This window comes from Gossypium hirsutum, chromosome A02 (genome assembly GCF_007990345.1).
Source record: "Gossypium hirsutum isolate 1008001.06 chromosome A02, Gossypium_hirsutum_v2.1, whole genome shotgun sequence".
NCBI lineage: Eukaryota > Viridiplantae > Streptophyta > Magnoliopsida > Malvales > Malvaceae > Gossypium > Gossypium hirsutum.
This window is the reverse complement of record NC_053425.1, coordinates 49,052,669-49,196,847: the sequence shown is the minus strand read 5'-3', so window position 1 is coordinate 49,196,847 and position 144,179 is coordinate 49,052,669. Positions and strand designations below refer to the sequence as shown.

General features: G+C 34.7%; 7 protein-coding genes and 1 non-coding gene across 15 annotated transcripts in view; 3 read left to right on the top strand and 5 right to left on the bottom strand.

Annotated features, from left to right (window-relative positions):
- The window catches only part of LOC107938277 (UDP-glycosyltransferase 88A1), a 1,705-nt gene extending 1,060 nt beyond the window's left edge, over window positions 1-645 (top strand). Inside the window, exon 1 of the mRNA XM_016871374.2 lies at window positions 1-645. This exon is cut by the window's left edge and continues 1,060 nt beyond it. Within this exon, the coding sequence (XP_016726863.1) occupies window positions 1-466 (466 nt within the window). The 3' untranslated portion in view covers window positions 467-645.
- A 78,286-nt stretch (window positions 646-78,931) lies between these two features.
- On the top strand, window positions 78,932-83,217 carry LOC107951961 (DUF21 domain-containing protein At2g14520). Of its 4 annotated transcripts, none has more exons than XM_016887152.2 (7): window positions 78,932-79,194; window positions 79,288-79,393; window positions 79,490-79,924; window positions 80,358-80,434; window positions 80,518-80,601; window positions 81,355-81,422; window positions 82,954-83,217. In XM_016887152.2, the coding sequence occupies exons 3-6, from the start codon at window positions 79,846-79,848 to the stop codon at window positions 81,391-81,393; spliced, it is 279 nt and encodes a 92-aa protein (XP_016742641.1). In that variant the 5' UTR covers window positions 78,932-79,194; window positions 79,288-79,393; window positions 79,490-79,845; the 3' UTR covers window positions 81,394-81,422; window positions 82,954-83,217. The 4 variants fall into 4 exon arrangements, with proteins under 4 accessions (XP_016742641.1, XP_016742642.1, XP_016742646.1 ...); XM_016887153.2 differs by having other exon boundaries at window positions 79,457-79,924; XM_016887157.2 differs by lacking the exon at window positions 79,288-79,393 and having other exon boundaries at window positions 79,457-79,924.
- Window positions 83,218-84,570: 1,353 nt separating this feature from the next.
- Window positions 84,571-89,076, top strand: LOC107951963 (reticulon-like protein B3). 3 transcript variants are annotated; one of them, XM_016887159.2, is made up of 7 exons: window positions 84,571-84,684; window positions 85,885-85,923; window positions 87,284-87,508; window positions 87,909-88,089; window positions 88,196-88,337; window positions 88,468-88,537; window positions 88,624-89,076. In XM_016887159.2, the coding sequence occupies exons 3-7, from the start codon at window positions 87,313-87,315 to the stop codon at window positions 88,791-88,793; spliced, it is 759 nt and encodes a 252-aa protein (XP_016742648.1). In that variant the 5' UTR covers window positions 84,571-84,684; window positions 85,885-85,923; window positions 87,284-87,312; the 3' UTR covers window positions 88,794-89,076. The 3 variants fall into 3 exon arrangements, with proteins under 3 accessions (XP_016742648.1, XP_040940720.1, XP_040940719.1); XM_041084786.1 differs by having other exon boundaries at window positions 84,572-84,684; window positions 85,855-85,923; XM_041084785.1 differs by having other exon boundaries at window positions 84,572-84,684; window positions 85,885-87,508.
- A 454-nt stretch (window positions 89,077-89,530) lies between these two features.
- LOC107951962 (uncharacterized) lies at window positions 89,531-94,460 on the bottom strand. The gene is made up of 16 exons (XM_016887158.2): window positions 94,025-94,460; window positions 93,771-93,892; window positions 93,555-93,643; window positions 93,435-93,467; window positions 93,246-93,336; window positions 93,113-93,155; window positions 92,928-93,019; window positions 92,394-92,458; window positions 91,811-92,307; window positions 91,649-91,736; window positions 91,413-91,547; window positions 90,718-91,286; window positions 90,487-90,625; window positions 90,340-90,408; window positions 90,153-90,263; window positions 89,531-90,044 (listed from the first exon to the last, which is right to left on the bottom strand). Exons 1-16 carry the CDS (start codon window positions 94,237-94,239, stop codon window positions 89,931-89,933), a joined length of 2,472 nt encoding a protein of 823 aa, XP_016742647.2. The 5' UTR covers window positions 94,240-94,460; the 3' UTR covers window positions 89,531-89,930.
- A 4,437-nt stretch (window positions 94,461-98,897) lies between these two features.
- Window positions 98,898-102,906, bottom strand: LOC107952436 (uncharacterized). The gene is made up of 5 exons (XM_016887688.2): window positions 102,892-102,906; window positions 102,196-102,360; window positions 101,532-101,684; window positions 100,116-100,187; window positions 98,898-99,892 (listed from the first exon to the last, which is right to left on the bottom strand). Exons 1-5 carry the CDS (start codon window positions 102,904-102,906, stop codon window positions 99,224-99,226), a joined length of 1,074 nt encoding a protein of 357 aa, XP_016743177.1. The 3' UTR covers window positions 98,898-99,223.
- A 1,493-nt stretch (window positions 102,907-104,399) lies between these two features.
- Window positions 104,400-108,939, bottom strand: LOC107951964 (potassium transporter 3). Of its 2 annotated transcripts, none has more exons than XM_016887160.2 (9): window positions 108,699-108,939; window positions 108,109-108,355; window positions 107,772-108,020; window positions 107,626-107,676; window positions 107,270-107,530; window positions 107,129-107,181; window positions 106,610-106,724; window positions 106,005-106,259; window positions 104,400-105,600 (listed from the first exon to the last, which is right to left on the bottom strand). In XM_016887160.2, the coding sequence occupies exons 1-9, from the start codon at window positions 108,699-108,701 to the stop codon at window positions 104,501-104,503; spliced, it is 2,334 nt and encodes a 777-aa protein (XP_016742649.1). In that variant the 5' UTR covers window positions 108,702-108,939; the 3' UTR covers window positions 104,400-104,500. The 2 variants fall into 2 exon arrangements, with proteins under 2 accessions (XP_016742649.1, XP_016742650.1); XM_016887161.2 differs by having other exon boundaries at window positions 108,109-108,352.
- A 971-nt stretch (window positions 108,940-109,910) lies between these two features.
- On the bottom strand, window positions 109,911-113,999 carry LOC107951965 (calcium-dependent protein kinase 3). 2 transcript variants are annotated; one of them, XM_016887162.2, is made up of 9 exons: window positions 113,498-113,999; window positions 113,122-113,408; window positions 112,683-112,826; window positions 112,328-112,480; window positions 112,003-112,118; window positions 111,533-111,700; window positions 111,014-111,141; window positions 110,801-110,900; window positions 109,911-110,717 (listed from the first exon to the last, which is right to left on the bottom strand). In XM_016887162.2, exons 1-9 carry the CDS (start codon window positions 113,875-113,877, stop codon window positions 110,634-110,636), a joined length of 1,560 nt encoding a protein of 519 aa, XP_016742651.1. In that variant the 5' UTR covers window positions 113,878-113,999; the 3' UTR covers window positions 109,911-110,633. The 2 variants fall into 2 exon arrangements, with proteins under 2 accessions (XP_016742651.1, XP_016742652.1); XM_016887163.2 differs by lacking the exon at window positions 113,122-113,408 and having other exon boundaries at window positions 113,498-113,982.
- A 16,730-nt stretch (window positions 114,000-130,729) lies between these two features.
- LOC121216925 (small nucleolar RNA R71) lies at window positions 130,730-130,836 on the bottom strand. The gene has a single exon (XR_005913148.1). It is a non-coding gene; the product is annotated as a small nucleolar RNA R71 (small nucleolar RNA).
- Between the last annotated feature and the right edge of the window lie 13,343 nt (window positions 130,837-144,179).

Here is a 144,179-nt window from a genome sequence, read left to right as displayed (position 1 = left end):
TCAACAGTTGAAAGAAATAGCTGAGGGGTTAGAGAGAAGTGAGCAAAGATTCTTGTGGGTGGTGAGAAACCCTCCTTCGGAGAACCTAAGTGTGGCGATAAAGGAACAATCGGAACCAGATTTGAACGCTTTGTTACCTATGGGGTTCTTGGAGAGGACGAAGGAGAGGGGAAAGGTGGTCAAGTCATGGGCGCCACAGGTGACGGTGTTGAACCATGATTCCATCGGTGGGTTCGTGACACACTGTGGGTGGAATTCGGTGCTGGAATCTGTTTGTGCGGGGGTTCCGATGGTGGCATGGCCACTCTACGCAGAGCAAAGGTTCAACCGGGTGTTGCTAGTGGAGGAAATGAAGATAGCCTTGCCGATGGTGGAGTCAGAAACAGGGTTCGTAGATTCAAGTGAAGTGGAGAAGCGAGTTAGAGAATTTGGGAACAAGGTAAAGTGGTTAGGAAGCGAACCGTAGCTATGAAACACGCAGCCAAGGCTGCTATGAGTGAGGGAGGTTCCTCTCGTCTCGCACTAGCCAAACTCTTTGAGTCGTGGAAGCAGGAGTAATGCCTGAATTCTGGTGCGGTTTCAATTAGAATCAAGTGTAAGGATATTTTTTAGCTATCATGAATAAAATGATGAATAAAATGTTTAGATTGTGGCTATATAATAAAAATTGAAAAATATTACCAGTAAAATATTTTTCAAAAATAAATAGAGTTATTTATAATCAGTAAATATAATTTAAAAATATTTTTTCAGAATACTTCTTACAAATATATGTTTTTACAAACGATATAGATGAAAATTTTCTTATTATTAAATTTAGACTTGATCATAAACCATTTGATATAAAAGTCAAAAAAATAGTAGTTCAAATTTTTTTTTCATTTATTAAAAGATTTTCCTGTAATTATTAAGTCTATATTATCACAAAAAGTAAATCAAGATGATTTTTTCTACTAATTTTATATTCAAATAAGTAGCCTTATTGGTATTGTTGAAATAGAAAGATTTTATCAGCCATATCAAATTTGGATTATTTAAGGAATGATTGGAAGTCCCAAATTATCAGCTGTCAAACAAGATAAAGAACACTTGACAAAAAATATTGACAAGTATTATAATAATTTTAATTATTATCAGACTCAAGCAGGAAAACATATTACATTATTGAATATATTATAATTATTACTTTTATAATATATATTATAAAGGCTTTTAATATCTAGCAATAAGTTAAACTTTCTCCATATTAATTTTTTTAGATAATATTGTTTAGCTCTGATACCAATTATAGGGGAATAAGGGATGCGGAATAAGAGGGATTATATTATTACAAAAGAAAGTTTACAAGGAGAGGATATTTGAAAGGAAAGTTAAAAGTTTCTAAAATTATTTTGGATTTTGATATTGATGGATGCCTTGTTTAGGCTACATATATTTTTTTTATAGTAAAATTTCTAAACTCTATTTAATTTTTCTTCAATCTCGTACAGTGGTTCTGACAAGGATCCTGTCTTGTCATCAACATAGTTACTTCCACGTTGCATAGCCTTATCACATCATTTGTCTTCCACGTTGCAACCTTTTCTGATGCATTTTTCTTCAAGTTATCTTCTTTTTGTCCATCAGTGTTTCTTGGACATTATTTCTCCACGTGACTGATATGTTTTGGCTAATCCTTCTTGGATATTATCTAGATTCATTAACTTTATTTTATCTAGAAGTAATGAATCTGGTGACAGTTTTGGCGAGTTCCAAAGCTCCCACGTATTTCTGATTTCCTCTATTATTTGTGATGGGAAATCATCAATCTCCATATCATCAATCTTTTTTAATAGTCGTATGGATTCTTCGTCTCTATTATTCTGGATAATTCCAGTTTCATCTGCTATTATTCTTCTTCCATCAGTAATCAGTCTATAAGTCTGATGTCGAAGAACATGTTGAGCTGTTGACATTAAATCAATCCCTACTTGGGTTTGATATAATTAAAATTATTATAACACTTGTCAATATTTTTTGTCAAGTGTTCTTTATCTTCTTTGACAGCTGATAACTTGGGGCTTCCAATCATTCTTTGAATAATTCAAATTTGATATGGCTGATAAAATCTTTCTCTTTCAGTAATACCAATAAGGCTACTTATTTGAATATAAAAATAGTAGAAAAAATCATCTTGATTTACTATTTGTGATAATATAGACATAATAATTGCAGGAAAATCTTTTAATAAATGAAAAGAAAAATTTTGAACTACTATTTCTTTGACAAAACCTCATTCAATACTTTTTATATTAAATGGTTCATGATAAAGTCTAAATTTAATAGTAGGAAAATTTTTATTTATATCATTTGTAAAAACATATGCTTGTAAGAAGTATTCTGAAAAAGTATTTTTAAATTGAGTTTGCTGGTTGCAAATAACTCTATTTATTTTTGAAAAAATTTCTACTAGTAATATTTTCCTAGCTTTATTATATAGACACAATCTAAACATTTTATTCATGATAGGACTATTTGTCCCTTTATTAATAAAATATTGAAATATATCAAGAAAATTCTTTATCTCCTTAATATCTATCTATTCTATTTCAAGCTCATACCAATCTCTATATAAAATAGATTTTAATAATAAATCATGAGCTTCATTTTTTAGTTGTTTTTTCAACTAAGAATCCTGAGAATTTTGTAAGAGCTCTTCTGAAATTAGCTTTTTGTTTAGAAATATGGGTTTTCCGTATTTCATTTATAAAATTATACAATTCTGATGATAATCCTGGATTATAAAAATATTTTATTTTTGGAATTTGTTGTTGTTTCAACAAATTTTTCGCTCCTTTTATAATTTTAGAATAACTGGCTTGAAATGCCGAATTTGGATCTTGAGACCAAGGGTATTGGCTTACCGTTCTTGGTGTAAAAGATAATTGATATCTAACTGGTTGTCTTACCAGTGGCTAAGGAACATAGTATCCCTGATTAGGATAAAATGATGCTTGTGGAGATATTGTAACAAATCCTTGATTAGGATTTGTTGTCTTCCCTTTGTTGGTTTTTTTTTATGGACAGTAGTCCATTCTCCTACTTGATTTAGAGGTTTTTTACCTCTATCCATAGGGCCTGCTAAGATAATCAGCAAGCGTATTATCAGTGCCTTTTACATATAAAACTTCAAAATTAAAAGTATATATTTCATTATACCATCTAATTCTCCTAGGTACAGTTTTTAAACTTTTATTAGTAAGAAATTGTTTAACTTAATAAAATTTTCAGATGCCAAATATATAAGAAAAGTCTTTATTCCTTTTTTAATAGCTAATAATTCTTTTTGATATATAGCATAATTAATTTCATTTGGTTTAAATTTATCTGAACTATATCCACATATTAATTCTTCATTTTTATAACTGTTTTAGCTTTTAAAATACATCCCCAATAATTTTGTGACGCATCTGTTTCTAAAATTAATTTATCTCATTATTTAGGTAAATAAACCTTTGGAGTATAATTTATTTCTGATTTTATATTTTTTTATAATTTTTGAATCTTTTTTAGACCAGATAAAAGGTTTATCCTTTTTTAATTTTTCATATAACTCACCTACGTTTTCAGATAAGTTAGGAAAGAAATTTCTTCCATAATTAACTATTCCTAAAAATTGTTGAAGTTGTTTTTGATCTTTAATATTTTCAGGAAATTCTTTTATTTTTATAATAATATGATCTTGTAGTTTAAGACCATTTGCTGATAAATTTAACCCTAAAAATTCTATTTCTGTTTTTTCTAATTCTATTTTCTTAGGACTCAAGATTATTCCATGTTTTATGAATTTTTGAGAAATGATATTTAAATGTTTTCTATGTTTTTCTAATGTACTTGAAAATACTAAAATATCATCTATATAAACTATACAGAAATTTTTATATTTATTAAATATAGAATCCATCCATCTTTGAAAGATTTGAGGTGTATTACATAATCCAAATGGCATTACTCTCCATTGATAATGACCACTAGGTGCACTAAAAGTTGTTAAAGGTTTAGATTCATCAGTTAGCATTATTCGCCAAAATCCCTATTTATAATCACATTTACTAAAATATTTTGTTTGTTTAGCTTGATTAATTAAAACATCCTTTCTTGGAATAAAATATCCATAAAAAATAATATTTTGATTTAATCTTTTATAATTAATTACCATCCTAACTTTTCCTCTTTTTATTTCAGCATGGTTTCTTACCATGAAAGCAGGACTAGAATGTGGACTATTAGTTTTTCTATTAATCCTTTTTCTAATAATTCTTTCATTTGTATATCAAAATTTATCTATATCTTGTTTAATATAGATTATAGGTTTTACTCTAATGATATTATTGGGATTTTCTAATATTATTTCACAATATCTAGGACTATTTTGCCATAATTTTAATGGTTCTTCTCTAAAATTATCTTCTAAAATTTTAAACAACCAATGATCTGTTTCTAGTTGTTTAATCTGTTCTTTTCTTGGTGGTGTAAAATTTTTATCACATACAAATTTATGATTTTCTACTAAAGGTATTTCTACAAAAAAATTTTCTGTAGATAATATTATTAAAATTTTTATCTATAGAAAATGGTAAATGATGATATATAAAATTATTTCCTAATAATATGTCTCCATGCATTTCAAGAAAACATAATATTTTAGGAATAACAAATTTAACATTATTTATGTAGATTGGTGTATTTCTAGCCTTAAGTCCTATTATGGTTTCATTATTATCTATTCCTATAGCTCTAATTGGATTTTTCATTGGTTCCCAATTTTCTATAGGAATGGCTTTTTCTCTACAACTACTGGTGGTAACTCTAGTCTCTAATAAAGCATGTAAAGAATATGTTTTATATTCTCTAAATTGAAATGTAATTTCAATATATGTATAATATTTTCTAGGTTGAAAATTTGAAAATGTATAACATCACTATTTCCAATTTTCATCTATTGAATAATTGTTGAGGTTTGAATTTCTTCCATTTTAGTGTTTCTAGAATTTCTACTAGTTTCAGTTGGAAAAATAGGTATTTGAACTGTTTTCATTCCTATTGGTGTTGAACTTGTACTTATATTATCCTCGTCTTCCTCTGTTTAAGTATTTGAGGGTAAAACCAAATTATCATTTGTATTTGTTATAGCATTATTTTTAAAATATAATTTATCTCTTGACGACATATATTCTATAGTACTTATAGATTTTGAAGTACTAGCACCACTTATTCTATCTATCATCCAGTCTCTTAGTATTGCTACATCCCTTAAATGTAATAATTTTATAAATATATGCTGTGAGAAAGTATATTGTTTTTTGAGAGAATAAAAACGCCTATAATTGAGTTTCCTAATTTCCATGTCAGGAGTTCCTTATTACTCCACAAATTTAGGAATACTTTTGTAATAACCAATTCATCTAACGCTTCTTTTACTTAAGCAACACTCTTATAATTCTAAAATGCTATTATCAACTGTTGTGCATAAAATTTTTTATAATTACTAAAAATACCATAAAATGAGCAATAGCATAACTAATAAAAATTACAAAATATAATAAATAGACTTGCTCCACTGGATAATTTAAAAAACAAAAAAGAAGTATATAATTTTATTTTATCATGAATATATATCTATAAATAACATCTAGGGTGCTCAAAAGGAGACATTAATGGTTATAATTTCTATAATTTTACAAATGTATGCTTAGGATTGTAAAAAAAACGTTAATGATATCTTTACAACTTCAAAAAAAAAAAAATTATTATGCATCAAATAAGTATAATTACTAAAATAACAATAACATTTTATGAAAAATATAAATAATTTACAAATATTACTTAATATAAATCATATCTCTAAAACTTATAAATAAATAAAAATCTCCACTACTTACATTATGATCATAAAAATAAAGGAACTTTTGATTGGGTGGTTATGATAAATGTGACTTTTGCCACCCGATATGACAACAATTTCTGCCACACATAACTATTCAAACATGCGCATCTTTTACCCATTTGCCTTTAAACTTAGGCTTCCTTTAGTTCTCCGTCTAACATCAGTACAGTGCATTTTTTATTAATTTTTGTGCAATCGCAGTACAAAGTTGCCTTTAGATGACTAAATTTTAGATAGATTGCGTCACACCTTAAAATTTCCATTGCTCCATTTATGTCCAAGCTGCAAACGCTTATATGCCTTTTTTTTTTCTTTTTCATTTATTAATAAATTGAATAGAAAAGTAAAAAAAATACTTTAATGGTTAAAGAAAAAATAATAAACATTTTCCCTTTTATTTTATAACAAACTAATATACGTTATTATCAAAAGAAATTTTAATTTATCATTCCTTGAATTGATTACTTTTAGATTATTTATTTTAATTTTTAATTTTTAATTATTTTGATTTAAAAATGTTAAAAATTCCCATTTTATATAATAAAATATCAGAAGATATATTTTAATATTTTATTAAATGAATTTATAAATTCACATATTTTTAATAATTTCGTAAAAATAAAATAATTTTAAAAACTTCTATTATATATTATTTCTAATATAATGTTCTTAATAGTCATTTTCTATTCTCACCTCATCATTACAGCTGCGTTTGAATCCAAACACTCATTCCATGTACCGTTGTTTCCAATCTCACCGCTACAGTATCCAATCTCACCGCTTCAATAACTAATTTTATCGCCACTACTGATTTTAACCACACCGGAGGTAACACACCGCCCATCCAAACTAAAGGTGAGTTTGGATGGACGGTGTGTTTACCTGCGGTTAGTGTAAAAACAGCAGTGGCGGTGAGATTAGATACTGTAGCGATACTGTAGTGTGAGACAAAAAGTAAGCTAAACGCACCGCACTGCACCGCCGCCCCAAACCCACCCTAAGCCTTAGCCTAGCAGCATTAACTTTTTTGCAGAAAAAAAAAGACTGAATCTCGAGGTCCACGCACTTCAAAGTTGCAGAACCCAGAGTTGGCTAGTGCTTCCATTCTATAACCATGTGCATGTAGTATAGTGTAGGGCACCTTTGCTTTGTGTTAATCCACTTATAAAACAAAAAGCTTTGACCTTGATCCTTTTCCCTCATGATATGATCGGTTGGTTTCTAGGTTTCATACTCTTAAATTAGTTTTTTGGAAAAATTGTAATTTTTTAAAAATTTTGGGCCATATTCTCGATTGATAAAGGTGAAGAATTCAATCATAAAATTATGGTTTTATATTCTACTCTATGAGCCTTTACAACGGTATATCATATGTTCAAAATAGTTGAGTGGTGAATGAAAATTTATGCTTAAAATAAGTTACTTGTGAATATTTGTCGAGAAAAAGAAAAGCTTAGATCTCATATTAGTTAAATACCAAGCGTGAGATGTGTATATATTTGAGAACCCATTTAAAGCGAAATTGAATGACTAAGCCTGTAACCTTGCCTCGCATGTATGAGGGGTTCAGATCCAAACCCATCGAGGTTGGGGTGCACTCTCACGACGTGGGCGACGCGAAATGTCCCAACACGAAATTTATTTTTTTCTCAGCAAATATACAAAATCTAGTTTAAATGGACATATACCCTAATTTTATTTGATTCCAATCAATTTGATTTGATTTTAATAAAATTAATTTAATTACTCCTTTAATGCAGATTTTGTATCCTTATTCATGGATATTTTCAAAATTCCTCCATATTGAATGCCTATAAAAGCCTAAGAAATCTTCAGAATTGTAACATGCCAATTTTGGGGCTAGTCAGAAAAGTGGTTTCGAAACCACTAACCCGAGGTTGAGGAAATTATTTTAAATATTATTTTATGTATTGTAGCAAAATTTAGATAAGTGCATGAAAATTTTGGTGAATTAATTTTAGCGATTGCTTGCTTAATTACGAAAAAAGACTAAATCGCATAAAGTGCAAAAGTCCTATTTTGTTAGATAAGGGTGTCAATTAGCTAAAGAACCTAAATTGGGAGCCTTTAAAGTGTAGTTAAACCCCCAATGCTTAGGCTAGCTGGCCATAGGAGACAAAAGAAAGAGAAATGGTCAAAATTAGGTGGGTTGGTGACCAATTTTGAAAAAAATAAGAATAAAATAAAGAGAAAAAGATATCATCTTTTCCTCTTCTTCTTCATCACCAAAAAATGTAGCCATTAGATGATTTTTTAGCTTCAAAATTTTCAGCCATTTAGTCTCTCTACAAGTAAGTGATTTTAATGAGTTGTCTTAATGATTTTTACATTTTTGAGACCCTTGTGTCATGAGCTTTCTAATGAGGGGACTATTTTATAAAATGGTTGAAAGTCTAGGGTTTTTCCATGAGAGCATTTAGGTTGTTTTTTTAATTTTTTTTGGAAGAATATGAGTCTTAGATGAGTAATAAACAACTTTTGTGAAGGGATTTCTCATGAAAACCCTAAGAGGGACTATTTTGCATAAGTTGTAAAATAGATGATAAATGTGTGAAATAGAAGAAATTTTGGATTGATATAAGAGTAAAAAGGGTTCATCTAGGCTTATAATGGGGAGAAATTCGATAAAAATTGACTTTCGAGCATAGGGGTAAAATGGTCATTTTGTGAAAGTCTAGGGGCAAAATAGTCATTTTGCCCAATTATGAAATTTGGAGTGTCTAAATTGATGTGCTGATGTAATAAACTAATTTTATTAATTTAGATCAAGAGAAACATGATTCGGGTTTTGATCAGGGTAAGAACAAAGTTTACGAGGATTAAGCTCATCTTCATCATTTTGTATCGAGGTAAGTACATATGTGAATAATGTGTTATTGAAGCTTACTTTGAAATATTTTGATAATAAACATGTGTAATTAGCTCATTGTTGTTATGTATTTAAATTCTATTTGTCGCCATGAATGTATAAATGACATGTTATGTGAATAAAGTACATTATGAGCAAGGACAATGTTATTCGGCTAGTTATGAAACCCCGTTGGACCTTAGACATAGCATAGGATACAAAGGGGTATGTCATAAAAATTATGTAGTCTGAACTCATGAGTTGAGTTTGAGTTCATGAGATAAATGCTATAGGTAACGTGGGTTCGGGTATTGACTTTATGTACAGACCCGTGAGTGGCTCAATGAGCAAACGTTACATAATAGCTATGGAGTCCGGGTCCTGACTTGATAAAAGGCCCGTGAGTAGCTCAAAAGTGAGTGTTTCATAGCACGAGGTAGCTCTGACTACTTATATGGCATTTAAAACTCCCTGCGTATCCGTATGTATTCCGAGAGTTCAACGGGTAACTCAAAGATTTAGTTGATGGGAACCTTGATGAGGTATGTATATTGAACTCATGGTTAAGACTTGAGTAAAGAGCGTGGTGTATTAAGTATATATGAATGAAAGGAAGAGTAAGATAGAGATGTTAAGTGATTTATATCTTTTGAGTGTGATAAGTCTTTGTTTGACGATATAATTTTCTTTTAATTACACTTTATTTGCATATATGTACTTACTAAGCTCCCATGCATACCCTCCTTTCTTTTCTTTCCTTATAGTGCCACTAAGCTAACATCAGGGATCCAGTGACGTCTCAAAGCTTCGATCACACTATCACTTAAGACCTTGGTATAGTTAGTTTCATTGTTTTGTTTCCTGGCATGTATAAGGACTCGAGTCTTTGTTTAGTGTTTTGTTAGCTAGCCATAATGTGTTGGCTCTTATGATGAACATGATACTCATTTTGTATAAGGCCATGGATGATGGTCAATACTCATTTTGATTTATAAATAGAAGATGATATTTTCATGGATGAGTAAATTGCATAAATGATATGTTGTCCGTTGTGGTTATTTTGGCTATGTGATGTGCCCTTATATTAGTATAGAGTGATTTTGTGTAGGTTACATAAGTAAGGGTAACAAAAAGGCTTGGTAAATAGCCTTATTTTGTCCATACGGGTAGACACACGGGCGTGTGTCTAGGCCGTGTGTGACACACGGTCAACCCCATGGGCGTGTTGTTCAGTCGTGTGTCCCCTGTACGTAAAAATTTCAAGTCAGTATGCATGGTAGTAAACACACGAGCAGAGACACGACCGTGTGTTTTAGCCATGTGAAGGGCACGACCTAACACACGGGCATGTGCCTTGGCCATGTGGCCTTTAAGGATTGCTGACGTCAGAAACAGAATGTCCAAGTTTTTACACACGGGCTAAGACACAAGCGTGTCATGGCCGTGTAAAGGAAATGGTTCATGGACACGGACGTGTGTCAAGCCATGCGAAAACCCCTGTAGGTTCGAATTAGAAAATAAGTCCACACGGGTAAGGGACACGAGCGTGTCCCAATGTGCCTAGGCCGTGCGAGCTACACGGCCCATCAGCACGACCATGCCTAAATGGTCACACGGGCGTGTTGTGTGACAGTCCAAAATTGACCCTAGTCGGGAAGTGGTTTCGGGACCGCTAAACCGAGTCACCGAAATGTTTGAATGTGATATTTATTGTCTAGAATATGTAATTATGAATGTGTGAAAATTTCAAGCTTCGATTTAGTCGATTGCATGTGAATTTAGTCGATAGGACTTATGTGAGAAAATTTTGAAATGTGATAGGTCAAAGCATAAGGGCCTATTAGTGCATGTTGAAAAAGGGGGGACTTGCATGTCAATTTCCCCCCTATTAGTAGTGGCCGGCCATGACAAGCATGGTAGACCAAGTGTGATGGGCAAGACATGTCATAGACATGTTGTGTTAGTGCATCATGAGTGGAAACATGTCACAAACATGTTATGTTAGTGAGGTATGTTAGGAAAAATAAAATAATGAGCATGGAAATTAAATAATGAAAGGGAATATGATGAAAACAAAAAAAGTGTGTGGTTGTTTCTCCCCCCCATTTTGCCGAAACTAGAAAGAAAAACAAAAAAAAAGTGCTCATCCTTTGGTTCATCCTTGGCCAAAAATTTTAAGGAGGAAGGAAGAAGAAAGGTTGAAGAGGTTCGGCCATGCATGTAGCTAGGCTAAGGTATGTTTGATGATGTTCCATGAGATGCATGCATGTTTTAGTTGTTAGCTTGAGTTCTACCTAGCCCATGGTCTAAATCTTGCTATGTGATGGAAATGACACTCGGCCATGGATGCATCATTCTTGGTTGATGTTTGATGTTGTGGTGATGAGGCATGAAGATGAGTTAAGTTTCGGCTAAGGTGGATTTGTGTTGATGTCATTTGCATGCTAAGTGTAAAGCTTTGTAATGATGCATGTGATGGTGGATTGATGATTCTTGAATCTCCTTTTTAGCATTTTTGAGTGAGCACATATGTGCATTGGTTGCTAGATGGGGAAGAATCGGCTAGCAAGTTGTGTGCTAAGGCCGAATATAACTTTTGTATGTTAATGAGCAATGCATGTGTTAAATTGATGGAAAGGGAGAGGATGCTTTACTAGTGTATATATGTGTGTATTAGCCAAGTTTTGAACTTGAAACAAGATGATATTTATAATCAATACAAGTAACCATACTTGTAGGAAGTATTAAGCATATAATCGGCCCCAACATAGACATGCATATTCGGCCATAGGAAGAAGATTTGGTGTTGCATGTATTCGGTTGGAGGCAAGCATATTGATGCTTTTGTCTTGGCTTAGAAAATTCGGCCAAGGGGGAAAATTAGCTAAAATGTTGAGTTTGATTCATGATTCCGCACATATGTGACTTTAATGTCTAATGTATAAATATGGGCTAAGTGCCTTGTGTTCCTCTTTTCGATGCTCAAATGATTAAATCAATTTATTTGTTTAATTAAGCTCAAGAGCAAAGGGGAACTAAATCCGATAAAGGGAAGGAAAAAGTGGTCGAATAGCCATCGGAATCGTTCGACAACATCCGAGGTAAGTTCTTGAGTAAGAGAGCTTAAATTAAGATTTGATTAGATCATGTTTTAAGCAAATCAAAATCATGCTCTTTGTGTGTGGCTATTGAGTCGAAATTACAAGAATGATAAGTGTCTTGTGTTTGAGTTTTGCTAACGAAAATGAAATATGAATGTGCCATGATTTATTGTTAAATGTGCATGGTTATTTGAATGATGTCCGGGCTAAGTCCCGAAGGCTTTGTGCTAAGTGACCATATCCGGACTAAGATCCGAAGGCATTTGTGCGAGATACTAATTCCGGACTAAGCCCGAAGGCATTTGTGCGAGATACTAATTCCGGGCTAAGCCCGAAGGCATTTGTGCGAGTTACTAAATCCGGGTTAAGTCCCGAAGGCATTTGTGCGAGTTACTATAACCGGGCTATGTCCCGAAGGCATTTGAACGAGGAGCTATATCCGGTTAAATTCCGAAGGTACGTGATTTGGGAATGAATGATCTTGCTGTAAAAATTTTAGTTAATACTCTAGAAACATCCCAACATTGAGGTATGTTTCGTATGTGCTTGAATTTAGTTGAGCCCTTACAAATAAGTATTCGCTGTAACACCCCGAACCCGAGACCGACACCGGAGTCGGACACGAGATGTTAACAAACTTTGAAAAAATTTTTCCAGACACTGCCCAGTCTGAGTACTAGTCGCTTCAAAAATCATATCTTGAGTTTCACAACTCGAAAATCAGTTTTGTGATTTTTCCCTGAAACTAGACTCATGTCCCCACCTATGTATTTTTTTCTAGAATTTTTGGTCGGGCCAATTAGTACAGTTTATTAGTCAAAGTCTCCCATGTTACAGGGGTCGACTACACTGACCTTTTCCCATTACGACTTGGATATCTCTCTGCACAGAGCTTCAATACTGATGCCGTTTGTTTCTATGGAAACTAGACTCAGAGGGGAATCCATACATATATGGTATAACCCCTAATTATCTCTGGTCAATTTATAGTGAATTTCCAAAGTCGGAACAGGGAATCCAGAAACTGTTCTGGCCCTGTTCCACAAGAACCTGAATATCTCTTACTGTACTGTTCATATGATTGTTTCGTTACTTTCATATGAAAGTAGATTCATCAAGGTTCGATTACATAATTTATTCACTATTTAATTCCACTCCTACGAATTCTTGTGATTTTTCCAATCCACACCACTGCTGCTGTCAGCCTCTGTTTTCAAAGTAAACCTTACCTATTTTCGGGGTTTCATGGACCAACTAGGGCCTTGTCATACATATGCCCACATATGATCATACTTAGCCATTCCAATGGCTGATCATTTGCTCAACACTTCCATTCCAACTATAGTTACATCATGAAACCATCTATACATTCATAAACACGAATGGTCTAATGCCATACTCCACTTCTACAAGCCATTTTCGCATGGCTGTACACTTATACATTTCATAAAGTACTCGAAAAACAACAATGGGTAGTCCTATACATGCCATATCAAAATTCAACCAAAATAGTACCCAAAAGAGCCTTTGATAGTGTGGGCGACTTCGACTTCAAGATCCCGAGTCCGATAGCTGGAGAACCAAAAAATCTATAAAACAGAGGAGCAGTGTAACGAGTAAGCAATTTATGCTTAGTAAGTTTTGAGCAAGGAATTCCAGCATAAACAAAGAATAACACACATTTAGCTAAACGGAATATTTCACAATACGCAATTTACCGATATCAAACTTGCTTCACAACATTAACAACCCTTATGTACATACACAATAGACTAACTTAGCCGAAGGCCGGTAGCTCGTTTATCAACTGAGCAAACATTTATTTGTAAGGGCTCGATTAAATTCAACACATACGTAACATATCCCCATATTGGGATGTTTTTCGAGTATTCGCTGGAATTTTACAGCAAGCTCATTCATTACCAAATCACGTACCTTCGGGATTTAACCGGATATAGCTCCTCGTTCAAATGCCTTCGGGACATAGCCCGGTTTTAGTAACTCACACAATGCCTTCGGGACATAACCCGGATTTAATAACTCGCACGAATGCCTTCGGGACTTAACCCGGATTTAGTATCTCGCACAAAGGCCTTCGGGGCTTAACCCGGAATTTGTATCTCGCACAAATGCCTTCGGATCTTAGTCCGGATATATTCACTTAGCACAAAGCCTTCGGGACTTAGCCCGGACAGCATTCAATTAATCATGCACATCTAACAATAATTCATGGCACATTCATATTTCATTTTCATTTGCGAAACTCAAACACAAGGCACATATCGTCCTTGCACATTCGGCTCAATAGCCTCACATAGAGCATGATTTAATCACATCGTAATTTAAGCTCTCTTACTCAAGAACTTACCTCGGGTGTTGTCGAACGATTCCGCTAGCTATTCAACCACTTTTTCCTTCCCTTTATCAGATTTATTTCCCCTTTGCTCTTGAGCTTAATTAAACAAATAAATTGATTTCATCATTTAGGCATCAAAAAGATGAACACAAGGCACTTAGCCCATATTTATACATTAGACATTAAAGTCTCATACATGCAAAAATCATGCATCAACACAACATATTAGCTAATTTCTTTCCCCTTGGCCGAATATGCATGTCTATTTTTGGGGTCGATTTCAACACTTAATACACACATATACACACTAGTAAAGCATCCTCCCCCTTTTCATCAATTTAACACATGCATTGCTCATTAACATGCAAAGTTACATTCGGCCTTAGCACACATCTTGCTAGCCGATTCTTCTCCATTTAGCAACCAATGCACATATGTGCTCACTCAAAAATGCTAAAAAGGAGGTTCAAGAATCATCAAGCCATCATCACATGCATCATTAACAAGCTTCATATTTTGCATGCAATGGCATTAACACAACCTCCACCTAGGCCGAATCTTAACTCATCCTCATGCCTCATCACCACAACATCAAACACCAACCAAGAATGATGCATCCATGGTCAAGTGCCATTTCCATCACATAGCAAGATTTAAACCATGGGCTAGGTAGAACTCAAGCTAACAACTAAAACATGCATGCATCTCATGGAACATCATCAAACATACCTTAGCCTAGCTACATGCATGGCCGAATCTCTTCACCTTTCTTCTTCTTTCCTCCTTAAAATTTTTGGCCAAGGATGAACCAAAGGATGAGAAAATTTTTTCTTTGTTTTTCTTTCTAATTTAGGCTAAATGAAGGTGAGAAAAGGATGAACAAAGATCTTCTCCTCTCTTTTCTTTAGCTCACGGCAATGGGGGAAAAAGAATCAACTACACACTTTTTTTTTTGTGTATTCATCATACTCCTTTTCATTATTTAATTTCCATGCCTATTATTTTATTTTTTTCCACCCATGATGCACCAACAAAACATGTCTATGACATGTCTTGGCCATCAAACTTGGTCTACCATGCTTGTCATGGCCGGCCACTACTAGTAGGGGGGGAATTTGACATGCAAGTCCCCCTTTGTCCACATGCACTAATAGGTCCTCACACATTGACCTATCACATTTTAGAATTTTCTCACATAAGTCCTATTGACTAAATTCACATGAAATCAACCAAATTGAAGCTTGAAATTTTCACACATTCATAATTACATATTCTAGACAATAAGTATCACATTCAAACATTTCGGTGACTCGGTTTAGCGGTCCCGAAACCACTTCCCGACTAGGGTCAACTTTGGGCTGTCACAACTCTCCCCTACTTAAGAAATTTTCGTCCCCGAAAATCTTACCGGTAAATAGGTTTGGGTATCGTTCTTTCATCGAGCTCTCGGTCTCCCAAGTAGCTTCCTCGATCCCGTGTTTGAGCCATAACACCTTTACTAGCGGAACTCTTTTGTTTCGCAACTCCTTCACTTCACGAGCTAGGATACGCATCGGTTCTTCTTCATAGCTCATGTCGACTTGAATTTCAACCTCTGATGGGCTAATTATATGCGATGGATCAGATCGATAGCGTCGAAGCATCGAAACATGAAAGACGTCATGAATCTTTTCAAGCTCCGGGGGCAAAATCAATCTATACGCAACCGGACCAACTCGTTCGGAGATTTCGTACGGCCCAATGAATCTTGGGCTCAACTTGCCCTTACGGCCGAACCTGAGTATCTTTTTCCAAGGTGAAACCTTAAGGAACACTTTGTCTCCCACCTGATACTCGATGTCTTTTCGTTTCAAATCTGCGTACGACTTCTGACGATCCGTGGCTACCTTCAGACTTTCACGGATTACCTTTACTTTCTGTTCAGCATCTTTAATCAAATCAACTCCGAAAATTTTACTTTCACCGAGCTCAGTCCAAAACAATGGTGTACGGCATTTACGACCGTACAAAGCCTCGTAAGGTGCCATCTTAATACTTGATTGAAAACTATTGTTGTAAGCGAATTCAATCAAAGGTAAATACCGTTCCCATGAACTACTGAACTCGAGGATGCAACATCTCAACATATCCTCAAGTATCTGAATTATCCGCTCGGATTGACCATCGGTTTGGGGGTGAAAAGCAGTGCTAAAATGCAGCTTGGTACCCAGAGCTTCTTGCAATTTCTTCCAAAATCGTGAGGGGAATCTCGGATCTCTATCCGACACGATAGAAACAGGTACACCGTGTAATCTCACAATTTGATAAACGTACAATTCAACTAGTTTATCCAATGAAAAATCCGTACGTACGGGGATGAAATGAGCCGACTTAGTCAGTCTATCAACAACAACCCATATAGCATCCTTCTTACTTGCTGACAAGGGCAGTCCGGACACAAAGTCCATTGTGACTCGATCCCATTTCCACTCGGGTATCATGATCGGCTGGAGTAATCCTGAAGGCACTTGATGTTCCGCTTTCACTTGTTGACATATTAAACATCTCGAAACAAAGTCGGAGATGTCCCGTTTCATACCATGCCACCAAAATTGACGTTTCAAATCGTTGTACATTTTCGTACTCCCCGGGTGAATTGACATTCGGCTACAATGGGCTTCGTTCAGAATCATCGAAATGAGTTCCGAATTCCTTGGAACACACAAACGATTTCTAAACCTCACACAATCATCATCATCAATTTGAAACTCCGATTCCTCGTTCGGAAAACACTTAGCCCGTTTTGCAACCAATTCATCATCGACTTTCTGAGCTTCACGAATTTGGTGAGTCAATAATGGTTTAGCTTTTAATTCAGCTACTAACACATTGTCTGGTAGAACAGACAAATGCACGTTCATCGCTCGTAAAGCAAACAATGACTTCCGGCTTAAGGCGTCCACAACCACGTTAGCCTTTCCCGGGTGGTAATCAATGACAAGCTCGTAATCTTTCAACAACTCAAGCCAACGTCTTTGTCGCAGATTCAAGTCTCGTTGAGTCATCAAATATTTGAGACTTTTGTGATCCGAAAATACATGGCACTTCTCACCAAACAGATAATGTCGCCATATTTTTAAAGCAAACACGATGGCAGCTAGTTCGAGATCATGGGTCGGATAATTCCTCTCGTGTGGCTTCAATTGTCTCGACGCATAGGCCACGACTCGACCTTCTTGCATCAATACGCAACCCAACCCAAGTAGGGATGCGTCACTATAAATGACAAACTCTTTACCTAATTCGGGTTGCACCAAAATTGGAGCTTCAGTCAAATGAGTTTTCAGTTGGTCGAAACTTTTCTGACATTTCTCCGTCCACTCGAACTTAACATCCTTCTGAAGTTGCTTCGTCATTGGTGTGGCTATCATCGAGAAACCTTTCACAAATCGTCGGTAATAACCGGCGAGCCCCAAAAAGCTCCGAACTTCAGTAATATTTCTCGGAGGTTTCCAGTCAAATATGGCTGAAATTTTGTTCGGGTCAACTCGAATACCCGACGCGGATACCACATGACCCAAGAAGCTAACCTCTCTTAACCAGAACTCACACTTACTGAACTTAGCATATAACTGCTTATCCCGCAAAATTTGCAGCACTAGCCTCAGATGCTCAGCATGTTCGGTCTCATCTCTTGAATAGACCAAAATGTCATCAATGAACACAACTACGAACCGATCCAAATACGGTCTGAAGATCTGATTCATCAAATCCATAAATACTGCAGGGGCATTAGTGAGCCCAAACGGCATCACTAAGAATTCGTAGTGACCATATCTCGTTCTGAAGGCAGTTTTAGGAATATCTGAATCTCGAATTCGCAACTGATAATAGCCCGATCTCAAATCTATTTTGAGAACACTGAGGCTCCCTTCAGTTGGTCGAACAAATCATCGATGCGCGGCAACGGATATTTGTTCTTTATCGTCACTTTATTCAGCTGACGATAGTCAATGCACAACCTCATGGTTCCGTCCTTCTTTTTCACGAACAATACTGGTGCACCCCAAGGTGAGAAACTTGGTCGAGCGAAACCTCTATCCGTCAGTTCTTGCAACTGAGCTTTCAACTCCTTTAACTCGGTTGGTGCCATACGATACGGAGCTATCGAAATCGGCGTAGTCCCAGGTACAAGCTCAATACCAAACTCTACCTCCCGAACAGTGGTAAACCCGGTAATTCTTCCGGAAAAACATCCGGGTATTCACAAACCACCGGCACAGATTCGGGTTTCTTTTCTAATTCTTTGTCATCAAGTACATACGCAAGGTATGCTTCGCACCCTTTTCTTACATATTTCTCTGCCAACATTGCTGATATTACAGCTGGCATCCCCTCCAAGTCCGCAGACTCAATTCAGACTACTTCGTTATTTGCGCACCTCAAATCAATAGTCTTGCTCTTGCAATTCACAATCGCATCATGCGCGGTCAACCAATCCAAACCAAGGATAACATCAAATTCATCAAACGGCAAAAGCATCAAGTCCACCGGAAAACAGGAACCTCGAATTTCCAGGGGACATTTCTTACACACTTTGTCGACAAGCACGTAATGACCCAAGGGATTTGACACCCGAATTACGAACTCAGTAGACTCAATAGGTAAAGTCTTACTGGATGCTAAGGTTTCACATATGTAAGAATGAGTAGAACCGGGGTCAATCAAAGCAATTACATTAGTATCAAAGAGAGTGAATGTACCGGTAATAACATCAGGCGAAGAAGCATCCTCGCGGGCACGTATAGCATAAGCTCTAGCAGGCGCACGAGCTTCGGATCTGGTTATATCATCTCTAGATCCTCTCTGACCACCACTAGCATTGCCCGTATTTCCAGATGGTCTACCTCGAGCAGTGGTAGCACCCGGTTTCCCACTCTGATTTTCATTCTGTTCAAACAACCTCGGGCAATCTTTAATGAAGTGGTCAACTGATCCGCACTTGTAACAGGAGCGGTCAGGGAATCTACAACTCCCCGAATGCCATTTACCGCAATATCGACATTTCGTTCTATCTCGACGTTCATTCCCAACACTGGCGACCGAAGTGCCTCGTGTACCCACAGGGGGTCGATCACGATCTCGTCTAAAAAGGCCCGAAGTGCCTCTAAACTGGCCCGCATCATCTCGAAATCTCTTCGATGTCTGTTGAAGAGACCTTCCCGAGGATCTTTTACGAAACTCTCCAGTTCCCTCATCAACTCTTTGCTTTTCTTTTCTAAGCTCTTCGGCTTTACAAGCTCGTTCAACAAGTACCACGAACTCTCGTATTTCAAGAACGCCAACGAACATTTTTATATCTTCATTCAGCCCATCCTCGAAGCGTTTACACATAATAGCTTCGGACGAAACACATTCCCGAGCGTATTTGCTAAGTCTAACAAATTTTCGCTCGTAATCAGTAACCGACATGGAGCCTTGCTTAAGCTCAAGAAATTCCTTCCGTTTTTTATCAACAAATCTCTGACTGATATACTTTTTCCGAAACTCAGTTTGGAAAAACTCCCAAGTTACTTGCTCTCGGGGCACAACAGAAGTCAGAGTACTCCACCAATAGTAGGCAGAATCACGTAGCAAGGAGATAGCACACTTTAGGCATTCATCGGGTGTACAAGATAGCTCATCGAGTACCCGGATAGTGTTGTCCAGCCAAAATTCAGCTTGCTCGGCATCATCGCTATCCATAGCCTTAAATTCAGTAGCCCCATGTTTTCGGATTCTGTCAACTGGGGGCTTATTTGACCTTATTTGGTCCGTTACCGGTGGTATTGTAGGTGCGGGGGTAGTATTTGTCGGGAATGGAGGTTGTGGAACAGCCATATTAGTTCGAATGTATTGGTTGAACCAATCATTCATCACGCTATAGAATGCTTGTCTAGCTTCATCATTTGGATTACTAGCATTAGGTTGAGAGTCTGCCGGCACTGTCCCTTGTGCGGGAGCAGGCGCTACACTCTCAAGATCATCAGCTACCTCTCGGTCACGATCGGGATCCATTACTATAAACACATTTACAATTGTCAGAAATCACCACACTATCAAGTAATCACATAAAATGGCATGTATAGCTAGACCCAACACATTACGGTAGTCCTAGAATCGACTAAACCGTAGCTCTGATACCAATTTAATGTAACACCCCGAACCCGAGACCGACACCGGAGTCGGACACGAGATGTTAACAAACTTTGAAAAAATTTTTCCAGACACTGCCCAGTCTGAGTACTAGTCGCTTCAAAAATCATATCTTGAGTTTCACAACTCGAAAATCAGTTTTGTGATTTTTCCCTGAAACTAGACTCATGTCCCCACCTATGTATTTTTTTCTAGAATTTTTGGTCGGGCCAATTAGTACAGTTTATTAGTCAAAGTCTCCCATGTTACAGGGGTCGACTACACTGACCTTTTCCCATTACGACTTGGATATCTCTCTGCACAGAGCTTCAATACTGATGCCGTTTGTTTCTATGGAAACTAGACTCAGAGGGGAATCCATACATATATGGTATAACCCCTAATTATCTCTGGTCAATTTATAGTGAATTTCCAAAGTCGGAACAGGGAATCCAGAAACTGTTCTGGCCCTGTTCCACAAGAACCTGAATATCTCTTACTGTACTGTTCATATGATTGTTTCGTTACTTTCATATGAAAGTAGATTCATCAAGGTTCGATTACATAATTTATTCACTATTTAATTCCACTCCTACGAATTCTTGTGATTTTTCCAATCCACACCACTGCTGCTGTCAGCCTCTGTTTTCAAAGTAAACCTTACCTATTTTCGGGGTTTCATGGACCAACTAGGGCCTTGTCATACATATGCCCACATATGATCATACTTAGCCATTCCAATGGCTGATCATTTGCTCAACACTTCCATTCCAACTATAGTTACATCATGAAACCATCTATACATTCATAAACACGAATGGTCTAATGCCATACTCCACTTCTACAAGCCATTTTCGCATGGCTGTACACTTATACATTTCATAAAGTACTCGAAAAACAACAATGGGTAGTCCTATACATGCCATATCAAAATTCAACCAAAATAGTACCCAAAAGAGCCTTTGATAGTGTGGGCGACTTCGACTTCAAGATCCCGAGTCCGATAGCTGGAGAACCAAAAAATCTATAAAACAGAGGAGCAGTGTAACGAGTAAGCAATTTATGCTTAGTAAGTTTTGAGCAAGGAATTCCAGCATAAACAAAGAATAACACACATTTAGCTAAACGGAATATTTCACAATACGCAATTTACCGATATCAAACTTGCTTCACAACATTAACAACCCTTATGTACATACACAATAGACTAACTTAGCCGAAGGCCGGTAGCTCGTTTATCAACTGAGCAAACATTTATTTGTAAGGGCTCGATTAAATTCAACACATACGTAACATATCCCCATATTGGGATGTTTTTCGAGTATTCGCTGGAATTTTACAGCAAGCTCATTCATTACCAAATCACGTACCTTCGGGATTTAACCGGATATAGCTCCTCGTTCAAATGCCTTCGGGACATAGCCGGTTTTAGTAACTCACACAATGCCTTCGGGACATAACCCGGATTTAATAACTCGCACGAATGCCTTCGGGACTTAACCCGGATTTAGTATCTCGCACAAAGGCCTTCGGGGCTTAACCCGGAATTTGTATCTCGCACAAATGCCTTCGGATCTTAGTCCGGATATATTCACTTAGCACAAAGCCTTCGGGACTTAGCCCGGACAGCATTCAATTAATCATGCACATCTAACAATAATTCATGGCACATTCATATTTCATTTTCATTTGCGAAACTCAAACACAAGGCACATATCGTCCTTGCACATTCGGCTCAATAGCCTCACATAGAGCATGATTTAATCACATCGTAATTTAAGCTCTCTTACTCAAGAACTTACCTCGGGTGTTGTCGAACGATTCCGCTAGCTATTCAACCACTTTTTCCTTCCCTTTATCAGATTTATTTCCCCTTTGCTCTTGAGCTTAATTAAACAAATAAATTGATTTCATCATTTAGGCATCAAAAAGATGAACACAAGGCACTTAGCCCATATTTATACATTAGACATTAAAGTCTCATACATGCAAAAATCATGCATCAACACAACATATTAGCTAATTTCTTTCCCCTTGGCCGAATATGCATGTCTATTTTTGGGGTCGATTTCAACACTTAATACACACATATACACACTAGTAAAGCATCCTCCCCCTTTTCATCAATTTAACACATGCATTGCTCATTAACATGCAAAGTTACATTCGGCCTTAGCACACATCTTGCTAGCCGATTCTTCTCCATTTAGCAACCAATGCACATATGTGCTCACTCAAAAATGCTAAAAAGGAGGTTCAAGAATCATCAAGCCATCATCACATGCATCATTAACAAGCTTCATATTTTGCATGCAATGGCATTAACACAACCTCCACCTAGGCCGAATCTTAACTCATCCTCATGCCTCATCACCACAACATCAAACACCAACCAAGAATGATGCATCCATGGTCAAGTGCCATTTCCATCACATAGCAAGATTTAAACCATGGGCTAGGTAGAACTCAAGCTAACAACTAAAACATGCATGCATCTCATGGAACATCATCAAACATACCTTAGCCTAGCTACATGCATGGCCGAATCTCTTCACCTTTCTTCTTCTTTCCTCCTTAAAATTTTTGGCCAAGGATGAACCAAAGGATGAGAAAATTTTTTCTTTGTTTTTCTTTCTAATTTAGGCTAAATGAAGGTGAGAAAAGGATGAACAAAGATCTTCTCCTCTCTTTTCTTTAGCTCACGGCAATGGGGGAAAAAGAATCAACTACACACTTTTTTTTTTGTGTATTCATCATACTCCTTTTCATTATTTAATTTCCATGCCTATTATTTTATTTTTTTCCACCCATGATGCACCAACAAAACATGTCTATGACATGTCTTGGCCATCAAACTTGGTCTACCATGCTTGTCATGGCCGGCCACTACTAGTAGGGGGGGAATTTGACATGCAAGTCCCCCTTTGTCCACATGCACTAATAGGTCCTCACACATTGACCTATCACATTTTAGAATTTTCTCACATAAGTCCTATTGACTAAATTCACATGAAATCAACCAAATTGAAGCTTGAAATTTTCACACATTCATAATTACATATTCTAGACAATAAGTATCACATTCAAACATTTCGGTGACTCGGTTTAGCGGTCCCGAAACCACTTCCCGACTAGGGTCAACTTTGGGCTGTCACAACTCTCCCCTACTTAAGAAATTTTCGTCCCCGAAAATCTTACCGGTAAATAGGTTTGGGTATCGTTCTTTCATCGAGCTCTCGGTCTCCCAAGTAGCTTCCTCGATCCCGTGTTTGAGCCATAACACCTTTACTAGCGGAACTCTTTTGTTTCGCAACTCCTTCACTTCACGAGCTAGGATACGCATCGGTTCTTCTTCATAGCTCATGTCGACTTGAATTTCAACCTCTGATGGGCTAATTATATGCGATGGATCAGATCGATAGCGTCGAAGCATCGAAACATGAAAGACGTCATGAATCTTTTCAAGCTCCGGGGGCAAAATCAATCTATACGCAACCGGACCAACTCGTTCGGAGATTTCGTACGGCCCAATGAATCTTGGGCTCAACTTGCCCTTACGGCCGAACCTGAGTATCTTTTTCCAAGGTGAAACCTTAAGGAACACTTTGTCTCCCACCTGATACTCGATGTCTTTTCGTTTCAAATCTGCGTACGACTTCTGACGATCCGTGGCTACCTTCAGACTTTCACGGATTACCTTTACTTTCTGTTCAGCATCTTTAATCAAATCAACTCCGAAATTTTACTTTCACCGAGCTCAGTCCAAAACAATGGTGTACGGCATTTACGACCGTACAAAGCCTCGTAAGGTGCCATCTTAATACTTGATTGAAAACTATTGTTGTAAGCGAATTCAATCAAAGGTAAATACCGTTCCCATGAACTACTGAACTCGAGGATGCAACATCTCAACATATCCTCAAGTATCTGAATTATCCGCTCGGATTGACCATCGGTTTGGGGGTGAAAAGCAGTGCTAAAATGCAGCTTGGTACCCAGAGCTTCTTGCAATTTCTTCCAAAATCGTGAGGGGAATCTCGGATCTCTATCCGACACGATAGAAACAGGTACACCGTGTAATCTCACAATTTGATAAACGTACAATTCAACTAGTTTATCCAATGAAAAATCCGTACGTACGGGGATGAAATGAGCCGACTTAGTCAGTCTATCAACAACAACCCATATAGCATCCTTCTTACTTGCTGACAAGGGCAGTCCGGACACAAAGTCCATTGTGACTCGATCCCATTTCCACTCGGGTATCATGATCGGCTGGAGTAATCCTGAAGGCACTTGATGTTCCGCTTTCACTTGTTGACATATTAAACATCTCGAAACAAAGTCGGAGATGTCCCGTTTCATACCATGCCACCAAAATTGACGTTTCAAATCGTTGTACATTTTCGTACTCCCCGGGTGAATTGACATTCGGCTACAATGGGCTTCGTTCAGAATCATCGAAATGAGTTCGAATTCCTTGGAACACACAAACGATTTCTAAACTCACACAATCATCATCATCAATTTGAAACTCGATTCCTCGTTCGGAAAACACTTAGCCCGTTTTGCAACCAATTCATCATCGACTTTCTGAGCTTCACGAATTTGGTGAGTCAATAATGGTTTAGCTTTTAATTCAGCTACTAACACATTGTCTGGTAGAACAGACAAATGCACGTTCATCGCTCGTAAAGCAAACAATGACTTCCGGCTTAAGGCGTCCCAACCACGTTAGCCTTTCCCGGGTGGTAATCAATGACAAGCTCGTAATCTTTCAACAACTCAAGCCAACGTCTTTGTCGCAGATTCAAGTCTCGTTGAGTCATCAAATATTTGAGACTTTTGTGATCCGAAAATACATGGCACTTCTCACCAAACAGATAATGTCGCCATATTTTTAAAGCAAACACGATGGCAGCTAGTTCGAGATCATGGGTCGGATAATTCCTCTCGTGTGGCTTCAATTGTCTCGACGCATAGGCCACGACTCGACCTTCTTGCATCAATACGCAACCCAACCCAAGTAGGGATGCGTCACTATAAATGACAAACTCTTTACCTATTCGGGTTGCACCAAAATTGGAGCTTCAGTCAAATGAGTTTTCAGTTGGTCGAAACTTTTCTGACATTTCTCCGTCCACTCGAACTTAACATCCTTTGAAGTGCTTCGTCATTGGTGTGGCTATCATCGAGAAACCTTTCACAAATCGTCGTAATAACCGGCGAGCCCCAAAAAGCTCCGAACTTCAGTAATATTTCTCGGAGGTTTCCAGTCAATATGGCTGAAATTTTGTTCGGGTCAACTCGAATACCCGACGCGGATACCACATGACCCAAGAAGCTAACCTCTCTTAACCAGAACTCACACTTACTGAACTTAGCATATAACTGCTTATCCCGCAAAATTTGCAGCACTAGCCTCAGATGCTCAGCATGTTCGGTCTCATCTCTTGAATAGACCAAAATGTCATCAATGAACACAACTACGAACCGATCCAAATACGGTCTGAAGATCGATTCATCAAATCCATAAATACTGCAGGGCATTAGTGAGCCCAAACGGCATCACTAAGAATTCGTAGTGACCATATCTCGTTCTGAAGGCAGTTTTAGGAATATCTGAATCTCGAATTCGCAACTGATAATAGCCCGATCTCAAATCTATTTTTGAGAACACTGAGGCTCCCTTCAGTTGGTCGAACAAATCATCGATGCGCGGCAACGGATATTTGTTCTTTATCGTCACTTTATTCAGCTGACGATAGTCAATGCACAACCTCATGGTTCCGTCCTTCTTTTTCACGAACAATACTGGTGCACCCCAAGGTGAGAAACTTGGTCGAGCGAAACCTCTATCCGTCAGTTCTTGCAACTGAGCTTTCAACTCCTTTAACTCGGTTGGTGCCATACGATACGGAGCTATCGAAATCGGCGTAGTCCCAGGTACAAGCTCAATACCAAACTCTACCTCCCGAACAGTGGTAAACCCGGTAATTCTTCCGGAAAAACATCCGGGTATTCACAAACCACCGGCACAGATTCGGGTTTCTTTTCTAATTCTTTGTCATCAAGTACATACGCAAGGTATGCTTCGCACCCTTTTCTTACATATTTCTCTGCCAACATTGCTGATATTACAGCTGGCATCCCCTCCAAGTCCGCAGACTCAATTCGGACTACTTCGTTATTTGCGCACCTCAAATCAATAGTCTTGCTCTTGCAATTCACAATCGCATCATGCGCGGTCAACCAATCCAAACCAAGGATAACATCAAATTCATCAAACGGCAAAAGCATCAAGTCCGCCGGAAAACAGGAACCTCGAATTTCCAGGGGACATTTCTTACACACTTTGTCGACAAGCACGTAATGACCCAAGGGATTTGACACCCGAATTACGAACTCAGTAGACTCAATAGGTAAAGTCTTACTGGATGCTAAGGTTTCACATATGTAAGAATGAGTAGAACCGGGGTCAATCAAAGCAATTACATTAGTATCAAAGAGAGTGAATGTACCGGTAATAACATCAGGCGAAGAAGCATCCTCGCGGGCACGTATAGCATAAGCTCTAGCAGGCGCACGAGCTTCGGATCTGGTTATATCATCTCTAGATCCTCTCTGACCACCACTAGCATTGCCCGTATTTCCAGATGGTCTACCTCGAGCAGTGGTAGCACCCGGTTTCCCACTCTGATTTTCATTCTGTTCAAACAACCTCGGGCAATCTTTAATGAAGTGGTCAACTGATCCGCACTTGTAACAGGAGCGGTCAGGGAATCTACAACTCCCCGAATGCCATTTACCGCAATATCGACATTTCGTTCTATCTCGACGTTCATTCCCAACACTGGCGACCGAAGTGCCTCGTGTACCCACAGGGGGTCGATCACGATCTCGTCTAAAAAGGCCCGAAGTGCCTCTAAACTGGCCCGCATCATCTCGAAATCTCTTCGATGTCTGTTGAAGAGACCTTCCCGAGGATCTTTTACGAAACTCTCCAGTTCCCTCATCAACTCTTTGCTTTTCTTTTCTAAGCTCTTCGGCTTTACAAGCTCGTTCAACAAGTACCACGAACTCTCGTATTTCAAGAACGCCAACGAACATTTTTATATCTTCATTCAGCCCATCCTCGAAGCGTTTACACATAATAGCTTCGGACGAAACACATTCCCGAGCGTATTTGCTAAGTCTAACAAATTTTCGCTCGTAATCAGTAACCGACATGGAGCCTTGCTTAAGCTCAAGAAATTCCTTCCGTTTTTATCAACAAATCTCTGACTGATATACTTTTTCCGAAACTCAGTTTGGAAAAACTCCCAAGTTACTTGCTCTCGGGGCACAACAGAAGTCAGAGTACTCCACCAATAGTAGGCAGAATCACGTAGCAAGGAGATAGCACACTTTAGGCATTCATCGGGTGTACAAGATAGCTCATCGAGTACCCGGATAGTGTTGTCCAGCCAAAATTCAGCTTGCTCGGCATCATCGCTATCCATAGCCTTAAATTCAGTAGCCCCATGTTTTCGGATTCTGTCAACTGGGGGCTTATTTGACCTTATTTGGTCCGTTACCGGTGGTATTGTAGGTGCGGGGGTAGTATTTGTCGGGAATGGAGGTTGTGGAACAGCCATATTAGTTCGAATGTATTGGTTGAACCAATCATTCATCACGCTATAGAATGCTTGTCTAGCTTCATCATTTGGATTACTAGCATTAGGTTGAGAGTCTGCCGGCACTGTCCCTTGTGCGGGAGCAGGCGCTACACTCTCAAGATCATCAGCTACCTCTCGGTCACGATCGGGATCCATTACTATAAACACATTTACAATTGTCAGAAATCACCACACTATCAAGTAATCACATAAAATGGCATGTATAGCTAGACCCAACACATTACGGTAGTCCTAGAATCGACTAAACCGTAGCTCTGATACCAATTTAATGTAACACCCCGAACCCGAGACCGACACCGGAGTCGGACACGAGATGTTAACAAACTTTGAAAAATTTTCCAGACACTGCCCAGTCTGAGTACTAGTCGCTTCAAAAATCATATCTTGAGTTTCACAACTCGAAAATCGTTTTGTGATTTTTCCCTGAAATAGACTCATGTCCCCACCTATGTATTTTTTTCTAGAATTTTTGGTGGGCCAATTAGTACAGTTTATTAGTCAAAGTCTCCCATGTTACAGGGGTCGACTACACTGACCTTTTCCCATTACGACTGGATATCTCTCTGCACAGAGCTTCAATACTGATGCCGTTTGTTTCTATGGAAACTAGACTCAGAGGGAATCCATACATATATGGTATGACCCCTAATTATCTCTGGTCAATTTATAGTGAATTTCCAAAGTCGGAACAGGGAATCCAGAAACTGTTCTGGCCCTGTTCCACAAGAACCTGAATATCTCTTACTGTACTGTTCATATGATTGTTTCGTTACTTTCATATGAAAGTAGATTCATCAAGGTTCGATTACATAATTTATTCACTATTTAATTCCATCCTACGATTCTTGTGATTTTTCCAATCCACACCACTGCTGCTGTCAGCCTCTGTTTTCAAAGTAAACCTTACCTATTTTCGGGGTTTCATGGACCAACTAGGGCCTTGTCATACATATGCCCACATATGATCATACTTAGCCATTCCAATGGCTGATCATTTGCTCAACACTTCCATTCCAACTATAGTTACATCATGAAACCATCTATACATTCATAAACACGAATGGTCTAATGCCATACTCCACTTCTACAAGCCATTTTCGCATGGCTGTACACTTATACATTTCATAAAGTACTCGAAAAACAACAATGGGTAGTCCTATACATGCCATATCAAAATTCAACCAAAATAGTACCCAAAAGAGCCTTTGATAGTGTGGGCGACTTCGACTTCAAGATCCCGAGTCCGATAGCTGGAGAACCAAAAATCTATAAAACAGAGGAGCAGTGTAACGAGTAAGCAATTTATGCTTAGTAAGTTTTGAGCAAGGAATTCCAGCATAAACAAAGAATAACACACATTTAGCTAAACGGAATATTTCACAATACGCAATTTACCGATATCAAACTTGCTTCACAACATTAACAACCCTTATGTACATACACAATAGACTAACTTAGCCGAAGGCCGGTAGCTCGTTTATCAACTGAGCAAACATTTATTTGTAAGGGCTCGATTAAATTCAACACATACGTAACATATCCCCATATTGGGATGTTTTTCGAGTATTCGCTGGAATTTTACAGCAAGCTCATTCATTACCAAATCACGTACCTTCGGGATTTAACCGGATATAGCTCCTCGTTCAAATGCCTTCGGGACATAGCCCGGTTTTAGTAACTCACACAATGCCTTCGGGACATAACCCGGATTTAATAACTCGCACGAATGCCTTCGGGACTTAACCCGGATTTAGTATCTCGCACAAAGGCCTTCGGGGCTTAACCCGGAATTTGTATCTCGCACAAATGCCTTCGGATCTTAGTCCGGATATATTCACTTAGCACAAAGCCTTCGGGACTTAGCCCGGACAGCATTCAATTAATCATGCACATCTAACAATAATTCATGGCACATTCATATTTCATTTTCATTTGCGAAACTCAAACACAAGGCACATATCGTCCTTGCACATTCGGCTCAATAGCCTCACATAGAGCATGATTTAATCACATCGTAATTTAAGCTCTCTTACTCAAGAACTTACCTCGGGTGTTGTCGAACGATTCCGCTAGCTATTCAACCACTTTTTCCTTCCCTTTATCGGATTTATTTCCCCTTTGCTCTTGAGCTTAATTAAACAAATAAATTGATTTCATCATTTAGGCATCAAAAAGATGAACACAAGGCACTTAGCCCATATTTATACATTAGACATTAAAGTCTCATACATGCAAAAATCATGCATCAACACAACATATTAGCTAATTTCTTTCCCCTTGGCCGAATATGCATGTCTATTTTTGGGGTCGATTTCAACACTTAATACACACATATACACACTAGTAAAGCATCCTCCCCCTTTTCATCAATTTAACACATGCATTGCTCATTAACATGCAAAGTTACATTCGGCCTTAGCACACATCTTGCTAGCCGATTCTTCTCCATTTAGCAACCAATGCACATATGTGCTCACACAAAAATGCTAAAAAGGAGGTTCAAGAATCATCAAGCCATCATCACATGCATCATTAACAAGCTTCATATTTTGCATGCAATGGCATTAACACAACCTCCACCTAGGCCAAATCTTAACTCATCCTCATGCCTCATCACCACAACATCAAACACCAACCAAGAATGATGCATCCATGGTCAAGTGCCATTTCCATCACATAGCAAGATTTAGACCATGGGCTAGGTAGAACTCAAGCTAACAACTAAAACATGCATGCATCTCATGGAACATCATCAAACATACCTTAGCCTAGCTACATGCATGGCCGAATCTCTTCACCTTTCTTCTTCTTTCCTCCTTAAAATTTTTGGCCAAGGATGAACCAAAGGATGAGAAAATTTTTTCTTTGTTTTTCTTTCTAATTTAGGCTAAATGAAGGTGAGAAAAGGATGAACAAAGATCTTCTCCTCTCTTTTCTTTAGCTCACGGCAATGGGGGAAAAAGAATCAACTACACACTTTTTTTTGTGTATTCATCATACTCCTTTTCATTATTTAATTTCCATGCCTATTATTTTATTTTTTTCCACCCATGATGCACCAACAAAACATGTCTATGACATGTCTTGGCCATCAAACTTGGTCTACCATGCTTGTCATGGCCGGCCACTACTAGTAGGGGGGGAATTTGACATGCAAGTCCCCCCTTTGTCCACATGCACTAATAGGTCCTCACACATTGACCTATCACATTTTAGAATTTTCTCACATAAGTCCTATTGACTAAATTCACATGAAATCAACCAAATTGAAGCTTGAAATTTTCACACATTCATAATTACATATTCTAGACAATAAGTATCACATTCAAACATTTCGGTGACTCGGTTTAGCGGTCCCGAAACCACTTCCCGACTAGGGTCAACTTTGGGCTGTCACATTCGCTCAGTTGATAAACGAGCTACCGGCCTTTGGCTAAGTTGATCTTTTGTGTATGTACATAAGGGTTGGTAATGTGAAGCAAGTATGATATCGAAAATTTGTGCATATGAAATTATCCGTTTAGCTATATGAATGCTATACTTTTGTTGTGCTGGAATTCCTTGCTCAAAACTTACTAAGCATAAATTGCTTACTCCGTTTCATTGCTCCTCTGTTTTATAGATTTGGTTCTCCAGCTATCGGACTCGGGATCTTGAAGTCAAAGTCGCCCACACTATCAAAGCCCCCCCCTTTTGGTACAATTTTGGTTGAACTTCGAAATGGCATGTATAGGACTACCCGTTTGTTGTGGGTCGTGGACCCTTTGGACTTGTATAATTTTGGATAGCCATGCGAAAATGGCTTATATGTGTTTGAGTATAATGTTATAATCATTTGGTGTGGATATGCTTGACAAGGATTGGCCATGGGAATGGTTAATCACTATCATAAATTGTGCTATTTATGCAAAAAGGGCTAGTTGAATCATGGAAACCATGAAATAGGTAAAGTCTACCTTAAAGGCAGATGCTGACAGCAGCAGTGATGTAAATTTGGAAAATCACTAAAAATAATAGGAATGGAATTAAATAGTGAATAAATTATGTAAACGAACCTTGATGAATATATTTTCATAGGAAGGTAACGAAACAATCATACGGACAGTATGTTAAGAGATATTCAGGTTCTCGTGAGACAGGGCCAGAACGGTTTCTGGATTCCCTGTTCCAATTTGGAAATTCATTATAAATTAACCAGAGATAATTAGAAGTCATTCCATATATGTATAGATTCCTCTCTGAGTCTAGTTTCTATAGAAACAAACGGCATCAGTATTGAAGCTCTATGCAGGGAGATATCCAAGTCGTATTGCGCAAAGGTCAGTGTAGTCGATCCCTGTAACATGGGAGACTTTGACTAATAAACTGTACTAATTGGCCCGACCAAAAATTCTAGAAAAAAATATGTAGATGGGAATATGAGTCTAGTTTCAGAGAAAAATCACGAAACTGATTTTCGAGTTGTGAAACTCAAGATATGATTTTTAAAGCGACTAGTATGCAGATTGGCAGTGTCTGGGAAATATTTTTTTATAAGGGGTTTAAAGTCTGTTAACACCTCGTGTTCGACTCCGGTGTCGGTCTCGGGTTCGGGGTGTTACATTTGATTGGTATCAGAGCCAGGTTTAGTCGATTCTAGGACTACCGTAATGCGTTGGGTCTAGCTATACATGCCATTTTATGTGATTACTTGATAGTGTGGTGATTTCTGACAATTGTAAATGTGTTTATTTATAGTAATGGATCCCGATCCCGACCGAGAGGTAGCTGATGATCTTGAGAGTGTAGCGCCTGCTCCCGCACAAGGGACAGCGCCGGCGGACTCTCAACCTAATGCTAGTAACCCGAATGAGGAAGCTAGACAAGCTTTCTATAGCGTGATGAATGATTGGTTCAACCAATACATTCGAACTAATACGGCTGTTCCACAACCTCCCTTCCCGACTAATACAACCCCCGCACCTACAATACCTCCGGTAACTGACCAAATAAGGTCAAATAAGCCCCCAGTTGACAGAATCCGAAAACATGGGGCTACTGAATTTAAAGCTACGGATAGCGACGATGCTGAGCAAGCTGAATTTTGGTTGGACAACACTATCCGGGTACTCGATGAGCTATCTTGTACACCCAATGAATGCCTAAAGTGTACTATCTCCTTGCTACGTGATTCTGCCTACTATTGGTGGAGTACTCCGACTTCTGTTGTGCCCCGAGAGCAAGTAACTTGGGAGTTTTTCCAAACTGAGTTTCGGAAAAAGTATATCAGTCAGAGATTTGTTGATCAAAAACGGAAGGAATTTCTTGAGCTTAAGCAAGGTTCCATGTCGGTTACTGATTACGAGCGAAAATTTGTTAGACTTAGCAAATACGCTCGGGAATGTGTTTCGTCCGAGGCTATCATGTGTAAACGCTTCGAGGATGGGCTGAATGAAGATATAAAAATGTTCGTTGGCGTTCTTGAAATACGAGAGTTCGTAGTACTTGTCGAGCGAGCTTGTAAAGCCGAAGAGCTTAGAAAAGAAAAACAAAAAGTTGATGTGGGAACTGGAGAGTTTCGTAAAAGATCCTCGGGAAAGTCTCTTCAACAGGCATCGAAGAAATTTTGAGATGATGTGGGCCGGTCTAGAGGCACTTCGGGCCTTTTTAGACGAGATCGTGATCGACCCCCTGTGGGTACACGAGGCACTTCGGTCGCCAGTGTTGGGAATGAACGTCGAGACAGAACGAAATGTTGATATTGCGGTAAATGGCATTCGGGGAGTTGTAGATTCCCTGACCGCTCCTGTTACAAGTGCGGATCAGTTGACCACTTCATTAAAGATTGCCCGAGGTTGTCTGAACAGAATGTAAATCAAAGTGGGAAACCGGGTGCTACCACTGCTCGAGGTAGACCATCTGGAAATACGGGCGATGCTAGTGGTGGCTAGAGAGGATCTAGAGATGCTACGACCAGATCCGAGGCTCGTGCGCCTGCTAGAGCTTATGCTATACGTGCCCGCGAGGATGCCTCTTCGCCTGATGTTATTACCGGTACTTTTATTCTCTTTGATACTAATGTAATTGCTTTGATTGACCCCGGTTCTACTCATTCATACATATGTGAAACCTTAGCATCCAGTAAGACTTTACCTATTGAGTCTACTGAGTTCGTAATTCGGGTGTCAAATCCCTTGGGTCGTTACGTGCTTGTCGACAAAGTGTGTAAGAAATGTCCCCTAGAAATTCGAGGTTCCTGTTTTCCGGCGGACTTGATGCTTTCGCCGTTTGATGAATTTGATGTTATTCTTGGTTTGGATTGGTTGACCGCGCATGATGCGGTTGTGAATTGCAAAAGCAAGACTATTGATTTGAGGTGCGTAAATAACGAAGTAATCCGAGTTGAGTCTACGGACTTGGAAGGGATGCCAGCTGTAATATCAGCAATGTTGGCCCAGAAATATGTAAGAAAAGGGTGCGAAGCGTACCTTGCGTATGTACTTGATGACAAAGAATTAGAAAAGAAACCCGAATCTGTGCCGGTGGTTTGTGAATACCCGGATGTTTTTCCTGAAGAATTACCGGGTTTACCACCTGTTCGGGAGATAGAGTTTGGTATTGAGCTTGTACCTGAGACTACGCCGATTTCGATAGCTCCGTATCGTATGGCACCAACCGAGTTAAAAGAGTTGAAAGCTCAGTTGCAAGAATTGACGGATAGAGGTTTTGCTCGACCAAGTTTCTCACCTTGGGGTGCACCAGTATTGTTCGTGAAAAAGAAGGACGGAACCATGAGGTTGTGCATTGACTATCGTCAACTGAATAAAGTGACGATAAAGAACAAATATCCGTTACCGCGTATCGATGATTTGTTCGACCAACTGAAGGGAGCCTCAATGTTCTCAAAAATAGATCTGAGATCGGGCTATTATCAGTTGCGAATTCGAGTATCGGACATACCCAAAACTGCCTTCAAGACGAGATATGGTCACTACGAGTTCTTAGTGATGCCGTTTGGGCTCACTAATGCCCCTGCGGTATTTATGGATTTGATGAATCGGATCTTCAGACCATATTTGGATCGGTTCGTAGTTGTGTTCATTGATGACATCTTGGTCTATTCAAGAGATGAGACCGAACATGCTGAGCACCTGAGACTGGTGTTGCAAATTTTGCGGGATAAGTAGTTATATGCTAAGTTCAGTAAGTGTGAGTTCTGGTTAAGAGAGGTTAGCTTCTTGGGTCATGTGGTATCCGCATCGGGTATTCGAGTTGACCCGAACAAAATTTCAGCCATACTTAACTGGAAGCCTCCAAGAAATATTACCGAAGTTCGGAGCTTCCTAGGGCTCGCCGGTTATTACCGACGATTTGTCAAAGGTTTCTCGATGATAGCCACACCAATGACGAAGCTACTTCAAAAGGATGTTAAGTTCGAATGGACGGAGAAATGTCAGAAAAGTTTTGATCAACTAAAAACTTATTTGACTGAAGCTCTAATTTTAGTGCAACCCGAATCAGGCAAAGAGTTTGTCATTTATAGTGACGCATCCCTACTTGGGTTGGGTTGCATATTGATGCAAGGAGGTCAAGTGGTGGCCTATGCGTCGAGACAATTAAAGCCACATGAGAAAAATTATCCGACCCATGATCTTGAACTAGCTGCCATCGTATTTGCTTTAAAAATATGGCGACATTACTTATTTGGTGAAAAGTGCCATGTATTTTCGGATCACAAAAGTCTCAAATATTTGATGACTCAAAGAGACTTAAATCTGCGACAAAGACGTTGGCTTGAGTTGTTGAAAGATTACGAGCTTGTCATTGATTACCACCCGGGAAAGGCTAATGTGGTTGCGGACGCCTTAAGCCGGAAATCATTGTTTGCTTTACGAGCGATGAATGTGCACTTTTCTGTTCTACCCGACAATGTGTTAGTAGCTGAATTAAAAGCCAAACCATTATTGATTCATCAAATTCGTGAAGCCCAGAAAGTTGATGATGAATTGGTTGCAAAACGGGCTGAGTGTGCTCCGAACAAGGAATCGGAGTTTCAAATTGATGACGATGATTGTTTGAGGTTCAGAAGTCGTTTTTGTGTTCCAAGGAATTCGGAACTCATTTCGATGATTCTGAACGAAGCCTATTGTAGCCGAATGTCAATTCACCCGGGGAGTACGAAAATGTACAACGATTTGAAATGTTGGTTTTGGTGGCATGGTATGAAACGAGACATCTCCGACTTTGTTTCGAGATGTTTAATATGTCAACAAGTGAAAGCGGAACATCAAGTGCCTTCAGGATTACTTCAGCCGATCATGATACCCGAGTGGAAATGGGATCGAGTCACAATGGGCTTTGTGTCCGGACTGCCATTGTCAGCAAGTAAGAAGGATGCGATTTGGGTTGTTGTTGATAGACTGACTAAGTCGGCTCACTTTATCCCCGTGCGTACGGATTTTTCATTGGATAAACTAACCGAATTGTATGTTTCTCAGATTGTGAGATTACACGGGGTACCTATTTCTATCGTGTCGGATAGAGATTCGAGATTCACCTCACGATTTTGGAGGAAATTGCAAGAAGCTTTGGGTACCAAGCTGCATTTTAGCACTGCTTTTCATCCCCAAACCGATGGTCAATCCGAGCGGACAATTCAGATAATTGAGGATATGTTGAGATGTTGCATCCTCGAGTTCAGTGGTTCATGGGAACGGTATTTACCTTTGATTGAATTCGCTTACAACAATAGTTTTCAATCAAGTATTAAGATGGCACCTTACGAGGCTTTATACGGTCGTAAATACCGTACACCATTGTTTTGGACCGAGCTCGGTGAAAGTAAAATTTTCGGAGTTGATTTGATTAAGGATGCCGAACAGAAAGTAAAGGTAATCCGTGAAAGTCTGAAAGCAGCCACAGATCGTCAAAAATCGTATGCGGATTTGAAACGAAAGGACATTGAATATCAGGTGGGAGATACAGTGTTTCTTAAAGTTTTGCCTTGGAAGAAGGTACTCAGATTTGGCCGTAAGGGCAAGTTGAGCCCGAGATTCATTGGGCCGTACGAAATCTCCGAACGAGTTGGTCCGGTTGCGTACAGATTGATTTTGCCCCTTGAACTTAAAAAGATTCACGATGTCTTTCATGTTTCGATGCTTCGATGTTATAGATCCGATCCGTCAAATGTGATTAATCCCTCAGAAGTTGAAATTCAATCTGACTTGAGTTATGAAGAAGAACCGATTCGTATCCTAGCTCGTGAAGTGAAAGAGTTGCGAAACAAAAGGGTTCCGTTAGTTAAGGTGTTATGGCTCAAACACGGGATCGAGGAAGCTACTTGGGAAACCGAGAGCTCGATGAAAGAACGATACCCAAACCTATTTACCGGTAAGATTTTCGGGGACGAAAATTTCTTAAGTGGGGGAGAGTTGTGACAGCCCAAAATTGACCCTAGTCGGGAAGTGGTTTCGGGACCGCTAAACCGAGTCACCGAAATGTTTGAATGTGATATTTATTGTCTAGAATATGTAATTATGAATGTGTGAAAATTTCAAGCTTCGATTTAGTCGATTGCATGTGAATTTAGTCGATAGGACTTATGTGAGAAAATTTTGAAATGTGATAGGTCAAAGCATAAGGGCCTATTAGTGCATGTTGAAAAAGGGAGGGGACTTGCATGTCAATTTCCCCCCTATTAGTAGTGGCCGGCCATGACAAGCATGGTAGACCAAGTGTGATGGGCAAGACATGTCATAGACATGTTGTGTTAGTGCATCATGAGTGGAAACATGTCACAAACATGTTATGTTAGTGAGGTATGTTAGGAAAAATAAAATAATGAGCATGGAAATTAAATAATGAAAGGGAATATGATGAAAACAAAAAAAGTGTGTGGTTGTTTCTCCCCCCCATTTTGCCGAAACTAGAAAGAAAAACAAAAAAAAGTGCTCATCCTTTGGTTCATCCTTGGCCAAAAATTTTAAGGAGGAAGGAAGAAGAAAGGTTGAAGAGGTTCGGCCATGCATGTAGCTAGGCTATGGTATGTTTGATGATGTTCCATGAGATGCATGCATGTTTTAGTTGTTAGCTTGAGTTCTACCTAGCCCATGGTCTAAATCTTGCTATGTGATGGAAATGACACTCGGCCATGGATGCATCATTCTTGGTTGATGTTTGATGTTGTGGTGATGAGGCATGAAGATGAGTTAAGTTTCGGCTAAGGTGGATTTGTGTTGATGTCATTTGCATGCTAAGTGTAAAGCTTTGTAATGATGCATGTGATGGTGGATTGATGATTCTTGAATCTCCTTTTTAGCATTTTTGAGTGAGCACATATGTGCATTGGTTGCTAGATGGGGAAGAATCGGCTAGCAAGTTGTGTGCTAAGGCCGAATATAACTTTTGTATGTTAATGAGCAATGCATGTGTTAAATTGATGGAAAGGGAGATGATGCTTTACTAGTGTATATATGTGTGTATTAGCCAAGTTTTGAACTTGAAACAAGATGATATTTATAATCAATACAAGTAACCATACTTGTAGGAAGTATTAAGCATATAATCGGCCCCAACATAGACATGCATATTCGGCCATAGGAAGAAGATTTGGTGTTGCATGTATTCGGTTGGAGGCAAGCATATTGATGCTTTTGTCTTGGCTTAGAAAATTCGGCCAAGGGGGAAAATTAGCTAAAATGTTGAGTTTGATTCATGATTCCGTACATATGTGACTTTAATGTCTAATGTATAAATATGGGCTAAGTGCCTTGTGTTCCTCTTTTCGATGCTCAAATGATTAAATCAATTTATTTGTTTAATTAAGCTCAAGAGCAAAGGGGAACTAAATCCGATAAAGGGAAGGAAAAAGTGGTCGAATAGCCATCGGAATCGTTCGACAACATCCGAGGTAAGTTTTTGAGTAAGAGAGCTTAAATTAAGATTTGATTAGATCATGTTTTAAGCAAATCAAAATCATGCTCTTTGTGTGTGGCTATTGAGTCGAAATTACAAGAATGATAAGTGTCTTGTGTTTGAGTTTTGCTAACGAAAATGAAATACGAATGTGCCATGATTTATTGTTAAATGTGCATGGTTATTTGAATGATGTCCGGGCTAAGTCCCGAAGGCTTTGTGCTAAGTGACCATATCCGGACTAAGATCCGAAGGCATTTGTGCGAGTTACTAAATCCGGGTTAAGTCCCGAAGGCATTTGTGCGAGTTACTATAACCGGGCTATGTCCCGAAGGCATTTGAACGAGGAGCTATATCCGGTTAAATTTCGAAGGTACGTGATTTGGGAATGAATGATCTTGCTGTAAAAATTTCAGTTAATACTCTAGAAACATCCCAACATTGAGGTATGTTTCGTATGTGCTTGAATTTAGTTGAGCCCTTACAAATAAGTATTCGCTCAGTTGATAAACGAGCTACCGGCCTTTGGCTAAGTTGATCTTTTGTGTATGTACATAAGGGTTGGTAATGTGAAGCAAGTATGATATCGAAAATTTGTGCATATGAAATTATCCGTTTAGCTATATGAATGCTATACTTTTGTTGTGCTGGAATTCCTTGCTCAAAACTTACTAAGCATAAATTGCTTACTCCGTTTCATTGCTCCTCTGTTTTATAGATTTGGTTCTCCAGCTATCGGACTCGGGATCTTGAAGTCAAAGTCGCCCACACTATCAAAGCCCCCCCCTTTTGGTACAATTTTGGTTGAACTTCGAAATGGCATGTATAGGACTACCCGTTTGTTGTGGGTCGTGGACCCTTTGGACTTGTATAATTTTGGATAGCCATGCGAAAATGGCTTATATGTGTTTGAGTATAATGTTATAATCATTTGGTGTGGATATGCTTGACAAGTATTGGCCATGGGAATGGTTAATCACTATCATAAATTGTGCTATTTATGCAAAAAGGGCTAGTTGAATCATGGAAACCATGAAATAGGTAAAGTCTACCTTAAAGGCAGATGCTGACAGCAGCAGTGATGTAGATTTGGAAAATCACTAAAAATAGTAGGAATGGAATTAAATAGTGAATAAATTATGTAAACGAACCTTGATGAATCTATTTTCATAGGAATGTAACGAAACAATCATACGGACAGTATGTTAAGAGATATTCAGGTTCTCGTGAGACAGGGCCAGAACGGTTTCTGGATTCCCTGTTCCGACTTTGGAAATTCATTATAAATTAACCAGAGATAATTAGAAGTCATTCCATATATGTAGATTCCTCTCTGAGTCTAGTTTCTATAGAAACAAACGGCATCAGTATTGAAGCTCTGTGCAGGGAGATATCCAAGTCGTATTGCGCAAAGGTCAGTGTAGTCGATCCCTGTAACATGGGAGACTTTGACTAATAAACTGTACTAATTGGCCTGACCAAAAATTCTAGAAAAAAATATGTAGATGGGAATATGAGTTTAGTTTCAGGGAAAAATCACGAAACTGATTTCGAGTTGTGAAACTCAAGATATGATTTTTAAAGCGACTAGTACGCAGATTGGCAGTGTCTGGGAAATATTTTTTTATAAGGGGTTTAAAGTCTGTTAACACCTCGTGTTCGACTCCGGTGTCGGTCTCGGGTTCGGGGTGTTACATGTTGCCCCTCTCACACGGGTGTGTGCCCCTATGTTAAGTGTTATTTTCAGAATACTTTGTAGGACTCGGATTAATTCCGAATGGGTTCCAATCGATATTTTGAGCCTTGTAGGCTCTTATTATGGAGTTTATAATAAAAAAAGTAAAAAAGTTTTTAATTTAACTATGTTTTGGTCATATGAAAATGTTTGTATGCATGAGTTCAAGTTGGGGTAATGCCTCATATTCCGTCCCAACGTAGGGTACGGGTGTGGGTTGTTACAAGAATTTTTTGTACAATCACACTCTCTCACACCGAGTTTATTTTGCTCTCCAAAATTCTTCTATTTCCCTCTCCATTTTTTCCAACGTTTCGATGATAGAAAAGGCAACGTTTGTTCATTGATCGTTGTAAAGGTAGTACTGCTTCGATCATCGTGTTGTTGTATCCTGAGAGACAGTCGATCAACGTTTCTCCCAGTACCATAGGAGCTGCTAATCTGTCTTAAGAAAATTATGTAAAACAAGCCTCAACATCTAGGAAAACTCAATTCTTCTTTTTAATTTTTGGTTTTCGTCATGTTATTTATTGGTTTTTCGTATCTAATAAATTAAATATAAATTATTCAATTTATTTTTTAAATAAATATTTTTTTATTTATATTTATATATTTGTTCGCTAACGTATTTTTCCAACAATCTTAAGACAGGTTTCCTTTATTATTTTTGCAATCCTCTAATCCAAGACGAACGAGACACCAAGGTGAAAAGAAAAAAGAATGTTTTTTTATTTTAAAATAAAAATAAAAATTGAATAAATTCTATTTCAGGATTTATTCCCGCTGTTCAACAGATTTTATTCCATCTTTGATTTTGTTTCCAAACGAGTATTAAAATTAATTCTATTTCGTTTAATAGATTTGATTTCGTTTAATAGATTTTATTCGATCTTGATTTGTTTCCAAATGAAGACCTAATCAAATAATTCTATTTCGGGATTTATTCCCAACGTTCAACAGAATTGGTTTTGATTTTGTTTCAGAATTTTAATTCTGCCATTAAACAAATAAAAGAGAAATATTTCTATTTATAGTGGCCTTAATTGTTGCTTTAAATTGTGAAAGCTTAATTTGTAGCTTCAAAATTGTGACATCAAAGGAAAACAAAAATTATCAACGGTGAATTAAAAAGACAATATGAGAGTGCATGTCTAGGGTTGGTTCTTTGAAAGACTTGGTATTTAAGTGTGCAATTTAAACGTGCCAAGTGCACCACCTCTCTTTTAGGGTTGCCTACTTAGTGCATTGTTTTATTTTATTTTTTATTAGATCGTATACAATTTTGTTTCGGGTTTTATAGATTCCTGCCGTCTAACAAAAGTTGATAATTTTTTTAATTCTGATTTTGGTTCTTAACAGAAAATGGAAACTCCCACCAATTTAATCAATTCGTAGTCTAAAGCTTTGGATCAAACGCAATCTTCAATTCAAAACTCAATGTTGCTGGTGGCGGTTGCTGTAAGCCACAACGAGAAACCTGCAAAATTATCAGAACAGAATTTCAAGACTTGGCAATAAAAAATGTTGTTTTATTTGAGCATGTTGAACTTGGCCAAATTTTTGAAAGATGACCCTCCTACTGTTAAAGAGGGTGAGGTAGATGAAATTACCGCTTTCACTGCTTTTGAAGCTTGGAACCATTCAGATTTCTTATGCTGAAACTACATCCTGAATGGATTATTGGATGTATTGTACAAAGTGTATAGTGTTAAGAAAACAACTAGGGAATTATGGATATCATTGGACCATAAATACAAAACCGAAGATGTTGGAGCTAAAAAGTTTTTAATTGCTAAATTCTTGAATTTTGTAATGATTGATTCTAAACTAGTTGTGAATCCAGTATAGGAACTTCAACTGATTGTTCAAGGAATTCTTGTTGAAGGGATGGTGATAAGTGAATCCTTCCAAGTGGCAGCCATTATTGAGAAGCTACCTCTTGCTTGGAATGACTTCAAGAGTTACCTAAAACACAAAACAAAGAAAATGTGAGTGGAAGATTTAATTGTCAGACTTCGGATTGAAGAAGACAATAGAGGTATGGAAAAAAGGCTCAATAAAGCAACAAATGTCAATGATGTTAGGACAAACATCATAGAAGTCAAGGACTTCAAAAAGGGAAAACAATCTTAGAGTGGGTCTAAATTAGGACCAAAAGGTGGTGTTTCCAAGAAGTAAAAATTTCAAGGAAAATGATTCAATTACAACAAGATGGGGCACAAATCATCTGGTTGTAAGATTCCAAAGAAAGTTAGAGCTAATGAGGCCAATGTTGTGGAAGAAATTTCCAAGGAAGTTTCCGATATGGACTTATGTGCTTAACATATGCAAGAACTATGAATAAGAATGTTTCTTCTAAATGGGGAATGTTTGTGAAAAGTGGATATGTAATGCAATCTCTGTAAAAGGAAAAACTATGAATAAGAATGTTCCTTCTTTTTCTTTTTATATACTTGAGTCATTTGATTTATGGCATGGTAGGCACGGACCTGTTAATTATGATCTTTACATTGATTAATTAATTTAGAGCACATTCCTTCTGATAAGTGATAAAAGTAAAATATTTTAATCTTGTTCTTAATGCATTTTTGCGTGATTATTTATGCAAATTGGCAGATTTTATGCTCCTAATCCTTTGAATTCATGTTCCTATACTTAGAAGAGCATTTGGGAGCGAAAGGAGTGAAAAACAAGCGAAATTTGGACAAAAGAGCACATTGTAGGAGCCACAAGAGTTGGATACACGGCCATGTGAGCCACATGGTCTGGACACACGGTCATGTGCCAGACCGTGTTGATTTCTCAACTTGCTTCCCAAACACATGGAAAAACATAATTTTTAGGCTTTCTAGGCATTCTAAAGTCTATAAATACCAAATAGAAAAAGAGAATAGGGAGCCATCAAAGAATATTGAAGAAAACAACTCGAAGAACAACATTGGAGCCAACTCTAAAGCAGATTTCCATTAAGATCGAAGACCTTTTAATTTCCTTTGAAGTTTTTATGAGTTTCATTATTTCTTGTAGTTATTTTGACTTTGAGATATTTTTATTCAGAATTATAAACTAATTCCCTAGATACTTAAGGAGGATGAAACCTATGATGATTTCGATTATTTGATTTATGTTTTACGCGATAAATACTTGATTCTTGTTCTCAGTTATGTGTGCCTATCTCTTGTTTTAATATTTTTCGGATATTAATTCATGTTTAATGTGCTTAAATTAGAGGAGGAAAAGTTTATATTTAAGAGTAGATCTAGCATAATTGAGTGGAGTTGCATGCAATCCTAGAAATAGGACGACATAAATCTACCAGATTAGAGTCAAATCTAATAGGAGAATCCATAGATCGAGTTAATACGATAATATGAGTTTTAATTAGAAAGAAATTTTAATTAATCAACTTAGAGTTAGTTGTTCTTACTCTCGAAAAAGATATTAGCATAATTTAAGGATTTCTATAGATCAAGATACCAAGTGAATAAATCGTTTAATTTAGATTCTTAATAATAGATGAAATCTAGGTGGAATCTTTCTTGGGTATTGTCTTTCTCATTAGTTATTATTCAATTATTTTCCTGATTTTTTCTATGTTTAGTTCTTAGTTAAATTAATCTAATAATTTTAGTTTAAAACCAATCACTCCAATTTGTCAGCTAAATAATAGGAAAACGGTAATTACTAATACTTTGTCCTTATGGATACGATATCTCTACTTACCATAGCTATACTATTTATCGATATACGCACTTGCCTTTGTCGTATTTTTAGTTAGTTTCCTGACACATCTAGTTTTTAGCGCCATTGCTAGGGACTAAAATATTAGGAACACTTTCTTTTTATTAATTTATTAATTTTTTATTTAATTTTATATTTTTTAAATTTAATTTCTACATTCTAATTTTTTTCTTTTGCTTGCTTCTGACAGGTTATTTTAGTTTATGACTAGAGAAAACTTGTCGAGACCATTGCTTTTTGACAATGGGATTAAAAGTACTGCCCGCAAAAATCGTAGAGAGATTAGAGAAGTAAGGCAGAGTCAACAAAATATAGTAGATGAACAGAAGGACAACGTTATTATTGAGGAGATAAGAGATAATCAAAATATTCAACTACCTCTTGCAGTACATATTACTCGTACTACGTATGATTATGCCAAGCTCACGAGGCCCTTAAACGAGCTCACGAGGCCCAAAACATGCATTAGAGGCAGTTCGGGACTAAACCGAGAACTTAAGAAAAACTTGAAAAATTTCATGCTTTAAGGCTCGACACGCCCGTGTGGATATAGACCGTATGGTCACACACGCCCGTGTGGCTTGGGACACGCCCGTGCCCTTAGCCCGCATGCCTATGGGGGCAGACCGTGTGTCACACACGGTCTAGACACACGGGCGTGTGTCTACCCGTGTAGACAATTACAAGGCTATTTTCCAAGCCATTTGTCACCCTCACAACATATGCACACATACTTATCCAATAACATACAACATGGCATAAGTGAGCTCTTAAACATCTACAAATATATTATGCTCATGTCAATTTCTTAGGCAACAAATATCATAAAATTTACTCACATTATTACCACATACTTGTCATAACTATCATTACGTCACAAACCTCATGTCCATCATTAAGCATGCATAATCATATCCACAAATCATTCGTGAGGCATTATTAATTATTTACCAATCACTTAATCTTGCATCAATTACTAACTCATCAATGAATCTCAATTCAATCTCTAGTCATCCATGCTGTGAGCCACATCATAAGAGATAATAACATACATGCATAAGAATAATCATATAGGCCCATAACGTCATTAGCCGACGTAGGCCAATTTACATGACTACATACTACCTTAATAACAAGCCAATGTCTTTGGCTGAACCATAATATCACATACTCAACATTAAAACCCTATACATGTCATAGACTCGAAACACTAGGATTTACTTACGCGGATAGCGTTAACTCAATAGTGTGATAATATCTCTGATAGCCTCCAACCCGAGCTAACCTGGAAACCCTAGGGAACATGGGAAAGAAATGGGGGGTAAGCTTTACGCTTAGTAAGTTCATATGAAAACAATAAGCAACTCATTAACATGTAATGTTTACAACATATTCTCAAGTTCACGACAAGCTGTCTTCCTGAGCAACAATCACTAAATTATTTATATCTAGAGCTACAAAACACAAAATTAAGTTCTGTTAATTTTCCTTTCTACCATAAAATTTCCAAAATTTTTGGTTTAGCCAATTAGTATAGTTTATTCATCAAAGTTACCCCCGATTCACTGTCTGACAGTTTCGACCCTTTTGCACTAAAGTTCAATTATCTCATAGCACAGGACTCGAATAATGTTCTTGTATATTTCTCTTGAAACTAGACTCATTAAGAATTTTAGAAATATAAATAATAACTCATAAACATTTTTGTACAATTTATAATGAATTTATAAAATCAGAATAGGGGATCTTGAGGTCATTCTGACTCTGTCCCACGCAACTTCAAATATCTCATTATAGGAAATTCTTTTGCTTACATGGTTTCTTTTATAAGAAACTAGACTCAATAAGCTTTATTTCCATATTTTATTCAGCTTCTAACTCATTTTCCACTATTTGTAGTTTATTTTCAAATTTAAATTCCCGCAGTAACTTAAATCTGTCAAGGCTAAGTTACTCATTCACGATCATTGCTCACAAAATTAATACAACATCATTTCATCCATCATAGTAATAACACATATTTATACATCATAGATCATTCAAATACAAGGCATTCTCATAGGCTTAGTGTACATACCTGTACAACTCGTAATATAACTCAAGTGCATACTCACCAATGACTTACCTCATTGGGACCATCATCAACTCTTTCCTCGGATTACCAGTTGAACACTCAGAATACTAATTGGATACTCGGAAAAACCTTTGCACATAAGTGCATCAATTGTAGCTAAAGCTACCTCATATCTCATGACATTTAAATGCTCACTCTTGAGCTAGTCATCTAGACTAATAATTCCTAGTGACATGTCACTCGTATCCTATTTTGTTCCTAAGGTTCAAACGGGATTTTTCCTCATCTATTAAGGCTTTGTCTTATCATATTTCTATTAATCACACACACTTAATACCTGTACAATTCATGCAATGATAACATTTAAATACATGTATAGCATGGTATTGTTTACATACGAACTTACCTCGATACCACAAAGGTGAAAAAGACGTAATCGTCCATAAATCGATTTCCCCATTCTAGGCCCAAATCGTATTTTTCAACATCTAAAACATCACATTTAGCTAATTAAAACAATGTACTAATCAAATTAGTCCATTTACACACTTTGGCAAAATTTACAATTTTGCCCCTCTATTTTGCCAAAATTACCAATTGCCCCTAGGCTAAAACAAGATTTTTATTCAACTTCCTTACTCTTTAAGGCTAGATAAACCATTTTCATAACTATGGCAACTCACAAAAATCATTATTACACACACTAACACCTTATCTTACAACTTAGCAAACTAGCCCTTTTTAGGGTGTTTTCATGCAATTTGTTTCACAAAAGTTGTTTATTAGACAACTACAACCCATATTCTTCCATAAAAACTTAGAAAACAACACATATACATTCATGTCAAAACCCTAGACTCTTTATCATTTTGCAAACTAGACTCCTCATTTGAAAGCTCATGCTTTAGGGGTTCCAAAAATGTAAAAATCATCAAGAAACAACTAAAGATCACTTACTTGTTAGGGCTTAAAGTGGCTGAAAGTTTAAAGCTCAAAATGTCCATTCCTTGCTGCCATTTTCGGTGGAGAGAAGATGAAGAATGAAAGAGAAAATGACAACTTTTTCTTTATTTTATTTTATTACCCAAAAAGTCATTTTAAACCCCATAAAATATAGCTTTTTGGCCAATCTTGTCTCCCTTGGCCGGCCACCTCAATAAAAAGGGTCTAATTTCCATTTAAAATCCCCCAATTTTATTTATCTAGCTATTAAACACCTTTAGGCACTAAAATACAACTTTTACCTTTTATGCGATTTAGTCCTTTTTCGAAATTGGACGCTAAAATTAACTTACCAAAATTTACATGCACTTATAAAATTATATTATAACACATAAAATAACATCAAAATAATTTTCTCTGGCCTCGAAATAATGGTTCCGAAACCAGTGTTCCGACAAGGCCCAAAATCGAGCTATTACATTTCTTCCCCCTTTAGAGATTTTCGTCCCCAAAAATCTTACCAGAAAAAGTTGCTCTCTACTTTCACGAGTCACTTATTTCTTTTTCTCACAACTTACAAAACAACTCAACTCAAGCTCATACTCAGGATTTTTGTAACCTTTCCATAGTTACCATAAAAGTCTCGGCTCAATGCGAAATACTAAAAACTGACATTCAAAAAACTACAAGCTTAGAAACACAACTCGTCCAAATCCATCTAACAATACCTCTGTATATACAAAAATAGTCATGCGGACTACTACCATCAATCTCTCACAATCCAATATGGTCTCTCTAATTTACCCGGAGAAGAGAGACATCCCTGTACGAAATTCATATTAGTCCTTTCTCGTTTTCTTATTATTATTATTTTTGTTATCAACTGCCATCACTGACAATCATAAATCTCGAATATATCTGATAATTAGCCTAACCTTGTAGACAATTCACTACCCTTTGGAAGAACAGATAGGATGCTACTGAGAACTCTCTACACAATTCTCTACATAACTCGGAGCTTCTCGGTACTCAAACGTTACTCATTTATAGCCTCCTCCCTATGCTCAGGCCCTTAACTGTTTCGAAACTTTACTATAACCACATCTCTCGAATAAAAGAAATCCAACTAATTAGGTTTTCCGTATCTTATTTATAAGAATAAAACCTCATCATTTCTGATTGTACGATTACTTACCAAAGAACATGTAACGGTATTCTCGAACCAGAGAATAAACTTAAATACACATAACTCAGATTTACTTTTGCAGAATAACCATTCTTTCCCCCAAGAATTTTAAAGAAATCTCGATATTGAAATCCCCGCACTTTTATAGTCGAGCCAGAAGCATAATCATAACAGATTCTAATATCGTAAGTCAAAGATTACTCGTAAAAATAAGCCAAGCTCGATAATTCTCGGAACAAGAACGAGAGAAAAACCAATATAAGAAATTCCAAGATATAAGATTGTACCAGAAATCTGAGAATATAATCCAGAAGAAAATAATAAAGATGATTCGAAAAATCCCTCAGAGAAAAATAGGAGGAAACCACTGTTTGTACGCTCTAGAATTCCTCATAACAGAGATAATATAATTCCCGCATAAATATAAACCATAATCAATAGAATATCAGAATAATCTTACATAGATTTTTAGTATCAACTTCATTCCAATATATCAGAATAGAAATCTGAAGAGATGGCGAATTGTCGATCATAAGTAACTGGACCAATAGAGCTTTTCATCTAATATCATAGTCACTAGCATCCTCATACGATAGAATTCCCACTCGAAAGGGATAATCATGCGTATTCCCCAAAATAGAGGAAAACATAGAATACTCAGAAGAGAAAGATAGCCATAACTTTTATTTAATTGAATCCGACATACTCAGACATCTGTGCTAGTCTTAAGTTATTCCTTTAACTAATTTTGTCTTCACTTATCCTATACTATTCCATTATTGTACTCTTTAGTTTCACTTTTGCAAGCTTATACAATATATCTCTCGAGAATCTCATCGTATAACTCTATTCTGGTAAGGGGGAGAAGATTGTAAAGCCTCTAAACTTTTGATTCTCAAGCAAATACATAGTCAACAACAACATAGCATTACGCGCATTGATTCAAACATTTCAAATTTCCAACTTGTTATAAACACATTTTCACATATCTCAGTAATACATGCAACTTTATTTCATGTGAATATTAGCTAAACATAAGTGAATTTACCACAACTCAAACTTTCATTTCTTTTACCCAAATTACTATTAATGCCTTATCAAGTTCCCACATTTAGTCTTAATCACTTGCCAGTATTTATCAAATTGGAGAATGCCTTACGGTTTTGAATACATCGCTTACTTGATGCCATAGTCCAACTATGGTCTTGTACTAGCTCTCGTCCATCTGTGCCGATACATGTCCCAGACATGTCTTACACTAGCAAATCTCGTAGCTGACGCATGTCCCAGACATGTCTGACACTGGCTAACATCTCGAGGCCGATGCATGTCCCAGACATGTCTTACACTGGCTCTAATATTGTGGCTGATGCATGTCCCAGACATGTCTTACACTAGCCCTCGTCTCAATGCCAATGTAATGTCCCAGACATGGTCTTACACTGGTTATCATAATATGGCCAATGCATGTCCCAGACATGTCTTACACTGGCACACAAATCTCATGTATTGCCATGGTCCAACCATGATCTTTTCTGTCTATTCATTAGTGAACGATCGTACTCATTCCCTGCGTTCCACCCAATTTAATCTTTCCTTACAACTTTCATGCTATTGTGACAGTTATGATTCTGTAACTGAGATTATAAAGCATAACACTACGGCATCTTGACTTCATTAATCTAGACATAAATGTCAACCTCATATATATACTGATTATTAATCATGCAATAAAAGCATTCATACATACATTCTGTCATTTCAAGCGAATTTTTTTTATTTATAAAAACTTGGCCAATCAAGTTGGACATTTAACATCGTATGAATACTAACATGCATAAAAGAGCTTTTTCACAACTTAACTTTGTTTTATTCCACTATTTCACATTCTATAACTCAAGAGTATTACATAATGAATACTAGTTCATGTAAAAATCATGAATTTATTTTCATACCTTTCCCATTTTTACCATATCACAAGCATGATTCAATAATCTCAACTTTACTCTTATCTCTATCAAGATTTGCTCGGTTGGAACTCATTCCTGTCTTAACCAACAGTTTTGTTAGCGCCGAGAGATATCACACTATCACGAGTAACACTATTGCATGTACAGCTACACTCTCTTACGCTAGGTTAGTCCGAGAATCGACTAAACCATACTCTGATACCAGTAAATGCAACACCCCTCACCCGTATCTCACGCCGGGACAGGGTTCGAGGTGCTACCGGACTTAAACTCAATCAACTATATAAAACCAGGCCGTAAAATTTTGATCAATTTAAAACTTTTCATTTTACATACATTTTGTCCCTTAAACGGGCTCACGAGGCCCAAAACATGCATTAGAGGCAATTCCGGACTAAACCGAGAACTTAAGAAAAACTTGAAAAATTTCATGCTTTAAGGCTCGACACGCCCGTGTGGATATAAATCTTGTGGTCACACATGCCCGTGTTGCTTGGGACACGCCCGTGCCCTTAGCCCATGTGCAACACTGACTTTAGAACACGGCCATGACACATGCCCATGGGGCAGACCGTGTGTGACACACAGTCTAGACACACACCCGTGTGTCTACCCGTGTAGACAATTACAAGGCTATTTTCCAAGCCATTTGTCACCCGCACAACATATGCACACATACTTATCCAATAACATACAACATGGCATAAGTGAGCTCTTAAACATCTACAAATATATTATGCTCATGTCAATTTCTTATGCAATAAATATCATAGAACTTACTCACATTATTACCACATACTTGTCATAACTATCATTACGTCACAAACCTCATGTCCATCATTAAGCATGCATAATCATATCCACAAATCATTCATGAGGTATTATTAATTATTTACCAATCACTTAATCTTGCATCAATTACTAACTCATCAATGAATCTCAATTCAATCTCTAGTCATCCATGCTGTGAGCCACATCATAAGAGATAATAACATACATGCATAAGAATAATCATATAGACCCATAACGTCATTAGCCGACATAGGCCAATTTACATGACTACATACTACTTTAATAACAAGCCAATGTCTTTGGCTGAACCATAATATCACATACTCAACATCAAAACCCTATACATGTCATAGACTTGAAACACTAGGATTTACTTATGCCGATAGCGTTAACTCGACAGTGGATAATATCTCTGATGGCCTCCAAACCAAGCTAATCTGGCAACCCTAGGGAACATGGGAAAGAAAGTGAGGGTAAGCTTTAAGCTTGGTAAGTTCATATGAAAACAATAAGCAAATCATTAACATGTTTTATCATTGTTTACAACATATTCTCAAGTTCACGACAAGCTGTCTTCCAGGGCAACAGTCACTAAATTATTTATATCTAGAGCTACAAAACTCAAAATTAAGTTCTTTTAATTTTCCTTTCTACCATAAAATTTCCAGAATTTTTGGTTTAGCCAATTAGTATAGTTTATTCATCAAAGTTACCCCTGATTCACTGTCTGACAGTTCCGACCCTTCAGCATTAAAGTTCAATTATCTCATAGCACAGGACTCGAATAATGTTCTTGTATATTTTGCTTGAAACTAGACTCATTAAGGATTCTAGAAATATAAATAATAACTCATAAACATTTTTGTACAATTTATAATGAAAATATAAAATCAGAATAGGGGATCTTGAGGTCATTCTGACTCTGTCCCACGCAACTTCAAATATCTCATTATAGGAAATTCTTTTGCTTACATGGTTTCTTTTATAAGAAACTAGACTTAATAAGCTTTATTTCCATATTTTATTCAGCTACTAACTCATTTTCCACTGTTTTTAGTTTATTTTCAAAGTTAAATTACCGTAGTAACTCAAATCTGTCAAGGCTAAGTTACTCATTCACGATCATTGCTCACAAAATTAATACAACATCATTTCATCCATAATAGTAATAACACATATTTATGCATCATAGATCATTCACATATGAGGCATTCTCATAGGCTTAGTGTACATACCTGTACAACTCGTAACATAACTCAAGTGCATACTCACCAATGACTTACCTCATTGGGACCATCATCAACTCTTTCCTCGGATTACCAGTTAAACACTCAGAATACTAATTGCATACTTGGAAAAACCTTTGCACGTAAGTGCCTCAATTGTAGCTAAAGCTATCTCATATCTCATGACATTTAAATGCTCACTCTTGAGCTAGTCATCTAGACTAATAATTCCTAGTGACATGTCACTCGTATCCTATTCTATTCCTAAGGTTCAAACGAGATTTTTCCTTGTCTATTAAGGCTTTATCTTATCATATTTCTATTAATCACATACACTTAATACCTGTACAATTCATGTAATGATAACATTTAAATACATGTATAGCATGGTATTGTTTACATACGAACTTACCTCGATACAACAAAGGTGAAAAAGACGTATTCGTCCATAAATCGATTTTCCCCGTTCTAGGCCCAAATCACATTTTTCAACATCTAAAACATCACATTTAGCTAATAAAAACAATGTACTAATCAAATTAGTCCATTTGCACACTTTGGCAAAATTTACAATTTTACCCCTCTATTTTGCCAAAATTACCAATTGCCCCTAGGCTCAAAACAAGGTTTTTATTCAACTTCCTTACTCTTTAAGCCTAGATAAACCATTTTCATAACTATGGCAACTCATAAAAATCATTATTACAGACACTAACACATTATCTTACAACTTAGCAAGCTAGCCCTTTTTAGGGTGTTTTCATGCAATTTCTTTCACAAAAGTTGTTTATTAGACAACTACAACCCATATTCTTCCATAAAAACTCAGCAAACAACACATATACATTCATGGCAAAACCCTAGACTCTTTATCATTTTGCAAACTAGACCCCTCATTTGAAAGCTCATGCTTTAGGGGTTCCAAAAATGTAAAAATCATCGAGAAACAACCAAAGATCACTTACTTGTTAGGGCTTAAAGTGGCTGAAAGTTTAAAGCTCAAAACCCCCCATTCTTTGCTGCTGTTTTCGGTGGAGAGAAGATGAAGAATGAAAGAGAAAATGACAACTTTTTCTTTATTTTATTTTATTACCCAAAAAGTCAATTTAAATCCCATAAAATATGGCTTTTTGGCCAATCTTGTCTCCCTTGGCTGGCCACCTCAATAAAAAGGGTCTAATTGCCATTTAAAAGCCCCCAATTTTAGTTATCTAGCAATTAAACACCTTTAGGCACTAAAATACAACTTTTACCTTTTACGCTATTTAGTCCTTTTTCGAAATTGGACTAGAAATCGCTAAAATTAACTTACCAAAATTTACATGCACTTATAAAATTATATTATAACACATAAAATAACATCAAAATAATTTTCTCTGGCCTCAAAATAGTGGTTCCGAAACCACTGTTCCGACAAGGCCCAAAATCGGGCTATTACATTTCTTCCCGCTTTAGGGATTTTCGTCCCCAGAAATCTTACTAGAAAAAGTTGCTCTCTACTTTCACAAGTCACTTATATCTTTTTCTCACAACTTACAAAACAACTCAACTCAAGCTCATATAACTTACAAAACAACTCAACTCAAGCTCATACTCAGGATTTTTGTAACCTTTCCATAGTTACCATAAAAGTCTCGGCTCAATGCGAAATACTAAAAACTGACATTCAAAAAACTACAAGCTTAGAAACACAACTCGTCCAAATCCATCTAACAATACCTCTGTAAATACAAAAATAGTCATGCGGACTACTACCATCAATATCTCACAATCCAATATGGTATCTCTAATTTACCCGGAGAAGAGAGACATCCCGGTATGAAATTCATATTAGTCCTTTCTCATTTTCTTCTTCTTCTTATTTTTTTTATCAACTGCCATCACTGACAATCATAAATCTCGAATATATCTGATATTTGGCCTTACCTTGTAGACAATTCACTACCCTTTGGAAGAATAGATAGGATACTACTGAGAACTCTCTACATAATTCTCCACATAACTCAGAGCTTCTCGGTACTCAAATGTTACTCATTTATAGCCTCCTCCCTATGCTCAGGCCCTTAACTGTTTCGAAACTTTACTATAACCACATCTCTCGAATAACAGAAATCCAACTAATTAGGTTTTTCGTATCTTACTTATAAGAATAAAACCTCATCATTTTTTACTGTACGACTACTTACCAAAGAACACGTAACGGTATTCTCGAACCAGAGAATAAACTTAAATGCACATAACTCAGATATACTTTTGCAGAATAACCATTCTTTACCTCAAGAATTTTAAAGAAATCTCGACACTGAAATCCCCACACTTCTATAGTCGAGCCAGAAGTATAATCATAACAGATTCTAATATTGTAAGTCAAAGATTACTCGTAAAAATAAGCCAAGCTCGATAATTCTCGGAACAAGAACGAGAGAGAAACCAATATAAGAAATTCCCAGATATAAGACTGTACTAGAAATCCGAGAATATAATCCAGAAGAAAGTAATAAAGATGATCCGAAAAATCCCTCAGAGAAAACCAGGAGGAAACTACTGTCTGTACGCTCTTGAATTCCTCATAACAGAGATAATATAATTCCCGCATAAATATAAACCATAATCAATAGAACATCAGAATAATCTCACATAGATTTTTACTATCAACTTCATTTCAATATATCAAAATAGAAATCTGAAGAGATGGAGAAATTTCGATCATAACTAACTGGACCAATAGAGCTTTTCATCTAATATCACAGTCACTAGCATCCTCATACGATAGAATTCCCACTTGAAAGGGATAATCATGCGTATTCCCCAAAATAAAGGAAAACGTAGAGTACTCAGAAGAGAAAAATAGCCATAACTTTTATTTAATTGAATCCGACATACTCAGACATCTGTGCTAGTCTGACGTTACTCCTTTAACTAATTCTGTCTTTACTAATCCCATATTATTCCATTATTGTACGATTTAGTTTCACTTTTACAAGCTTATGCAAAATATCCCTCGAGAATCTCATCGTATAACTCTATTCTGGTAAGGGGGCGAAGATTGTAAACCTTCTAAACTTTTGACTCTCAAGCAAATACATAGTCGACAACAACATAGCATTGCGCGCATTGATTCAAACATTTCAAATTTCCAACTTCTTATAAACACATTTTCACATATCTCAGTAATACATACAACTTTATTTCATGTGAATATTAGCTAAACATAAGTGAATTTATCACAACTCAAACTTTCATTTCTTTTACCCAAATTACTATTAGTGTCTTATCAAGTTCCCACATTTAGTCTTAATCACTTGCCAGTATTTATCAAATTGGAGAATGCCTTACGGTTTTGAGTACATCGCTTACTTGATGCCATAGTCCAACTATGGTCTTGTACTAGCTCTCGTCCATCTGTGTCGATGCTGTGTCCCAGACAGGTCTTACACTGACACATGTAACCATGCTGATGCATGTCCCAGACAGGTCTTACACTAGCACATCTCGTAGCCGATGCATGTCCCAGACATGTCTTACACTAGCCCTCATCTCAATGCCAATGCCCCCAGACATGGTCTTACACTGGTTATCATAATATGGCCGATGCATGTCCCAGACATGTCTTACACTGGCACACAAATCTCATGTATTGCCATGGTCCAACCATGATCTTTTCCGTCAATTCATTAGTGAATGATCGTACTCATTCCCTGCGTTCCACCCAATTTAATCTTTCATTACAACTTTCATGCTATTGTGACATTTATGATTCTGTAACTGAGATTATAAAGCATAACACTACGACATCTTGACTTCATTAACTAGACATAAATGTCAACCTCATATATATACTGATTATTAATCATGCAATAAAAGCATTCATACATACATTCTATCATTTCAAGCGAATTTTTTTTATTTATAAAAACTTCGCCAATCAAGTTGGACATTAAACATCGTATGAATACTAACATGCATAAAAGAGCTTTTTCACAACTTAATTTTGTTTTATTCCACTATTTCACATTCTATAACTCAAGAGTATCACATAATGAATACTAGTTCATGTAAAAATCATGAATTTATTTTCATACCTTTCCCATTTTCAGCATATCACAAGCATGATTCAATAATCACAACTTTACTCTTATCTCTATCAAGATTTGCTCGGTTGGAACTCATTTCTGTCTTAACCAACAGTTTTGTTAGGGTCGAGAGTTATCACACTATCACGAGTAATACTATGGCATGTATAGCTAGACTCTCTTACGCTAGATTAGTCCGAGAATCAACTAAACCATACTCTGATACCACTAAATGTAACACCCCTTGCCTGTATCCGACGTCCGGACAGGGTTCGAGGTGCTACCGGACTTAAACTCAATCAACTATATAAAACCGAGCCGTAAAATTTTGATCAATTTAAAACTTTTCATTTCACATACATTTTGTCCCTTAAACGGGCTCACGAGGCCCAAAACATGCGTTAGAGGTAGTTCGGGACTAAACCGAGAACTTAAGAAAAACTTGAAAAATTTCATGCTTTAAGGCTCGACATGCCCGTGTGGATATAGACCGTGTGGTCACACACGCCCGTGTGGCTTGGGACACGCCCGTGCCCTTAGCCCGTGTGCAACACTGACTTTAGAACACGACCATGACACATGCCCATGGGGCAGACCGTGTGTCACACACGGTCTAGACACACGCCCATGTGTCTACCGTATAAACAATTACAAGGCTATTTTCCAAGCCATTTGTCACCTTCACAACATATGCACACATACTTATCCAATAACATACAACATGGCATAAGTGAGCTCTTAAACATCTACAAATATATTATGCTCATGTCAATTTCTTATGCAATAAATATCATAGAATTTACTCACATCATTACCACATACTTGTCATAACTATCATTACGTCACAAACCTCATGTCCATCATTAAGCATGCATAATCATATCCACAAATCATTTGTGAGGCATTATTAATTATTTACCAATCACTTAATCTTGCATCAATTACTAACTCATCAATGAATCTCAATTCAATCTCTAGTCATCCATGCTGTGAGCCACATCACAAGAGATAATAACATACATGCATAAGAATAATCATATAGACCCATAACGTCATTAGCCGACATAGGCCAATTTACATGACTACAAACTACCTTAATAACAAGCCAATGTCTTTGGCTGAACCATAATATCACATACTCAACATTAAAACCCTATACATGTCATAGACTCGAAACACTAGGATTTACTTACGCGGATAGCGTTAACTCGACAGTGTGATAATATCTCTGATAGCCTCCAACCCGAGCTAACTTGGCAACCCTAGGGAACATGGGAAAGAAAGGGGGGTAAGCTTTACGCTTAGCAAGTTCATATGAAAACAATAAGCAACTCATTAACATGTTTTATCAATGTTTACAACATATTCTTAAGTTCACGATAAGCTGTCTTCCTAAGCAACAGTCACTAAATTATTTATATCTAGAGCTACAAAACTCAAAATTAAGTTCTGTTAATTTTCCTTTCTACCATAAAATTTCCAGAATTTTTGGTTTAGCCAATTAGTACAATTTATTCAGTAAAGTTACCCCTGATTCACTGTCTGACAATTTTGACCCTTTTGCACTAAAGTTCAATTATCTCATAGCATAGGACTCGAATAATGTTTTTGTATATTTCTCTTGAAACTAGACTCATTAAGGATTCTAGAAATATAAATAATAACTCATAAACATTTTTGTACAATTTATAATAAATTTATAAAATCAGAATAGGGGATCTTGAGGTCATTCTGATTCTGTCCCATACAACTTCAAATATCTCATTATAGGAAATTCTTTTGCTTACATGGTTTCTTTTATAAGAAACTAGACTCAATAAGCTTTATTTCCATATTTTATTCAGCTTCTAACTCATTTTCCACTATTTTTAGTGTATTTTCAAAGTTAAATTACCGCAGTAACTCAAATCTGTCATGGCTAAGTTACTCATTCACGATCATTGCTCACAAAATTAATACAACATCATTTCATCCATCATAGTAATAACACATATTTATGCATCATAGATCATTCACATACAAGGCATTCTCATAGGCTTAGTGTACATACCTGTACAACTCGTAACATAACTCAAGTGCATACTCACCAATGACTTACCTCATTGGGACCATCATCAACTCTTTCCTCGGATTACCCGTTGAACACTCAAAATTCTAATTGGATACTCAGAAAAACCTTTGTACATAAGTGCCTCAATTGTAGCTAAAGCTACCTCATATCTCATGACATTTAAATGCTCACTCTTGAGCTAGTCATCTAGACTAATAATTCCTAGTGACATGTTACTCGTATCCTATTCTATTCCTAAGGTTCAAACATGATTTTTCCTCATCTATTAAGGCTTTGTCTTATCATATTTTTATTAATCACATACACTTAATAGCTGTACAATTCATGTAATGATAACATTTTAATACATGTATAGCATGGTATTGTTTACATACGAATTTACCTTGATACCACAAATGTGAAAAAGACGTAATCGTCCATAAATTGATTTTCCCCGTTCTAGGTCCAAATCGCATTTTTCAACATCTAAAACATCACATTTAGCTAATTAAAATAATGTACTAATCAAATTAGTTCATTTACACACTTTGGCAAAATTTACAATTTTGCCCCTCTATTTTGCCAAAATTACCAATTGCCCCTAGGCTCAAAACAAGGTCTTTATTCAACTTCCTTCCTCTTTAAGCCTAGATAAACCATTTTCATAACTATGGCAACTCACAAAAATCATTATTACACACACTAACACCTTATCTTACAACTTAGCAAACTAGCCCTTTTTAGGGTGTTTTCATGCAATTTCTTTCACAAAAGTTGTTTATTAGACAACTACAACCCATATTCTTCCATAAAAACTTAGAAAACAACACATATACATTAATGGAAAAACCCTAGACTCTTTATCATTTTGCAAACTAGACCCCTCATTTGAAAGCTCATGCTTTAGGGGTTCCAAAAATGTAAAAATCATCGAGAAACAACCAAAGATCACTTACTTGTTAGGGCTTAAAGTGGCTGAAAGTTTAAAGTTCAAAACCCCATTCTTTGCTTCCATTTTTGGTGGAGAGAAGATGAAGAATGAAAGAGAAAATGACAACTTTTTCTTAATTTTATTTTATTACCCAAAAAGTCACTTTAAATCCTATAAAATATGGCTTTTTGGCCAATCTTGTCTCCCTTGGCTGACCACCTCAATAAAAAGGGTCTAATTGCCATTTAAAAACCCCCAATTTTAGTTATCTAGCTATTAAACACCTTTAGACACTAACATACAACTTTTACCTTTTACGCGATTTAGTCCTTTTTCGAAATTAGACTAGAAATCGCTAAAATTAACTTACCAAAATTTACATGCACTTATAAAATTATATTATAACATATAAAATAACATCAAAATAATTTTCTCTGGCCTCAAAATATTGGTTCCGAAACCACTGTTCCGACTAGGCCCAAAATCGGGCTGTTACACATCATGGGTTACCTTTATGGTTATAAGTTCAAACCTTCTACAACAGTTTGAATCTCTCAAGTAGGCAGTTGATTGATGTAGCAACCGGTGGAACAATGAACAATAAAACACCCGAAGTAGCTTATGAGTTTATAGAAAAAATGACACTGAATAATTATTAGTGGCAAGTCATGAGGAGAAAGCCGATGAAAGCAGTCGATGTTTTTAATCTAGAATGTTTTTATTTTTCTATGCAGGTGAATCCAATGATGCAATGCTATACAAATGGAGGTAGAATGACTAATCCAGAATGTTTACCTTTCAGTCTTAGCACAAACAATGAGCAAGTCAATTATATGGGTAACAATTCTAGACCTCAAAATAACCTTTATAGTAATAACTATAATGCGGATTGGAGGAACTATCTGAATTTTTCTTGGAGTGGTCAAGGCAATCAAAGAACACAACCCCCTCTAAGCATTCAGCAACCTTATCAGCAAGAGAAGAAGTCGAACCTTGAGAAGATGTTGACAAAGTTTATCTCAATGTCAGAAACTCATTTGCAAAACACTAAGGTGGCACTGAAAAATCACGAAGCATTGATTTAAGTACTCGAAAATCAAATAGGTCAACTTGCAAAATTAATTTTTGAAAGACCACAAGGTAGCTTGCCTAGAAATACTGAAACTAACCCAAAGGAGCAACTTCACGCAATTACTGTTTGAGATATGAAAGGGTTAGTTGAACATGAACAAGAATTGAGGCAAGAAGATGTGGTGAACAATGATGAGGTTGAGAAAGGTAAGGTAAAGCAAAAGCCAATTGTCAAAGGATACAAACCTCGAGTGTCATATCCTAACGCGTCGAAGAGAGAAAAAATGAACAAACAATATGGTAAATTTCTTAAGCTTCTTAAAAAATTACACATTAACTTATCGTTTGTTGAAGCTTTTTCACAGATGATAAGTTATGTCAAATTCTTAACAGATCTGTTAATAAACAATAGGAAGATAGACGACTCGTTAACTGTAGAGCTCAACACAGTTTGTTCAGCCATTCTCCAAAATAAACTACCCAACAAACTTAAAGATCCAGAGAGTTTTACTATTCCTTAACTCATTGGTAGTTTAAATATTGAGAATGCTTTGGCTAATTTAGGGGCTAGTATTAATGTCATGCCTTATAAAATGTTTAAGCAACTTAGTCTTGGGAAACTCAAACACACTAGAATGAGTATTTAATTAGCAGACAAAACCATTAGATATGCTAGAGGTATTATTGAGGATGTGCTTGTGAAAATCGATAAATTTATATTGTCTGTTGATTTTGTTGTTTTAGACATGGATGAGGATAGTGAGGTACCATTGATCTTAGGTCGACCCTTTTTAGCCACTACTGGACAATTAACGATGTTGATACGAGTGAACTTGTGCTTCGTGTAGGTGACAAAAAGATTATTCTCAAAGCACGCGATTCTGTGAGAGTCTCTAATGAGCGAGATGATTTTAAATGTTTTGTTAATGTGAGTAACCATTCGGTTCAACCTTCTTTGCAAGAAATCCCTTGTGAAAATGTGTGAGTGTCATGTTTCAGTCAATGTGACAAAAACAGAACAACATATGAAGAGCGAATGGTGAAACTCGATGAACTAGATGAATGGCGAACGCATGTTAAGGGAAAATTGGAAAAACAATATGCAGAGCCAAAGCGATGCCATGATGAGCATGTGATGAGAACGAACCAATTTAAGGTTGGGGACAAAGTACTACTGGACAAAAAGGATCCATGAGTTTCCTTTTCGGAGCTTGAGTCAAACGGATCGAACCAATTTATGGTACTAAACGCTTTTCCATACTATACAATTGAAGTAGCACATTCTGAGTTCGACACGCTTAAGGTAAATGGTACTCGACTTATACCTTATCTTGGTATTAAAATTGCTAACGAGAAAGAGAAGCTACTGCTCCGAGAACCACTGTAACCACGCACATACAAGGTAAAGTCGAGCTTAGACTCTAAATAAGCGCTTCTCGAGAGGTAACCCGAGTGTTTAATTTTTGTTTATTCTTTTTATTGCATGCTAATTTAAAATTAATTTAATTTAGTTTAATTTAAAAAATATGTTTTTGACCCATACTGTAACATCCTGAATTAGGGCCTAGTCGGAACAGTGGTTTCGGGACCACAAATTTGACGTAAAAAAATTTATTTTTATTATATTTTTATGGTCTACGATTTCACAGAATGATTACGTGAAAATCTGGTTCAAAAATTTCGACGTTTGGGCACTCAATTTGGTCAAAAGGACTAACTTGTAAAAAGTGCAAAAGTTGAGTTCTACATGTTAGAGGTGTCTAATTGTTATGAAATTTTAAATGGGAGGTCCTTAAAGGGTAACTAGACCATTATATAACTTTTTGGACAAAAATGACCTTGGATGGATAAAATTTCAAAGAAAGGCAAAGAGGGCATTTTGGTCATTTAGGGGTAAAATTCATTAAAAGACAAATTTTAAAACCCAAATGTGTCCCTTTCTTCTTGCTTCAGCCGAATTTACCTAGAGCAGCCATGTTTAGGGTTTGGCCAAGCTTCCAAGCTCAATATTAAGTGATTCCGAGCCCCGTTTTTAATGTTCTTTACATTTTTGAAATCCCAGTAACATGCTCTAGCTATTTCTACCATTATTTTGAGCTAGGGTTTATGTTTAAAAATTTAACCATGAGTAATATGCATGCATTTTTATGTCTAATGGTAGAAAATGAGTGTTGGGCGTTTAATAAACAACTTTTCCTAAGCGGTTTTCGATGAAAACGTTTGAAAGGACCGTTTTGTAAAAGTTGTAAAATTGGTCATAGATGGGTGATTTAGTGGAAATTGGGGGCTTTCATAGTTATGAAAAATGATCAGCATGCCATAAAACATAAGAAAATAGGATGAAGTTTAATTTTCGAGCCTTGGGGCAAAAGTGCAAATATGCAAAAGTTTAGGGGTCAAAATGTAAATTTGTAAAAATATGATTTTTAGACTCATAGGGGGCTGTCATAGTTATGAAAAATGATCAGCATGCCATAAAACATAAGAAAATAGGATGAAGTTTAATTTCTAAGCCTTGAGGCAAAAGTGCAAATATGCAAAAGTTTAGGGGTCAAAATATAAATTTGTAAAAATTTAATTTTTAGACCCATATGAATATTTTGACTAATTAGTAGGCTAAATGTGATATTATAAATCAAGGAAAATAAGATTTGGGCTTAGAACGAGGTTGAACAAGGTTAAGCACAAACTCGAAATAAATAGTCGTACTCGAAATCGAGGTAAGTTTATATGTCAATGATAATGCAATAATATTATTGTTCATACTTGAACTTAAATTAATATGTTAACATTGTGTGATGGATATTTATTTAGTTGATATGAAGATTATATATTGTAACAAATGCCAAATTATAATTATTTGCAATACCATGTTTATCTTATGGACTAATGTCTAAATAGACATGGAAATGTGTTAAATTGGATGTACATTGCATGAGCGGCTATGCATAATGAGATACTTGATGAAAAGAGAAAAATCTCGATTGAATAAAAAGGGAAATTTGATGGATAATCCATGGCTTACATGACTTGAGATCCTGCATGTGTTGCAGAAAAGGATTTAGCCCGGACGGGTAATCCATTGATCTCAAATATAGAAAGGATCTAGCTCGGACGGGTGTTCCTTAAGTGATCGAGCCTCCTAAAGAATATGTGTGCATTAAGGATTTAGCCCGGACGGGTAATCCGACTGGGGTGTGAATTTAGCCTGGACTCGTAATTCAGATCCGAGCTCATTGAGAGTGCTTGTCGTTACAAGGGATTTAGCCTGGACTGGTAATCCCGACGTCACTCCATGAGTTTATATTACGGGGGATTTAGCTTGGACTGATAATCCCACCGTAAGATGTGAGGTTTGCGGGAGTGCGCATATGAAATGATCACTTGTATAAATTGACAGTGAATGGGATATCCATCGAGATTCCGAGAAATTCAATGAGATTAATATGAGAAATGAAATAAAAGGCTCTTGCCATGATACATAATGTATGTTATATGATAATATTATGATGCATGTGAGTTGTCATGTTTGGACGAGTGCGGTGCTAAATGATAGCACAGGTAAGTACTCGAAACCCATGAACACGTGCTTCACATGTGAAATGAAGTGGACTTATGACAATGGTGCAAATGAATGAATGATATTTATGAGAATAATTTCTATGACAAATTGTGATAGTTATTATCTTGTTGCGCTAGGACAGATTTGGTACAGTAGCATTGGTTCGACTTTGAAAATCTACTAAAAATTGTGAAAATTGAATTAAAGACTGAATAAAATATGTAATTAAAGCTTAATCAGTCTAGTTTCACACAAAGGAAACGGTGTAAGCAAAAGAATTCTGCATCATGAGATATTTGAATTCTTGTGAGACAGAGTCGGAGTAATTCCAGACTCCCCATTCTCAACTTTGGAAAATCACTAGAAAATGTAAAAAAATAATTATGAGTTAAAATTGATATGAATGAAATTATTAATTAGTCTAATTTCAGGAAAAAATACAGGAACATTATTCGAGGCTCGTACTAGGAGATAAATAAATTTTACTAAAGAAAGGTCGAAGCTGTCAAACTGAGAAACAGGGGAGATTTTGAATAATAAACTGTACTTATTGGCTATACAAAAAATTCTAAAAATTTTATGATAAGAATATATATTAGTCTAGTCTCTAGGAAAATTAACGGATATTAATTTGGAGTTCCGTATCTCAATTTATCAATAATTTATCGACTATGACTCAAGTAGACAGCTTGACCAGAATATGAATAAAAGCATAATTATAGTTGTTTTACCTAAGGAAACATGTTATTATAATGCTTATTATTTTCATATAGACTTACTAAGCTTAAAGCTTACTCCCCCTTTCCATCTTTTTAGTTTTTACAGGTCAGCTCGGGGTTGGAGATCGTCGGAGGTAGCATCACACTATCGAGCCTTTACCCTTGGAGTATTGACATGTATATGTTAAACGTGTTCAAGTGAGTGGCATGGATAGGGACTTAGTTTTTCTATGATCGATGTTATTGTGATTAGCCAAATGTATTGGCTTATAATGATTTGTTGTATGTAGCCATGAGATGTAGCTTATAATGATTTTGGCTTGTAAGCCCATTCATCCATGATATGTGTAAATGTCTTGTGATGGGGTATGTGATTATGCTTGTTCACTATGTATAAGAAGTATATGGCATATGTGCATGGTGAATGCCTTAGGACCATTCGAGGTGGTCATGGCCATGGAATAAATGTGTGATATGGTAATAAGTTGTTAATGCCCTGAACATGGATGTTTAATTTATAAGTTAGTAAACATAGTATAATGGTATAAGGAGTAGAAATGGGTGACTTAAGGCTTGGAAAATAGCCTATTAGGGTCCACATGGTTGGACACACGGGCGCGTGTCTAGGCCGTGTATGACATACGGTTCCCTCCCATGGGTGTGTGCTATGGCCGTGTGTCCCCTGCACTTAAAATTTTAAGTTAGTATAGGACACGGGTAGGTCACACAGGCGTGTGCCATAGCCTTGTCCCAAAGTCAATATTGAACACGAACAGGCAGCATGGGCATGTGCCATGGCTGTGTTTAAAAGTCAGTGTTGCCCACGGGCTAAGGGCATGGGCGTGCCCCAAGTCACATGAGCCTATGAGTCCACACGGCCCACCTACACGGGCGTTTATGTAGGTTATAGGCTTCGATGGCCTGTATAAGGGACGATATATATATTTTCTAGAAGTTTTAATTTTGGGCGAAATTTGTTGACTCGATTTTCTACGTTTATGAATGTTTAAGTCTGGTAATACCTCGAGCCCTGTCTCGGTGTTGGATACGGGTGAGGGGTGTTACACATACGGCCTGGACACACGGACGTGTCCTAAGCCATGTACATGATTGAGCAAATGACAAAGAGTTACATGGTGTGAAGACATGGTCGTGTGACTCCTGGGACTTAATTTTTCAAATTTCGAAGGTAATATGGCTGAGTTGGTCCACACGGCCTAGCAATACGGCTGTGTGGCACACACGGCTTGGGCACATAGGCATGTCCAAGGCCGTGTGAATACTAGAGTTAATTTTTCAAATTTAATTACAAGTTAGTGAGTTATACAGGCAATAGACACATTTATGTGTGAGACATGGCCTGACAAATGAGCGTGTGTAAGACTGTGTGCCCCACATGACCTCTCACACAGGTGTGGAAGAAGTGAAGGAACAGCACACACGACTTGGACACACAGGCGTGTCCGAGGCTGTGTGAAGATTGGGCTTGAATTTTGAATTGCACATGGGCTGAGAAAGCTCTACATGGGCGTGTCGCCCAACACGAGCCTAAACACGACCATTTCCCCCTTTTTAACCCAAAAATACCTAAATTATTTTCCTACTTTGTCTTCTTCCTCCCTACCCTCTAACTTCTAACCTTAACTGACGTTCTCATCTCCTTTCACCAGTCCCCACCCCTGTCGCCCCCACTTCATCGTCGCTTAGCCATCCCTCTTCCCCCATTCCCTTCTTTCTCCCTTCCTCTGTCACCACCATCCACCGCCCCTTACAGCCCCAAACCCCTCACCTCCCTTCCTCTTTTGACTAAATGTGCCAAAGCCACAGCCCATCACCCCACCACACCCACACCCTTTCCCCTTTCGAGCCACCCTCTCCCCTCCCCCATTGTCCTTCTTTATCCTTCAAAAAAATACCCCTACGCTCTCCGACCACCAACCGCATATCCCTCGATTCTTGTCGCCAACCAACCACTGTGCGTAGCTCTCCCTTACGCTAACCATCACGTCTTTGGTCATCGTCACCGCTCTACCCTCAGTCCTCCTCATTTACACTTTTTATTTATTTATTTATTATTCACTATTTTATTTTCTTATTATTTTTATTTTTTATTTTATTTTATCTCTACTTTTATTATTTTTTCTTATTATTTTTCCTATTTTTATTATTATTATATTTTGAACTATTTTTTATCGCTATTATTGTGTTTGTTGTTATTTTTATTGTTCTTTATTTTCTGCTTATTTTTATTTTTATTGTTTTGATTATTATTATTCTTCTTTTTTATTATTTTTATTTCATTATTTCTATTACTACTTTTAGTTTTTCATTTAGTTTATTCTTTTTATTTGTCTCTTCATTATTGTTTTTATTACCCCTAAGTTAGTTTGAATCGTAGTAGCTTAAGTACATGGTTTTTGCATGATTAGGTATTAGCATATACTATTTTAAGAGTAGATTTTCTATTTAGGCAGCTTGGATTTTGATGTTTGTCATGAGAGGATTGCTAGTGACATCTTTTACTGTGTACATTGGTTCGCCTGCCCTTCTGTTTACTTGATTGGTGATGCTTATTTTATTGCTTTTCTGATATTGGACTATTTTATTTTTTTAGGCACACCATGACGAACACTAAAGACAAATCTAAAGTCGTCGTCCTCATTTCAAAAAAGCGAAAGACTTCGGCACGACCTCGTCATCGGGCCTTTCCGTCGATACACACCATCCATGTCTATGATTTTCACAAGGCCCTCAAGAGTACCTCTATCAACATCTCCGACAGAAGTCACTGGGATTAGTTCATTGTTTTAATTGGACAACTTTAGAGCAGATTAATTTAGCTGATAGAGTTCTCGCACTGATTATTACAGCTCATTGTGACTATTTCTTTTCCATCATCGAGCCCACCTATTCGGAGTTGACCTTAGAGTTCTTTTCAACATTCGTCCTTCAGCATGTGATGTCGAGCCATGATGAGTCGGGCACTATTAATTTCAGACTCGGCGATCATTTAAGTGTTCTAGACTTCGGAGCTGCCTTAAGACTCTATATTAAGGAGTTCATGAGTTCCAAAGGGTTTCTCACTTTATACCGACACATCCATTATTCTCCGTCTCTATACTCAGCAAAGCTTACAGCGAGTACAACGCCCTATAACGCGAGTCAATCAAAGGCTACTTCACTTCCTCCGACCTTAAGCTTCATGTCATCTTGGCTCATACAGTAACTAGTCAGAAGGAGAGCATCGGAGTTGTTGATACATTCTACGTTTATTTTTTGTGGAGCATGGCCACGGGGCGTATATTTGATCTTACCTACTTTATTGCCCTAGCTTGCTGCCATTAGACAGAACGTAGTAGAAAGGGTCCTATCTGCTTAGGCCCTTACGTCGTCTCCTTGACACTCCGAAGCAGTCCTCCTCCTTTACACTAGTTGCATAGATAACCCCGCAATACTTATCGAGTATGAGTCACATGAGGATGATCGAGTGACTGCGTGAAGCTGATCCTCCTCAATACTGATTACCTCATTTTGACCCTTAGGATAAGCATAAAGACTTCACTGATGATGTCTCTTTCCACCACAAGGATCCACCTCATCAACCACCTCCGAGTCACCATACTGCTACTTCTGTTGCTACCTTCGTGAACTTCTCTGAATGGTTCACTCGTTTTGAGCGACACTATTTTGAGTGGTTCAATAGTATTGATGTGACCATGTAGCAGATCTGTCAACATCTTCACATTTCGTCTACAGTGTAGGTGCCTCACGATCCCAATGACTCTCACAATGAAGTTCGTTGATCTTAATTATTATTTTCTTTTTATTTTCATTTTCATTTTTATTTTTAGTTGTTTTATTTTTATTTCTTAAACTTCTTTAGTTTCTTTTTCTTTCGAACTATGTTTTTTTTATGGTTGTTTCCAATTGAGTTTGTAACCTCTTAATCTTCTTCATTATTTGTATTTATTTTCTTATTAGTTTTCTCAGAACCATACACTACATTTAGATTTACCTACAATTCCAGTTTTCACTATTCTGGTGATTTCATCCATATTTAGGGCAGTTTCAGTTTTCTCCCTCTCTTATTATATATTCTACTTATTATGTACTTATAATTGTCTGTACATTGAGGACAATGTACATCTTAAGTGTGCGAAGGTTATTTATATAATTATTAGAAAATCCTTGAATTATTTCTTGTGTTTAAATAATTTTCTCATACTTTCATTAGAGTGAATTATTTTCAATTTGGGATTTTTTATTGATGTTGTTTTGGTTTAATTTGTAGATATTTTTGCATTGGTTGATTTAAGCTTTAAGACATAAGAGAATCAAGCATGATAAGTTATTTTCCAGAATTTAAAATTTTAGGTTGTGAGATTTGGAGCCTTTAGAGCATATATTGTAATGTCCCAAAATTCACGGGTATTGAAAAAGTGCAATATCGGGCCTCCATCTTAGTAAATCAAGTTCAAAAATAATTATTAGAAATATTTATGAGTCTAGTGATGTGTTTAATTAGGTTTAAATTAGGTGAATTTAGCTTAATTAAGAATAATTAGGAAAAAAGACTAAATAGAATAAGGCGTAAAAGTTTAATTATAAAGTAAAAGAAAATAAGAGGGACTGAATAAGCAAATAAGCCAATGGCTTAAGATGAAGGGGTAATACATGGAAAAATCTTAGATTTTTCTTGATTTATATTATAAAAATATTATTTAATTAAAACATTATAAATTATATTAATTTAAATTAAGATATTATATTAAAGGAAATAAATAAAATAAAGACAAATGTCTGGTAGTGATTTAATACAAGTGTATTAATAGAAATATATATTTGTGATATTTTATTTAATTAGTAAAAGATATTTATTAGATAAAATAATTAAATTGTGAGATTTTTTGTGTAATGAACAAATTAGATATTGACATTTGTAATAATGTGAATATATACATTTGTATTATATTTATTTATTTACTTGAAAATTAAGTAAAACATAATTACTAACTAAATAATTATATTAGGAGATTTTTATTAGTAAATAAATTGAAAGTATGACAATTGTATGGTATTGATATTGTACAAATATATAAAAATATATGTGTACAATTGTAGTATTTATACTTGATATTAAAATAAATTATAATTTATATTAATTATATTATAATATTTTTGTATGATAAATAAATAAAAGAAAGACAAATGGATGGTCATGATAATATACAAATATAAAAATATTTATAAGTGTACACTTGTAATATATGTATTTGTGTATTAAATAGATATTTATTATATTTATTATTATTATTTAATTAATTGATATTATATTATTATATTAATGAATAAATTAATAAATTGACAAATGTAAGATGATAGTAAAATACAAGTGTAAGAAATCATATACATACCATTGTAATATATTTATTTATTTACTTATTATTTAAGAAATAATAATATTTATTAAGTTAATATAATAAAATAATAAATAAAAGTAAAATAAAAAGAAACAAAGCAAAAGAAACAAAAAAGAAAACAGAAAACATTCGAACAGGGGAAAGAAGGAAAGGAAAAGAAAAAATTAGGGTTTTAAGGTTTGAAGCTTTAAAAAGTAAGTTAATTAAGTCATTTTTTCTTAATTTTGATGTTTTAGAAGCTTTAGAACAAAGTTTTGTTGAAATTAAGTTAAATTTTTTAAAGTTCTTAGGTTTTTGAACATAGTTCATGTTGAACAAAATAATGAATTAGAGATTTAATTGAATGAATTTTAAGTTAGAATTGATTAAAGGATTAAATTATAAATTAGGCTATAAGTTTTATGTTGTAGGGAATAAATTGAAAGAAGTTTTAAATTAGGGTTTTATTATGAACATTAGATAGTTAAGTAGAATATGAAAGGAAATTGAATAGAAATAAAGTATGAATTGAGTTAGAAAAGTAAATGAGTTAATTAGGATTAAATTGGAATTAGGGTATAAATTGGATAGAAATTCAGTTATTATTATTAATTAATGTTGTAATTAATAGTGTAAGTTATTATTGTTTCCGTAGCTAACAAAGAACCCTAGGCATTGGCACAAAAAAGAAAGGAGAAAGTTATCAAGGAGTGATCGCGAAATCCGGGTTTGTATCACTATAATTCAAATTATTTTTTTGTTCATTAAATGTTAAATTAATTTATATATATGGTAAGTAAATTATAAGGTAAGTGTTATTGTTGAATTGAATGAAAATTTAGTTGAATGATGAATATGTATTGAAATTGAATTGTATGTGGATTGAAATGGAAAAGTATATTGAATTGAGTTGTAATTAAATTGAGAATGAAATTGAAATTGAAAAGTAATATGGAATACCCTATTAACTAGTCGGGCTGAGTCAGATATAATTGGCATGCCATAGGATTGGAAGTGTTCAGGGATGCTTCGACCTCGAGTCGATGAGACACTAGGTGTCACTATTTTACTTCGGATAGATTCGATAAAGTACTGGGTACCACTTTACTTCGAACTATCCGATGAGGCATTGGGTGCCAAACTGGTGTATTTGGTTGGATCTGTGTATCCGCGAAAGTTCGAGTCTATTAATAGGGGTAATTAAAAGAAAAGTTAAGTCCAATAAAAGGAATTGGTTGAGCCATTGAAAGAAATGTGAAAATGGAACATGAATTAAAAATGTGATTTGAATGTGAGTATGAGAATAGAAAGCATGAACCAATGGTTCATGAATTAGATAATGGCTCAACATGAATGTATATGATTTTAAATTGATGAATAGCTAAATTAAATTGTATGAATATATTGAGAATAGCAAATTTATGTTTAAATTGGTTTTGTAAATATTAAAGTTATATGAATTAATTTATATGATTATTATGTTTATAATTTGAATTATGGTAATACCACTGAGTATGAAATACTCAGCGTACGGTTGTTTCCGTGCGCAGGATAATAGGTATTCAGAGTCTCGGTTCAGCATCTAGGCGATCCCGACTCTAGTGCAAACTCAGTGATATATTCTTCTTTTAGTAAAAGTGGCATGTATATAGGTGTTATTTTAATACTTTAAAATGCTATATGATTTTTGTTGTAAAGAATGATATTTAATATTTTGGTGTTTAAATAATGAAATGGTATGAAAATTTATATGATATATTTGGTATAATTAATACTAACATGACCTTTTGACACTTGGTTTAATGAAATGGAAATAGAATTATCATAACATATTTGGTATAGTTGGTAACAAGCTGAAATAGAATGAATGAAGTTTATTTAATTAAACAATATGTGTGAATGTTTACTTAGTAAATTACTAAGTTGATGTTAAGTTATGTGAAGGTGTATCTAAACATGAAATTGTATGGATTGTGATATTGGTTTTGAATTGGTTGTGATTTGAAATTGCAGGGAAGGTTAAATATTTATAAAGGGGTTATATTGAATTTTTCCTAAAAATAAAAAAATCAAATAGCAAAAGTTTTATATGAACTTATGATTATATTATAATATGTTTGATAATTATTTGAGTATTAATCGTAAATTGTTCGATAATGCCTCATAATCTTGTTCCGACGACAGTTTAAGGTTAGAGGGTGTTACATATATTCTTCATCCTCATTCTATTATTGGTTATAAGTGTGTCAACTTGATTTGTTATTCTAGAACTTGCTTCGATTATGCATATCGAGACTACACATTTGATTTGATATACTGAGATGATAAAGGCACTTAAGTTTAACCCACTTAACCTATAAAAAGCCAACCTTTTTAATTAATCTTTGGTGAACCCCGTTAAGCCTAACACACCTTTTCTTGATTAACCCGTGAGTTTTAACCTATAACCCATTTTTTTGTTATGACTCTTTCTCGTTTTACTGACTCCCTTTTTGTCGAGATTTGATTTGGTTAGTTGCCTTAGTATGCTCTTTTGTTTCAATTGTTGAATTAATTATTATTACTCTATGAAAAAAATCGAAAAAAATATTGATTATTAATTTATTTTTGTTGATTGAGCTTGAACAATTAATTTCATATTTTGAGAAGAAGCTCTTTCTTTTTTCTTGTTTATTCTTGATTGATGCACTTGTTTTTAATTCACCATTTGTTTATTTTTTCTAGTTTGGTCATTTATCAACACGATCTCGATTATAACTAACTTTTATGCCTTTCTCCACACCCTTAACCTCAGCCCCATTACAACCTCTTAAAAACCTCTTGATTGGTGTGTCATATCATTTTGTAGTGGTGAAGATTTGATTTTCAAGCAAGCTTATGGTAATGACATTTCTCGTTCGGTTGTTAAGTGCATATTTCTTGAACCTTAAGCACTTTGAGCGCTTTGAGTGAGTGTTTTGAGTGAATCTTTAGTGAGGATGTTAATTCTTGTTGATTTTGAATTAAAGGTAATTATTTAAATAAAGGGAGGCACATATGTTTTCGTACCTTAAAAATTTTAGCTTGGATTGTTTGAATCTTTAGTGCCCTTTTAGTTGAATTGTCAATACATGATTATTTGTAAATTATTTTGAGACATTATTGATGAGAATTACAAGTTGAGAAAGATTAACTTTAATATGAGTTGAGGATTTTGTTTGAGGATAAGCAAACGCTTAAGTATAGGGATATTTGATAAGTGATAAAAGTAACATATTTTAATCCCATTCTTAATGCGTTTTTGGATGATTATTTATGTAGATTGGTGAATTTTATGCTCCTAATCATTTGAATTCATGTTTCTATACTTAGGAAAGCATTTGGGAGCGGAATAAGTGAAAAACAAGTGAAAATCAGACAAAACAGTAGATTGTAGAAGCCACACGGGTTGGACACACGGCCGTGTGAGCCACCTGGTCTGGACACACGGCCATGTGCCAGACCGTGTACATTTCGCAATTTGCTTCCCAAACATGTGGAAAAACATAAGTTTTAGGCTTTCTAGGCATTCTAAAATCTATAAATACCAAATAGAAAAAGAGAATAAAGAGCCATTAGAGAATATTGAAGAAAACAACTCGAAGAACACCATTGGAGCCAACTCTAAAGCAGATTTCCATCAAGATCGAATACCTCCTTTTAATTTCCTTTGAAATTTTTATGAGTTTCATTATTTCTTGTGGATATTCTGACTTTGAGATTTTTTATTCAGAATTATGAACTAATTCCCTAGATACCTAGGGAGGATAAAACCTATGTTGAATTCTATTATTTGATTTTTGTTTTACACAATAAATACTTGATTCTTGTTCTCAATTATGTGTACTTATATCTTATTTTAATATTTCTGGGATATTAATTCATGTTTAATGTGCTTAAATCAGAGTCCATGTTTAAGAGGAGATCTAGCATAATTCAGTGGAGTTGCATGCAATCCTAGAAATAGGGCGACATAAATCTATCGTGTTAGAGTCAAATTTAATAGGGGAATCTATAGATCGGGTTAATGCAATAATAGGGGCTTTAATTAGAAAGAAATTTCAATTAATCAACCTAGAGTCAGTTGCTCTTACTCTCAAAAGAGATATTCACATAATTTAGGGATTTCTATGGATCAAGATACTAAGTGAATAAATTGTTTAATTTAGATTCTTAATAATAGATGAAGTTTAAGTGGATTCTTTACTGGATATTGTCTCTCTCATTGGTTATTATTTAATTATTTTCTTGATTTATTCTTTGTTGAGTTATTAGTTAAATTAATTTAGTAATTTTAGTTTAAAACCAATCACTCCAATTTGTCATTTAAATAATAGGAAAACGGTAATTATTAATACTTTTAGTCCTCATAGATAAGATATTTATACTCACTATAGCTATACTATTTATCGATAGGTGCACTTGCCTTTGTCGTATTTTTAGTTAGTTTCATGACACATCACCTTCATTTCACATTAATTATAAACATAAATGTGAAACTTATGTTGAGGCAAAATTAACAAGGTCTTCATTTCAAACTATTGAAAAAAGCACAGAACCACTTGATCTAATACATAGCTATGTTTGTGACCTAAAGTTTGTTCAAACGAGAAAAGGGAATAAATATTTTATTACCGTCATTGATGATAGTACAAAATATTGTTACGTATATTTGCTTAAGAGCAAAGATGAAGCAATAGAGAAATTTATTCTCTATAAGTAGGAAGTTGAAAACCAACTTAATAAAAATATTAAAATGGTGAGAAGTGATCGTTGTGGTGATATGTTGAACCATTTGGTGAATATTGTACAAAACATGGTATTATTCATGAAGTGACACCACCATACTCTCCTTAATCAAATGGAGTAGCCGAGCGAAAAAATCGGACTCTAAAAGAAAAGATGAACGCATTGCTAGGAAGCTCTGTATTATCCTAGAAATGTGGGAAAGGGGAAGCTTTTCTATCAACTAATTACCTTTTAAATAAGTTGCCCCGTGCAAGAAAAAGGACAAGGCACCATATGAATTATAGAAAGGTAGAAAATCATCCACAACCACTAAAAAGTGTAGGATGTCTTGATAACGTAATGGTAAGTCGGGACATATGCGTCGTCAACATAATACTGTTAGATAACTAATCTCAAATGAAGTTATCTCTATTGATCTTGTAAAATCAAAAGATAACATTACAGATCCGCTAACTAAAGGCTTAAATTGAGATCATGTTGATAAAACATCAAAAGGAATGAGACTAAAGCCCATGAAAATAAAAGGCACTGTGTGAAGGAAAACCCTACCTAGCTGACTAGAGATCCCAAGATTTAGGTTTAAAGGGACAACTTAATTGCATAGACCTTGTGAGGTCATTGTGGGGGTACTTATCCAAAATCCGTCCTTATGATGTAAACAGTGACTAAAAATGGGATAGGTTAAGTAATGCTTTTAATGACCATTATGTGTTTCAGTGAGCCGAACAACATAAGTTACCTATGTGAGAGTGAAGTGGGGCCGCTTCAAGGAGACTATTGGGGCATAGTTCTCTCAAACTCTTGCAAAATCAGGAGATGTTCACGACTATATGAACGTACCTATGAGAACTAAAACCTTACCAGAAAGGTAGTTGTGTGAGGTATATCATCGTTTACACAAACGGCAGAACAGTTCAATGACATCACGTCTACTGGTCATTTAGTAAAGTAAATATACTTTCACAATGGAAGGTTTAATGGTGGATGTCTACCTATCCTATACAACTATTAATCGTAGATTCTATCACCACATCGAGTCAATGTTTTCCGTTAAAACTATCAATTTTCATTCATGTGGGGGATTGTTGGAAAAACTGTAATTTTTTGGAAGTTTTGAGGCATATTCTTGATTGGTAAAGGTGATGATTCCAATCATAAAATTATGGTTTTATATTCTACTCCATGATACCTTTATAACGGTATGTCATATGCTCAAAATGGTTGAGTGATGAATGAGAAATTGATGCCCAAAATAAGCTACTTATGAATATTTGTTAAAGAAAAGAAAAGCTTAGATCCCACATTGGTTAAATACCAAGTGTGAGATGTGTATATATTTGAGAACCCACTTGAAAGGTGGTTGAATAACTAAGCTTGTAACCCTATCTCGCACGCAGGGGGTGCAGATCCAAACCCATCGAGGTTGGGGCGCACCTGTATAACGTAGGCAACACGAAATGTCCGGATCGGTGAGGCCCAAAATGGGTCTACGGATATTTTAGCCTAACAAGAAATTTATTTTTTTCTTAGAAAATATACAAAATCTAATTTAAAATGACATATATTCTGATTTTATTTTATTCTAATCAATTTGATTTGATTTTAATCAATTTGATTTAATTGCTACTTTAATGCAAATTTTGTATCCTTATTCATGGATATTTCCAAAATTCCTCTATATTGAGTGCCTATAAAAGCCTAAGAATTCTTCAAAATTTTTTGGACAATTGCACTCTCTTACACCGAGTTTATTTTACTCTCCAAAATTCTTCTCTTTTCCTCTCCACATTTTCCAATGTTTCGGTGATAGAAAAAGGCAATGTTTGTTCGTTAATCACTGTAGAGGTGCTACTGCTTCGATCATCGTGTTGTTGTATCCTAGGAGACAGTTGACCAACGTTTCTCCAAGTACCGTAGGAGTGGTCGAATTTGTCTTAAGGAAACTATGTAAAACATGTCTCAACATCCAGTAAAACTCAATTCTTCTTTTCGATTTTTGGTTTTCGTTATGTTATTTATTGGTTTTTCGTATCTGATGAATTAAATATAAATTATTCAATTTAGTTTATTTTATACTTAAATATTTGTTTATTTATATTTATATATTTGTTCGCCAACATGTTTTGTCCAACAATTTTAATAGACAGATGATTGATAGATAGCAAACCTTCCATGAAGTATGGTGTTTGGAACAAACCCCATTCATATGGGTTCTACTACTAAATAATGTCGAATTGTGGATAATTCTTGATGGGTTATGTTTCGCTTGCGGAGTGTGACAATATGTATGTAGTGCAAATGATACAGTTAGATCACTACAGGAAAATAGGGCTTTTGCGGCGTTTTTAGCGGCGTTTTATCAAAAAACACTGCAAAAATTATAAAACACAGAGCAATAGCGGCGTTTTACCAAAAACGCCGCTAAAAACCAGAGCATTAGCGGCGCTTCTGGTAAAACGCCGCTAAAAACAAAAGCATTAGCGACGCTTTTTGTAAAACGCCGCTAAAAACCATAGCATTATTTATATTAATTAAAATATAATTTATGTTTAATTGAATATTTATTTTTGGGGTATATGACTAATTATATTTTAATTTATATATTAAATAATTTCTTATATAATCGTAAAAGAGATAATATTAATTTTAAAATATTGAATTAATTATCATTATAGTTTAGGGTTTATGATTTAGGGTAAATGGCTTAAGGTTAAGGTTTAAGAGTTACTATTTTAAGGTTTATGGATTATGGATTATGGGTTTAGGGATTATGATTTATGATTTATGGTTCAAGGGTTGGGGTTTAGGCCTAAATCCCCCAAATCATTCATATTCTATTTATTAAAAAATAATAAATTTTATACTGATATAAGTGATTAATCTCAAAGTTTTTAATATAAACTATATTGCGATGTAAGTTTAACTTTAAGGTTTCGGTGTTAGCTTCTCTAATTATGACAAAGTTTAGGGTTTAAGGATTTATGTCATATAATTTAGGGTTTAAAGTTTACTTGAGATTTGTTAAATGATAAAATTTTATACAATCAATTAATATTTTTATATTTAAAATATTTAATCTAGACCATTTGATATATTTAAATATTTAAATATTAGATTTAAAAAAAACATTGATAAAAAAAATTAACATATTGATATGGATAGGTAACTATCTATTTTGGATAGGACCAAATTATAACAAATAAAAATGAAATACCAAAATTAAAATCGTTCCACGTCAAACATCTGGCAAAACGGTTAATTATATTTTAGTTAGGAAGAAATATCTCTAATGAGATAGATATTAGATCGAAAAAGAATAATATAAAATCATAATTAACGTCTCAATTTTTAATAAAAATTTGGTATGTGAGAGATTGATTGCTTATATTAGATAATTCTAACTATAATTAATTACAACCATTTAATAAAAATTTTAGTCTTTTTTTATAAAAATCCAATTTATAAAAAATAGTAATAATAAATATTTTATAAAATCATTTGACTAATAATTTTCACTAGACAAAACAAGGGATTTTAAGCAAAATAAATAAAATGATTTTTTGTGACTTTTTTTGAAAAACGCCGCAAAAGATAAGCAATAGTGGCGTTTTTCATAAAAACGCCACAAAAAATCATTTTACTTGAAATAAAACTACGCCGTTTTACTCTACTAAAAACCTATTTTGTTTCTCCTAAACCATAACCCCGAAATCCCTTATTAATTTTATCCCCAAATTTTACCCATTGGAACCTCTAAAATTTCCCACTAAAATCTCCCCCTAAAATGGGTATCCCCAAAACATATCTAATTTTTTCCCCAAATCGAATTCCCCAAATCAAAATCCTTCCACCATTTCCGTGTCGCCATACTGATCTGTAATCCTCAGCATCTCTCTCACTGCATTTCTTGCTTCTCTAAATCTCCATCTCTAAATCTCCTTCTCTAAATCTCCATCCCTTTGATTTTCGCCGAAATCTAGTAAGTCTAAGTTCAAATCTGTTTTAGAAACTTCCATTTTTTGTATCTGTTTTAAAAATGCATTTCTTGCATCATTTTTTGTATCTGTTTTAGAAACTTCTATTTTTTTGACTGGCGATGGGAAAGAAAAGGGAGTGGATGGTTCTCGACGGTGAAAAAAGTGTTCAAATCATCTCCCAAAGACTTGCCAGACAAAAAAGTAACGTATTATTTTTATTGGTTTTTAGATTTTTTTTGTTGCCTTTTGATGTTTGTTTAGCAGGTTGATTTGATTGCCCTCTGGTCGACGAAACAGGCACAGCAGCACCGCAAGGAAGAAAAACAGAGAGGTTTAAATTAGACACTGCAGATACAGTTTCATACTTCCAGCTCCAGTCCAAAAGCACAAAGATATTACCCACACGTCACTCTCCAACTGTATAAATACGCGGTTTTGCCGGCAAAACCAAAAAATATTAAGCTCTTGCAAATTTGGGTTTAACAATGGATGAGGGTTTTGGCCTCTGTTCATCGTTTCTCTAATAAAACCTCAAGGGTCTTTTTATAATATTGAATTTGGAAGGTTGTTTGGGGAGGGGGAGTGAAATTGAATGGCGGTGGAGTACAAATGTTGTGGAACGGATTTCTTTATTCATAAATTGTTTGGGTTTGATGTCGGGTCTTACTTTGAGTCTTGTTGACCTTGAGGTTCTTGCTATGTCTGGTACTCCCAACGATCGTAGACATGCTGGTAATTTCTTCATTTCCTCTTCTTCTTCTTTTTTAATTAAGGAAACCAAATTAAAGAATCAAAAAGTTGATAATGTATCTTTGGGTTGGCAATGGTAATTAATAAATGACTTAATTTGTACTTGAAAAGTTGTAATCTTTGCTTTGCTTTGATTCACCAGAACATATCGACTGGAATCATTAATTAAATGTTAGAATATTTTACTTTTTAAGCGAGATTGATGTGAAGTTCTTAGTTTTTCTTCATTGAAATTTATGATTCAAGTGGATGAAAAAAAATGAAATGCTGAAAGTCAGTGAAGTTTAAAGGGTAGACTTACAGATTACATTTAGTTGATGAAATTATTGTCATATATTCCTATGGATACTGCATATTGAACTTAAATATTTAGATTAAATGCTAGCCGTGCTAACTTATTCCCTTGCTGGAACAGCAAAGATATTGCCTGTTGTCAGAAAACAGCATTTGTTGCTTAGTACACTACTTCTATGCAATGCTGCTGCAATGGAGGTATATGTTCAATGGTATGATCTGTTTCTAGTATTCCTGAATGTTAGTTGATATTTTATAAACTTTTTTGTTACCTTTATCAGGCACTTCCCATTTTCCTTGATAGCTTGGTTACTGCTTGGGGTGCTATCCTGATATCAGTGACCTTGATTCTTCTATTTGGTGAGGTTAGACCACCTTACATGATTTGAATTGAAAGTGCCCTTGAATTTGGCGCAAGTAACAATCCTTATTGAAACGCTGAACATGATATTCTGTGATATGTTTAACTTTTGTGTGTGATACTCAGATACCATTTGCTAATGGAAAACATTTTTTAAATTTTTTTAAGCTTGTTAATAATGCATTTATTCAGGGAAATTCATTTCCATTTGATGAGAGTGATGTGAGATGTTTGCCTCTAGAATTTCATGTGTCAAATACACTTGTTAATGCACTGCAAAGTTGTTTAGTAATGCAATGTTAACTAAAATGCATCATCAAAATAGTTGTTTATTAATAGAAACTCATTTCTATTTGATAAGAGTGCTGTATGATATGTGGGGTGCTCATCTCTAGAATTTCATTTATCAAACACACTTTTGAATGCACTGCAAGTTTGTTTACTCAAAATTATAATTACTAATTTGAAACTTTTACTGTAGAGAAAATGAACATATTAAACCTGGCAATCTATTTAATCACAACTTTAAACTTTTAATCCATTACTATAAAAACTTTACTAATTATAGTTAAAATACCAGTACGGCATTTGTCATGTAATTTCATTATTTGGTTTCGAGGGATAAAAGATATTCTGGATTCCTATTTTACCTTTTCGGCCTTTGTGCTAAATTTGTACCACCAGCCTTAATGGTCTCTCCCTTTCTTTATCATTTCTATTCTTGCTACTTAATTATCAAAAATGGGTGCACCAACAGACTCAGCCCTCAATCTCGATGAGCAGATCTCGCAGCTGATGCAATGTAAGCCACTTTCGGAGCAGCAGGTACTTTTTTTTTTCACGATCTGTTTGTTTCTCAAGAAAGTATGGAAATTTTGAGCACTTAATTTAATTGTATAATTATTTTAATAGATTAGGCTATATTTGGCTGCAAAATGAATATCAAAACGATTTTGAATTGAATTTGTTTTAAGATATTATTCCAATAGCATTAGTTTCTATCGCCGTGTGAATTTTTGCTGGTTATTTATTTCAAAAAGGCTGAGAGAGGCTTTTGTGTAACTGAGGTTTTCCACCTTAACAGATGAAATTTAGGCAGGTTGTTAAACTCTTTTGGTGATTTCTGAAGTGAAAATAATTGAAATTGTTCTCTATGTAACTTATAATTTAGTATTTTTTCATAGTAGATAAACTAGTATTAGACTATTGTGTTGGTTGTTCGCAATATTAAGCATTCTGACCATCAATATATTTAGATATTTTGAGGTTTAAAATTGAACTCAGGGAAGAAATAAAGATCAAAACAACTAACATAGTGGATCAGGAAAATGCTTTGCCATGAGCTGCTTTCTGTTTGACTTGTTTACGTATCTAAATAATAGATTGTTTGAGGATAGGCCATGGATTTGGTGATATTTTTTATTGAAACTATTTAGGTTTTAGATGCAACGCCTGTACATGCAAAGGCACATGATTAATAACATGATCAATGAATTTTGTCGAAACAAATTCTAATTCTTGCATTATGGTGGCATTATTAAAAATTTATCTTTCCATATCATAATTCAAAGAGATCAGATAATGTACTTTGACATATGTGGCTTTGAGGGTCGTATAAGTGGTTTCTTTACTAGCCTGATTTTGGCTTACAGGTGCATACTTTGGCTTTGAGGGTCGTATAAGTGTTTAATAAAGAGAAAACCATTTTATGTGTTAAATGCTGAAAATTTAGGTGTTAAATGCTGTAATTTATGGTGTCTGAAAGTTGTGATTTATGATATTCGAATGATGTATTTTAAGTTGTTCGAATGTGTTAAAGAGTTGATTTAATATAATGCTTAATGGTTGTTTAATGTTGTTCAAAGCATGATGAAATAAACATGTTAGGCGTGGTTTAATACATGCCTTGCTGACCTCTAAGGTTGTCCAAAACAAGACAAAATTTAGTTGTCTTTAAGATGTTCGAATGTGGTGGTTCAAATGGTTCTTCAAATTTTCCAAATGTGTCTTTAAGGTGCTCGAAAATGTCATATTAATGTTGTCCATATATGATTTTGAATGTTGGAAATTTGCAGCATTTAATTTCCTGCTTGAAGTTGATTAAACCATGCTGTAAATGCAAACATTTATATGCTGTTCACATGCTAAATTAACCATTAGTGAGCTTAAAATTGATCTATTCGAATGTGTTAAATTCATTGTTCAATGTGATGTTATTTAGCTAATGTATTGAGTATATTAAGTTGTGCAATTTGATGTTATATGTGGCGTTAATATTGACTTGTTAATTGCATATATTATTATTAATTTGATGTTATATGTGTCATTCATTAACTTTTTTTTTCTTTTTTCTCAGGTTTGAGTTTTTGTTGGATGCATGGTCCAGGATTAGCTGAATTCATGCATAGTGACGACTTGTTTAAGCTAATTGCTTTTCTTAAAGAGTGCATTCTATCATTATTTTGTTCTATTTGTATTTTGTTAGATTTCTGGTGTAGTATGATAAGTACGGTATTTTGTTTGAATGTTATTGATAAACTTTTTGTTAGTCGGGATATGTATTTATATCATAGATTATTCTTCTTCTCAATATTTTGATAATGAATTTTAATTTTTTTTATATTTTTCATGACTTTTACAATATTTTATAATATTTTATTTTTTTTAATTTTTATGACATTTAGTTGCGTTTGTGGAAAAAGCGCCGCTAAAGGTCTTGGCTTTTAGCAGCGTTTGTGGGAAAAGTGCCGCTAAAGGTCGCGACTTTTAGCTGCGTTTGTAAGAAAAGCGCCGCTAAAGGCCATGACCTTTAGCGGCGTTTTTTAAAATAAATGCCGCAAACTTTTGTGGCGTCATCTATAGCGGCGTTTTTTGTGGCACTTGTAAAAGCGCCGCTAAAGGCCTAAAAAAACGCCGCTAAAAGTTAATTTTGCTGTAGTGGATGGAAATGATTGTAGCAACCAAGCATGGGTAAGAAGGATTAGAGTTGTTTGAAATGGTGAATGGTGAATTTTCGTTGAACATGGATCCAGGACTTCATAAATTTGCAGAACCTTCATCTGAGTTGAGATGGATTATATTAGGCATCATTCATGCAAGTATGAAAAGGGTCATATAAAAGTGACACAATATTACTTGTTTCAAACCCGTCATAAGTGGGACTAATTTATTAAAAAGCCTAAGGATAAACTTAGTTTTCCTTCTTATCCATTTGATTCTTATTTTTTAATTAAATTTGGTTATTAATCTTTAAAAAAGATTTATTTTTTAAATAAAAAATTGATTTAAAACATTAAATTTTTAACATAGTTAGCGTAGCAACTTGTGTGATAATCTATATACACTTCGTGCTAAAATGACATTATATATCACACCAACATATAATTTTAAAAATTATAAAAATAAAAATATATTAAACTTCAAAATAGAAATATAATAATGATGTACATGTGAATTATCATGCAACATGTCATATTTAAATATTTAATATCTTAGACAGCATTTTCATTAAAAAATATAATTTCAACTTTTTTTCAAAAATTGATGGTAAATTTTAATTTATTTATTTTTTAATTTGATGACCAAATTTTTAAAAAGAAAATGAGTAAATTGGCAAAAGAAATTTAAACCCATTTGTGCTTCGCCAGTTCTAAAGACAGGGCCATGGGTTATGGCATGCTTTTTAAGTTCTTAAAACGGCCCAAATTTGTAATTTTTTTTTTTTGGGTCTGAAATTCCACATATACAAATGTAATTAATTTAGTTTGTAGATAAGATGAGGCAAAGGGCAGATGGTACCCAGCGCATATTCGTTTTAATGTTCTTTTAAACTCACATGGAGAAGTCGACATTGACAACATTGCCCCTTTATTCCTACCAGATTCATGCCCTCAAAACATGGTTATATTGGTCAAACCAGAAAAAAATGGAACAACACCCAAAAATTAGCTTCAAATATGGTCAATGAAGAGCTGCAGGCATTTTGTAGCTCAAAATCTTTGTTATTCAGAAAGAGTATCCATGTACAAGCTGCTATATATATATTGCCCTGCATTGCTTTTTTCTCTCTTTACAACCTTCAAATGAGGTAATCTCTATACTCTTTGCATTTCCTTCTACTTTGTTTAGTATTGTAGGACTACCTATTAGTTTTTTTCCCTGCAATGTCATTTCTTGCAGTATTTTTGTGTTGTTGTAGAATTATAATAAAATATATCATAATCTGATTTGAAGTTTGATCTGTCCTAATGATTCAAAATTTGACTCGAAAAAATCTTCCTTGCATAAATTTTTAGAGACTTTTTGAGGAGGATATGCTCTTTAGACACTCTTATTTTTATCATCTTCTTTATCAGCTACCCTTTTTTTTTCTCCAAATCAATTAAAATTTGTTTCAACAAATAAATTTTAAGTGATAAGTTAATTGGTTGGATGATCATCTTTCTTAAAAATTGTTTGAGTTTGAATCATAGGAGTGTCGTTCGCTATAATGTGTGCGTGTGAGTCTAATGATTAAGGGCAAAAGTTGGAATATTTTTTGAGGTGGTTATTTATGAGTACTAAAATATAATTTCACAATTTCAATAGTATATATTTCTTATAAATTCTAAAAAATTAAATTAATAATTTATTAATTTGGGAGAGTGATACTCAATATAAAATTTTATATAATAAAAAAAATCAGATTTTAAGAAAATAGGGTTAGTAGCCCTCGAAGCCGCCCCTAAAAATGATTCGCTCCTATTAAAGGTTTGTGAGTCCTAAAGTGATAGGAGACCACATTTCAGTTGGACAGCATGATACTAAGGCTTAGTTTGGATGAGCAATTGGGTGCGGTGCAGTACGTTTAGCTTACTTTTTATCTCACGCTACAGTATCACTACAGTATCTAATTTCACCGCCACTACTGTTTTTACACTAACCGCAAATAAACGCATTGCTCATCCAAACTCACCCTAAATCCAAATCATTTTTCATTTATATCACTACCCGATACCCATACCCCAAACTTAATTTCAACTATAGTACAAAACTTAAGGAGCCTAATTCAAAATTTATTTTTTAGAATTAATTATTTTATTCAAATTTTTCAAATTAAGAAAAAAAAACCCTAATCGTCCCCTTCAAACTACAGGTTAAAAAGAAATGGAAATGGATAAAATCAATAAAAAAAAGTATATATAATTTTATTTTAATTTATATATTTCAATTGGTTTGGAAATATTGATTGATTTATATATTATTCATCGAATTGCAGTTTGTCTGAATGTTGTTGTCACATATGTAGGGTGATCAATATCACGTGAAGAAAGAGGATCTAAATCAGGTTTTTGGATCTTATTTTTTGACTTTTTTTTTTATCCTTACATCTTCATTTCCCCATTTCACACTTTCTTGTGTTAACTTTGATTTCCAACATGCGAGATATGGAAAATTTAGTTTAAAACATCATAATTATTTTATTCAAATGTTTATTCAATTTAAAAGATTTAATGTTTTTACTTATTTAAACCTGTCAATCCCAAATGATAAAATATTCTCTTGATTAATCTAAGCATTCTCCCTTTGAGCTCTACATAAAGTAAGGAGATAAAAACCCGACACAAAACCGAGTATATACATTTCGGGCATAATACCTCCACTATTTGAGGGTTTAATCAACTAATAAAAAAATAATATTTTCAAAACTTCTCTAAATAAGAGACTCGACCCCTCAACATTTCTCATACACCATCACCCAATTAGTCCTAAAAATAATTTATATTTTACTCTCTCCTTTTTTGTTTTGTTTTTGTAGTTACCACTCTTTAAATATATATATAATAAAAAAATAAAAGCTATGATATGTTGTATTAAAATATGTCATGAATCTACTTATGTTTCGTAAATTCAGAATTTAAATTTTTTACTTTTATTTTAGAAATGTATTCTCTATTTTCATATTTCAAAATCTAAGTTTAACTATTAACACTGTTAAAGTTATTTTGTTGAATTAAGGTTCATTACGACGTTATTTTTTAATTACATTATTATCGAGTGAAATTTTTTTATTTCAAATATCATACTTACAAATTTAACAATGTTAATAACTAAACTTGAATTTTAAAATTTGAAAAAATAAAAAAACAAAATTAATGGAAATAAAAATATAGGGACTAACATTCAAATTTGTGAAGAATACATGGACTTATATTACATTTTAACCTATTAATTATTACAATTGATGGTAGCCCCCAAACTAATGGTCTAACAAACATGTTTAATTCCCATCAGAAACATCTAGACTTTGATATTTAAAAAAATAAAAAAATAAAAAATTTAAATTTTGTAAATAGGTTAAAAATTGCCAAATATTATAGTTTATTTAATACAAATCACCTGCTCACTCCACGTGTGCAAATACTATTAGTCGGTTTATATCAAACACGAACGTCTTCATCAAGAAAATCAAACGGTCGTCAATCTCCAACATATGAAACGGTTCAGATTTAAAACACCTTCAGTTAACGGTCTAGATTAAATCTAACGTGTACACACTCACGCCCTCTATAGCCACAAAACCCGATACTAAGAGCTTCAAAGAAAACAAGTCAAACAACACTCAAATCTTACATTTCTCTGTTTTTTTTTCTTTCAATATTCAAAAACGTTTCAAAGCGAGTAGTTGGTTTTTTTTTTCTTTTAAGAATTTGTGTGGAAAAAAAAAGAAAAAAAAATGGCTGAGCACGAAGAGAAGAAGCACGAGGAATCTTTGATGGAAAAGATAGCGGAGAAGATCCATGGTCATGATTCATCGTCATCGTCGTCGGATTCCGATGACGACAAGCAATCGGAATCTTCGATCAAGGACAAGGTGTTTCGTCTCTTTGGAAGAGAAAAGCCCGTCCACCATGTTTTCGGTGGAGGCAAACGTATGTTATAAGGACCCTCCTTTTTCTTCAATTCTTAAATTAAGGTCTTTTACAAGTCTGGGTTTTTAAATTTTCTGATTTTCATTTAGAATCAGATGTTATTTTTATTTTGTGTCATGAGAGAGTAATTAGATCTGACTTAGTGATTTGCATCTAGCTTTTAATTTTGATTAATTAGTGATATTTGAGCTTAATTATGTTTTTTGATCAGTGAATCTGTAGATCTTTAAGTGAATTTATGGATTAATTTTGGTAAAGTTCATTTTTTTTCTTTGTGAGTGCGCACAAATCCTAGGATTATCTTATTTTATTATAAATTTCAATACTTGGTATTATTGATTATCAATAGCCCCCTGCGATGATAAAATTATGTGATGAAATTGGTGTATGTGTGTGATAGCGGCCGACATTTTACTGTGGAGGAACAAAAAGATCTCAGCAGGAGCGCTTGGTGTTGCAACTGTGATATGGGTTTTGTTTGAATTGCTTGAATATCACCTGCTCACTCTAGTGTGTCACTTGTTGATACTTGCTCTTGCATTGCTCTTCTTGTGGTCAAATGCTACTCAGTTCATCAACAAGTAAGCTGTTGCATTTATTTTCCATATTGGGTTTTTATTCGGACTCAGGTTTGTTTGTTTCTGCTCATAGTAGTAATGTAAATGTTTTTTTTTTTTCTTTGAATAGGTCTACACCGCATATCCCGGAAGTTCAAATCCCTAAGGAACCAGTTTTAGAGTTTGCCCTGGCACTTAGGTTTGAGATTAACCGGGCTTTCGCTGTCCTGCGGGATATTGCATTAGGAAGAGATCTTAAGATGTTCCTCTCTGTATGTTATTTTCTTGTTTCTCTTATACTTAATACTAGGTTTTTTTGCTTGGCCATCATTTTCCGTTATTCATTCATGACAGTCCATTTCATTTATATGAAAATACTGGAACGGCGTTGTGATTGTTCAGGTTATTGCTGGATTATGGGTCTTGTCTATTGTGGGAAGTTGGTGCAACTTCTTGACGCTGTTCTATATAGGTATTGAAGTTGCCTTCGGGCGCTTTGTTTTTCCCCTTTTAAATGTTCTAATTTCCTGGTTTGATGTAAATTCTTTTGCGAAACAGTCTTCGTAGTACTTCACACTGTACCTGTGCTGTACGAGAAGTATGAGGACAAGGTGGATCCCTTTGCCGAGAAAGCAATGCATGAGATTAAGAAGCAGTATGCAGTGTTTGATGCAAAAGTTCTAAGTAAGATTCCTAGGGGACCGTTAAAGCAAAAGAAGAAGGATTAGTTTACCGGTCAGGATGTTGATGCTGCTAGGTTCAGAGGACTGTATTTCATGAAGTTGTTGAGTTTTATCCAGTATCAGTTAGAATCCTGCTTTTATCCTTTTCTTTTGTAGTAACTGGGTTCAAAATGATGATGAATATGGAAACTTTTTTTTTCTTAACATCTTTGGTTCTGCTGTCATACATGGGAGCTGTCCCATGGATTTATATGCTATGTGAGACAATATGTTATTTTATTGCATGTTGATTAATGGATTGTACACCGAATTGCAAGTTCTTTGGAAATTTTTCTAGTTATCCTACTGAATAATTCACTTTGCTTGTATGTTTGGGGACTGTTTGACCCCGTTATCTTTTATAGACTGCTATTGCTTTCGTTAGAAGGTTAATATAGTATTTTAGTTATTCTGGTTCTGGTCAGTTTTGGATTCAGAATGTTTCAAGGTCAGGTCATTTTGGGTGTAAGTCAGATCATTAGGTGTTCAGGCCATTTTAGGTTTTGGTCACTTTCGGTTCATCGGATAAGTTTTCAGGTTTGGCTTAGAATTGTCAGGTCTAGTTGTATGTCCTTCCTAAACAATCTCACAGCACACTTAATTCCACTGGATTAATGCATGTTTGCCTGTGTTTAAAAAAATTAAATCGAACAAGCCTTTTATAACGATGATAAAAACGAAATGAATTGGTTTGTTTTGAGTATAATATCTGCCCAGGGATGTCATAGGAACTTCTGGAAGGATACTGCAAATTATATCATCTATAAACGGAATCAAAGCTGTTGATATAGACTAGATTTCCACGCCTTTGTTTTGGCTTGAAATATAACAGACACTAATGGTATGTAGTACTTTATCACCCTAATCCCTTTAACAAGCTCTTTAAGTTAATACACTCGTACGGGTACAACACAAACCACTGTAAAATAATATTACAAACCTTTTCTTGTATCATAACAGGACTTGGCTAGCAACAAGGATAGATAGATTCTCAGGTTGGCTTTTGCTTCTCCCGGTTAGCATCGATTTGCTGGCTTGTTCTTTAGTCAGTATTTCATCTGGTCGTCAATGAAGGATGACTTCAATCATGGTTTCTCTGTTAAAATTCTTCTTGCGGTGTCTGTAACTGTAAAACGAACCCCTTCATAGGAAGTAAGATAGTTGCTCCTTTTTTCTTGAACCCCCTTCTCCGTACAAGTCATTCCACTGTTTTAACTCATTCATTCCAGCTCCCTCAGATGCGAAGCTAGCCGCCACCTGCCCAACCAGAAAATGGAGCATAAATAAAACAATCAACAGATAATTTTCTTCGCAATTTTAACATGCTATTCTTGTCATTTGACTATGATTCTGTTCAGGGGTTACCTGATTCTTTGCTTGCCTGAAATCTTCCATAGACAATGGCCTTAGGGTAATGACTCTTTCTTCTGCACCATCTTCTTTGTTTTGTACTTCAACAACTCTTTGTTTTCTCTCCTGCAAAGGGCAATTTATTAGAGAACAAAAAGTGCATTTATTTTCCAGGCACCTGAAAAGGAAATTATGCACTCACCAGATCTTTCAATCTCTCTTGCTGTATTAACTCTCTAACTGGCCGATAAGCCGCGGTTGTGCATAAATTCTGTTTTAAACAGGAAATCACGGTGATTATACTTTTAAACTATTCATCTAAAAACTATCATCTTCTCAAAATGCTAACCTTAAGGTCACTTCCGGTATATCCTTCTGTCATTAATGCCAGCTCAGCGAAGTCTAGACCATCTTCTACTTTTTCTTTTCCCAAAAGAGTTCGAAAAATCTTTTCCCGGTTCTCTGCACCCGGAAGTCCCACCATGATTCTGTTAGAATGACTCAAGGGTTAGTAAATAACACCACAATTAAGCGTTCCAATCTTCTTGTTAGAGATGCATAGAACTTGATCCTTATCTACCTTCTCTCAAAACGCCTAATTATGGCTTCATCGAGGTCAAATGGCCGATTGGTTGCAGCAAGAACTAGGATACGTTCATTTTGCCTCGTCAAGAGGCCATCCCAGTGAGCCATAAACTCATTTTTTATTTTTCGCATGGCTTCATGTTCTCCGACTCTAGTCCTCTGCCCTAGCATGCTATCTACCTCATCAACGAATATAATAGTTGGTGAGACTTTGGCTGCCAATGTGAACAAAGCTCGGACATTCTTCTCATCTTCCCCGAACCATTTTGAAGTAATAGTAGACATGGATACATTAATGAAGCTTGCACCAGCTTCTTTAGCAATGGCCTTTGCTAACATTGTCTTTCCAGTGCCCGGAGGACCAAACAACAATATTCCCCTGCAAGGCTTTAGGAGACCACCTTTGAAAAGGTCTGGCCTTCGAAGAGGAAGCATCACTAACTCCTGCAGTGATTCTTTGGTCTCTTCTAACGCACCAATGTCTGCAAATGTAACGTCGATCTCTTTTGCCGGTATGACCTCAGGCCTTATTCGCTTTTCAAATTCATTGTCTGGAGGAACTTCCTGCAGCAATTAGAACAAGTACAAAGTGACACAAAAAGAATGAGAAAATGGGATACCGAAGGAACTGGATATCAGAGAAGTTTTATCATGCACAAAATGTATCTAAAAGGAAGACAAAAAACTCACCGGAACTTTTGAGGCCGGAGCAGGATTTTCACCCTCGGCCTTTGTTGCCGGAAGGGTTGTTTCACTCTTCTTTTCAGGATTTTTGCTGCCGGATTTTGATTCCGGCTTCACACCTACTGAACCAGCTCCTGTTTCCTACAGTTACACAGGGACCAATATGGGCAGGTAAGCTTAGTAACCTACCATTTAATTCCTCCTTTAGGTAATGTAAAAGGCAGGTAGCAAAGTATAAACACCTTCAATGTTTCGGATTGTGGTTCCCGTTTTAATGTGTCTTTACCAATGGACTTCCCTTCCTGGAATATACTCAATCCATGCGACAAACTGCATCAAAATGACCAAATTAAAAAATGTAACGTTAATGGTAACAAAAACCGAGCATGAGAAACTAATCTGACCTCTTTGATGATATCACGAGTTTCCCATTTCTGTATTCAGGGTCCTTATTATTCATCAAATGATAAGAAATGGCGGATACGACAACCTCCTCTATGTATCTACTAAGGGCCATTGTATCTGCAATGCAGATCGAATCTAGATCATCGCAGTCAAGATCGTTTGCTGAGAGCACCTCCATGATGTGATTTCTATTATCCTGAGCTTGGATCATCTTCATGTCCTTTTCTAGCTGAGATTTCCAGCTTACAAGATGTTTTTCATCTGCTGGGGGCCTGATCTCAATGTTGTAAGGGAAAATGGCTGATAACCTGTCGTCAAATTCCCTGTCATCATTATTCAGGTCAACAACGCGTGACCCGAGGATCAACACGTTCCCGGAAAGTTTCTTTAACATCTTTTGGAACAAATTATAAATCCTTTGTGATCTAGACAAGAGCTTGTCGACATCCCTAAGATAAAGCACAATAGGACTGGCTTTTGATACATATATCAACACCTGCATTTAAACAAGAGATGATTTCATACATACATAAATAAGATTATTCATTGTTGCAACTAGCATGCATTCCCAAATGACAATACCTTGTAAAGAGCCTGTATAAGAAGCTTCTCATCAAAAGACAAACTGCTTGTTCGCCTCAGAGGAGCTACAAAAAGGAGGAAAAAAGATTAGATCGGTTATAAGAACCTGGAAAATTTTACATAATTGATTGAAGAAAGGTCAAAGCGGAGTTGTTTAACATCTTCCAGCTTCAACTTTAAGATTTCTGTATTATTCATTAAGGATTGTAAGACGATTCCGATGCTCTTCAACTGCAATAACTCGCATTTCTAATAGTTTCAGCTCTACGAAGAATCAGATCACTTGAGAAGAACCCCGTTACAGTCCACTAGAATTTTCTTTTACTGTTTTCTCATACAGATGACAGCACCGTTTGTTAGCTACTTCTAATGAAGGGTATAGAAGAAAGGGATATTTATTGGTTGTGAAATAAAAATTAGTGGTTTACAGTGTTGATCTTGCACTTAGGGGTTAAACTTCCGATAGCTTTGCCGAAAATTTCTATTCCTAACCATAAAAGGACTAGATCATCATTAAAAGAACTTCAATTGTACCTAGATTTCCTGGACTGCATTGAGAAGCAAGGCTATTGATATTCTCTGATACAGATGCATATCGACGTAGCTTAGGAGGACCTTCTGTTCCCCTGCAATTACAACAACCAGAAAGATTGAATAAACAGAATACTCCTGGATATGAAATTTCTCAAAAGATAAATCGAGAATATATGTCGCAATACCTTGACCCAATATCCACACCGCTGCTCTGCCGCCTCAACGTACCTGTAATATAACTTATGGTTCATGGTCACAGAGATATACACACTACTACTGTACACAATACCATGGAAACCAGAACATTTCCTGCTATACCTTTGGGCTCTTCCTGAGAAAGGAGTGAAAATGAGCCAAGTAAGCCAGACAATCGCTCGAGTGTCGACTCCGAAGTGGATCTTTTGAAAGACTAAATGAGAGAATCAATGGTTAGGGAAAGCTCTAAAGCAGGGTTGAACTGAACTATTTCGATGTGTCATCCTAAACAAAAAGAAGAAAGAATCTTACAGATTCTTGGCCACTTCCATATTTACTTTGAATCTGTAACAAAAGTAAATCACTTAAATGTCGGATGTTAAAACTTGAAGCTTAATGGTAAAGGAAGAAGAAAATGAGTAACATACTCACTTTTAAGGAAAAATCAGTTACATCCAAGAGCAGCAACTTGGATTCAAAGAAATGGGCTAAAGCTTTGGCAAGCATTTGTTGGTAAAGTTCTACCAAGGAAAAAAAAAAAAAAGAAGAAATAACACAGACACAGTCAGTAGCAGCCTCATAGAGACAGCCCCATGAACACTTAAAAAACATGTCAAGTATAGCCGCCTGTGATTTCAGGCAATCAACCTGCAGGTCCCGATAGTAATATAGCTTGACTAGCAGGAGAAAGGTTCCTTGTGTACTTGGAAACATCAGCATGTTTCAAATGGACATAGGCAGCACTGGTTAGCAATGCTTGAGTTTGTTCACTGCCACATAAAATTAAACGTCATTCCAACAATTAAAAAAAAATTGTATAAAGCAAGTTAAAAATATTCCTATAGGTGATTCAAAAATTTCTTGTTTTCCAGCCAATAGAGCTCAAAAAATTGGGAATTTACCTGAGGTAGTAAGGGAACTCATCGAAGGTGACTTGGCTTTCTCTGCCATCAACGATTTGGCGAAGTAATTCTTTCTCTATCCTCTCCAAAGTGATGCCGGTTGATGAATTGGAACCGGTTCCGGTCCATTTGTTCTGACCCGAAGCCAGACCTAGCCCTACCCCTACCCCAACACCCACACCCAATGCCGATAACAGTAGGCTTTTTTGTTCCATTTGCTTTGACTACAATTTTTTTTAAAAACCCGAAGTTTAATTTTTTATAATTAAAATGAAAATTGTTTTGATCTGCAACTGTTTTCGTGGCTGATTCAAAAACGAAACGAGATAAGCGGATGCTTTGACAGCGAGGCGTCGCCGGTAAAGGGAAAGAGCAGCGGATGGCGGCGGATGAAAAGCGGTAGAGTCGGTTCCCGCTATTTATGGAGTCTCTATCAGTTCGCTCGTTTTTTGAAGTTTTTAAATAGGAAATCAACGGGGAGAGATGAATAGATTTAATTTTTGCCCCAGTCCTTGTAATCTTAAGAATTTTAAAATATTATCCCTTGATTTTTAATTCAAATCAGATACCTCTTTCAATAAACTTTCATTAAATTTGAATATGCGTCATTTTAATTTAAAATTTAAAATTTTAATAATTTTTTATTGATTTAATATAAAAATAAAATTTTAATTTGTATATAAAAATATTTTAATAATTTTATAAATAAATTAATGTCTAATTAATAAGTAACATATTTAGAATATATTTTAATAATTTAAGTTAGTGGGAGCTGGTGATACCATTAGTATGGATTATTAGATAGCGGAGTAAAGGATTAAAATTTAAAAATATGAAAGCGGATAGGTAGTGAGGAATAGTAAGAGGTTAGCATAGGTGGCAGTAATTTGACGGTTTATGAATCGGTTGGACAGTTTGTTTATAATTTGTGGGAATACTTGGCGCAAAACTGCGAAGGGAGTTGTGCATGAAATGAAACGGTCGCCTAATATTGTCGCCCAAGTGTGGTCAGCTTTGGATCCTGTAAGGTTCCTACACGCGTCCGGTTCTGTCAGTACCCATTTAAAAGCAAGTTCCGCCTTCCGGATCAAGATATTGGGTGGTACCAGATTCCTGTCAGCAGATTATTATAATCAATTTATTTTCAAATTTCAAGATAACGACAGATAATTTTTCATTCCATTTACCAGGTATTTTATCCAATTGTATAGTATTTATAATAAATTATTTCTATTAATTTTTTAATTAAAATTTTTATTAATTATTTATATTACAGTAAGTATACTTTTAAGGTTAAAGAAATCAAAAATCCAATAAATAATTAGATAAAAATTTGGTACAAATTAGATCAGGTGCAAATTTTTTTATATTTAACATGAATTAAAATGATAAAAATAACCTTATAAAAAAAAGGAAAAAAAATTGAATAACTATTCATCCGATCATCGACTCTTTAAAGATAGTATATATCATTCCAGAATTCAATATTAATAGCATAGCTATATGAAATTTTCCTTAAAAAAATATTAAATGAGGGCAGCGATGTGATGGAGGTATGGGCGAAGGGGGACAGAATCAAATGGGGGCATTGTATCTGTAACAACCACACTGGGCAACCTAAAAAGGATGTGCTGAATTTGGTGCTTCGAACTTCAAAGCAGCTGCTTTAACTACATTACAATCAAACAGCTGTGAAAGGCACGTGAGAAGTAGACAAGAGCACCACCATTTGTTCCAATCACAATGTGCCTGACGACTGACGACGTTCATCAACATAATTTTATATCTGCCCTGTACATATGTGTGTAATTGCAAGTTGCAGCTTGGTTCAGTGTTCTGACGTCTTTTCTTAACCATGAAACCTGGACCTCCAAATCCATAGGATCTGATCTATTGCCGCCCGCTTTTACTTCATCACCACCCTTTTCTCCTTTATACCAATCTAACCTTTCATTTCTATTACCACTTTTAATTTTGATATTCACTAATTGCTTTTTTTTACCTCTTAACTTAAATTATCATTTTTATCTCAATTTCTTAATATATAGTAGTACAAGTTATGTTGATATTATAACTCATAATTCATTTATTTAATTTTTCTATTCATTTTTAGATGATTTGATAAAAAAATATAAGTTTAAATGTTAAAATAGATAAATAAATTAAATGAGTACTAAAATAATTTTTTTTGTAAAGTTAAAGAGTCAAATAAGTCTTTATGCCTTTTATTAATTCTTATCCATATATTTATCTTGTAAGAAACAAAAAACGTGTGATATATAGTGAGAAATTTATCTACTTGATATCACACATTTAGAAAATTTCAAGCTAAAAGAGTTTGATGCTAAATATGACTTGAACAATTCTTATTTTTATATCATAAGGTAATTTGGCAAGTAATTTTGAAAAAGTCCTAGTTCAAGTATGAGACCTAAAGTTTAAGATAAACCTTAGAGATATTACTAAGATTTGAATATAATTTATTTGCAAAGGCTTGGAACTAAAACTACAAGAAAAAGCTTTTGAAATTAAAAGAATTAGCTTTTGAAATTAAAAGAATTTATCTCATTTTACATAGAGATAATTTTGAGATTATTTGAAGTGTATATACATGCAATTTATGGGTTGTAGGTCGCAGATCAAAGCCGTGATGATTGCATACAAAGTGTTTCATAAAGGTCAATTGATAAAATGAGACTCATTCAACCCACTTGAACTAACCCAATTTGTGAAACATATGAAGAAGCCTATATACTTGAAGTTTTGGTGGCCTAGTGAACCACTTAAGGAAAATTAAGGTTACCTTGATAAATATGGAAAGTAATCTTAAAAGATATGTAATCTTCTAGAATTGAGTTAATCCTTTAAGAATCTCAATTGTAGATAGGCTTCAATGTTGACTGTCGATATAACTCAATTTGTAATGTTGATTTTAGGGGAGTTCAACTATAGTTAGAGGTCTTCTCCCTCGTTTGTAATCACTCAGTTATAATCCTCTATGGTAATTGAATACTATTGAGAACATTTACTAAAACATCTTGTGCATCGCTTTCTTATAGCATTTTCTGTTGTTTCGTTTTGAGTTGCTTTTACTTTATTTTCAGTGCCTCATAGAATTTCTACCGGGAGTTCTCATTTTGCGAGAGTTAGCCTGACTTAGGTGGATTTGAATCTAAGAAATCATCTAAGGTCGCACGGATTGTGAGACTAAAGTTCCAGCCTCGTAACATTTACAGAGAGTTTATATGTTCATAATTAAAGAACTTTTATTGAGGGCATTTTATTGTTTATTCAATTTTGAGTGATTAGTTAACATCCTTTAGTAGGAGAGTTGGGGAGAGTTCTTACTAAATGTACTAGAGTGAACTCTCAACTATCCAAAGGTTAGAGTGGATTAGGTTGCTTTGTTTGTATTGTTGTGTTATAATTGTGCCAAAGTTTGTGATCACATCTTATACCATAACCTAGTTAGACAATTACAATTGGTATTAGGGTCTCCCACCTAACATAATTGGTGAAATCATATGTTTGGTAGTCAACAATGGAGTCTACAAACAAAGACAATTCAATTATACATCTGCCACATTTGGATGAATCTAATTATATTCAATTATACATTTGGCACTTTTAGGTGAATCTAATTATGTCTATTGGAAAGCTTGAATAAGGGTTTTTTTATCAAATAAATTAATGAATTAATGGAGGCTAATATGAAGCTTGGCGTGGCTTTCAAAAAGAAAGATGCCATTGTTATTGATTATGAGGTCAAATTATAATTTTAAACCATCCTGAAAAAATGGGTTTTAAAAATAAGAAATTTGATAAGATCTTAACTATTGGAAGAAGGGAAATTAATAGGGGTGGAGTTGGAAATTTTTTCTCCGGGCTAGAATTAAGTTAATTTTTTATGAGAGACAAAATGTATTTTTATTATTCCTTTATCTTATAATTTTATAATTTTTAAAGAATTAAATAAAAAATTATTATTTAAGGGCAAAACGTATTTTTACTATTTAATAATTTTATAACTTATAAAATTTAAAAAGCCAAACATATAATTTTTTATTTTAGAGATGAGAGTGTCCCTGAACATAGAGGGCTAAGCTATATTAATAATGGTGGGAAAATTTAAATTTCAAAAAACTATTTCAATTTTGATTCAATGAAATTGTTCGTTGTTCGAGTTTCGATTCAATCAAACTGAAATTTCTTATATTCTCCTAATTTCATCTTTATGTTCCAAGGAAATGCATACAAAAAATTCTTTAGTTCAAAAAAGAAAAAGTAAAATGCAATCTCCTAGGATAGGAAGATGCTGCAAAAAGCTAACATGTTGGATTGATGGTGTCCAACCACTGTCACACTGCATTGCATGCTTGCCTCCTCTATAATGCGTAGGTTTTGAAAACAAGTATGACAAATAAACTTTTTTGTCAAAACACATTTCGTAAGTGGTTTGCAAAAGGCAATGTTAGGGCAAAAGTAGCCACCCCCAATTACCTTTATTATTATCAAGTTAAAAAAAAAAAAAAAGGTGGAAGAATCTCCATGCAGATTGCAGATGCTGATATAAATGGAAGGTAGGCACATGGATCTAGTTCTTTAATTCTTTCTACATTATTTTTATTCCATAATTGTATTTAGAGCTATATAATTATTTTAATTGGTAAAAGTACTTGTTAAGTCTTGGATTAAATTAGTCATCAATTTAATTCTTATATTATTAAAAAAATCAATAATATTTATTGTTAAAAAAAGATAACATGAAAATTATTATTTTTAATTTTAAATAGTAAATATTAATATTGTTATATTTTTATTATTATATCATTTTAATTTGTGTATGTTCCAACTACATTTCCAGAGCAACAAATGAAACAACAAACAATCAAGAATTGCTATTTACCATAATGAAAAGAGATTAAAACAGGTAGTTTTACGGTAGTACAATGATGGGAGATTTTGCCTTAGGCCAAAATGGAGTTATAATCTGCATTCTCTTTGCTGCCCTAGCTATTATTAAATATCAAACAGAAATAATGAAGCAATTCTCTTAAGCTATGCACAACATATATGAACTGATAGCCTGGATCTGTATCTGTACAAATTTTCTAGGCATTTCATTGTGTTGCGAGAATATGCTTAAGACCCTTGCAAGAAGCATATCCGAAACCTATGTTTTCACTTGCATAATAGAGCTTATCTCATTAAATCCAAGAATACAAAGCCATTCCAAAGGCTGTGGAGAAGCATGGATGGCAATAGATTCCTCGTTCGTGCGAAAACAACACCCATCACCATTCCTAGGAAAATAAGTGGTAGCATTCTCTGTACGTTAAAATGTGCTAGTGCAAAGGCAACTGAACTCACCAGTATAGCACACCATACAGGCATGTATTTGGTCAAAGAAGGAAGAAGGAAACCACGGAAAATTATCTCTTCCCATATCGGAGCACAGACGGAAACTACAATTGCGTATAGTGCCATGGCTACTGGATCCCTTGCTAAGATTGACTGCTCAACGCTTGAAAGTGTAACAGGTGCAGAGGGAATAACAGGCAGCAAGTTGAGGTTGAATTGCGATAATCTGTTGATGATGGGAAACATGAGGCATCCTAGTGCAACATCGAAAACCCACTTTCCTCTCAAGCTGAATTTAAACCAATCTGATGGAAGGGGATGAAACTGAGACAGGCAGCGGTGAAGTATTGCTATCCCGGTAAGGCCTTCACTTACATCAGTCACAAGGCTGAACAAGGCTTGTCCCCTGAATGTTAGAGAATCCTTGCTCAACCCTGCCATGTGAGCAGCAAAAGGAATTATCCAAGACCCCATGAACCAGAATGCTGCTACCCAGAGAAGCATAACCTGTGTGAGCACAGAAAATAGGGATTAACATTCTCTACATGTCATTTCGGCAGTTCCCCGTAGGCAACTTTACCCTATATGATGTTGTGGTTGCATTTCATTGACTTACGGTGCTTATTTCTGTATAAATCATTGAAAAACAAGCTTAACATCTATAAAAGCTGAGAACGCAGTTGCATATGGCAATTATGTTACAACCAAATATGAAGTAAAACAAACTAACCTTCAGAATGGTCTCTGCGGTCCATGGTACAGTCCACCTGCTGCCAACTGCCCTTAAAACTGCATCTGTAGCCTGCATCATAACCAACCAATTTCATAATTTTCCCTATAAAATAAAATGAAAGAAGGGAAAAGAAAATGTAAAGAGATTAGCAAACATGTAGAAATTCCAAATAATCACAATTCTGCACTACACTTGGATTCTATATCCCTTGAACCTATAAAATTCTCTGTATTAATAAGCTATTTTGATTTTCAAACAAGACATTGGAAAAATAAAATAAAAACAAACATCTTAAACCCAATTTAATAAATTATTTGATATAGCGGATAAGGCCTCAGCTTAATGGCAAGGAGAATACCCTAGGAGCTTTGAGGCCCCATGTTCATGTCCCACCATTTATGGGTTTAGTAGTTATATTGGTTGTCATAATGGTTTTTGAGTCTGCAAGACAAATTTTGAAAAACAATGGATGGAGTTGCCACCAATCTTTTATTTTTCTTTTAGGTTTGATTGATTTGCTCTTGGGTATAGGTAGCAACGAAGCGTTTTAGAGTGCTATTATGTTGGACTGATGGTGGAGGTGAGCAAAGGGTTTAGAGTTGTGTTGATGATATAGCTAGTCTTGGATTGACAGACGGGTTGTTAGGACAGAGAAAAGGAAGATGGTTGCCGTGGGGTTCAGGTAGCTTGTTGGTTTCATTGGTGGCAATTGGGTTTAGTGAGGGGTTGTAAAGCGACAGTTTTATGTGGCTTGGTGATGGTGAGCCATGGCTTGGGTTGACTATTCAACTTTAATTTGGGTTATAGAGAGGCAAGACCTTCAATTATGGTGGGACTGTGATGAATTTAGGTGGCCGTGGAGGGATGAGTTTACAGGTTTAGGTTGTTTCGATTATGAAATCTGTTTTTGTAAGGGAAGCATTAGTGTTGTCCAAATATATTGTGGTTTGTTAGTTTGATAGTTTATTTAGTTATGCAATGATATATGGATGAAATAATTGATATAGTTTCAATAGTGAGCTTAGACACTAAACGGGTTATAGACGAATCATTAACTCAAAACTACTAAATACAACTACATAAACCAAACCAACTCTACCAGTTCCATGATCTGAAACCACCTAGTTCATATGCCAAGAGACAGATGATTCAGTTGAATAGCCCACAACTAATTCTCATGAGTTGCCAGTAAGTTCACCTAGGACACATGATCAACGCCTAAATTGTCCCACAAATATTATACCAGACTGAACCATCAGTTGACAAATTCATCGTCCAGCGTATAAACAGACTGGCATAATAGATTCATTGATCCAGTAATGGCTGGTAGTGGATGTACGGATTAAATAGAATGCAATATTGATTGCACACATAAACAAATAAACATAGAATCGAGTTAAAATAACGCATTACCTCCGGAAGAGTTGATTTCCAATCTCTTTTGTGAGGGCTAGACTTATCAACCTCGGGTTGTACTGTTTCCTCAGGCAGAAAATGATCAATATATTCGGATTTCGGATTTTCTGGGGAGAACCCATCATACCTAAAGCATGAAAATTTCCACTTCTGCAAATCAAAGCCAAAATAAAACAAAACCAGAAACTGATTTTACAATAATGGTATACAACTATAGATAGTAAACCAAAAAAAAAAAAAAGAAAAGGGAAAGAGATTTTCAATTGAAAATTTGAAACCTTAAAACTCCACCACCTGAAGCTACTAACTTTCAGGGTTTACATCAAATTCCCTGCTACATAATTTACTCTTTAACTGTTTCCTCCATTTTCTCAGCAACCAAACATAGTGAAACTTACCATAGTTCAGCTTCAGGGTAAAAACTAGCCAATTAAACAAAATTTTCATTTAGGTAAAAGTTAAATTAACCAAAAGAGGGCATAAAAGGGATTAAACTTTTCAACTTTATAACTTCCAATTAACTTTTTCCTTCATTTTCTCGGTAACCAAGTATAATCCACTTCAAATTTGAACTCCAGAGTCTAAAAAAACCAAAATTGAACATTAAAAATAACTTTTTTAAAACATGGAAAAAAAATGAAGCTTGTGAATTTATACTTACGTTCTTTGTGAGCTTGAAATTGGATTCAAAGACCCGGGAGCTCCGGTTCAAAGAAAAGATACAGGGTCGGGTCTGAACACGAAATTTGGAGTAAGTGCAAGAACTGGGCACTGAGTGACACAGTGGAAGGAATAGGAGCTTAACATGAGGACCTAATATCAAGAACTATAATAACTTAAATAAAAAAATTCATAAATTTTACAAATAATAAGGGAACAATGATTAAAAAAAAACCCTTTTATTTTGTGAATTTGGGTTTTGAGTTTATAGGGGTGAGGGAAGCTGCTTTCCAGTTTCGTTGCAGTGATATTTTTTGTTTCTGAGAGAGGAGGACGTTAGGGGGTTTTTAGAAACGAGGATTACATTTTCTTATTGCCAAGTTCCCGGAAATGATATTTTTTTCTTCTCAAAAACATGAATTTTTGTAGTTTAAATTCTGTTATTAGTCACTATACTTTACAAAAAGTTGTAGATTTAGTCAATTTTATTTCTGATCTAAATAGTAGTAACTAAATTTATTAGATTAAATTTAATTATTAGTCTTGTATTATGAGTACAATTATAGATTTAGTTAATATTCTCTATTGGATCGTTCTAAATCTTTATACTTTTTAAATTTTGAAATTTCAATCTTGATAAAAATGTCATCCGTTAATCTATTAATTAGATTTTTATTGGGTAATATGTAGAAATAACAAGCTGAGATGGCATTACACATATGATAATATATTTGCCACATCAGATTTTTGAAATAATAGAACTTATTGAATTTAACCGTCACATTTTGGTGAATACTAAAATTTTAAAATTTGAGAAGTATAGAGACCAAAAAAGACCAAATTAAAGTATAAGGATTAAATCTACAACTTTCATAAAGTACATGAACTAGCAAAAAATTTTAACATTTGTTGTTGATAGCCAGTCGTTTTTTTGCTTAATATAATATTTGGTACTTTAACTCAATACTTTTTTCTAAGTTGGTACTTAGTTTTTTTTTTGTCCAATTTGATACATAAATTTGACATTTTATCGTAATTTGGCATCTAAGCTTTTTTTGTCTAAATTGGTACTTGAGCGTGACACTTTTTCTTTATTTGGTATCTAATCTTTTTTTTTAGTCCAATTTAGTACCTAAACTTGTCAAATGTTATCAATTTACCCCAAACACTAATTGTGATATTTTTTTAAGGAAATAAAAATAGCTAATGTATTATCGACATGTGACAAATAACATGAATCTAATGACAAAAATGATACTAATCCGTGCAAATTTTGTACTTTGAGTTATGCTTAACAAAGAAGAAAATAAGAGATTTAAAAAACCAAAAAAATAAAATCATTATGTTAAATAAAAATAAATTTAAGAAAATAAATTAAAAGTAATTAAACATTTAAAATACGAAAAAGAAATCTAATGTCATCTATCATATATCAATCATACATTGATTGTTTTTGTTTTATAAAAGTAAAATATATAACATTTGACAAGTTTAAGTATTAAATTGAACAAAAAAAAATTATCAAGTTAAGATACCAATTTAGATCCAAAAGAATTAAAAAAAAAGTCCTATATTAAACTTTTTTATAAGAATAATCAAGTTGTTTAATAAATAATAAGTAATAAATGATAAATAATAAATAATAAATTTAAATAATTATATTTTAAAAATCTTGGTAGGCAATGGAGAACGTTTTTTACATGTAATTTATTCTATAGTCTTTATGATGTAATGATAAAACAATACTTTATCTTTATTTTGAAAAAAGGAAATTAATAATAGATTTATTCAATAAGTCAGAGTGAAAGAAAATATACATTTTCAGTTTTATTATTATAAGTGATGCGGTAAATTTTATTAAACACGTGTTTCTTATTATTTTAATTAAAAATATATTTAAATATAAAAATGAAATTTATAATGAAAGATAGGGCGAGGTGGGAAAATCTAACCTTTCGGGCCTTCCTAAGGCAGAAATAAAGATGAAAGAAATTGAGCATTTAAAAAAGAAGATATAGATTCCAACTTCCAAGACTTCAAAGATTAAATATTTACATTAAATTCAAATTGTACACATTTAAACCCACCCATTATTTTTTATAAAACAAATATGTTATTTTTATTTAATATTTAGTAATTATATATGTTTTTCTATAATTGAAGAAACAAAAAATAATTCCCTATAATGTTGTTTTAAGAAGATAATTGCAAAAAGAAATTGTAGACACAGCTAAAACTTCCTCAACATCTCTTATTGGAAACTAAAAAAAAAAAAAAAACAATTATTTGAAAAGAAAGTTGTAGCTCTACAGATAATAGTTCATGCCAACCTCAATCAAACATGTCTGAGGAATGTTGAGTACCACGGCAGGTGCCCTGCAGTTTTTACGTAAGAATAAATAGGCCACATGGATCACAAATCTCTTCAAGCATGGTGCATTCATTTTTGCTTTTATATGAGAGTGTCCTAATACGTATGCCACCCCAGATTGCTTAGCTTCTACTAGCTCCAACAGCTCATCCTTCACGTTCGGGTCCCTGTAATTCATGTCTGGTTGCAGCTTGAATCGGACACGCCGCCTTAGGGTGGATCCAGGTGATTCCATCTCGTATGTGGATTGGAGGTACTGTAATATGTGTGACTTGCTACTATTCAAAATGGTAGGGGGCATTGAACTGCTAGCTTCTCCATTTCGTTCGAGTTCGGATATTTCTAACCTTTTGCCGAATTTTTCGGATGTCCTTACAACAGCCATTCGTCCGTCGACAGATCCTTCGAGTGTGCCAGAGCCTTCAGCTTCTAGTTGGATAAACTCTGCTATGCTCATGATAAGGTCGTTCTCAAAATCATCTTCGTTCTTTTGCACATCTTTGTAACCATTACGAACAATGCAGCGGTACATTCGGAAAGATTTGGGACCAATACGACCTATGAGGTACCGTTCTTTTTGAGGGACATATGGTACAAGAACAGTCTTCTCACAGACAAAGACAGCCACTTGATAAAATGTCGGTAGATTGGTTAAAAAACGGGTAAATGTGGCCGGAACTCCGCTAACCAACGCGGTGAAAATAAGGCCTATCCCTGGGACTCGGACAATTCCGAGACTAGGACCCAGTGTCAGGATTTGTTTCATGGGTACTTTGTTGTGCAAATCATATAAATACTTTTTCCTAGAACCATAATGCCAGACGAACATGATGAGCATGAAGATCACAGAGAGAATAAGAGGAACCCATCCGCCTTTAGAGATTCTTATAAAAGACGACGATAGGAAGATTATCTCGATTGACCCAAAGAAGAGGGCAAATAGTAGGGCAAGCACAAGACTCTGACCCCACACGAAATTAATTATCAATGCTGTCAACCACGTTGTCACAAACATTGCAGACATGTAGGTGAGTCCTGCAATTAAGATTGCAATCATACTCTCAGATAAGAACGATAAAGAGGAAAGACATTATCTATGAATTGAAAGCATTCAATCTCACCCCTTCAAAGCAAAATGATAAAACTTTACAACTTTCACTTTGTCTTCGTAAACTAATATTCAATAGATCTAACTAATACAAAAAGCATAGTAAATTACTTACCAAAAGGCAAAAGACAAGAAGAAAAAACATTATAAACTATGGTTTCCCACCATTTCTACAACAAATACGAAGAACATACACCATGTATCGGTATGAATTTTTTTGCCAGGATAAAGATTACTATTTTTAAGGCAAATATAATCAGTTGAAGCAAAACATATGCGTCGCATTTTAATCCAATATTTGAGAGTATACTTTAAAATGAAAACAACTTACCATAAGCGTTTCCCAAATGATTAATGTCTCTAAACCCAACTGTGACTGCCAGACAGAGAACCAGAAGGACCCAATTGATCTCTGGAATGTATATCTGACCACGGAACCATTTCGATTTATGTACAACTTTGACACGAGGGAAACATCCTATGGCATAGCATTGTTTGATGATAGAGAATGTGGCAGAGATTACAGACTGGCTAGCGACGATTGCAGCCGAAGTTGCCATCACAAGAACTGGCCAAAACAAAGAATCTACAAACATGGAAAGGATATTCCGTAAACAATAATAACGAAATAAATTTTTAAGTGACTCTAGGAGAAGGATATACATCTTTCTTGTTTAACAGTGATCAAATACAAGAATTGGATGGCTGACAGTCCATAAATTATAGTAGAATTGTACAGTTACGACTTACAAGTCCTATCAAAAGGATATTGATGAGATGGTGTACGCATAATATACTCACACATAAAAGAAATGTTTTGGTCTTTTGGACTGTGCTTAAAATTTCGTAAAGTATAAATGCTATGGAAACCTTTATGCATGTTGTAAATAGAAACCTTATAGCCCCGATTTTGAAGAGTAGAATGTAGAAGCTTACCTGGAATAGAAGCATAGAAGCTTGTGGATACTGCAGAAAAATTCTTTGAAAGAAAAGCAGCCTGCCCCATGTATTGAAGCACTAGACAAGGGTAAATTATGCAGAAAAAAGATAACTGCATACAGAAATAAGCTTTCAGAGTTTTCTTGGACAACATATCGAATTATATGAAAAAGAAGCTGCAAGCCAACTAAGAGATGCTTATAGAAAACCGATCAGAACTCTTAACCTTGCATCAATAATAAAATGAACATTTCAACAAACTCAAAAAGCTTAGGTAGATTCAAGAACTGCAACACTAAGGATGAATTACAACATAATGCCACCAATCTGCTCAGTTGGTTAAAAAATGAACAGATAAACAGTGTTCTAGTTATGCTTTTATGAAAAAAGACTTCCTTTCTTTCCATAATGGGCCAAAGCCTGAATAAAATTTTGCCTCAAGAGCCCTTATTTCTTAATTATGCCAGCAAGAAGCACTAAATGCATTAAGTTCTCTTTAATAGTTGGTCTACATACCCTTATTGATGCAGCTGTGTACTGGCCAAGGTCAGCAAACATAGCTTCAGCTCCTGCAGTTGACAAGAAAGGCAGGCATGAATCTAGAAAACAAAGATACTGTCAATTTAACTTCTATTGAATCCCAGATCTCGAGTTTACCAGTGACACACAAAAGAACTCCTCCAAGAGAAATCCAACCATCATATCTAGCGTCCCTAAAGAATGTGTAGATATAATAAGGAGAAAGGGCCTTGTAAACTCTCGGATTCCACTTAAGGATATTGTAAACACCAATAGCCGCAATGGACAATGACCATAAAATCACAATGGGAGCAAACATGAAGGCCACTCTATAGGTGCCACGGTGTTGCAAAACAAAGAGGCCAACCAACAAAATACAGGCTATGATAAGCACCACACCTGTGTATAGACAAAATTGTTAGCAGCCTAAATGGAAAAATATGCATACAAACAGGTTAAAATATCAACATTTTTTTCCAGAGAGCTGTATTTACCATAATGCAGTTCGCTTGATCGAACTTTGACCCCTTCAATGGCCGAACGAACTGAAAATTGCAAGTAATAACGATTAGCACTGAAATTAAGCAATGATGATGACTAGCACTAGGAAAAGTTATAACAGGAAAACAAAAGCACATACTGGAAATTGCCGGCGTGAGAAAGCCAACACAAATAAGCAGGCAAGTACCAAACAAAACTAGAAGCAGCAAAGCAGTTTTTGCCTTTTTATGCCTCTCGGCAAACCTTTTGACTGTCGGAGACTGCAGATTTCTGTACGAGTAACGGGGATTGTGATACGTAGAAAGCTCTTCATCTGCTGTTTGATGATTGGGAAGCAGAGAAAACTTGGCGTGCCTACAAAGGAGCGAATACAAAGCAAAAATTCCTCCTGAAAATGAGCCCGGAAGGTTTATCACTAATCAACTACAGAAAACTCATAACATTGTAAATATATGATCAAAAAAGTCAAGCCTTACCTTCACCATTATCATCTGCATTTAACAAAATAATGACATGTTTGAACAAGGAAAGAAGTGTCAAAGTCCAAAAAATCAAAGATAGAGCCCCAAAGATAACATCTTCAGATTGATAATTACTCAAATTCCCAGAGAATGTGCTTTTAAAGGCATAAAGTGGTGAAATACTTAGGTCACCAAAGAGTACACCAAAACTCTGATAAGCTAAGATTAGCACATCTTTGCATTGATAGCTTCTGTCAACCTGCTTTCAAGACAAAAAAAAAAACAGATTTGCATGAAATATTTTATGGGGTTGTTCATTAATTATCACAAGATCAACTTCCATTAGATAATCAATCAAAAACATTCATTAAAAATGAAAAAAATCCGACATCGACTTCATAACCTTTCATTTGCTACAGTAGATCACAGTTGATCGCTTAAATTGAAAGGTAACAACTTTCCACATTGTTCAAAACGAAATCAACATAGAAATCACAACAAACACTCAAATGGGTTCTTCATAATAAAGCCTAAATTGGATTTTTCTTTTTTCGAAAAATTTTTCTCGATAAACAAGCAAAAAAATTGGGACTTAATAAACTTACCATAATTTGCCGTGTGGATTCTCGTGTTCTTTGTTTAAAACCCCTAAAAGAAAGTCGAAAGGGAAGGGGAAGAAGATGTGTTTTCTAATTAATCAAAGTCCCTATTTTTCCTTTTTTCGTTTGAATTTTCATTATTAAACCGAGACTGCACTTAAAAGCTGGAAATCCCAGACAGAAAATGACCAAAAACATAAAAATAAGAACTTATTCAGATTGACCCAAAAAGAATTTTTTTTTCCTTATAGTCAGCTTTATATATATATACCACTAGATTGCCATTGTATTTTTATATATAATACCTTAAAAAATAATTATCCTTATTTACATATAAAAGAATTTCATGGCTGTGGGACTGTGCATCTCCAATAATTAATCAACGATCCGGACAAGAGTGATTAAATTTGAAAATGAGAAATATTGATGCCTAGATTAAGACAGTTTATCTTAAAAATATATATTTTTCATATCATAATTATGGACATGATAAGATTAAATTAAAACATATAACAGAAAACAGAAAATACGATATAATATATACAAATTAAGATATATAGGTGTTAAATTAATATAATATAAATTATTATGATAAAAAATACTATATATATATAACACTTTATAATATATAAAAAGTAATACAAATTCTAATATTAACTATTTTAGACAACTTTGGTCCTAGTTAGTCACAATCTATTAACATTATTTTATATTTATATATTATATATAGCATATGTGGAATTATATTTAACTTTTAAGTAAAATATGCTATACATCAATAAATTATTTATAAATTTAAAATTTAATTTTTATATTTTTATTTTTAAGAATTTAATTCTTTTAATTTTTAAATATTAAAATTTAGATCAAATTATTAGTATTTTCATTTTTTTTATTAAATTTGTTAGTGTAACTAAACAAATGTAATATAAACAAAAGAATTTTAATTGTGTTAGCAATTGAATTTAAATTTTTAAATCCGAAAAGTAGGAACAAAATTCTTTGAAACAAAAGTTATGAAAATTATACAAAGAGTACATGTACTCAAAGCATTTTTTTTTAAGTATAAATTCCAAACTCTTATATTGAAAGATTATATTCACTTAAGCACATACATACTCACATACATACTCACATCCTTTCACATGTTGCAACAACGATACCAATTGAACTAAAATTCAATTGACTTTTTAACTTTACTTTTTTAAATACATACAATTGAATCAAAATAAATTTCTTTATAAAATTGAACCAAAATCAAAATTCCATACATATAATTTCACCAAACCAAAATTAATATATCACAAAGCAGGTTTGTGTTTGAAATTTATCCCTTCCAGAAATAAAGCCATGTTCTCTGCCGTCTTCTTTGGGTATGGGGGTGGATTTGTTTGAACAAAAGCAAGGTGAAACCGTTGTTCTGTATAAAACTAACATCTGAGAAACATATTAAATTAACTGGTTGAAACTGTAGCATCTGCAAGAGTTCATTCAGTTCCTAGTCACGAGCTTATTCGCCCGACACAGAAAGGATTTGCAGCAGCAGTTTTCTGGAAGTGTCGAGTCAAGTAGCCAAACTTCAGTGGTATAATCGTGGTCTAGCAATGGCTCAGTGCACAAGTAAGCACAAAACTCAACAACGTGTCCAAGGAAAGTTTGAAGCTCGTTTTTAGTTTCGGGAGTCCAGCATTCTACCAAAAAATCAGTTGAACCTCGATATAGAAAAGTTCTCTTGCAGTTTGAGGGCAATCTAGTCCATTTCGATAACAAAGGCAGGACTAGACAAACCATTAATGATTTTGAAACACGAGGACTACGTAATGATCCCAAGCATCGAAACCGAAAAGGGACGAGATTGTGGTCATAACAAAACCATACAAATTAACACACCAATTGAGACATGAATTAGAAGCCAGCAGACATGCAAGCTTTGCATTTAGCTTACTTGCAACGTCGACTAGCAACCAACTCTGGATTGCCTTTTCTCATCATGGCAACGAACTCATCGTAGTTAATTCTCCCATCCTGCGGGACAAACATGGCATCTTAAGAATAGCATGTTAAGATATAAGAACAGATATTTGTCTTCTAGAAATGAAGAAGTATACCCTGTCAGTGTCAACTTCTGCAATTATCTCTTTTATTGTTTTCTCGTCACCCATATTATACTTCCTAAGGGCCTGCTCTAGCTCTTCCATTGTAATAAACCTAAATTCGAGTAGCAAATAAACACCTTCAGTTATTACATGGGAAGATATGATTAAGGAATGGAAATTACACGAAAATGGTTATGTAATATAACAGATGGTAAGACAGATTACCCGCTATTGTCCTCGTCAAAGTATTGAAAGGCAGTATACAAGTGTTCTTCTCTTTCTGTTCTATTCATGTGCATTGTAGCTGTTATAAACTCGATGTAATCAATTGCTCCATTTCCATCAAAGTCGGCCTGGGAAATTAATAAAAGGTTATATACCACAGCGAAGTTCTGAAGAATGTTTTGCACAAGATAATCATCTATGCTTTTTCCGGTTATTTGTCAAATTCTTATTATTCAAGTAATAGCACATTTAATGAACAATACCATGCTTGGATGCTGAAATGGAGTGTTGCAATGCATAAAATGACATGTTGAGCATACTTTTTAATCACATATTAGCTTACTGTCAGATATCTAAGCCAGCCCCTAGAGTGTAGTGACCAGCTCTACAAGGAAAGCAATGTTGTCCCGTCGAGATAATAATTGTGCATAGTTAGATTGGAGTTTCAAGTAAATTGTTTAAAAGCACAGTGATTAACTGATTATCAGGCCGGATATTTATAAAAGAACCAAGACATACCGCTTCCATTAACTGCCTCACTTCAGACTCGGAAAGCTTAGTACCAAGTTTAGGAAGGCCCATTTTTAACTCCTCGAAGCTAATTGTTCCACTGTTGTCGGTGTCCATGGATTTGAACATCTCCTTCAAACCAATAATTTCTTCTTCAGACAGATTCTCAGCAATTACCTGAAAGGAGAGAAAGAAAAAGAAAATAACTAATAATGATAGATAATGATGATGCCAAGGCCACCTAGATCTTACATATACTTGAATAGAAGACATTTAGCACAAACAAAATGCACTTGGGCAACAAGGTCAACCAAAGAACAGTGTTTCAGAAAAGAGGCATATCACATTAACACGGCCATCTTTAGCTTTGTTCTATTGAAGATGGATCTTTTAAACCAATTTCCCTCTTTTTCACATTTATGAAGTTTTGGAGCTCGAAAGACTAATATTTCAAAATGGTGACGAAAAGAGCACTTTACCTTTAGAGCAACCTTTTTGAGTTTGTTCATTGCGCTGAATTGCTTCATTCTAGTTAAAACAGCAATATCAAGAGGCTTATCAGATGCATCACCGTCTTCACGCATCCATTGATGATCTGTGGTGCAATTTGTAAATGAAGCTTCATTCTCTTTTAAAGGACTACCAAGAAACTTGAAGGAAAACTAAGATTCAAAATATGAATTTGGCAGGCAACTTGATAGTATTCAACTTTCAAGTCCGAGGCTTTTAACTTGCAAGAAACCATAATGAGTTCATAGGGCCTTGAAATTCAATTAAAAAAATGACAGAAAAGGAAAAACTTACTTAAGACTTCAGATGCTGAAAGTCGTTCTTTAGGATCATCCCGTAGCATCTTCCTCACGAGATCTTTGGCACTGCTGGAAATGGAAGGCCATGGATCAGACGAGAAATCAATATTTCCCCTAAGAATAGAATCAAAGATACTCTGCTCAGTTTCTGCATACAAAATCAAAAGCGGCATTGTCAGATGTCTCACTCATCCACCACCGAGCAGAGCTCATTAACAATCAGCTCTTAATTAATATATTATATATACAGTCAACTGCATATCATCGAAATTTAAAACTACAAAGTTCCCAACACCTATAAAAGGAATGTAGCTGTAGTACATTAAAATGAAGATTTTATAATTAAGTACCTCCATAGAATGGTGGTACCCCACTAAGAAGAACGTAAAGAATCACCCCAGCACTCCAAATATCAGCTTCAGGTCCATAGTGCCGGCGCAATACTTCTGGAGCAACATAATAAGCACTTCCAACAAGGTCCTTAAAAACATCTCCTGCATCAGTAGAGAAGCTTTCTAGTTGATACCCATCATTCGATAATAAGGTGAGGAACTACCTTACTCCTGTTAGATGAACTGTGGCTAAAACATGAGAATTCAACATATACTTTAAGTAGTAGCATTTTGTGCCTAGAAACATCGATCAATAAAGATCTTCGATATGAAGTTTCCATCATTTCAGTATTCCACAATACATAATGATTGACTATAGCTATAATTACTGTCCAGCACAATAAGTCTCTAGTCCTTATGCACCCTTACTCAATCGAGAGACCACAAAATAGCTCACCTGGCTTAAAAAACACAGAGAGCCCGAAATCAGTAGCTTTCAACGGAGAATCCTCATCCTTATTCAAGAATAAGAAATTCTCAGGCTTCAAATCCCTATGCATTACCCCCATGGAATGACAATTATGCAGCATCATCACTATCTGCCTACACAAGTTAGCTGCTTTCCTCTCTGAAAAATGACCTTTAGCTATAATCCGATTAAATAACTCCCCTCCAGCACACAGTTCCATAATCAAATTCACTGATTGGTGATCCTCATAGGCCCCTTTCAGCTCCACAATATTCCTTTCAAAACCCATTTACTAAGACCTTTTTTTTTTAAGTTACAAAATAAAAAATGAAAAGCTATAAAGTTTTTTATTAGGGGAAGAAACCTGTGGCCGGTGAGGTGGTACATAATTTGTACTTCACGGCGGACATCTTCGATATCTTCAAGGTTGATAAGCTTACGCTTGGGGATAGATTTACAAGCGAACTGCTGCTTGGTTTTTTTGTGAGTTACCAAGTAGGTAATACCAAACTGCCCACGGCCGAGCTCTCCGCTGAAGACGTAAGTTGAACGGACGTCTTCCATGGGACGGCCGAGGACACGACCGACGGCAGGTGAAGGATGGTGGTGGGTTGAAGATTGTTGAGGTCTTGGCGGTGGTGGGGCAGGTTGGACGTTGATGCCACCATCGAGGAGACCAACGCCGGAGTCGGATAGTGGTTGGAACTGGTTACCGGTGGACGGAAGACCATTGCAGTTACCCATAGTTTAAAAGAATAAATAACGGGAAACTCCGTTCCGTTTTCTAGGTCGAATGGGAGTCAAGGGAGCTGTTAAACGGAAGACAGAAGGGACGGGACGTGTTTCATTTGTTTATCCGAAACTGAAACTGTGCAATCTTTTTAGGAGAAATTGCAAAAATAATCACTTATGAATAACTTAAATTACATTTTGATGATCGATTTAGGATTTTATTATGGTTTACAGTTTCTCCCACATTTATTACATGACGTTCATTTAGGGTTTTATTATTTATTTATTTTTATATAGTTTGATGATATAGATTTAATGTAATAATTCAAGGCAATCCTATATAGTTTCTTAGCTTATAATCTTTTATTCTATCAGTAAAGGAGCTTAATTTGTATCTTCAATTTTAAAATTACTTTGGGTAAATTACACCAACAGTCACTTAACTTTGGGTAGCTAACAAAATAGTCACATAGGTTTCATTTGAATCATTCAACTTTGAAAAAATAACAAAATAGTCCTTTTAATCATTTTCCGTTATAGAGGTAACAAAAAAGTAACATTGCATTTCATTTAAATAGTCCTTTTTAACCCTAAACCCATTTAAGAGCCCTGGATAGTAGAAGAAGAAGAGAAAAAAAGAGGAATAAGAGAAGAAATGGAGAAAAAGAAGAAGAGGAGAAGAAAATGAGAAAATGGAAGGAGCTTTTGTACCAACGATTCCTAAGGGTCAAAATCTGAGAACTCAAAGAAGACTACACCTCCACGGCACCTATGCCTTCATAGCCAACGCTCTCTGCCGCACAAGTTGAGTGCATATGCTAATGCACATACATAGTTTATGTATTGATTCTTAAGTTCTTATCTTCCAATGATAGAATGGACTTGATACCAAGGTTGAAAAGTCTAGAAATCAGATGAAGGAAAGGAAAAACAGGGCTAGGAAAGTTAGAGGTGTAAAGAAGGTAATTAGGGTGTTTATTTTTTCAACTATTTTTTCTTGACTTTATTTTTTATATTATTTGTGACTTTGCCCACATTGCAGAAGAAGGATGGAGAGGCTGCCAAGAAGAGGTGAGATCCTCATTGATATGAACTAAGTTTCATGCAGCAATACAATCAAGCCCCTACTTATTTACCTTCATTTATATTGTTTGCCATTGAACTTCAAATGTGTAATGCCGAGTTCATTCTTCTTTTGAATATCTATTTGGATTTTTGTATTATGGACCTATTTTATTTGCTGTTATCGAGATTTTAACTTGGAATGAATTTTTGGGGCTGGAAATTGAAATCTGAATCAGTACCATGTTATGTCACCTAATGCTTTGAAATTTGCATTTACCAATTATTGGTCATTTCTTTTTCTTTGAATCCAATAGTCTATTCATGTTTGATTGGAACCACTGGCTTCCATGGTGCTTGAGTGCTTGGTTTTTCAGGGATGCGGGTGGCTTGGGGTTGTTCAATAGTTGTTGTTGTTGTGGCTCCTGATTTGTAGCCATTGTTCTGTTATGGGTTTGACCCTTTGGCTTTTGTCAAGCAACAAACCATTTGGATTGAAAGAAAAAGACCCGAATTTAGGAGATGATAAAAGACAAGGTTGAGGGAGAAAGAATATGAAGAGAAAGGAGAGCAGAACAAAGAAAAAGAAAAGAAGCATAAAGAGAAATAGGTTGAGGGAGAAGAAGATGAAGAGAAAGATGAAAAGAAAAAGAAGAAAGACACAGAGAGGGATGAATAATCTTTTCTTTTCTTTTTGACCCTTTGACTACTCATCCAATGTGGCAAGTTAACTAGCCACATTAGCTAGTTAACTGGCCACGTCAGCTATCCCGTTAAGCCTGTGATGGAAAATGTTAATGGGTGACTGATTTGTCACTTTTTAATAATGTTAGTGACTGTTTTGTTATTTTTTCAAAGTTGAGTGACTGAAATGAAACCCAATGACTGTTTTATAAGCTACCTCAAAGTTGAATGGCTATTGGTGTAATTTACCCATTTATTTTTTATATTTGAGGTCTAATTATTTTTTAAATATAAATTTTAAAAAAACTCCATTAAACACACAAACTACTTAAGTTAAACAGTAGTGTACAAAAATTCTATTCACTTATATATCTTAAATTCAAGTTTTTTTAAGTCGAGCCCTAATATGTAACACCCCATACCCGTAACCTACGCTGGAACGGAATACGGGGCATTACCACATTTAAATACATGTATACGATCATTTCTGAGTTATAAGAACTAGGTCCAATTTAAAACTTTTCCTTTTCAATCTACAAGCTATTAATATTAGCTTATGAAGCCCAAATCACGCTTTGGAAATATCACGGGAATGATCCCAACATCTTTGAAAACTATTGAAAAATTTTCACTTGAAGCAGGGCACACGCCCGTGTGGCCCTTGTGACATGGCCATGCTGATGGCCTGTGTAACACACACGGCCTAAGCACCTAGGGACATGCTCGTGCATGCGTGTCCCATGCCCGTGCGAAATAAATTCCAAATTCGAACCTACAGGGATTTTCACACGGCTTGGCACACGCCTATGTCTATGGCCCTGTCCCTCACATAGCCATAACATTCTATTTCTGACGTCAGCATCTAATAAGGGGCACATGGCCAAGGCACACGTCCGTGGCCAGAAGCCATGTCCTCCACACAGCTGAGACACATGGTCGTGTCTCTGCCCGTGTTTTTACTCCCCCATGCATTCTGACTTGCAAATTTTACGTGCAGGGGACACATGGCTAAACCACACGCCCATAGGGCTGACTGTATGTCACACACGGCCTAGACACATGCCTGTGAGTCTACTCGTGTGGACAATACAGGGCTATCTACCAAGCCCGTTGCCACCCTGAAACACAACATAATAATAACCAACATATCAAAGTTTAACTTAATATGATTTTTCACAACCAAACAACCATCGTCCAGACCTATACACATTACATATATTCAACCATGCCAACAATTTCACATTCATAAAAGACTAGTTTGCATTCACATAATAACTTTTAATGTTGGCCATTTTTCCATGGCCTTATACAAAATGAATCAAATGCTAAAGTGAGCCAACACATTTAGCCAATTAACAATGACACAAAACTTGAAAGTCAGGGTCCTATACATGTCATAATCAAAATAAAAGATCTAACTATACCGAGTGCTTCAGGTGATAGTGTGATTGGCTTCTCCGACGTAAGTAATGATCCTCGAGCTACTTTGGCGGCATTATAAGAAAATGGAAAGGAAATGGGAGTAAACATAAAGCTTAGTAAGTTGCATGCAATAAATATAACAATAACTTTACCATCCATCATCAAACTCATAATACAAAAGTAGGCATAAGCACAACTTACTTGTCACTACCCAGTACAATTCACATAGCATATTTTAAGCTCTCATCTCATACTTTTCAAATAGATACCTGTACCACTCACAACATGGTTATAATTTTCTCGTTAAACTTAAACTGAAACTCTCACTGTTGAACCATTTGGAATGCTATCAGATATTCATTAAGCCTCAAACATAGCGTATGATGCCAATGCCATGTCCCAGACATGGTTTTACACTGGCTCGTTCATCAAGTTGATGCCACGTCCAGATATGGTCTTACACTGACTATCGAAATTGAGGCCGACGCCATGTCCCAGACATGGTCTTACACTATCTCTCACATATCCGTGCCGATGCTATGTCCCAGACATGGTCTTACACTGACACATCTTGTAGCCGATGCATGTCCCAGACATGTCTTACACTGGCTCTCGTCTCAATACCGATGCCATGTCCCAGACATGATTTTACACTGGCTCTCATAATGTGGCCGATGCATGCCCCAGACATGTCTTACACTAGCACACAAATAACCCGAATGTCAGGACACAAATATCTGATTTAGTTCCTAAGATTCAAACGGGAGTTCTACTATCTTAATATTCATCATATATAATCATTTCCACAACCAAGAAATTTATACCATATCAATTGAAACACATTTAATAACAATGTAGTTGTATTATTTGCATACAACTTACCTCGGATTACAAAATGTAGACGACTTGCTCGGCTTAGTTCACTCGTTTAACTTTCCCTTGGTCTAGGCCCGGGTTTTTCACTTCTTGATCTATAATGATAAAATTTTACAAATTTAATCATTTTATTTATCTAGGTACTCAACGATCATTTGCCCCTATACTTTTGTAAAATGACTATTTTACCCCTAGGTCCGAAAATCAATTTTTATCGAATTTCTTCAAATCCTAAGCCTAGACGAACCCTTTTTACTCTTATAGAAACCCACAAATTCAAACATTTCATACATTTATCCTCTATTTTTTTACTTTACAAAATAATCCATTTTAGGTGTTTTTCATGAACACCATTTCATAGAAGTTGTTTATCAAACAACTAGGATTCATTTTCTTTCATAAAAACTCAACAAATATTAAGATCCTTTCATGGTAAATCCCTAGACTATCAACCATTTTGCAAAATAGTCCCCTCAATAGCTAGATTAAGCTTTAGGAGTTCCAAAAACACAAAAAAGTTATCAAGTAAGGCTGTCTAAATCACTTACTTTCAAAGATGGAGAGTGGCTGCAAATTTTAAGCTTCCAAAACCCTCAATTTGTTGGTATTTTCAGTGGAAAAGGAAGTGAGAAGAAGATGATATCTTTTTCTCTTTCTTTTATTTTTATTTTATTCATTTAAGTCACCAAACACACCTAATTTTTGACATTTGACCTTTCTTGTCCCCCTATGGCCGGCCACTCTCCTAAAAAGAGTCTCTTTGCCCTTTAAATACTCCCAATTAAGGTTCCTTGGCAATTTAACACATTTAGTTATCAAAATAGGACTTTTGCACTTTATGCGATTTAGTCTTTTTTCACAATTAAGCATGAAATCGATAAAATTAATTCACCAAAATTTTCATACTCTCATATAATTATGCCACAACACATAAAATAATATCAAAAATAATTTCTCCGACCTCAGGTTAGTGGTCCCAAAACCACTGTTCTGACAAACCCAAAATCGGGTTGTTACATAATAGCTTTCGAGTATTTTGTTTTTGTTTAATTACAAATTCAAAAAATTTCAAATATCTATTTTTCCTTATAGTAATAAAATAATAGATAAACTACATTTAAAATCACTCAATTATTAGTAACCTTACACTTTGGTCACTCAATTTTAAAAAGTTACAAGTTGGTCACTAAACTACTTGAAAGTTACAAGTTGTTCATCAACTGTAACGGAAATCAAATATTGTCGTTAACTCACTATTCATTATAGGGAAACTAAACCCCAAGAGCACTCAACTATTAGTAAGTTTACACTTTGGTCATTCAATTCAAAGATGTTACAAGTTGGTTATTGAACCATTCAAAAGTTTTAAGGTTTTAGGGACCTTATTTGTAGTTGTATTATAGTAATCTTGTCACTATCCAACCTCTTCTTCCTTCAATAAAGAACACCAAATCAAAGCTTTTTCCTCCTATTTCAACTTTAAGGTTTAATTTTCCTTGAAATGGCCTGAAACTCTACTGATTTGAACCCCAAGTTCTAACAGAAAAGCTCTTCATCTCTATCCATCATCGTTTGATATCCACTTGACTTCGATGTGTTCCTCTTCTAGAGACTTTCTCCTTGATCTTTTGGATTGAGCCTTTGTCACTTTGAACTTTTCGCCTAACTCTTGACTGAATCTGGTACATTTGACTTATGTTATATATATTTTAATTCTTTTCTCTGATTTCATTTTGTCCCTTTGCTTCTACAAGTTCCTTTTACGGCTTGCTAAAACATAAGCATTCTTCCTTTTTTATTTAATTTTTGATAAGTCTAAAGGTAACATGTTTTAACCTTATTCTTAACGCATTTTTGGGTGATTATTTGATGTTAACTGTGAATTTTATACACCTAATCTTTTAAATTCATGTTTTAATATTTAAAAGAGCACTTGGGAAAAAAAGAAGCGAAAAACGAGTGAAAACTAGAGCGTCGAAGCAAGCTGAAGGAGCCACACGGGTTGAACTATAACATCCTATACCCAGTCCGGTCGCCTAGTTCAAGCTATGAGATATTACAACCATAAAACTTTTAACACTGTTCACAATTTAATTAAAAAATAACCAAATAATTCATTTGCAATCATTTCCATGCTATTCAATCAAAACAAGACCTAACTTAAACTTACGAAACATTTAAAACAAACCGTGAACAATTCTGGATTAAAATGAAACTTTTACAAATTTTTTAGTAAAAAGTGAAAACAGGGGTCACACGACCGTGTGACAGAGCTCAGCACGTATTGCTTAGGAACATGGCCGTATGGCCAGGCCATGTAACTCTATGTGACCGTGTGAACAAACCTACACCAAAAATCAAAGAGGCCACATGACAACATCATGTAATCGTGTAAGACACACGGTCGTGTGGCAAACCTTGTCCCAGATTGTGTGTGCCCAAAATACCTTCAAACACAAGCCAATTCACCTACAATTTGTTAAACACCAAGCCATGCATTTATCACCACATTAGCCTATTAAAAATGTAACAAAACATGCCAAAATATACTAATTCACATTTAACCTATGTGCCTAACCAATATGCCCTAATTGGCATCACATTTCAATATAAACAATAACCAACAAATCAACCATATTCAATTATCAAATAAATTCCAAACAACATATGCCATAATCAAGCATTTATACCAAACTTTCTAATGCCAATATATCCCAACCAAAGTTCCAAAAGATTATCAAAACAAAATAGCCATTTCAACAACAAATCTCCAAGGAAGACATCAAACGACAAGTTACCATTTCAAGATACCAAATACCAACATTATGTTTACCATCAAATGTCACAAATCATCATCTCACAAAATAGAATCAATATGATATACCTAATTAGTTTTACCATATTCATCACAAGTTGATCATGAAACATAAAACTTAACATCATATGCCAACTTTAACCACAATTCAAATCTAACTAGAGTTTTAAATTCATCAACTTCAACACCCTGTATACATGCCACAAAACTGAAAATACTAAAAATAACAAATTAGAAACTACAGAAACAAGAGTTTGATAGTGTGAGCCTTGAAGTTGGTTTGTCTAACCAGTTCCGCAAAATGTTAACTATAGAAAACAAAAACAAACCAAGTAAGCTTAAGTAACTTAGTAAGTTCGTAGCTAAAATTCAAATCAACTTACCTCAATTAAACATTTGAAAACTAAAATAACTTAGATTAATTAAACTTGAAAATTATTTACGAGAACACATAGAATTAGTACTGAAGTAGTTCATCATATACTTCATGCTCATCAATGGTTTAATCAAAATCCTCATATATATATATTTACATTTCATCCCATCAACACCCACCTAAAACATTCTTGTATGATTATATTGTGATACAAACCTTCTAATGGGTAAACATCGAAAATATCAAATCATTATAAGACTAATCACAAATTTTTCATAGCACGATGAACTATAGTAACATGACTCGAAACTTGGGTAACCATATCACACCAGAGAGCATCAGAATGCTAAGAGAGGCACCAAAGTGCAAACCTATTAAATTGCGCGTTCAAACCCTATTGGCATGCCAATGGTATCCTAATTGTTTACTACGTTCAAACGAGCATTTTAATAGAATTTACCACATTTAATAATTTAGAGGCACTTCCAGAAATATATTCGTACGCATGTTTCCAAACAACTAAGTTCATTCCAAAATCATAAAAAATAATAATTCTCAAATGTTCAACAACTACCAAATATTCACTTTTTCAGCTGTACTTATTTGCAACAATTTATAATAAAAACTAACATCAAATACAATTAAATCAAATCATAATAACACAGGATATAAATGAATATATATTTATTTATACTGTGAACTTACCTAGTATATTTGGCTATCAAGTAGATTTGTAAGGACTAATATGTGACTTTCCCTTTTCCCCGGTTATCCTTCGTACAGTTCCATTCTTGATCTATATAATGATTAAGTTCAATTTATCAATTTTATTTTACAAATCTTTCCTAAATTTTTACACTTTGTTCAATTTAGCCCTTAAAAATTGAAATTATTAAAATTTCACATTTAACCCCTAATACTCCAAAACTGAATTTAACAGCATCCCAAATCAGCCTTTAACACTTGAAAATTTCACAAATTTACATGCTGAATTTTTACATAATTTCATATTAATCCCTATATTCAAAACTAAAATTCCTTTACAAAATAGTCCTAAACAAGAACCAAGTTTACTAATTCATCATTTAATCTCAAGAACACCTTTATTTCATTAATGATAAGTTCTAAAATATTTAACAGTTTTACGAAATAGCCTCTGGGTTAACTAGATTAAGCTACAACTGTAACACACCTAACCCATCTCCGAAGCCAAATTAGGGTTACAGAGCATTACAGTGCAAAACATAACCTTAAACATCGAAACATGGATCAACATGCATTTTACATAATTATATCTGATAACAAAACTTAATTATGATATAAATACTTTTACGGGCCTTAAGTCGAGCTTGATTGGCCTTAAAAATAGTTTGGAAATAATTAGGGACCAATTCGAAACAAATTAGAAAGTTTAGAAAAAATGAAAAATTGTGAAACAAGGGTCACATGGCCATGTGGGCATTCGGACTATGGGACACATGGCCATGTCCTAGCTCGTGTGTCAAACCGTGTAACTCTCTGGCTTGGTTCACACGGCCGTATCGTAGGCCGTGTACTCCAAATTAAGCCTCTAAAACAAGCCATTTCAAGACCTGTGCATGCATACCAAGATACATCTTTCTTCCACACATTCACATGATCAAAACACACCTCAAACACATGAAAACAAACCATTTCAATCATTTCGTATATTCTAACCAATATGCCATTCAAAGGCACCACAATTCAATCATCAATTTGATACATGTCAAACCACTCACTTACTTGAAACATTCACCATACAAAAATATACACTATTGATATTTACTCATTGCTATAGGTAGTCAAAAGTCATCTAACTATATGTCACATAATATATCTTAGAAGCAAACACTTATGTAACACCCCTAACCCATATCCATCCTCGAACTAGGGTCAAAGGCATTACCAGACGAATCGGAACATTTAACTTTCATTTCATAAACATCAAAGCATCAGAGATCAACATCGATATAGAGTCCCTTATATAGGTCTTCAAGATCTAAAACATGCGTCAGAAAAGAGTCGGGACTAAACCAAAGACATACAAAATTTTCCCAAAACTTAAACATTTTTCAAACAAGTACAAGTCACACGCTCGTGTAATCAGGCTGTGTGCCTTACACGGCATTAGACACGCCCGTGTGTCTAAGCCGTGTCAAAATAGCGCATACATACTGACTTGTTCACACGACCACAAGACACACCCGTGTTCCTTGGTCATAGTCGAGTCTGACTTGGGCCACATGGCTAGCCACACGCCCGTGTGCCTTGGCCGTGCTCAAACCTGACTTACAATTGTAGGGTACCCCAGGGGACACACAACCGTGCCACATAGCCATGTGTCACACACGGCTGAGACACACGCCTGTGTCTCTACCCGTGTGGACAAAAAATAGGCCATTTGAATAGCCAACTTGCCACCCCAATTGGGTCAAACCTACAAGCACCAAACCAAACATATATGCACAACCATTTCAGTCAATATCTATACCAAACCATACATAATTCATGCTATAACATTATCAATCATTTCAAATCTCAATTCATTAATCAATTCATAACAAAACTTAAACTAAAATCATACCTAAACATATGATCAATTCATCAATCAATCAAATGCTCAAAACTTACCAAAACTTCTCAATATTGACCATTTCTTTTGGCTATCCAAAACATACCACAATTTCACGTTAGCATCACATATCATATACCATTATAAAACTATAAGTTCTAACACAAACTAGCCATATCACATGGCTAAATATGTACATCACAAAACATAATTCCACAACTTTTAGCCTATACATGCCATACTTTAATATATACATTTTCAAAGTACCAAGATAAGGTTCGATAGTATGGTGACGGTCCTCGATGATCCCCGAGCTCACAATAGCTTCGATATCTATAAAACAATGCAAACACACGCAAAGTAAGCTTTCAAAATCTTAGTAAGCCAAATACAAATAAACATATCATTTAAAGCAAATAAGTATCATCAAATTATTTATACTTTGGATACCAATGCTAACACAAATCTCATATTCAAATACTTACCTTTCATTCTCAATTAGGCTATATAAAGTTACCATACCTGAATCTGATATGATTTCACCAAATTATTCATTTTCTCGGAATGCCCGTTTGAACCATTCAGAAACGTAAGGATACGTGGATAGCTTAGAGAACATATACAATGCCAACGTCCCAGACGTGGTCTTACATGTAATCAAACATCGATGCCACTGTCCCAGACAATGTCTTACACGAAATCAGATACGATGCCGATGTCCTAGACATGGTCTTACACGTAAAACATAAATCGATGCCAACGTCCTAGATGTGGTCTTACACGGAAACACATATCGGATCCTATGTCATGACATTTGTGTCCTAACTATTCCTATGGTTCGTGTGGGGCATTTCGGACATCGTCATATTATCAGAACTTTCTCAGATTTTCTTGTATTCAACTCATATTGCCATTCATCAATGTTCAATAGCATATAAACATTAATATTCCAATTCAAATCACATTTACTTGTATATAGACTTACCTCGTTCGAATTCGAATGAATGAAATCGGTTACTTGACAATTTTAAACTTTTCTCGATTTAACTCTGTTTTCTTTAATTCTTTATCTATATAAATTCAAATTTATTTTATTCAATCATAAATTCATTCAAAACAATCTATAAACACATATTTAACAATTTGCAATCTAACCCTCACATTTTCACATTTTGACATTTTAGTCCCTAATTCACAAATCACAAAATACACATAATTTGCTTGTACACAAGCTTAGCCAAATTTTCATAGCTCTCATACAAGTCCATACATTTCATTTATTTTACATTTTAGTCCCTCAAAATAACATTTTTACAATTTAGCCCATTTTACTCAAAATCATCAAAAATCCAAAGACAAAACATATAAATCCAACATGAAACTTTCTATTTCATCAATTAACAACATAAAGCTCATGAATTCATCCATGGCACAATTCAAAATCATCATCAAAATCAGAAATTAAGACATGGGCTTGATAGTATATGAAGCAACAATTGCAAAAACATAGAAATTATTAAAAACTGAGTCAAAACCATACTTTAATCAAAGAAAATCAAAGCCGAACCCTAGCTTGTATTTTTTTTCTTTTTCTTTTGATGAATTCGACAACCACATGAATAAAATGGCTAATTTCATACTTTTAATTTTATTAAACATATATTAATTCTTCAATTACTATTTTACCTTTGCATTATAATTATTTAAAACATTAACTTATAAGGTCATAAATGTCCACTCATATGTTCAATGGTCAAATTGCATCATAAGGACCTCTCAATTACAAAGACAAATCAAATAGGAACTTTTAACATACAACATTCAACTTATATATTTTACGCGATTAGGTCCTTTTAACAAATTGAGCACACAAACAATTAAATTTTTATACGAAACTTTCACACATGCTAATTCACACATCATAAGCACAAAAAATAACATTTAAATATTTTTGTGACTCAGATATGTGGTCCTGAAACCACTATTCTGACTAAGGTCTAAACCGGACTGTTACAACTTACCTATGCATTTACAAATCAACTTATTAAGTTTTAAAATATGCACAAGCTAGGCTCAACTCAAACACTACCAAATCAACATCTAGACTTATACATACCAAATAACCATACCATAACATATCACACAACCATCTTCTTCCTACTCACATGAGGGCATGCATAATTACTATCATGTCATATGAGTACACATCATTTACAAGCCTTCAAGAAAATGCATGAACATAAATGAACTTGGCACCATTTGAAAACAAACTAATCACCAAGACTACACTTATAACCCTATTACATGTCATTTATAACCATTTTCAAGAATAACCAAAGTCTACCAAAATAGATTGATGAGTATTGTGATCGTGCTCCGGCGCAATTCCAACCAATCAAGCTTTCCGATTACCTACAAAAATAGAGAAAATCAACTACGTACGCAACTATTACTTAGCAAGCATGTACCAAGAACTTAAATTTTCCAAATACATTAAATTAAACAACCAAATATACTTTCATCGTGTCATATGCAAAACTTCATTTTCTATGCATATTACCCCCGAAGGTTAGAAAATATGACATTTCATGTAAATTCTAAGTAAATCATGGCATTAAACATTTAGGCTTTATATATATATCATCCATTTCATATTTATATCCATTAAACATTCTTCTCATTTGAATTCACATAGTTAGAAGATAATAAGTAAACATAACATCTACAAAACATAGCATATATTAAGAAATGAATTCCATGCATATTTTATTCATCACATGATAAATACTCACCCTTTTCATTTCATACATGCATATCCATTTTTCCATTTCATGTGAACATTAGTAACATTAAGTTTTTATACATGCCTTTTCATTAACCTTTACTTACCTGTTGAACCATATAGAATTACATCAGATATTCAGGAATACTTACACAAAGTGTGCCACCTTTCTAATAGTGCTCACACGAGTTGTGAAATGGGCTTGCTCACACGAGCTGTGGGTCAAGATGTTAGCTACACAATGCTGCTCACAAGAGCTGTAAAGAATTCACAACAAATGCAGGACCATAGCAATCGGTAGGACATCCAGGACCAGCACTCAAAACTGTATAATCCAAGTTATCTGACTTATTACACCGGCACGAAACCTGCTAGGCCCAAGGCCCAATATAATTCACTGGCACGAAGCTTGGTAGGCTCAATGCCTAATAATTTACACTAGCACAAAGCCTACTAGACACAAAGCCTAATAATATACACCGACACAAAGCCTGCTAGGCACAAAACTTGATAATATACACTGGCACAAAGCCTGCTAATATTTTCTTCAACTCAATTTCATTATTAATTTTTCATCAACCACATTCAAAATTACAAACATCACAATTATTTGAACAAAAAAATTAACAAGGAATTTAATTTAACATATTACATATGGTACGAACTCACCTGTACCAAAACGGTGCCCTGACATGATCCAACGACTAACCCGCTATTTTGGCTTTTCTGCGATTAGTGTTCGTTTGAGTTATTTCTTAATTTAAATAGTAATTTAATTCAATTAAATAGTTCAAATAACTCAAAATATCTAATTTAAAATTATAATCCATATTATTATGAAATTACAAAATTACCCAAATGTTTTACCTCTTATACAATTTAGTCCCTAAACCTGAAACTTGAAATTTACCCTTTTTTAACCATCAACCAAGCTAGCCGAATTTCTCTTATTCACATATCAGCCCATAATCATCAAATTTTTACATTAAATCCCATAAATTTTACTTTTTAATAAATTAATCCTTTAGCATTAAAATTACTAAAAATCACATAACAAAATACTTCTATTTAACAACCAAGCTTAACAATCTATCATAAAACTTCTAAAAGATATCAAATTCATCAATGACATAATCTATAATATTTAACAATTTTACAAATTAACCCCTGGGTTAGCTAGATTAAGCTAATATAAGCTCAAAAACATAAAAATTACTAAAAATTGGACAAAATCACTCACCATGCATGATGAATTTGGTTTGATATTTAAATTTACTAAGAATGGTTTGGTCTCTTATTCATGGAGAATTCGGTTGCTCATTCCATTTGGGAAAGATGACATTGTTTTCATCTTTGTTTAAACTTAATTTATTATTTAATTACCATTTTGTCATTATAAAATTAACTTATAAAATGACGAAATCATGCCCATAATTCTCCACTATCGACATACATGGTATAATTTCCCACTAAGTCCTTTAATTTAAGATTTCATAGCCATTTAACCCTTTTAACATATAGAATTCAGCTTTTACATCTTTTACAATTTAGTCATTTTCGCTTAATTAACTATTAAACGTTAAAATTTCTTAACCAAATTTTAATATAAATCTAATAAAACTCGGTAAATATTATATTTAATAACATATTTACGGGCTCAGTTTATAAAAACGAGGTTTCGAAACCTCATTTTCCAAAACCACTTAACTTTAATGATTTACCACTTGAACCTAATTATTCGTTCAAATAATATAAATGATCAAATTAAAATTTATTATAATACTATATTTGACTCGTAAATATTAAATAATAATATTTACGAAATCACTCGTTGATTTTGTGACCTTGAAACTACTGTTTCCGAAACCACTGAAAAACGAACTGTTATAACAACGGTTTCAAAATTATAAAAATAATAAAAAAACAATATAAAAATGCACTTACATGCAAGGACTTTGTTTGATCGAACTCAAAGCTTCATCAATGAAGGTTTTTAGGTTGGTTTTCGGTGGAAGCTTAAACAAAAAGATGATATGCACCTCACTTTGTTTTATTTTACTTATTTAACTTTTAATTTAATGAATAAAATGTAATAAAATGTTTACCAATAGTCCCCACTAAATAAATAATGGTCTAGTTGCCTTATAAATCCTTAAACATATCTTAGTTATGTATTTAAGTTAAAATAAATAGTGATTAAGTTTTACGTCTTTTATAATTTAATCATTTTTCTTTAATTAATTAACCAAACATTAAAATTCCTGAACTGAACCTTCACATACTGATATAATAGCTCCGTAACTATTTAATAAAAATATCTATGGGCTCAATTTACAAAAATAAAGTTCCAATACCTTATTTTCCAAAAACACTTAACTATTTGTTCAATTAACAAAAAAATATCAAATCAAAATTCAAAATAAAACTATATTTGATTCGCATGAATTAAATAATAATAATTACAAATTCATTGGTCAGATTTGTGGCCCTGAAACCACTGTTTCTGACATGATTGAAAATGAGTTGTTACATGAACCTTTTCACACGACTAGACCACACGACTGTGTGAACCACACGAGTGTGTTGTAGGCCGTGTTGATTTCACGGAATTGTGTATTGAAAAGCCAAAAATAATAGTTTTTAGGTTTTTCAGGCTTGCTAAGACGTATATATAAAAAAAAATAAGAATATAGGAGGGAGCCATCAGAGAATATTCAAGAAAACAGATCGAAAAACACCATTGAAGTTGAATTTGAAGCAGATTTCTATCAAGATTGAAGATTCCCAGTTGATTTGTTAGGAAGTTAGCACGAGTTTCTTTATTTCTTTCGGTTAAATTGTATCTTGGAATTTTTCTATTTTCAAGCATAAACTGATTTTCTAAATACCTAAGGAGATGAACCCTATGATGGATTCTGTCGTTTGATTTTTATTTTACACAATAAATACTTAGTTCCTTATTTAAAATTATGTGTGCTTAATTCTTAGTTTGATATTTCTAGAATATTAATCCATATCCAATATGCTTAAGTAGGTGGTTGAATAAACATTGCTTAAGATTAGATCTTGAGTAATTGAGTGGAGTAACATGCAATCCCAGAAATAGGATGATATAAATCTATTTGATTACAGTAAAATCAAATAGGGAAATTCATAGCACGATTTAATACGATAATAAGTGTTTTAATTAGAAATATTTTCAATTAATCAACCTAGAGTCAGTTGCTCTTATGCTCGAAATAGATATTTGCATAATTTAGAGATCAATGTGCTAAGTAAAGAAATTGTGTAATTTAGATTGATAGTGACAGATGAAATCTAGGTAGATTCTTTCCTAGTTATTGTTTTGTTTCTTGGTTGTGATTCAATTATTTTTGTGATTTGTTCTTTGCTGCATTAGTTAGTAATTAAATTAGTTAATTTTAGTTTTTAATTGATCACTCAAATTAGTCGATTAAATAATAGAAAGAAGAAAATTACTAGTACTTATAGTATTCGTGGGAATGATATTTTTGCTCATTGAAACTATACTATTAATTGATAGGTAGACTTGTCTTAGTCAAATTTTTAGTTAGTTCCATGACCATCAAATTTTTGGCGTCGTTGCCGAGGACTAGAATATTAAGAAAACTTTATTTCTATTAATTTAGTCATTTTTATTTTTATTTTAATACTTTTATTTTTAATTTAATTTTCTTAATTTTGATTTTTCTTTTATTTGATTCTTTCAGGTTCCCTTGGTCTATGACTAGAGGCAACTAGTTGAAACCATTAGTTTTTTTATAGTGAACTTGAAAAGATTTTTCATAGAAATTGAAAAGAGGTTAGAGAAACAATGCAAGGACAACAAAAAAAATTCATAAACAATCAAGAGAAAAAAGAGATTATTGTGGAGATAGTTATTAATCCTGGTAATCTGCAACTTCCTGCACATCCTGCTCCTCGAACTATTTATGATTATGCAAATAATTTTGAAATTAAGCTGAACACAATTCAGATGGTGCAACAGTATGTTCAGTTTGGTGGGTTGCAAGATGAAGATCTGAATGTTCATTTAGCTAACTTTTTGGAGATCTGTGATATATTTAATATCAATGGCTTTACTGATGATGTTATATGCTTATGGTTGTTCCCATTCTCTTTGAGGAACAAGGTGAAACAGTGGTTGAATTCTCTTCCACGAGGTCCATCACTACTTTGGCTCAAATGACTGAAAAATTTCTGTTGAAGTATTTTCCACTAGCCAAAATTGCCAAGTTGAGGAATAATATCTCTTCTTTTTCTCAATATGAGCTTGAGACACTATATAATACATGGGAGAGAGTTAAGGATCTTTTGAAAAGGTGTCCTCATCATGGGTTACCTTTGTGGTTACAAATTGAAACTTTTTATAATGGTTTAAATCCCTCAGCTAGACAGATAATTGATGCAAAACTAGCGGAACATTGAATAATAAAACATCTGAAGTAGCTCAAGAATTTATTGAGGAGATGACACTGAATAATTATCAATGACAAGTTATGAGAACAAAGCCTACCAAGGCAATTAATGTTTTTAATATAGATGCAGTTGTTATATTGGCAAGTCAGGTTGAAGCTCCTAGTAAAAAAATTGACAGTTTGAGTTTCAGTAAACATGTGACTTCGGTAATGCAGTTTGATGTGATTGGATTGAGGATGATCAATCTAGGATATTTTCCCTTCAAGTATAACATGGAGCATGAGTAAGTTGACTTTATGGGTAATAATTCTAAACCTCAGAACAATCCCTATAACAATAATTATAACTCAGGATAGAGGAATCATTTGAATTTTTCTTGGGCTAGTCAAGGAAATCAAAGGTCACAACCCTGTCTGGGCTTTTATGTAACACCTCCTAACCCTAAACTGTCACCGGAATAGGGTTACAAGGCATTACCTGACTTATACACTAGCATTTATACAAAATCGAGTCTTAAATTTGCATTCCAAATTGAAACTTCTCAAATTACACTATAAAGTCCCTAAAATGGGTCTACGGGACCTAATACATGCTTTAAAAGTAATTCGGGAATAAATCGGCAACTTTGGAAATTTTACCTTGAAGATAGGGGCCACGCCCGTGTGGCCTGGGACATGCCCGTAGGGTTTCCATAGCCGTGGGGCCAGGCCGTAGGCAGATTTGACTTGCACACATGACCGTAGGGATAGCCCGTGTGACATAAACAGAGAACCATACGGCCTGAGCACACGCCCATGTGACTTGGCCGTCTGAAAACATGATTTTTGACCATTTTAAAGCTATTTTCATATGCTAAACACATCTAATTCACGCCCAAACATTTACTAATAATTCTTAAATCAAATATCATTCATTTTGCTATTCAAACTTAGTAAATATTCATTCATTCACTTCAATACCTTTTAAGGATTATGTACCACAATTCATATCAAAATTATACTACATTATCATACTAGTCAAACTCATGTAAGTTTAACTTCCAAAATATGCATATTTCATACCATGTTTCAACATCTTTCATGCTCATTCTTATCATTTGCAAAATAAATTCTTATCAGCCTAGGTACATGCCATTTTACCAAAAGAAAGGTACTTCACCACTTTGAGTTAGGGATTGGCTTGGATGCTGAGTCCTTAACTTTCTTTTGTACCTAATCCTGCGCACGGAAAAAAAAACCGTACGCTGAGTGTACACTCAGTGGTATTTCTATAAACTAATACTAATACTTAAAACAATAATAAGCTATGTATATACATTGTAACTTAAACTTTTTACTTTCATAATCTTAATAACTTTACCCCTTACATTTATTTTACATCTCTTCTCTGTAGTTACGCATTTCATATATATTTATATTTCATGCATTCGATAACTTAAACATTCGTAAATCAATCACATCACTTAATCGATATCAAACAGTCTTCAGTACTTTCATTTACGCCTATTAACTCAAACCTAAACGGATACGCAGATCCAACCCACACACCGGGGATAATATATAGTGTTTCATCGGTCGAAACCGGAATACACCGTAGGGTAACAGTAACAGTAACAGTAACAACCATAGTCAAGTACGAAGTACCTCTTCGAAACGAATCTGGAACAATCACAGTAGTCGACACATATAGTGTCTCATCGACACACAGTCGAAATATCCCTGAACATTTCCAACCCTATGGCATGCCAATTGTATCCGACTAGCCCGACACTGTTAATAGGGTATTCAAATTGTTTCATTTCAATACAGAAGTAGTAACAGTTTCCATCATATATTTCATTATACATTCTAAGTATTAAAAATAATAATTATATTGTATTAAATCATTAAGCATAGTTTATAGAAATACAAACCGAAATTCTCGGGTTTATTCGATATCCTCGTTTACTTTCTCCTTTCATTTTTTCGATGACATTTCCGGTGCTATGTTGGCTACATAAAATTTAACATTTAAAATTATCAATATATGTTATTTAATAACACACTCTTTAATTTCCATGTAACTTTTACTATATTTCCAATTAGGTCCTACCACCATAACCATTCTTTTTCTTCAAATAACCTTCTAAATTTCATTTTATACCTACTTTAAATAAGTTTCAACTCTTAATATTCAAGATAAAACATCAATTCTACAATTTAGACAATTTAGTCCTACTATAACAAAACTTATATCTCTTTTTATTATTTAATCCTTCTCCCACTTCTAACTTGAATTTCTATCAATTAAACCAATAATTCTTCCATTCATTCAAGTTAATCAACACCTAAAAATTCAATAACTTTCTAAATTTCAACAAAATTCAAATAGTATTTCTTCCTAAGATTCCATAGACACCAAAATTACAAGAAAAGGGATTAAATTGACTGACTAATCAAGCTTGAAATCTTAAAACCCTAATTTTCCCTTTTCTTTTTCTTTCCCTTTTTCCTTCTTTCTCTCCCTGCTAATCGTGCCTTCTTTTTTTTATGTTTTATTTCTTTTATTTTCTTTATTTAATCAATATGTTATAATTATATAATATAATATATTTTACTTTATATTACTATTTACTTATATAATAAGTAAATACATATATATACATACATTTCTACCAATTAGAATAAATACACATGTATTTATACTTACCACACACTCGTCATATAGGCTTATTTGCTAATTTAATCCCTTGACTTTTCTACAGTTTATAATTAAACTTTCACACATTATTCAATTTAATCCTTATACTTAATTAACCCTAATTAAGATAAATTTACTTAATTAAAATCTAATTAACCTCACTTAACTTCATAAATATTTCTAATAAATATTTACAAATCTAATTTTCAAAATCGAAAACCCAAACACTCACTTTTCTAATGACCTTAAAATTTGGATTGTTACATTTTAGCAACCTTATCAGCAAGAAAAGAAGTCGAATTTGGAAAAGATGTTGACTACATTTATTTCAGTAATAGAAACTAGATTTCAGAACACTTAAACAACTTTGAGGAATCAATAGATATCTATTTAGGGTCTCGAGAATTAGATTAGCCAACTTGTTAAATTGGTTCAAAGAGACAACAAGAGAGTTTACCTAGTAACACTGAAATCAACCCAAAAGAGCAAGTCCAAGCAATCACCTTACGAAGTGGAAACGTGTTAGTCAAGCCTGAAAAGAACCTGAACCTAGAACCTATTGAGAAAAATGATGGGGTTGGGGAATGCAAGAAAGAACATAAGTTGGTGATCAGAGATTACAGACCACCAATTCTATATTTGACAAAGTTGAAGAAAAGCCGCTTGGACGAACAATTTGGTAAATTTCTTAAATTTTTTAAACAATTACATATTAACTTACCTTTTATTGAAGCTCTTTCGCAGATGCCGAAATATGCAAAATTTTTAAAGGAGATGTTAAAAAATAAAAGGAAGTTAGAAGAGTTATCCATTGTGGAGTTGAATGAGGAGTGTTCAGCCATTCTCCAAAACAAAGTACCCACTAAGCTTAATGATCCAGGGAGTTTTACTATCCCTTGTTTTATTGGTAGCTTAAATGTTGAAAAGGCTTTGGCTAATTTGGGTGCTAGCATAAATTTAAGTCCTTATAAAATGTTCAAACAACTTGGTCTCGAGGAACCTGCTTGTTAAAGTAGATAAATTCATATTCCCTATTAATTTCATTATACTAGACATGGATGAGGATATTGAGGTACCCATGATTTTAGGTCGACCCTTTTTAGCCATTGCTAAAACTATTATTAATGTGGGTAATGGTGAACTTGTGCTAAGGGTAGGTGATGAAGCAGTCACTCTTCAAACATGTGATGTTGTGAAAGTTTCTAGTGAGTGAGATGACACTCGTTATTTTGTTGATGTTAGTAATCATGTGGCTCAACATTCATTGCAGGAAATTACTCACGAAGACGTGTTAGAATCGTGTCTTTTTCAAGGTGATAGAAATCAAGAGACAAGTAAAGAAGGAATGGTGCAGCTCGATAAACTAGATGAATGGCGAACAGAGCCTTATGAGAACCCAAGAACGTACAAATAAGTAGAAAAACAACGCCATGGTGAGTAATTAAAGAGGACACACCAATTCAAAGTTGGAGACAAAATGCTATTAGACGATTTAGATCCATGAATGTTCCCTAAAGAGCTTAAGTCAAGATGGTTGAATCCATTTATGGTAAAACACGTGTTTCCTTATGGCCTAATACGTAACACATCCTGAATATGGAACATTTAAGGTAAACAATCATCTACTCAAACTTTGTCTTGGTGATGAATTTGATAACGAAATACAGGAGCTCCGACTCCAAAATCTGAATTAACCGTATGCTTGAAAAGGGAAGTCGAGCTTAGACTCTAAATAAGCTCTTCTCAAGAGGCAACTCGAGTGTTTTATGTTTTTTATTTCATTTATTTGTGTTGCATGCTTAGTATGTTAATTTCTTACATATTATTTTTACTACTTAAAAAATTTAAAAAAAGTGGACCACACAGCCTGGTGACACGATCGTGTGGCTTACACAACATGGGAACACGCCTATATGCACATGGGGAACAGAAAAGCTTAGCATCCATATGTATATAAACAGAAAAGCTTAGCATCCATACGGCCCACAGAGTCACACAACTTGGTGACACGGTCATGTGACCCATATGTATATAAACACGACCATGAGAGAAGTGAACGGCAAGCCTATACGGTCTGAGTGAAGACACATGTCCTAGGCATAGGGGTGTGTTACAGACCATGTGCATAATGGAACAATTTTTAAAATTTTCTTAGGATACACACGGGCTCAGAAAGATACACGATCGAGCGACACGACAGTGTGACCCACACGGTCTGGATACACGACCGTGTGACGATTGGAATAAAAAAATTAAAACCGCAAAGGCTTAGTGAGATACACGGTTGAGCCACACAATCTCTTTTCTTATTAGTGTGCACGGAACCATGTACTTAATTTAGGATCTCTTACGTTTCTAGATTTCACTATCCTGGCACAATCATCCAAATTTAGGACAATTTCAATTCTCTTCCTCCCTTTCTTATGATAATTTGCTTATTATGACTAATTTTGTTTTTACATTGAAGACAATGTACATCTTGTAACATCCCAAAATAGGGCCTAAACGGAATAGTGGTTGTGAAACCACAAATCTGAGGTAGAAAAATTTATTTTATTATTATTTTGAGGTTCATGGTATGATTGCATGATTGTGTGAAAATTTCGTGATGAAATTCTATGCATAAAGTGCTTAAGTTGAGGTTAGGGACTAAATCGAATAATTTGCAATACTTGCATTCTAGAAGTTTTTAGTATGAAATTGCTTTGGAATATTAATTAGGAGAGTATAAATAAAAATTTGACCAATTTTAAGTTCATGGACAAAAATTAGGACATGGAAGGAATTTTTGAAAGTTTAGTAAGGAGGGACAATTTGGTCATTTGGATATTAAATGAATTAAAAAGGGAAAAATAACACAAAAATGGTCATCTTCTCAATTAGTTTCTACCGATTTTTGCTCTCCTCCATAGTTGGGGTTTCTTCAACTTTCAAGCCTCATAGTAAGTGATTCTAAGCCCCTTTTTAATGATCTTTACGTTTTTGGAGTCCCGGTAACTTGATTAAGCTTATTCTAGCAATAATTCAACCTAGGGTTGATATTTGGAAAAATACCCATAGCTAAAATTTGTGTATTTTGGTGTTTTATGATAGAATTTGAGGTTTTAAATTATGTTAAACAACTTATGCTACTCGGTTTTAAGTGAAAACGAGTAATAGGGCTTAAATCGGAAAAAAATACCAATAGTCATAAGTATATGTTAGAGTGTGATTTTGATATTTCTGTAGAAGGGAAAAATGATCAGCATGTCATAAAACATAAGAAAATAGGATGAAGTTTAATTTACGAGCCTTGGGGAAAAGTGAAAATATGTGAAAGTTTAGGGGTAAAAATATAATTTTGCCAAAGTTTGGGTCACGGACTGTTTTAATAAATGTGAATATTAAATAAGTTAAATTTGCTATTATAGATCAAGAAGAATGAAATTCGGGAGTAGATCGGGGAAAAGAAAAAGTAAAGGACTAAATTGTAAAGTTTAGTCACATTTTGTATCAAGGTAAGTTACAGTAAATAAATGCAATATTATTTTATTTTACATTATTATTGTCAATTTCCAGCATTTATATATTTATGTTATGAAAATATTTAAAGTCGAATTTAAGGTGAAGTGACAGAGGAAAAGTGTTAGAAAGCCCCAGTTGAACCCTAGGAATGTTAGGATATTAGGGTTGACAGGACAGAACAGAAATGAGCCATGTAAGTCCATATTAGAAATATGGCTTTGGAGACAGGATTGAGCCATGTAAGTCCATATTATATATGGCATTGGAGACAAGAATAATTCATGTAAGTCCATGTCAAAGACATGGCATTGGCAGGATATTGAAAGACAGGAACGACCCTAGTATCCTTAGTATTCCGAGTGGTTCAACGGGTCAGGGTACGAGTTAAATTACAGTGAATTAACAGAAAAGGAAAAGTAGATTATATTTATGAAAAAGGAAAGGTCAGGTAAGAAAGAAGGTAAGGGAATAAAGAAGAAGATAGAAATTGAGAAGTAAAGAAATTTATGATGTTAGATGATATTATGCATAATTATCCATTATGTTGAATGTTGTGATTTATTTGCTTGTAAGCTTACTAAGCCTAGTGCTTAATCTCTTTATTTTCTTCTTCTTATAGTACTTATCTAGCCACTCGGGGATCGAAGGAAACGTCGGAGGCCGATCACACTATCAAAGAAATAACTCGGTATAATTAAACGTTTTTTTTGGGTATGGCATGTATAGAAACTTAGCTACTTTTGGTATAATATGAACAATGAATGATGTGTAAATACTTGCTAGTGATTAGCTAATAAAATGGCCGATAATATACATGTTTATTAATATGTATGATTGAATGGTGATTATCACATGAAAATTATGAAAAATGTGAAAGTAACCTAAAAACAGATTCAAGTAACAAAAATGACGTAACTTTGAAAAATCACTAAAAATTGTAGAAACATAGTTTGAAGATGAAAAATATATGAAATTAAATATTATTATGTCTATTTTCTTATGGACTAAGCAAAACAGGTAAAGGTATTATATTTTATGAGATATCTGAGTTTTAGTGAAATAGGGTCAGAGCGATTTCTAGATCCCCTATTTCAACTTTGGAAATTCACCATAAATTGTAAAAAACTAATTAGAAGGTGTACTTTATATGGTTAGAATCCTTGTTGAGTATAGTTTTAATATAAACAAACGTCTTAGTCATATGAATTTTTTACAGGAAGAAACGTTGTTCGTAGTAAGAAGAGGTCAGTGTAGTCGAGTTTTGAAACAGGGGAAACTTTAACTAATAAATTGTACTAATTGGCCAAGTCAAAAATTTTAGAAAAAAAATTAGTAGATATATATATGAGTCTAGTTTCAGAAAACATTTACGGACCTTAATTTCTAGTTTTGAAACTCGAGAAATGAATTTTTAAGCAACCATGACGCAGAAAAATAGTTTATTCCGAAAATTAAAATAAGTGGTTTAGAGTTGTTTAAAAGGTAAGATAAGTTTAGTAACACCTCAAGGTTGACTCCGGCGACGGTTTCGGGCGTGGGGGTGTTACACATCTTAAGTGTGGGGAGGATTTTTTATGTTTATACGATATAGCCTCTGAATTGTTGTTTTGTTTAAGTAATTTCCTCAAACCTTAAATTAGAGTTAATTTTTCTAAATTTAGAGTTTTTATTGATTTTGTTTGGGATTAATTTGTGGATTTTTATACATGGTGTTATTTATAATTTAAGACATGAGAGAGTAAAATATGGTAAGCTATTTTCAAAAAATTATTATTTTAGATTGATAGTGACAAATGAAATCTAGGTGGATTCTTTCTTGGGTATTGTTTTGTTTCTTGATTGTTATTCGATTATTTTCATGATTTGTTTTTTTGCCGCATTCGTTTGTAATTATATAGTTAATTTTAGTTTTTAATCAATCACTCGAATTATTCGATTAAATAATAGAAAGAAGATAATTACTAGTACTTGTAGTCCTCGTGGGAATGATATCTTTATTCACCGTAACTATACTATTAATTGATAGTAGCACTTGCCTTAGTCAAAATTTTAGTTAGTTCAGTGACCATCAATTTTGGTATTTTTGTTTACTTTGATTGAGGTTGTGGTGATATTTAGTTGTTGGTTCAGGGTAAGGATATATGAATAATTTGATTGTGGATTTTCTTGGGTTATGGTTTGGTTGAATAGGAAATTGTGAGTGGGTTAAGAATGAAAGGTTGTTGAGTTAATTGAGTTAAATGTAACTATTCAATTTTCAGTGCTATCAAAAAATACGGTTTCAAAATCTCATTTTTATAAATTGAGTCCATAAATATAAAATAGAAATATTTATGAAGTTAATATAGAAATATATTAAAGAATGATCAAATAATTTCTCCAATTAAATAATTAATTAAGGCTCGGAGGCTACATTGCAAAAGTCCAATCACTTTAGAATTTTAATTGACAAAAGGCTTTAGGACCTAGAAGGTAATTTGCAATGGACCAAAATGGAAATAAACCAATAATAAATATGTGATAGTCGAAAACATTAAAAAGATTAGTTGTTAATTAAGGAATAATAAAGTTTAATTACACAAATTAACCAAAGTTAATTAACCTATAATCTAAATATAAAAATGAAGTAATTGGAGAAACCGTCATCTTTTTCTATCATCCCACCCTCCGCCATTGTTGAAACCAAAGAAAACCTCCCAATCTTTTAAAGCTTTTGACCAAGCCAAATTTAAGTTAATTAAGTCCTTTTTCATGTAATTTTTATAAATTTATGATCATAGGAGCTTGATTTAGCTAGCCCATGTATCAATTTGATCAATTATTGAAATTTTATCAAGTTTCCATTGTTGATTAATTGATGAATTTGGCTTGAAATTGATAGATATTGAGTTTATATTATAAAAGGACTAAATTGTAAATATAGTTAAACTTGTAACTTTGTTTTCAGTGAAATCAGAATAGTAGTTTCGAGACCACAAATTCGATGAGTAAATTTTAATTTTATTATTATTTTAATGTCTATGGGATGTTAGTAAGGTCGTATCAAAATTTAATTAAGAAATTTTGATGTTTGCATGATTAATTAAGTTGAATGGACTAAATCGTAAACAGTGCAAAAGTAGAGTTCTATTTCTTAAAAGGGCCAAATGGCTATAAAACTTTAAAGTGAGTGAACTTAAATGGTAATTATACCATTCACAATATTAGTGGACAAACATGAGCATGAATTTGGTGTTTTGTTTAGTTAATAACAAAGGATAAAATAGTAATTGAATAAATTAATGAAATTAAAATAATGTAAAATGAGGTATCATCTTCCTAAAGGGTTAGTTTCACTGAAATAAAAGAAATAAAACCTCCATTTTTACACCTTGAAGATTCATCTAGCTTAATGGTGCATGATATTTTTTTTCAAGCTTATTTTTAATAATTTCTACATTTTTTGATGTCATTTTAGCTTAATTTAGCTAGCGCAAGGATCAATTAGTAAAACTTTTAAAAATTGAGGGTTATGCCATGCATGATTTTGTATGATTCTAATGTTTAATGATAGATTATGAGTCCTTATTGATAAATAAACAAGTTTTATAAAGTGAGTTTGGATGAACATTACATTTAGGGACTTGTTTGTAAAAATAGTAAAATTTTATAGAAAATTAATGAAATGATGGTTTGTATGGGTTGGTTTAAGTCTCTAGAGAAATTGGCTATCTTCAAAGGAGGATTAAAATGCTTATATTTCAATTTATGAGCTTAATGACTAAATTATGAAAAGTTAAAATGTTACGGGCAAAAAGGTAATTTTGCATAAATATGAATTATGGACTGAATTGAATAATAGAAGTATTAAATAGATTGAAATTGTCTATTTAGGTCAAGATAGATCATATACAGATGTAGATTAGGGAAAAGCTAAGGCCTCAGATTAGCTCGATTTTGTTTCTACGCCCTAGTCGTCGAGGTAAGTTCGTATGTACGGATTACTATATTCATGTTATTCAATTGTATGTTATTATGTATTTATAATGCTATTGAATGATGTATAACCAAATTAGTGCCATGATGATTATCTAGTCCTGGTTGAACCTTAGGAATTCGTAGGATACAAATGACATGTCATTAGGGATTTCATGTTTCGGGTGCTAGTCTTGAATGTCCTACCGATGGCTAAGGTCCTCCATTTGTTGTGAATACTCCACAGCTTGTGTGAGCAACATCATGTAGCTTACATTCCGACCTATAGCTCGTGTGAGCAACGATGTAAAGGAAATGTTATGGTTATATGTTTAAGCATATTTCGTGTGAGCTTTCTCGAGTATCCGATGATATTCTTGTAACATCCCTTACCCGTATTCGACGCTGGAACAGGGTACGAGGCATTGCCTGACTTAAACTCAAACAAACATTCAAAATTGGGACATGAATTTCCACTAAAATTTAAAACTTTTCGAAAACATTAATATCGGTCCTTAAACTGGCCTACGAGGCCCAAAACGTGCATTAGGAGTGATTCGGGACTAAACTGAGAACTTTAGAAAACTTCCCAACACTTAGAAAATTTTTCATCAAAATAGGAGTCACACGCATGTGTGGCTTTGGGACACGCCCGTATGGGTAGGCCGTGTGATCACACACGCCAGTGTCCCTAACCCGTGTGACACTCTGTTTATGACGTCATCAAAAAATTGAAGTCACACGGCCAAGTCATATACTCGTGTACTTAAGCGGTATGGGCGATTTAATTTTCACAATTTTTCATAAAATAGGAGTAGACTTCACACGCCTTGGGCACACGCCCATGTCCCTGGGCCGTGTCCTTCATACAGCTGAGACACAAGGCCGTGTTTCTGCCTGTGTGGCCAATTCGAAGCTTAAAATTCAAGATGCAGGGGACCCACAGCCGAATCACACACCCATGGGGCAAGCTGTGTGTCACACATGGCCTAGACACACGCCCGTGTGTCTACCCATTTGGACAAAAAATAAGGCTATTTACCAAGCCATTTTGCCACCCTTACTTGCACCAACCTACACAATAACAAGCAACACAAATCCAAGTATATTCATACAACCAATTCAACCACAAACAAGATATCAATGTATCATTTACATGCAACCATCTACCACATACAAACATCACTTATAAACTCAATCCATATAAATTCACACATCCATGAAAACATCATCATATGCATATATATACTTAAGCCAATATTAGCCAATTTCAATAGCCATTTACAAAATGAATAATCAAATAACATAAGCCAACACTTTTGACCAAATAAACTATGACACATAACAAAAAGACCAAGTCCCTATACATGCCATAACTCAAAATAATGAAATCATAAGTACCCTAAATGATAATTTGATAGCGTGAATGGATCTCCAACCGTCCTCGATCCCCGAGCTGGCTTGGTGACACTATAAGACAAGGAAAAAAGAAAGAGGGTAAGCTTTAAAGCTTAGTAAGTTCCTATGCAAATAATAGGCACCATAAACACATTTTAACCTATGCAAATAATAGGCACCATAAACACATTTTAACATATTTTTAACATGAAGTAAATTAACATAAGTATCATTGTAAATATCATAATCAAACTTGGCATAGATGATATTAAAACCTTAACATTGTAACTTACTCAATCAAACCTTACCGTGGTTTCATCACATATCGAGCTCATTAAGAATGAGTTTTGTGTACATACCTGTACCAACTTGCAACATACCATTATCTTCCACAACAGACCATAATCTTTCATAACTTTAATATGGTCGTTAAGTTACCCATTGAACCACTTGGAATACTAAAGGATGCTCGGGAAATCTCACACACATAATACCATACCAATGCCATATCCCATATATAGTCTTACATGGGATCTTAAATCGATGCCAATAGCCCAACTATGGTCTTACACAAAATCTCATATCGATGCCATATTCCAGATATGATCTTACACGTAAACTCAAATAACCCTAATGTCATGACATTCGTATCCTATCTATTCTTAAGGTTCAATTGGGATATTTCTCACTTATCGAAACATTATTGTAACACCCCTTACCCGTATCCGATGTCGGAACAGGGTACGAGGCATTACCGAACTTAAACGTAAACAAGCATACAAAATCAGGCCATAAAATTTCGTTCAAATTTAAAACTTTTCAATCATATGCAAATTGTCCCTTATAAGGGCCTACGAGGCCCAAAACATACATCAAAAGCGGTTCAAGACTAAACCGAGAACTTTCAAAATCTTTTTGACACTTAGAAAATTTTCTTGTTTTGGAGAGTCACATGCCTGTGTGGGTAGGCCATGTGGTCACACATGCCCTTGTGGCTTGGGACACGCCCGTGTCTTTAGCTCCTGTAACTCTTTGACTATGACGTCATCATACAATTAGAGTCACACGGCCAAGTCACACGCCTGTGTGCCTAAGCCGTGTGGCAAATTAAATTCTTGAAATTAAGTGTAGACTTCACACGACCTGGGCACACGCCCATGTTCTAAGGCCGTGTCCTCTACACGGCTGAGACACACGACCTTGTCTTTGCCCATGTGTTTACTACCAGGCATTCTGTTTTGCATTAATTAGGGTGTAGGGGACACATGGCTGGACCACACATCCATATGGAAGACCGTGTGTCACACACGGCCTATACACATGCCCGTGTGTTTACCGATGCAGACGATTATTGAGGCTATTTTCCAAGCCAATTGCCACCTTTAATTGCTCATACACAAACATGACTTCAATGGCACTTCACATGACAAAATTTCATGTACTTAAACCTTCATAAACATAGCTCATGCATGACAACTTCTCATCACATATGCAACGCCCCAAATCTTTAGTAATTTAATTGTGTGTTATGTTACATGCTGGCTTACTTGCTGTGATGGCCTGAATAGTGTGAGAAGACCTAGGTTCAAACCTAGGCTTTCGTAAAAATTTTTGGTTTCTTCTGAACTAAGCCTTTACTGCTAGATGTTGATTTCTTAATTAATTGTGGGGAAATTAAGTCTCAAAAAGGTTGTTGGTCCAAGGGCTAGTGACGTGTTACTGTTATTAG

What these genes read in the sequence shown, in the direction of transcription:
- LOC107952436 (XM_016887688.2), bottom strand. An exon ending in ATTTCAAGCTCACAAAGAAC is followed by an intron (nt 101,685 to 102,195) that starts GTAAGTATAAAT and finishes TTTGATTTGCAG; the next exon opens with AAGTGGAAATTTTCATGCTT. An exon ending in GGAAATCAACTCTTCCGGAG is followed by an intron (nt 100,188 to 101,531) that starts GTAATGCGTTAT and finishes GTTATGATGCAG; the next exon opens with GCTACAGATGCAGTTTTAAG.
- LOC107951964 (XM_016887160.2), bottom strand. An exon ending in TGCAGATGATAATGGTGAAG is followed by an intron (nt 108,021 to 108,108) that starts GTAAGGCTTGAC and finishes GCTCATTTTCAG; the next exon opens with GAGGAATTTTTGCTTTGTAT. An exon ending in CTTCTATGCTTCTATTCCAG is followed by an intron (nt 106,260 to 106,609) that starts GTAAGCTTCTAC and finishes CCATGTTTGTAG; the next exon opens with ATTCTTTGTTTTGGCCAGTT.
- LOC107951965 (XM_016887162.2), bottom strand. Translation starts at nt 113,877, where the DNA reads ATGGGTAACTGCAATGGTCTTCCGTCCACCGGTAACCAGTTCCAACCA. An exon ending in GGTACCACCATTCTATGGAG is followed by an intron (nt 112,481 to 112,682) that starts GTACTTAATTAT and finishes TTTTGTATGCAG; the next exon opens with AAACTGAGCAGAGTATCTTT. An exon ending in TTCAGCATCTGAAGTCTTAA is followed by an intron (nt 112,119 to 112,327) that starts GTAAGTTTTTCC and finishes ATTGCACCACAG; the next exon opens with ATCATCAATGGATGCGTGAA.
- LOC107951962 (XM_016887158.2), bottom strand. Translation starts at nt 94,239, where the DNA reads ATGGAACAAAAAAGCCTACTGTTATCGGCATTGGGTGTGGGTGTTGGG. An exon ending in TTCTCAGGAAGAGCCCAAAG is followed by an intron (nt 93,156 to 93,245) that starts GTATAGCAGGAA and finishes GTTATATTACAG; the next exon opens with GTACGTTGAGGCGGCAGAGC. An exon ending in CTCGTGATATCATCAAAGAG is followed by an intron (nt 91,737 to 91,810) that starts GTCAGATTAGTT and finishes ATTTTGATGCAG; the next exon opens with TTTGTCGCATGGATTGAGTA.
- LOC107951963 (XM_016887159.2), top strand. Translation starts at nt 87,313, where the DNA reads ATGGCTGAGCACGAAGAGAAGAAGCACGAGGAATCTTTGATGGAAAAG. An exon ending in GCTACTCAGTTCATCAACAA is followed by an intron (nt 88,090 to 88,195) that starts GTAAGCTGTTGC and finishes TTCTTTGAATAG; the next exon opens with GTCTACACCGCATATCCCGG. An exon ending in ATCTTAAGATGTTCCTCTCT is followed by an intron (nt 88,338 to 88,467) that starts GTATGTTATTTT and finishes GTGATTGTTCAG; the next exon opens with GTTATTGCTGGATTATGGGT.
- LOC107951961 (XM_016887157.2), top strand. Translation starts at nt 79,846, where the DNA reads ATGTCGGGTCTTACTTTGAGTCTTGTTGACCTTGAGGTTCTTGCTATG. An exon ending in CAACGATCGTAGACATGCTG is followed by an intron (nt 79,925 to 80,357) that starts GTAATTTCTTCA and finishes TTGCTGGAACAG; the next exon opens with CAAAGATATTGCCTGTTGTC. An exon ending in GCAATGCTGCTGCAATGGAG is followed by an intron (nt 80,435 to 80,517) that starts GTATATGTTCAA and finishes TACCTTTATCAG; the next exon opens with GCACTTCCCATTTTCCTTGA.